This window comes from Lepidochelys kempii, chromosome 1 (assembly GCF_965140265.1).
Source record: "Lepidochelys kempii isolate rLepKem1 chromosome 1, rLepKem1.hap2, whole genome shotgun sequence".
NCBI lineage: Eukaryota > Metazoa > Chordata > Testudines > Cheloniidae > Lepidochelys > Lepidochelys kempii.
This window is the reverse complement of record NC_133256.1, coordinates 219,061,676-219,205,854: the sequence shown is the minus strand read 5'-3', so window position 1 is coordinate 219,205,854 and position 144,179 is coordinate 219,061,676. Positions and strand designations below refer to the sequence as shown.

The following is a 144,179-nucleotide window of genomic DNA, read 5'->3' as shown; positions in this document are numbered from 1 at the left end:
TTTGCTGCTCTTCTTTGCATTTCAGCTGCTTTCTCTGAGATCTGTCTGGTCTCAGATATTCCATTGTGATAATACCAAAGCCATCTAGTTAGGGGCTCTCCCCTCCCTGCTCCATATAAAACATCTGCCTTCCTCTGCATAAGTAGTTCCAGAATTGCACTGCGGTGTATTTTTACTGTAGTGTCCTACTGCAGACTCCCCTAACTGACTGCTTGCTCTCATCCCCAGCTGTTTTTAAGTGTTTCCGAACAAAATGAGGAACCTCTAATGTGTGTTCTCACCCCTAGCACTGATGGCACAAGGTGAGTTCTGATGCATGTAAAGCTTCTCTCTCTCTCTACGGTTCATGCCCCCCCTTACTGTGATATCTGAGTGCCTCACAATCTTTCATGTATTTATCCTCACAACTTTGCTGTCAGCATGTGATGGGATGACCACCCCCCAGAGGCCTGGAAGTAGAGTTGCCAACTTTCTAATAGCAGAAAACTAAATACCCTTGCCCTGCCCCCTGTCCCGAGGCCCCACCCCACCTCTTCCCTGAGGCCCTGTCCCTTGCTCTCCTCCAACCTCGCTCACTAGCTCATTTTTACTGGGCTGGGGCAGGGGTGTGGGCTCTGGAGTGCAGGAAGGGGCTCTGGGCTGGGGGGGTTCAGAGTGGGGGGGTGAGGGCTCTGGGGTGGGGCTGGGGATGAGGAGTTTGGGGTTCAGGAGAGGGAGAGGGTCAGGGCTCCAGCTGGGGATGCAGGCTGTGGGGTGGGGCGGGGAATGAGGGGTTTGGGGTGCTGAAGGTACTCTGGGCTGGAGCAGAGGGGTTGAGAGCATGGGAGGGGGCTCTGCGCCGGGGTGCAGGCTCAGGAGGGAGTCTGGGTGCGGGAGACTGAGAAACAGAGAAGTGAGACAGATCCAGCCTCCCCACATAACTGCTGTGACCAAATCATCATAATTCTGTTTGTCTTCCCCCTCCACAGCTGGAGATAAGGCCCTTTTTACTTTTGACCTGACTCCCCTGGCTCTATTGAAACTTGACCCTCTCTCCTTTTTGTCATCCTTCTCCTCTAGCTGTGGGGGCTCTGAAGTTTTACCATTGCCCTGCCGGAGGAAGATGCTTCAGCACCCAGACCTGCAGAAAAGACCTGGATTAATGTGTTACCGTGTTTTATCCTACCCTTGGTAAGCAGTGGGGGATCAAAGGAACAAGTTGGGTTCAAAGACATCCCTAAAGAGTATGGATTGCAACTACGGTGGTGTCAGTAGGGCCTAAGCTTCTTCCCCAACTCCACAACCACAGACTGGCAGGAGAGGGGACTTAACTCAATGAGTGCCCCCACCTTCTAACTGAAGGAAGAGGCATTTGATAGTGGCAAATAATGTCCAATATTGAAAAATGCAAAGCAATGCACATTGGAGGGGAACATTTGAATTGACTGTTGCAACTTACAGGGTTCTACATTGTATCAGCTCCAGAGAGGGACCAGGGCATGAGTATAGACAGCTCCTCGAAGACCTCTGCAGTAAAAAATAGCTAGCAGGATGTTTGCAGCTGTAAGGAATAAGCTGGAGAAAAATATCATAATGCCTTTATATAAACCAATGTGTGCAGTACTGGTCACGCCATCCCCCAAAAAGGGATATTGTAGAAATAGATGGGCAGGAAGGGGCATTAAGAGAAGGGGCAACAAATATGAGGAGGGGTCTAGAAAAAACTCTCATATGAAGAGAGACTGAAAAGATTGAGATTGTTACACCTTTGGAAGGAGACAAATAAGAGGGGGCATGGAAAAAGTCGATACCATAATGAATGCTCTAGAAAAGGTACAGTGAGAGCTTCTGTTCTCCCTGTCTCATCACACATGAGCAAGGGGACATTTGATGCAATTAACAGTTTGCATATTCAAAAACTGGTAAATGGAAGTACTTTTTCAAACAACATGTAATTACATTGTGGAACTCATTGCCACAACAAGTCATCCAGGCCAAGAACTAACAGCATTCAAAATGGGACTGAGCATGTATATGAATATCCAGAGTTTCATAATTAGTTATGCTAAATCTTTTGTGAAGTTAAATCAGTCTCTAACTACAAGAGATGAGGGTAAAGGCAATGCCAATGTAAAGGCAGATTATTCCCCATATGCATATTTCCAAGGTTACTTGCACCTTCCTCTGAATCCCCTCGTGCTGGCCGCTGTCAGAGAGAGGTTACTGGACTAGGTGGACCACAGGTCTGATCCAGTATGGCCATTCCAGTGACCCTGTCTGCAATGAGGACCACAGAAGGCAATGTGGTGTGCAGATGTGAAACAGAGAGAGAAAGCAAAAAAGGAAGAGGGGAGAAAAGGGGGAAGAAGTAGCAGGAGAATAAATGCAAGTCCAGAGAATGGGAAAGAACTGGGGGTCGGGGGGACAGAGAATTAGGGAAAAGGGAAGAGAAGCAGGGAAGAATGAAAAGGGAGCAGAGAATTGGGGTGCAGGGAGAATAGAGGAAGGAAACAAAGAAGGGGAAAAGTGGGATGGAGATGCTCCATTACATGTTCAAGTTTTCTTTCCCTTCCACGCTACTAAAACAATGACACCCATGCCCCACCACTTCCCAGCCCTTGCCTCTTTCTCTCCTGTTCTGCTGTACTGGGTGATAAACCAGGAGAGTCATCCCCAAGAAAATGGTAACCCTTTCCCATATATGCCCAGTCAGACAGCCCTCGAAGCTCTCCCTCCTAATCAGTTCTCTCCTCTCTCTCGCAGCTAAATACACCAAGTGATGCGCCTCTCAGTATGAGTGTGATGTCATGAGGGTCATGGGCGGATTAGTACTGAAGGCTGTTTGCTGTGGCACTAATCTATGCCACAGATAGACAGGAGCTCCTCCACACCACATGCAGGACTGGCAGGTTATCTCCCTTCACCTCGCACAGCGACTAGACCCCTCACTAAGGATACTTTACTGCTCTCTCTCTCTCTCTCTCTTTTTTTCCTCCTAGAATCAGAACACGACTTGGAAGCTGATGTTTCTAACATCTCTACTAGTAACTCCTTGGAGAGACCCACATGCCAGGATAGTGATGATCCAAAATATTAAAATGTAAAATCAGCTGAAATGGTTGTTTATAAGTAAGTGTTTATAAAACATAACAACTATTCAAGCTTACGTGATGCACAGAAAGGTGAGGGGCCGACAGGTATAGTGCAAGCTTCATTCAGTTACTCCTGACCTGCAGCATCCCTGTTATGTCAGTCCTGGATCCCAAAATGGTACTGCCAATGCACTTCAGTCATATAACACAGCAACCTCTGCCACTTAGTCCTGAGTGTTTTGCGCACACACCTCCATACAGAGTACTACTAATTCCTTTCAATCTTTCCCTGCAACCACCCTGCTATTCCAGTCCTAAGCTCCCCACCTAGCTTTGCCAATGCCCCTCAGTCCTGCCCTGCAGCCCCCCTGCTATTCCAGTCCTGGGGTCCCCACACAGCTCTACCAATGCATGTGAAAAGATTCCATGGAATCTAATGAGATAAAATTTCTGAATGGAGAAAACCACACATGATAGTCTGAATGAGTAAAAGTCTGAAGTGGTCTGAAACCAAACATATTAGTTTGGGTTATTATTGGTCTCCAGATTAAATGTATGATATTAAGGAAGAACAAAATTGCAAACAATTAAACAATTGTCTAATTAAACAATAATAATGGGTTATTTAAACTACCCACATATAAATGTCACGTCAGGGCATGACATAAAGATGCAATTTCTGCACATCATAAACTATTGCTTCTTGATTAGCTGTGACCCACAAGAAGAGAAGTTGTTGTTGCCTTAGTCCTAAATTACACCCAGGACTCAGTTCAAGTAGCATGAAGAATCTACTAAGCATGAAACATACCATTCCCATCACCCCACTCCCCACAGCATATGCTTCCCTCCCCCCACCAGAAGGGAAAAGGGTAGGAACTCCCTGAAAGACCCTGACCCAAGAAGTAACCACTCTAGGGGAAGCTGTGGCCACATGGTGAGCCATGAGCGGAGCAGGGAAGCTGACTGACACTGACCACATGACAAGCAGAGGAGCAGGCTGCTGCAGGGCTCAGAGATCTGCCTACAGAGCAGACTGTGACCAGGAAGCTGCTACAGCTGAATTCAGATCCATGCAGACCTTGTGGGAAGCAGCAGCCACCCTGCAGTCAGATGGCTGAGCAGAGAGAGAACTGTCAGAGACTGTGGCTAGCTCAGGCTCTTAAAGGGACAGAAGCCTGAAGAAGGCTATTGAACCAAAGCACCCTACACACTGGGAATGAATCTGATAAGTGGTTGGTGGGCCCGGACTGGTTGTTCGATCCATGAGAAGAGGCTTTCGGCCTTGCTAAGGACAATTATCTACAGCCAGAGATCATGGGGGGCATGTAGCCTAGCTGCCACCACTCTTGGAGCAGCTTGCTATCACAGCAGCTAGGGGCCCCCCAAATGCGATACACCAAGGACCAATTCTGACCAGGAAACCTGCAAGTTCCTACATCCTTCATGGAGGACTGGGCAGGAGAGGGCTCCGGAGGCACGAGGCCTGAGGAGCTCTCTCCCTCAATTGAGCTGCTCCCAGGGGCCAAGGTAAAACTGGTTCCTAGCTTGAAGTGTAACTGCTTATGCCACTCCCCTTTCCTGACAGTCTCAAAGTTATCCCTTCGCTGGAGCGAGCTGCCTGAGCATTTATTGAGACCCACCAGGGCTAGTGCCTCTATTGCCTAGCAGCTGAAGCACCTTCTTCCCTTTTCTCCAAGTCATGCTACACCGCGTACACTACTGAGCACTGTAATAGACTTGCTGTATGACAGTACTGAGCAGCTATGTTAAACTGGTGGTAACCCTGGGATACCATTACATTCCAGGTGGGAGGCGACACAGTTGTTAGATTTGGCTGGCCGAGCTAGGGTTGCTGGTGCCATAGGTACAAGATACCAGGGGGCTGCACGGTCGGTGGAAATCAACAAACAATTGACATGCCCCCGATACATGGGAGGGGAAATAGACAGGTCACCACTGGTAGAGAAATATGGCAGCTCATCTTCATGCCCAAAGTGTGTACTGGGATTGGCTAAGGCTGGGCCAGCCATTCTGAACTAGCTGCAAGAATAAATGGCTAGAATGAGGCCATCAAGATGGATTTTCTTGGCCTGCTGCTCAAAAGCAAAGCCTAGTAGGTGTTTGAAGAACTGACACATGATAGCCCAGGGGAGTATGCCTCTGTCAAGGATGCCATAGAACAGTCTGTGGACCAAACCACAGACTGTGTGGAACGAAGCAGCCTTCAACAACCAGAGACAAACAAAATGGAGAATCTTCCTGCAATTTGAGGTATGCCCTCTATGGGGTAGAAAGGGATTATTACAATTTTGTTGGTAATTTAGGACTAAGGCAACAGCAGCTTCTCCTCTTGTGGGTCACAGACCTAGCTAATCAAAACAAAATAGCTTATGATATGGAGAAATTCCTTTCTTTGTCTCCTGGTTTTCCAGAGAATCCAGTTTGAACCAGTACGTACAGCCTCTCCAGGAGGTGTTAGTGATCTAGAAGTGTTACAACCTGAGTGAATTTGCCTAGTCACCTCCCACTGTTCTTTGTTCCTGGAAGAGCTGTGATTACCCTTCCCCTGCAATTACATACACTCCTTGGTCCACAATGATACATACAATTAACATGGGTTAGATTTAATTTATTGAATTAAGATTTGTCCAGGATACTGCAGGAAATTGCTGTTATCTGTCACAATCATAGATTTCCTCCACAAGTTCATCAACAACCACCCATCCATCAAACTCTCTCTAGGACACTCGCACACAGCGTCAACTTCCTGGACACCACAGTCAGCTTCAACAAGGGAACCCTACAGATAACTACATACAGGAAACTCACAGATCTCCAGATTTACCTCCACAGATCTAGCAAGCAACCCACACACACCAAGAAATCTGTTCTCTCCAGCCAGGAACTCAGATCCCACAGAATATGTTCCAAGGAAACAGTTCAGCATGCACACCTTAACATACTTAAAACCACCTTCACCAAACAATGACACTACAGAGAAGTAGATCATCTTATGAAATGGGCCATCCAATACAGAAAAAAACACTGACTGCGCACCCCTCGTTGTCACGTATGACCCCACTCTGGCCCTTACAGGGTATCTATGACATTTCAGGATGCAGTCATAACCACTGTGGGGTTGTGTCACCCCTACTCTGCAACCAAGGATGCCTCAGAATGCTTTGCTGCTGTAGCTCCCAACCTGGACTCCTCACAAACAGCCAAACATCATGCAGGTCTCACTCTGAGAATCTGCCTAGGGCCACGGTTCTGGTTCAGCAACTGTGATCCAAGCAGCCTGTCAGCAAACTCCTGCTGTGGTTATTACTTGCAAGGTAACCTCAACACACTCCCAGTCCCAAATTTCCCCCTCCCCCCAAAAAGGTGTTCTGTACTGTCCAGCCCTCTCCTGGACAGTTTAGATGTTTTAGGTCCATTGTCCCTGTTTATTGTTCCCTTACAACAACTTGCCACCTTAAATGGAATTACCCACACAGTTCACAACACTGTGTTGATTGTGATTAAAGAACAAAAAGTGTAACTACAAAGAGATCAATTTTAAGTGAGTACAAGTAATGAGGTATTAAAGTCAGAAATGGTCACAAGAAAAATAAAGATAAAACACTTCCTGATACTAAAACTTTACAACCTAGGCATGATTCAAGGTAAAATTCTTATCACATGCTCCTAACAGCATTACAGATGAATCTTCCGGTCAGGATCCCACCCAAAGTCAAAGAGCTGGATTCTTTTGTCCTCTTGGGTTCCAGAGAAATGGATAGGGAGGGATAACTTGGGATGTTTTGCCCCTCACTTTTATAGTCCAGTCTCTCTTTGAAATGCATTTTCCTGAGAGTAACCCCCTAGGTAAAGTTCTTTCCAGTTGAGAGTAAGGAGACATGGAATCAGGTGGAGGGGAGGCTTTTTGCTGTTGTTTGCTAAGATGCAAATCTGTTTGTTCCTGCCCCCTTTCCTTGCCAAAGAATGGCCACTTCCCAGGTGATGGCCCATCACCTATGATGGCACCTGCCTGTGGCATAAACTTGACCTTTGTCTTTGAGAAACAGGTTTACTCACTTCCCAGACTTGTCTGGTAAACAGACTACAGTCATGATTTCACCTTATGTTCACAACTTCACATATAACATTGCTACATACATTTCACCATGATATTATTGACTGGTGAGTTATTAGTTTTCAAATGATACCTCACAAGTCATATTTTGTACAAAATATTATCCCAGTAGTGTTGTAAAGTGTGAATACAGGGGTGCGTTTGGTCACAGTATCAAACAATTACAACCCATATTTGATGGGCACCACATCCTGAAAGAAATCTTTTCTGAACCCCCTCTTCTGGTCTTCAAACACTCCCCCGCCCCCCTCACCAAACTTGCCAAGCTCATCATTTAAAACAAGCTCCCCACAGACCAGGAGACACCAGCTCCAAGCAGCACCAGACCCTGCCAGAATAGATACAAAACCTACAGACATATCTCCACTGCTAGGATGATGAACACCTCCCCCCCCCAACACACCTTTTAATATCCAGGGGACCTACATATGACTATCACAACATGTGGTGTACCTCATCAGTGCATCAAATGCCCCAACAACAGCTATAAGAGTTAACTAGATAATGACTACACTCTCAAATGAACTCACACAGAAAAATGATAAAGGCATAAAACCTGTCTTCCATCGGTGAACACTTCACAAAATGACCACTCCATATCTGACTACTCAGTCCTCATCCTCAAAGGAAACCTGCACTCCACCTTCCATAGACCAGCCTGGGAGTTTAAGTCAAGAACTCCACTACACACCAAATATCATGGACTCAACAGAAACATAGGTGTAACCCTTCTGCGAGGGGAAGCTGTTAGCAACAAGGGCTGGGTTCAATATCTAGGAGCCCCTCTTAACAACACAAACCAGAATGGGCTCGAACCCCCACCCAGTAATCTGGGAAAACTTAACACCACCCATGGGCACCTCTAAGAAGCAATACTTCCCCACTCAGAAGCACTGAGTCTGTGTATAACAAAAAATAACTTTTAATAAAAGAGAAAGGGAACCCAGAATTAGTTTGGGAAAACACCACAACCACATTCAAAAAACGTGCGATCAAAAGCCAGCCTGACCGCACAGTGCATTGGTCATTTTTCTTTTCCTCAGTTTCCCATTTTGCAGTGGGAAAGTCTGAGGAACAAGTGTCCCTTTAGCACATCTCTCCCCTCTCCCTCCGCCCACTCACAGTCTGTTGTCCTTGGTCAGCAAGGACCCAGAGTTCAGAGGTGTGTTCATGTGGGTTCACTTCCTACCCTGGGGGGGCAGGGAGACATCAAGCAATGCCTCAGGTGCTGCTGACTCCTCCACAACTGACTCACCGTTGCCACCGTTCACTCTGCCATTGTTGCCCACTGCAGCCATTGCTCACTTCGCCACCTGCTACCATTGGTCACTCTGGCACCTCTAGCCGCTGCTGCCACTGTTCAGTCTGCCCCCATTGTTCATTCTGGCATGGCTGCTTCTCTCCTGCCACCCTCTGAGAGGCCACATTCTGAGGTTCCACCACTTAACTCACCTATCAGTGATTTCAGTAGGTAGTGGGGAACCTCAATGCCAGCTGGGAGATCCCTTTCATTGAACACTGTCCCACAGCAGGTCTAAGGCCTGGTCTACACTGCAGCATTAGGTGGACGTAAAGCAGCTTATGTCAACCAAACTCTGTAAGCATCTGTACTACAAGGTTGCTCCTGCCAAAGTAAGTCGCCCACTACACCAACCTAATAACTACACCTCCAAGAGAGGTGTAGTGCTTTGGTCGATGTAGTTAGGTTGATGCAGTGTCCATATAGACACTGTGTTGCTTGCATTGCCTGTTGCTGCCTTTGACAGCCCAAACTGTCAGGCCCATCCTGGGCTCACCACCGGAGCCCTGCTACCCTGGGGCAGACTGCCCCCCACTACCGCACTTAAGTCAGTGCAAGCGCTCCTGATGACGACACACACCATTGGCAGAAGGAGGGTAGTGTGGACATGAACAACCACTTTAATTACTACAGTGGCTGTAGATCAACCTAAACTTAAGTCAACTTAATTTTGTAGTGTAGACATGCCTCAAGGCTCAACTGCTACATCTGAGAATCAGTGATTTCAGCTCTGGTGATCACTTACCAAAACAAAGACTCTCGACTGAGCCTACTCAGTTCTGCCTAAAATAGTGGAGAGGGGGAGGGTCAAATGTTGCCTAGGCCTCGAAGGCCAGGTCTGCTCTATAAACTTACTCAACATCACTGAGTGAAGCAGTTATACCAGCCTAACCCCCAATGTAGATGGCGCTACATCGATAGAAGGGCTTCTCCTATCAGTATAGCTACCATCTACCTCTCATGGAGATGGATTAACTATGCCAGCGGGAGAAGGCCTCCTGTCAGTGTAGTAGTGTCTTCACTGAAATGCTACACTGGGGCTGCTCCACCACTACAGCATTTTAAGTGTAGACCTGCCCTTAGGCAGAGCCCACACCAAATAGGAAGACCTATCTATCCCCCACACTCTTCTTTCACTGGGCTTTGGCATCCCTATGCCCTGGTTAAGGAGTTCAGTTCAACTGAGGGTGACCCCCTCAAATCAGGACAAGCTAAGCACAGTTCTGCTGCCCTTTACTCATAGGATAAGGATAACAACATTTCACTACCCATGCATTCAATTTGTAACCCAACACCAGCCAAAATTGATCACTTTGGCAATGCAGCACTGTTTCCTGAATACCTACGCAAGAGTAGGTGTTTATGTAAATATGGTCTGGTCCTGAAGTCCCCCCATCCCGCAACTCATTACGAGAGGTTATCATCATCACCATCATCATGTTCCTATTACGCCTCTGGCGTTTAGGGCAGTGACAAAGCTCCTCCACTCCTGTCTGTTTCTGGCAAGGTCAGGGGAGAGCTTATTCCGACCCGGCTTACATCCGTTTCTACGTCTCATTACAATAATCTGAAACCCACTAACTCTCCTTTGTCCTATGAGTGCGGAGGTGTTAATTGCCAATTTCATTCTGAATGGTTTCTTGCAATGTGTTAACTATTTATGTTCAACACTCTGTTCCACCTTGCATTGAGCGCTGACATTCTGATTACCTTTCCCAGACATGAAGAAGAGCTCTGTGCAGGTCAAAAACGTGTCTCTTTCACCAACAGAAGTTGGTCCAATAAAAGATATTAACTCACCCACCTTGTCTTTCACAATACTGTTTCCTAAATATATTGTGAGCCAAGCTTACTATCTCATAAGTACTTGAACTGCTTCTAATTGGGCAAAAGACTATAAGGCTGGCGGGTCCTGGCTGGTATATCATTGCTTACGGTGCTGAATAATAACCTGTTTAGGTTATTAGCCTAACTCACATCTATTTTTCAAAAACACAGTATATAAAAAATTGATATAGAAAGTTAAAGCAAGAGGAAGTTTAAAATGCAGCTTTTCTGATTTGGTATAGATGCTCAGAGGGGCAACAAACATGGTTTTATGGCTAACGATGGGTGATCTTTCTGACATTTGCTTGTCTTTGCAGTAACAGAAAGCAGAAGCCTGCTGGAATTCCTTTGGATAGCTTGAATATTTCATATAATTTAACAAATAGATATATGCATGTTAGGTACTTTTTGAGAAGCACCATATGTAGGTAAGTAATGATAAATATATCCTAAACTTCAGTAGAGGCACGGGCAAGTTTAATGACCCATTAATAAAATTTATCATCATTTTTGTGTTAATATTGACGTCTCTCCCTACACCTGGCCACCAGAACCTTTCCAGACTATGAAGACCAATTGCAGGATATTCTGGCTTCAGGGACATACAGCTGTGCTGTCACTCTGGGAGGTTAGGTAGGGGGTTGATGGAAATGGTAGATGCCTGCCTGGCAGGTTCATCATAGCAGCGACCAGAGCTCAGTTGCTGGAAATATTTGAAAAAACTAGGCTGGCAAACAATTTAAACAAATAATCACCATTAATTGCAGTTTCAATCGCACTGTTAAACAATAATAGAATGCCAACTGAAATGTGTTATGAATATTGTGGATGTTTTTCTACATTTTCAAATATATTGATTTCAATTACAACACAGAATACAAAGTGTACAGTGCTCACTTTATATTATTTTTATTACAAATATTTGCATTGTAAAAAAGATAAAAGAAATAATATTTTTCAGTTTACCTCATACAAGTACTGTAATGCAATCTCTTTATCGTGAAAGTGCAATTTACAAATGTAGATTATTTTTAATCTTTATTAAGAAAGTTGGAGGACAGATCCCATATGAAAAATATCATTCCTAAATATCTACTTAAAGAGATAGCAAAGTAATCAATATTAGAACATTCACAGTTGTTAAGGAAGATTCTGAGAAATGTTTACAAAATCCTATTACAAAAGTGTTCCATTTTTCAACCAACACTCATATTCCGTAGCACTAAATGGCATGTGAATATGGGTTGCAAAACTGTTCAATAAAGTAAATGACTGTTTAGAAATGCATGTATGTCTAAATCAGGATTGTTTATCAAAGTTTAGATGTATAAGATAAGTACTTACACAATCACTGAAATACAAACTTTATTGAAAACAGAACTTATATAAAAAGGTCCGTCACTAATATATAGTGGAGCATTCCAATAATGAATTTAGGATAGACATATTAGAAAGGCAGAGATATATTACAAAATGCTACATGTGTGTATCTATGGCCTGAATAACTGCCTGATCCTCCCATTTTGTGCTCATGGGCCAGGCCCCAAAGCCGTGCTCTGTCGAGTAGAGTTCACCAAATACACAGACTATACAGACGTGTCCATGGAATCCATCACCTGGTCCTCCATCATTCCAATTCCTGTAACAATCCTGCTGGGTCTAGTGGGCTGCTAAGGATGCGTCACTGAAGCATCTCCAATACGACGGGATCTGCTTTTCACAGTTAGTAAGGGACTGGAGCCCACTGTTCATGTGTGTCACCTCCATGCTGAAAGTGTTCAAAATGGCTCCACGGCACAAATGGGATTAAGGAAATTTGACCCCTTTTCCCACTACTCTCTTGGCCTCTGAGAAGTATCCCAATATCTACTATGAAAATTGCCTGGAATACAGCAAGCCTAGAAGCAGCGCAAGGAATCCTGGGAGATCTACCTAGACTGCACACGGCTGTGTGAACACATGGTTTGTAACGTGACAGGGGCTACACCGATGCGAGCACCACAGTGTGAACATACACAAATAGTGTATCTAAACAGGTATAGTTAGACTGATTTAAACTACAACTGTGCAACCTTTAAAAATGGACATGACACTCGTCCGTGATCTAAGGACTAAAAAAATAAAGTGTAGGTTTGAGCCATAAGCATATACCATAGATTTACTGTGGTGGGAAGCACCTCTTAGAGAATTTTCTTTTGTTTACTCCAGCCATCCAGGTTCCCTGAATATTTCCTCAGCTCTTTGGAAGATACACCGTATACTTTCCACCTTGTGTAAGAGCTGCCAGTTTCCGTAAAAGCCGAGTCCAAGCCAAAAGGAAGTGTTTCAACACAAGTTTACTCAAGGTTGCTACAGGCTGTTCTTTCCCCTGTGCAAAGAGATTGTAAAACAAAGTCAACAAATGTGGGAAATTCCAGGTCTACTGAGTGGGAACAAAGTGGATGGGGAAAGGCACGTGGGGAAGTATATAAACCAGCAGCACCACACAGCAGCAATGAAACAGATCTCCCTCACTTCAGCTGCAAACCAGGTATGTGAGATTTTTTTTCCTTCCTTGAACTAGCAGCATGAATAGAACATGAAATTGAGCATTAGACACAGTCAGATTCCAATTTCGTGTCATTTAATCTAATCTGTGTTTGTGACTCCAGCCTGTGTTCCCTGGTTTTACTGAAGTTTGAGTTTCCTCTAACTCTTCTCTAGAGCAAGAGTTCACAAGTATGTTATTTAGCATCCACAACATGCTTGGTGCTATACAGTGTATATTAGTAGATGAAGACTAATCCCAGGTTTTTTAAAAGGTATTTAAGCACCTAAATATGCAGATAGGCACCTAGTGAGATACCTGCTCTTTAGGCACCTAAATCCCCTTTAAGAAATCTGGTCCATAGTCCCTGTTCCAATGAGTTTTACAGACAAAACAGTTCAGTCTAACATTTTAGTTGTGTGTGGCCCCAAAGCTAAGCAACTAACTAAATGTGGCAGATTTTCAGAGATGTTGAGCCACTCCAACTAATGCTGAATTCAGTAAGTGCTCAGCCCACATGTATCAAAGTGCATTAATATGGACTTGGAGATCAAAATTTTGAAAACATGTTTTAAAATACAGGCCCTTATGCTCTGGTGAGGAAATGAAGATGCATTGTGAGAGCCATTCATTTTGTATGTAAATGTTTTAGCTGCTTTGGTGGATTTCCATTGAAAAACTGAGCGGGAGGAGTGAGTTTTTTGGAGGGATCTGAATGACAAGACAGTGATTTTCTAGTACTTCCAGGGGTAACACTGTCCAAATTCAGAACTCTTCCACCCTTCCCAGGCTCAGTCCTCCACAACCTCTTTGCCCCTTTCTAAGCTCTGCAAAGTTCTTCCTCACTTTATTCCAAACTGCTGCTTTCCAGAACTTTCTCCATAGAAACAAAGATCCTTTCAAGCCACTGACCCTCACTGCTTCTTCTCTGGAGTTTTTCTTCTCCCAGGCCTCTTTCAGAAGTCTCCTCTCCCCAGCTGCCCTCTCCCTTCAGGGTTAGTCCCAGGATACCAGATCGTTCCTATAGGCACTTCCATGGTTTCTTTCCCCCAGAAAGAAAACTCCCACCTACCTCTCTCCTGAGTCTCCTCTCCCTAGTGCCCTTCAGTCCTTTCTTTATAGGAATCACCCAGTTTGGTTCTACCCAGCAGGATCCACTCCAGAATTACCTGTCTCCCGGTTCTAGGTGGCACAATATGGGCTAGTCGGGCTCCTTAGCTCCCCTCAAGCCATCACTTGTAATGTGGAGTTTATAAACCCCATCACAGGACAGTTAAAAAGAGGCTGAATAACTGCAGGGGATATTTAGAGAATACCTGTGATTTTATTATGAGGGCCTGATCGTGCAAACCATTACTCAGCTCAGCATCCCTAACTGACAGAAGCAGTTCCACCAGTCTAGACCAGACCTTTAGAGGATTTTCAAAATGGAGCACTTCCTCTCGTGTGACTTTAGCATGTCCTGTGTCCAAATACAAGAGTGCTTCATCATTGGTAGATTGTGGAACGATTCACGCAATGTATCCTAGGGTCCCCCTAGGTTTAACAACCACCGAGACTGAATTGCATTTGCTCAATTGTGTTGTTCTGTGTAACAGCCCGAGGAAGACTAAACCAACAGTGCCCTGTGCACTGCAGGAATGGCATCTATTCAGGTACAGAAACGCCAATGCCCTGGGGACAAAGCCCTTATAACCGTTATTTCCTTAAAAGACAAGACAAATATGAACTAAAACATAGGATATTCAGCAGAACTTTCCCCCATCATGCCTCGTTATGTCCCTTTATGCACCCTACAAAGTTACCTCCATGGTGTTTACACCTTCAGTTGTGTAAAGATTGCTACCATGTTCCCCCCGCAGGCCCTTGTCATCACTAACCCCAGCTCTGTGTACTTAGCTCTTTTGAGCTTTCCTCCGTGGTCAGTCCCTCAGCCTCTGGTGGGTTTTGTGGCTCTTCTCTGAATTGCTGCTACTGACTCGGATAGCTTTCCGGGTCTGAGGTGAACACAGGGTTCCAGAGTGGCAGGCCAGAGCTGTCTAGTAAGGGAGTCCCACCTCCGTGCTCTGAGGCGTGCTGACTCTCCACATGCAGCCCACTAATGACACTGCCTTTTTTTTTTAAAGAAAATTGCTTGTTCTCATCCCCAGGTGTCTGTTTAAAGCCTTTCTACACAAAATGAGGAACCTGATTGTGTGTGCGCTCGCCCTAGCGCTGATGGCACAAGGTGGGTCCCCCGTTTGTAAAGCCTCTGTTGCTTCTCACCATCCTTCATGTTTTCCTAACTGACCCTTTTGTTCAATATGAAACCTTAGAAAGCAAAAGTTAGACAAAGGGGAGTTCTACACTTATGGCAGGGTGTACGGTACAGATGCTGCATGCCTAGCGAGTACAGCGATAAACAGCATAGCAGGCCGTGAGACACGGCCTATGTGAGTAGGATGTTCTACACACCTGAACCGTAGGGTGTATACACTGCACAACTCACTACCAGCCCAAGCCATGCCTCCCTCATCTACACGGATATTTTTAGATATTATTGTCCCACCGCCTCCTGGCGGTGGAGCTTTTCTATACTGCAGGGAAAGACTCTGCTAGTGGGAAAAGGCTCTTATGCGGGGGATGCAGTGGGGAAAGGCTCCAGCAGCAAGGAGGTGCCAGAGCCTTTCTCCACTGCCTCCCTCCTGCCAGAGCCTTTCCCTGCTGCCTGTAGCTATGCCTACCCCACATGCTACCGCAAGTACAGACAAGCATAGACAACGTCAGAGACTGATCCATCCTCCACATGCCTACCAAATCTACCATGTTTCCATAGCTAGATATCTATCTATGCTACTTATAACCACCCCAATACCATAGTATCTGATCACCTCACAATCCTTAATGATTTTACCTAAATAACACCCTTAGGAAACAGGGCAGTGCTATTATACCCATTGTACAGATAGGGAACTGAGCCACAGAGTCGCTAAGTGACTTGCCTAAGGTCATCACAGTCTGTGGCACACCAGGGAAATGAACCCACATCTCAAGTTCCAAGCTCGTCATACCCTACTTACTGGGCTAGCCTTCTGTTCAATCTACCCTGCCCCCACAAAGAAAAATTGGTGGGAAGGCCTTGCATTTCAATTCACTCCTGGAGGAAAGGTGGCACCTTGGCCGTTATCCTGTTGATCCTCTGTGTTTTGTCTCTTGTCTCCTTTAGCCGTTGTGTCTCTGGAGTGCTATCACTGCCCTAATGGAGGAAGATGCTTTACCACTCAGAAATGCAGGGATGACCAGGATCAATGTATTACCATGTTCTTCCCTTTCACTGGTAAGGAGGATAGAGGCAGGGGAACAGGCTAGGGTCACAGATACTTCAGACTAATGTGATACGGAGCTAAGTATATAGCAGCCACAGTGGGTTAGGCCTAAGTCTTTGACCAAGCTCCCCAGCCTGGGTGAGTGTCGGAGGGGCCTGAAGATAATTAACATTGAGCGTCCAGCCCAACCCTGCCCATTGTAACCAGAAGGAGAGCTGCTGGATAACTGCTATGGTACCACAAGAGGCAATGAGGTGTGAAGATGGGAAACAGAGACAAAGCAACAAGGGAAAAGGGAGGATAAACAGTGAGAAGTAGCAAGGAAATGGATAAGGCGGAAGGGAAGAAAAGAGGAGCAGAGGAAGGGGTGAGAAGAAAGAAGAAAGGTGGAGAAGCAGAACATGAAAAGGGAATAAGTGGTGGCCTCACCCAAGTATGCCTACTCACTAAATTCCTGGAGTTACTCCATCTCCCCCTCTCTCTCTCTTCCTGTCCTTCAGCTAAATACGCTAAGCGATGCTCCAGGACGTATGAATGTGAAGTCATGAAGGCAATGGGGGGGTCTGCAGTGAAGGCCATTTGCTGCGGCACTGACCGGTGCAACCGATAGACAGGAGCTCCTGCACTCTCAAGACCAACACCAGCAGGGTCTCCTCCTCCCTCTGCAGTATGACTGGAAATCCTCACTGAGGGTCCTTGCTGCCATCTCTCTCTCACACTCACACACACACACACACACACTCTTTATTCTTATTTTAGAGAAGAACACACATTTGCCATGGATGTTTTCAGCGGCTGTACTAGTGACTCCATGGACAGCACTAATAATAAAAGGATATTACAGCCCCAAATCAGCTGCAGTTGCTTTGGCTTTATGTCCATTTACTAACAAACATAACAATCTTTCCTGTTTAATTAGAGCACATAAAGATGAGGGCTGATAATGCAGGTAACAGACAGGTAGTGCAAGCTTTCCCCACACACAGCGCTGTCAATTCTGATCTGCAATACACCTGTCATTCCACTCCTGGATTCGCTTGTATTTCTGCCAGCTCATCTCAACCCTGCGCCGCAGCAACTCCTGCTACTCAGTCCTCAATCACTTGCATACACCCACCCGCTCACAGAGAACTGCTTATTTCCCTCAGTCCTGCCCTGCAGCCCCCTGCTATTCCAGTCCTAGGCTCCCCACACAGCTCTGACAATGCTCCTCAGTCCTTCCTTCCTGACCTCATGGGACCAGGAGCATGTGGATGAGACCAACCACGCAGATACCTGGGAAAGAATTCTCTGTAATAACTCAGAGCGGAGCCGTAACTAAGCATTTCAGCACCCGGGGCCATCAATCATATTTACGCCCCCTAGAGGTGATGTGTTGGAGGCACGTGCCCCTCCAGATTTCTGCCTCCCATTTAACACAGGTTTTCAAACTGTGAAGTGCGCATCCCTAGGGAGATGCACAGCACAGTTTGAAAACCATCGCCTCCTGCCAGGAGCCAGCAGATTAGAAGCTGGAGGGAGCTGTCTGGCCCGCTATGCTGTGGGAGCCAGTGCCCTGGCTGGCTGCTCAGCAGCCCTCCCTGCCCTGCTCCCTGAGCCAGCTGCCTCTGCACGGTCAGGCACTCCCCAGGCAGGATGGGCAGCACAGCTCCGAGCTGCACCCCTGACACAATCTGCCCCAAAACGATCCAAGCGCCAGCCAGCGAAACCCCCTGGAGCCAGACCCTGCCCAAGGAGTCTGGCTGCCATGAGATGCTCCTCAAGGTGCTCCCTGCATTATTCCTCCCCCTTGGGCACCTGCCTCTCAGCAGGGTGGTCACAACCCAGTCACTGCCTGGGGACCTGCCATTGCAGCTGGGTCACTCTGCCTGCACTCAGAGCAGAACCCCTTGCTCCCCTAGGCTGCCCTGCTCCAGCGCCATGGCTGCCAGGCTTGCGATCACACAGCCGGAGCTCAGCTACCAGGGCGGAGTGACTCCTGCCAGCTCCAGAAACCAAGGCTGTAAGAACAGAGCAACCCTAGGGTTACCATATTTCAAGTTCCCAAATAGAGGACACTACTAGGCAGAGGGGGTGAGAAATTGGAGGGGGCACTTAGGGGGTGCTGCCAGGGATGTCTGTGTACTGGGATGGATATTTGGGAGGTGCCTGGGGGGGGGGATACCTGTGGTAGGAGTATCCACTGGATGTGGGCTGCCACGGCTGGGAGAGGATGGGCCAGCTTAATGGGGGAGCTGAGCCCCAGCTGCTACTGCTGCCACTGGCATCATATGTTGATCAAGCCCACCCAGCCTCTGATCAGGTTTTCTGAATGGTCCTTACAGGATTTGTGGGGATATTTACATTTTGGCTGAATCCACAATGATCTGAGACCCCAGAGCACACAGGCCTTAGTTAACTTGAATGGTTTTTTTTAGTTAACTTGAGCTAAATTCCGAGTGAAGACTAGACAAGGCCATCTGTACTTTTCACGTAAGTTAGCATAATGCACGAAGAAACTAGAGCTGGACCAATTAGCCACATACTAGGATTCCAATGCCCCCAGAGCTTCAGCGGCCTGGTATCCCCTCCCATCCTCTCAGAATGAGTGCGATGTCATGAAGGTCATGGGCAGATCAGTACTGAAGGCTGTTTGCTGCAGTCTAATCTGTGCATGCAAGACTGGCAAGTTGAGGGCTCCTCCACATGCAAGACTGGCATGTTGTTATCTCCTTTCACATTGCACAGCAACTGGACCCTTCACGAAGGATACTTCACTGCTCTCTTTTTTTTTTTTTTTCCTCCTGGAATCCGAACAAACTTGGAAGCTGATATTTCCAACATCTCTACTAGTAACTCCCTGGAGAGACTCACATGCCAGGATAGCGATGATCAAAAATATTAAAATGTAAAATCAGCTGAAATGGTTGTTTATAAGTAAGTATTTATAAAATGTAACAACTGTTAAAGCTTAAGTGATGCACAGAAATGTGAAGGGCCGACAGGTATAGTGCAAGTGTAAGCGAGGGAATGGTCCCGCTATTGTGGGGAACTTTCCTAGCTTCTGCACTACCCCAGTGAGGTGGGCTAGTGAAAGGATCTGAGTCCTCGCTCCCACTTCCTTTATGCAGAGGTCTCCCTGCTCTTGAGGGTCTCCCCTTCCATTCTCCTGTCTGGCAGAGTCCTCGTAACCCCAACAAGGCTGGGCCCAGGATTCCTGGGGGGGCTTGACCCTCAACCCTGCTGCGGTCACCTAGGACAGGGGCTAGGGTGTCCCCACTCCGGGGTACTCTCTCTCTCTCTCTGCACTGGGCACTTCCCTGACCCACTGATCATTACATACAATTTAAAGCAAATATGTGTTATTTAATCAACAATTAATTAAAAAAAAATAAGAAAAAATGGGAAAGGTTAAAGGAAAACACATCACCCTGCTCTGCGGCAGGGAACATCACAAACAGTGTCTCTGGACGTCAGGGCACTTCACAGTCTGTTCCTTGTAGGTCCCAGGTCTCCTTCTCAGGCCCTGGATGTGCTGCGGGGACGCTGCAGGTTGGACACTTGCTCTGGTAGTAGCCACACACCTTCAGGCTTTGGGTGCTGGGACCCTTCTTCCCAGCATCATCCCCTTGTCGGGTTAAGATCACCCTCCCAGTCTGGCCTGCAAGGACCCTTGGCTGGGGGTGTCTTTCTGCACTGGGCCCTTTGCCCAGGGTCCCCCCTTGGCTGGCCCCAGTTGCTCACCACACATGGCTCTGTGGCTGCAGCTCTGCTCCCAGCACAGGATCTGCTCTCCCTGGGCTGCTTCTCTGACTCTGCTCCCAACTCTGACCTGCTTCCTGGGCTGCTTTTCTGGCCCCTCTGGCTCTGGCACAGCTCTGCTCCCTAGCTCAGCTTGGGCCTCTGCGTTCTTCTTAGCTCGACCCAACTCTATCTGACTCAGACAATTCCCGCTCACGCAGAGGAGGGGACCCCCCTGGCCTCCTGACTAGCCTGCCCGCCCTGTCATTCAGGCTGACCTGGAGTACTGCTTCTCCCCATTGCCCCTGTGGACTGTCAGTCTAAGGGTCCTGATTTCCCCATTGACCCTTCTCCTTTTAGTACTGGGAGCTAGCCAATCAAAACACCCCCACTGAATGTTAGCAAGGGGGCAACAGTCCCCTTACACAAGCCTCAATCAGTCAGACCTAACCTGCAGCACCTGGATGTGTCAGTCCTGGATCCCAACAAAGTCCTGCCAGCGCACTTCAGTCATATAACACAGCAATCCCTGCTACAGAGTCCTGAATTTCTTGCACCCCGCTCCCACATTAGCTTTAGAGTACTGCTAATTCTTTTCAATCTCTGCTTGAATCTATCCCTCTGCTATTCCAGGCCTGGGCTCCTGCACACAGCTCTGCTAATGCATGTGAAAAGATTCCATAGAATCTAATGAGATTAAATTTCTGAATGGAGAAAACCAACCACAATAGTCTGAATGAGTAAAAGTCTGAAGTGGTATCAAGGGTGTGCACAGGGGAGAGCAAGCAGGGACATGCCCTGCCCTCAATAATCGGCACGGGCACTGAACTCCTCCCGCCCCGAAGCTGATGGCTTGTCCAGGACCTGGCAGGAATAGCCATCACCGCAGGAGCCCAGGGGACTCCGGGGAGAGCTGACAGCTCCTCCACCCCCTGGGCCCCAGCAGGGGCACAGAATGAGCCCATCTAAAAACAGTCAACATTTTTATTCCTGTGCACACCCCCGAGTGGTCTGAATACAAATATACTAATTTGGAAAAAGAACAAGGAGGACTTGTGGCATCTTAGAGACTAACACATTTATTATTAACAGTTAATTATTTAATAAATGTGTTAGTCTCTAAGGTGCCACAAGTCCTCCTTGTTCTTTTTGCTGATACATAGCTACCACTCTGATACTAATTTGTGTTACTACTGGTCTCCAGATTAAATGTATGATATTAAGGAAGAACAGAATGGCAAATAAGTCTAATTAAACAAAAATGGGTTATTTAAACTACCCACATATAAATGGTTTCAGAGTAGCAGCCGTGTTAGTCTGTATTCGCAAAAAGAAAAGGAGGACTTGTGGCACCTTAGAGACTAACCAATTTATTTGAGCAGAAGCTTTCCTAGAATATCAGGGTTGGAAGGGACCTCAAGAGATCATCTAGTCCAACCCCCTGCTCAAAGCAGGACCAATCCCCCATTTTTGCCTCAGATCCCTAAGTGGCCCTCTCAAGGATTGAACTTACAACCCTGGGTTTAGCAGGTCAATGCTCAAACCACTGAGCTATCCCTCCCCCATACATCAGATGTATGTAGCTGTGCTCACAAAAGCGTATGCTCAAATAAATTTGTTAGTCTCTAAGGTGCCACAAGTCCTCCTTTTCTTTTTACAGTTATACCAGTCTAACCCGCAATGTAGATGGCACTATGTCAATAGGAGAGCTTCTCTGATCAACACAGCTACCCCCTCTCATGTGGCAGATTAAGTACACCGGCAAGAGAAGGTCTTCAGTCAGCATAGTAGTGTTTTCACTGAAACACTGCACTAGGGCAGCTGCAAATTTTTTTTATTTTTATTTTATTTTTTAAAGTGTAGCCCTGCTCATAAGGAAAACTTATCCCAAGTGGAAACATCCGTCCCCACCCTCTTTTCCCTTTCAATGGGCTTTGGCATCTCTACCCACTGCTTAGCGAGTGCAGTTCAAATGAGGGTGAGCCCCCCACCCCCCTCAATCAGAACAAGCTAAGCACAGTTCTGTTGCCCTTTACTCATACAATCAGGATAACATCATATCATTACCCCTGCATTCAAAGTGATTTGTTGTAACCCAACAACAGCCAAAACTGACCACTTTGGCAACGCAGTGCTGTTTCCTGAGTACCTAGGCAGAGTAGGTGTTTATGCAAATACCCTCTGGTCCTGCAGTCTTTCCCCCCCCCCGCCCCCCCAAGCTCATTACTAGATGTCAGGGGAGATCTCATTCAGACCCTGCTTTCATCAGTTTTACGACTCATTGCAATAATCTGTAACCCATTAAGTCTCCTTTGTCCTATGACTGCAGAGGTGTTAATTGGCCACTTCATTCTGAATGGTTTCTTAGAACATGTGTTAACTATGCTTAACACGCTGTTCCACCTTGTATTTAGCTGTGACACTGATTACTTTTCCCCAGACCTGAAGAAGAGCTCTGTGAAGCTCAAAAGCTTGTCTCGTTCACCAACAGAAGTTGGTCCAATAAAAGATATTACCTCATCTATCTTGTCTTTCACAATACTGTTTCCCACATATATTGGGAGTCCAGTTTACTATCTCAGATACTTAAACTGCTTCTAATCAGGCAAAAAACTTTAAGAGAAAGTGGGTCCTGTCTGGTATATCATTGTTTACTGTGCTCAATAATAAACTGTTTAGGTTATCAACCTAACACATCTATTTTTCAAAACACAGTATAAGAGAAATTGGCATAGAAAGTTATATTATTTTGATTACAAATATTTGCACTGTAAAAAAAGTATTTTTCTCATACAAGTACTGTAATATAATCTCTTTATCATGAAAGTGCAACTTACAAATGTAGAAATATTTTTACATAACTGCACTCAAAAAACAAAACAATCAAAAACTTTAGAGCCTACAAGGCCACCCAGTCCTACTTCTTGTTCAGCCAATCGCTAAGACAAACAAGTTTGTTTACATTTATAGGAGATCATAGAATATTAGATTTGGAAGAGACTTCAGGAAGTCATCTAGTCCAAGCCCTTTCTCAAAGCAGGACCAACCCCAACTAAATCATCCCAGCCATGGCTTTGTCAAACCGGGCCTTAAAAACCTTTACGGATAGCAATTCCACCACCTCCCTAGGTAACCCATTCCAGTGCCTCACCACCCTCCTAGTGAAATAGTTTTTCCTAATATCCAACCTAGACCTCCCCCACTGCAACTTGAGACCATTGCTCCCTGTTCTGTCATCTGCCACCACTGAGACCAGCGTAGCTCCATTCTCTTTGGAAACCCCCCTACTCTCAGGAAGTTGAAGGCTGCTATCAAATCTCCCCCCTCCACTCTTCTCTTCTGCAGACTAAATAACCCCAGTTCCCTCAGCCTCTCCTCATAAGTCATGTGCCCCAGCCCCGTAATTGTTTTTGTTGCCCTCCGCTGGACTCTCTTCAATTTGTCCATATCCCTTCTGCAGTGGGGCGCCCAAAACTGGACACAGTACTCCAGATGCGGCCTCACCATTGCCGAACAGAGGGGAATAATCACTTCCCTCGATCTGCTGGCAATGCTCCTACTAATGCAACCCAATATGCCATTAGCCTTCTTGGCAACCAGGGCACACTGCTGACTCATATCCAGCTTCTCATCCCTGTAATCCCCAGGTACTTTTCTGCAGAACTGCTGCTTAGCCAGTCGGTCCCCAGCCTGTAACAGTGCATGGGATTCTTCCATCCTAAGTGCAGGACTCTTCACTTGTCCTTGTTGAACCTCAGATTTCTTTTGGCCCAATCCTCCAATTTGTCTAGGTCAGTCTGGACCCTATCCCTATCCTCCAGCATATCTACCTCTCCCCCCAGTTTAGTGTCATCTGCAAACTTGCTGACGGTGTAATCCATCCTATCATCTAGATCATTAATGAAGATGTTGAACAAAACCGGCCCCAGGACTGACCCCTGGGGCACTCTGCTTGATACAGCTGCCAACTAGACATCAAGCCGTTGATCACTACCCATTGAGCTTGACGATCTAGCTAGCTTTCTATCCACCTTATAGTCCATTCATCCAATCCATACTTCTTTAACTTGCTGGCAAGAACACTGTGGGAGACCGTATCAAAAGCTTTGCTAAAGTCAAGGTATATCATGCCCACCACTTTCTCCATATCAACAGAGCCAGTTATCTCGTCGTAGAAGGCAATCAGGTTGGTCAGGCATGACTTGTCCTTGGTGAATCCATGTTGACTGTTCCTGATCATCTTCCTCTCCTCCGAGGGCCTCAAAATGGATTTCTTGAGGACCCGCTCCACGGTTTTTCTGTGGACAGAGGTGTGGCTGACCGGTCTGTAGTTTCCCGGATTCTCCTTCTTCCCTTTTTTTTTTAAAAGATGGGCACTATATTTGCCTTTTTCCAATTGTCCAGGACCTCCCCGGATTGCCACATGTTTTCAAAGATAACGGCCAATGGCTCTGCAATCACATCAGCCAACCCCCTTAGCACCCTCAGATGCATTAGATCTGGACGCATGGACTTGTGCATGTTCAGCTTTTCTAAATAGTCCTTAACCTGTTCTTTCACCACTGAGGGCTGATCACCTCCTCCCCATACTGTGTGCCCAGTGCAGCAGTCTGGGAGCTGACCTTGTCTGTGAAGACTGAGGCAAAAAAAGCATTGAGTACTTCAGCTTTTTCCACATCTGTCACTAGGTTTCCTCCCCCATTCAGTAAGGGTCCTGCACTTTCCCTGACCTTCTTCTTGTTGCTCACATACCTGTAGAAACCCTTCTTGTTACCCGTCCCATCCCTTGCTAACTGCAACTCCAATTGTGCTTTGGCCTTCCTGATTACACCCCTGCATGCCCTAGCAATATTTTTATACTCCTCCCTAGTCATCTGTCCAAATTTCCACTTCTTGTAAGCTTCCTTTTTGTGTTTTAGCTCACCAAAGATTTCTCTGCTAAGCCAAGCTGGTTGCCTGCCATATTTGCTATTCTTTCTGCACATTAGGATGGTTTGTTCCTGTGCCCTCAATAAGACTTCTTTAAAATACAGCCAGCTCTACTGCACTCCTTTCCCCCTCATATTAGCCTCCCAGTCTGCTTTCCTGAAGGCCAGGGTCCATATTCTGCTGCTCTCCTTTCTTCCTTTTGTCAGGATCCTGAACTCGACCATCTCATGGTCACTGCTGCCCAGGTTGCCACCCACTTCTACTTCCCCTATCAATTCTTCCCTGTTTGTAAGCAGCAGGTCAAGAGGAGCCCGGCCCCTCGTTGGTTCCTCCAGCACTTGCACCAGGAAGTTGTCCCCAAACACTCTCCAAAAACTTCCTGGATTGTCTGTGCACTGCTGTATTGCTCTCCCAGCAGATGTCAGGGTGATTGAAGTCCCCCATGAGAACCAGAGCCTGTGATCTGGAAACTTCTGTTAGTTGTCCGAAGAAAGCCTTGTCTACTTCATCCTCCTGGTCTGGTGGTCTATAGCAGACGCCCACCATGGCACCAACCTTCTTACTCTTGCCTCTAAACTTAACCCAAAGACTCTCAACAGGCTTTTCTCCAGTTTCCTACTGGAGCTCTGAGCAATCATACTGCTCTCTTACATACAGTGCAACTCCTCCACCTTCTCTCCCATACCTGTCCTTCCTGCACAGTTTATACCCATCCATTACAGTGCTCCAATCATGTGAGTTATTCCATCAAGTCCCTGTTATTCCAAATCACATCATAGTTCCTTGACTATGCCAGGATTTCCAATTCTTCCTGCTTGTTTTCCAGGCTTCTTGCATTCATGTAGAGGCACCTAAGATAACTAGCCAATTGCCCTATTTTCTCAGTATGAATCAGGAGGCCTCCCCTGTTGCACCCTCCCCTCCTTGTGTTTCCTCCCAGTATCCCACTTCTCTCAAGGCTTAGGTCTCCGTCCCCTGGCAAACCTAGTTTAAAGCCCTCCTCACTAGGTCAGCAAGCCTGCCTGCAAAGATGCTCTTCCCTCTCTTCGTTAGGTGGATCCCATCTCTTCCTAGCAATCTTTCTTCCTGGAACAACATCCCATGGGCGAAGAATCCAAAATTCTCTCTCCGACACTGCCTGAGCAAACACGCATTTACCCCCACAATATTTCCTATCTGGGCCTTTTCCTTCAACAGGGAGGATGGATGAGAACACGACTTGTGCCTCAAACTCCTTTATCCTTCTTCCCAGAGACACATAGTCTGCAGTGATTTACTCAAGGTCATCCTTGGCAGTATCATTGGTGCCTGCCAAGAATGACCTTGAGCAGATCACTACAGAAAATGCTGCCTGTTTTTTATTTACAATGTCACCTGAAAGTGAGAACAAGCGTTCACATGGCACTGTTGTAGCTTGAGTTGCAAAATATTTACTTGCCAGATAGACTAATCATTCATATCCCCCTGTGACGAAGCGGGACTGTTCTTAATGTTTCCTCTGAATATTGTGGGGGTGCCTCAGTTTCCCCTATGCAGTTCTTAAGTATCTAGGTGGTGGGATAAGGGTGTGTGATCATTGCAGAGCCCTAGAGGGCAGGTGTGTGCAGGGGTCTGGACACAGAGAATGGCCGACACCCTGTTTCCTGGCAACTGATGGCCTGGCCCTTCCCCCCTGCAAGGTGAGAGTGAAAGGGTTGGAGAACAAAGGAATCAGGTGCCCTCCCGGCCCGGGAAAGGGACAAAGCCCAGAGGAGGAGAGGCTGGAGGGAGGTTCAGTTTAGGGCTGGCTGGGGATGTGGTGTGAAGTGCAGATGTGGTTGTCTGGCTCTCTGCCTCCCAAAATGGACCCAGCTGAGGGGTCCTGTTCTCTGCACCTACAAGCTCTGTGTTAGACTATGTTCCTGTCATCTAATAAACCTCTCTTTTACTGGCTGGCTGAGAGTCACGTCTGACTGCGGAGTTGGGGTGCAGGACCCTCTAGCTTCCCCAGGACCTCGCCTGGGTGGACTGGCTGTGGGAAGCGCACGGAGGGGCAGAGAGGATGCTGAATGCTCCGAGGTCAGACCCAGGAAGGTGGAAGCTGTGTGTCCTGCAGACTGTCTGCTCACAGAGAGGAGACTTCCCCAGAGTCCTGCCTGGCTTCGCAGGGAGCAGTTCCAGAGCATCGCCCGGGGACTCTGTGACACCCCCTTCATGCTTTGACTTGTAGATTGGAAGATTGTATTTTTATTACAAATATTTGCTCTCTAAAAAAGAGAAACAAAGTGAGAACTGTACACTTTGTATTCTGCGTTGTAATTGAAATCAATATATTTGAACATGTAGAAAAACATCCAATATATTTATAATAAATTTCAATTGGTATTCTATAGTTGTTAAACAGTGCTATTAATCGCATTTTAAAAAAAAATCATTTGACAGCCCTAGTGTAAATCCTTCAGTGACATGCTGTACATTGCCCCTCTGTCACACAATTTAGCAGTGCTTGCAGACCTCCATCACAACACTCCACCTCTCCCAACACCAAGCTGGTTCCACACTGACCAGTAGCAGTCTAGGCTGGCAAGCTTCCAAATGGTGATTACTACATTGAGGGGGCCTCTCAACCTCCTGCTCTGGTATACGGTAGTGTTATGGTCAGCTCAGCAAAGTGCCCTTCAGCATCGTGAAGACTCTGCTTGTCATCTCAGGCCTGAATAACTGCCTGGTCCCACCATTTTGTGCTCATGGGCCAGGCCCCAAAGCCGTGCTCTGTCGAGTAGAGTTCACCAAATACACAGACTATACAAACGTGTCCACGGAATCCATCACCTGGTCCTCCATCATTCCAACTCTTGTAACAATCCTGCTGGGTCTAGTGGGCTGCTGAGGATGCGTCACTGAAACATCTCCAATACGACGGGATCTGCTTTTCACAGTTAGTAAGGGACTGGAGCCCACTGTTCATGTGTGTCACCTCCATGCTGAAAGTGTTCAAAATGGCAACAGTGATTAAGCAAATTTGACCCCACTTCCCACAACTCCCTTGGCCATCTGAGAAGTATCCCAGTATCTATTATTGAAATTGCCCGGAATGCAGCTAGCCTAGAAGCAGCGCAAGGAATCCTGGGAGATCTACCTAGACTGCACACTGCTGTGTGAACACATGGTTTGTAACGTGACAGGGGCTACACCGATGTGAGCACCACAGTGTGAACATACACAAAACAATGTATCTAAACAGGTATAGTTAGACTGATTTAAGATACAACTGTGCAACTTTTAAATATGGACATGATGCTCGTCCGTGATCTAAGGACTAAAAAAATAAAGTGTACGTTTGAGCCATAAGCATATACCATAGATTTACTGTGGTGGGAAGCACCTCTTAGAGAGATTTTTGTTTTGTTTTGTTTACTCCAGCCATCCCAGATTCTCTGAATATTTCCTCATCTCTTTGGAAGATACACTAGGTGCAAAATACACAGTGTAAGAGCTGCCACCACTTCTCCCAACTTTTCCCTAAAAGCCGAGTCCGAGCCAAAAGGAAGTGTTTCAACACAAGGTTACTCAGGGTTGCTGTGGGCTGTTCTTTCCTCTGTTTTTCCTGTGCAAAAAGATTGTAAAACAAAGTCAACAAATGCGAGAAATTCCAAGTCTACTGGGTGGGAGTGGAGTGGAAGTGAAAGGCATATGGGTAAGTATATAAACCAGCAGCTCTACACGGCAACTTTTAAACAGATTGCCCTGCGCTTCAGCTGTAAACCAGGTATGTGAGATCTTTTTTCCTTGCTTGATCTAGCAGCATAAATAGAATGTGAAATTAAGCATTAGATCAGGGGTTCTTGCAACAAATGTTTTGGTGGCCTCCGAGTGCGGCCACCAACTCTCACTTGTGACCACACTGACACTTTTTCCTAAAATACTTAATAATCTTTAGGAAAAAACAATTAAATATGCACAGATTCACATCCAAATCAGTGTAATGTATATTTGTAGGGTTTTTCAGCAGACTCAGTAACAAAAGAATGCTGCTTCCCCATCCCCACCCCAATCCAAGGCTCAATGGGTTCTGGGGCTTGCTGTGAATATCTGCATATTTGTTAATATCACAGCACACTTAATAGCTACCTGGGAGGCTATGAAAAGTGATACGTGATATTAACAAAGGTACAAGTATCACTTTCCACAGATAGCTAGTAAGGCTGCTGTGAAAAGTGATACTTGCGTATTTGTTAATATCACTTTTCTCAGCAACACCAGGCCCCATTAAGCGCTGGATGGGGGGTGGGGGGGTGCGAAGGGGAAGGCAGCAGGGGCCAGAGGTGATGGTGGGATGAATGCGAGGCTGCGGGGGCCTGGGGAAATGGAGGCAATGGATGCGAGGCAAGGAACACAGCAGGGTCCTGGAGGGTCGGGGGTGGGGGGTGAGGAGAATGGATACAGGGCTATGGGAGGCAGCGGAGGCCAGAGGCAATGGGGGTGGGTGATGAGCCCCACCGTTGCATGGCCAGAGCCAGGGCCTGGTGTTTGCTGCCATGTGGCCAGGGCCGGGGCTCAGTGCCTGCAGCCAGAACCTAGAGCTGTGGGTCAGTGCCCAGGGCTAGTCCCTGCTGCTGCATAGCCATAGCCTGGAGCTGGGTGCTGGAGCCCAGGAGTGTGTAGCTGGAGCCTGGAGCCAGCGCCCGCCACTGCATGGCCAGAATTGGGCCACAGGCCAACTGAAGCTCTGCGGCCGGAGCCGGGGGTCAGCACCTGCCGCCCTGTGACTGGAGCCAGGGGTTGGTGCCCAAAGCCCCATGCTTGAAGCCCGTTGCCATGTAGCTGGGGATCAGCGCCTCTGGCCAGCACCCGCCCCTGCATGGCCAGAGCTCAGGACTGGAGTGGAGTTGCCATGCAGCTGCAACCAGGGGCTGCAGGACCTCAGCTGAAGGCCAGGGCCGCGTGGCCAGGGCTGGTACCCACTGCCCTGTGGTCGGAGCCTGGGGCCACACAGCCAGGCTCCTGAAGTCCTGCTGCTGGAGCCTGCCACCCAACCCCCCTTCCCCCAATGTGGGTCAGCAACTCACCTAACTCCTGCAGGGTTGTCCCTGTCTCCAGAGGTGGTGCAGGGTGGCACATCCAGGAGCAACAAGGAGGGAAGGGAAGGAGCCTAGGCTTGGCCCCCCGTCTCCTATCACCGCCCAGGAGGCTGCATTTGAGAAACATTGCATTAGATTCAGTCAGATTCCACTTTCAGGACACTTATTTTAATCTAAACTGTGTTCCCTGGTTTTACTGAAGTTTGAGTTTCCTCTAACTTTTCTCTAGAGCACAAATTCACAAGTATGTTATTTAGCGCCCACAGCATGCTTGGTGCTGTACAGTGTATATTAGTAGATGAAGACGAATGACAAGTTTTTAAAAGGTATTTAAGCACCTAAATATGCGGATAGACACCTAGTGAGATACCTGTTCTTTAGGCACCTAAATCCCTTTAGGAAATCTGGTCCATAGTCCCTGTTCCAAGGAGTTTTACAGACAAAACAGTTCGGGATACATAGACTAACATTTTAAGTATATGGCCCCAAAGCTAAGCAACTAACTAAATGTGGCAGATTTTCAGAGATGTTGAGCCACTTCAACAAATCCTGAATTCAGTTAAGTGCTGTGCTCGCATGCTCAGCACCTCAGCCCACATTTATCAAAATGCATTATTATGGACTTGGAGACCTAAATTTAGATCTCTGTGTTTTAAAATATAGGCTCTTATGCAAAGGCTGAGGAAATGAAGATGCATTGTGAGAGCCATTCATATTGTATGTAATTGTTTTAGCTGCTTTGGTGGATTTCCATTGAAGGACTGAGTTGGAGGAGTGAGTTTTTCAGAGGGCTCTAAATGACAAGACAGTAATTTTCTAGTACTTGATAAGCAGGAGTATCAGAATCACCCTCATGGAACACCTCGCCATGGCAAGACCCAGCTTAGCTGCCCCTCTAGCTCACCCTCCTCCATTGGACTTGGGTGGCAGATCACAGTCACTCCTTTTAGCGTAACAGTGTCCAAATTCAAAACTCTTCCACCCTTCCCGGGCTCTGTCCTGCACAACCTCTTTGCCCCTTTCCCAGGCTCTGCCTTCCAGGACTTTCTCCACAGAGGCGCAGCTCATATCAAGCCACTGACCCTGACTGCTTCTTCTCTGGAATTTTTCTTCTCTCAAGCCTCTTTCAGAAGTCTCCTCCCCCCAGCTGCCCTTTCCCTTCAGGGATAGTCCCAGGATACCAGATCTTTTCTGTAGGCACTTCCATGGTTTCTTTCCCACAGAAAGAAAATTCCCACTACCTGTCTCCTGAGTCTCCTCTCCCTAGTGCCCTTCAGTCCTTTCTTTATAGGAATCACCCAGTTTGGTTCTACCCAGCAGGATCCACTCCAAAATTGTCCGTCTCCCCTCTAGGTGCCACAATATGGGCTAGTTCGGCTCCTCGGCTCCCGTCAAGCCATCACTTGTAATGTGGAGTTTATAAACCCCATCGCAGGACAGTTAAAAAGAGGCTGAATAACTGCAGGGGATGTTTAGAGAATACCTGTAATTTTATTATGAGGGCCTGATCATGCAAACCATTACTCAGCTCAGCATCCCTAACTGACAGAAGCAGTTCCACCAGTCTAGACCAGACCTTTAGAGGATTTTCAAAATGGAACACTTCCTCTCATGTGACTTTAGCATGTCCTGTGTCCAAATACAAGAGTGCTTCATCATTGGTAGATTGTGGAACAATTCACGCAATGTATCCTAGGGTCCCCCTAGGTTTAACAACCACCGAGACTGAATTGCATTTGCTCAATTGTGTTGTTCTGTGTAACAGCCCGAGGAAGACTAAACCAACAGTGCCCTGTGCACTGCAGGAATGGCATCTATTCAGGTACAGAAACGCCAATGCCCTGGGGACAAAGCCCTTATAACCGTTATTTCCTTAAAAGACAAGACAAATATGAACTAAAACATAGGATATTCAGCAGAACTTTCCCCCATCATGCCTCATTATGTCCCTTTATGCACCCTACAAAGTTACCTCCATGGTGTTTACACCTTCAGTTGTGTAAAGATTGCTACCATGTTCCCCCCGCAGGCCCTTGTCATCACTAACCCCAGCTCTGTGTACTTAGCTCTTTTGAGCTTTCCTCCGTGGTCAGTCCCTCAGCCTCTGGTGGGTTTTGTGGCTCTTCTCTGAATTGCTGCTACTGACTCGGATAGCTTTCCGGGTCTGAGGTGAACACAGGGTTCCAGAGTGGCAGGCCAGAGCTGTCTAGTAAGGGAGTCCCACCTCCGTGCTCTGAGGCGTGCTGACTCTCCACATGCAGCCCACTAATGACACTGCCTTTTTTTAAAAAAAATTTGCTGCCATGTCCTAAAGCCAACTCCCCAGACTGACTGCTCGCTCTCATCCTCCGGTGTCTGTTTAAAGCCTTTCTACACAAAATGAGGAACCTGACTGTGTGTGTGCGCGCTCGCCCTTATGCTGATGGCACAAGGTGAGTCCAGCCGGGAGGTGCTGGAGCCTCCCCCCACTGCTCCTCCCCTGCCACAGCCTTTCACTGCTCTGCGTAGCTATGAATACCCGACATGGAGGGACGGCACTAGTGCGGGGCTTTCTGTGGCTATAGCCACCCCAAAGTTTGCCTTAGTCCCCCGTAACCACCTTTCCCAGTTCAAAGGTCAACTAAGATGCAGAAGCAAGGGTGGCATGGTAAGGCATTGCCACCTTTACTTCTGTGCTGCTGGTGGCGGCAGCGCTGCCTTCAGAGCTGGGTGGCCGGAGAGCCGCCACAGCTCGCCAGGTGCCCAGCTCTGAAGACTGCTAAATAAATAAATAAATAAATAGTGTGCCCACATGATGTAAGGTGTAGGCCCCCCTATTTCTGTCTAGTCCATCTCAGCCCCCGGCCCCCACCTAGGAAGAGACCGGTGCCACCCCTGCCAACACGCTACCTCAAGTATAGAGAAGCGTAGACAAGGTCACAGACTGATCGACCCTCCTCCGGCCGCCAAGTCCGCATGGTTCCATAGCTAGATATCTATCTACGCTACTCCTAATCACCCCATTACCATCGTATCTGATCACGTCACAATCCTTAATATTTTTACCTTTACAACAGCCGTAGGAGGCAGGGAAGTGCTATTATCCCCATTGTGCAGATGGGGAACTGAGGCACACAGTCACTAAATGACTTGCCTGAAGTCACACAGGATGTCTGTGGCACACCAGGAAAATGAACTCATGTCTCAAGTTTGCACCCTACTTGGTGGACCACACTTCTGTTCCATCTACCCTGCCCCCACAGAGAAAAATTGGTGGGAAGGCCTTGCATTTCAATTCACTCTTGAGTGGAAGAAGGACCTTGGCCATTGTCCTGTTGACCCTCCTTGTTTTGTCTCTTGTCTCCTTCAGCTGCTGTGTCTCTGGAGTGTTATTACTGCCTTAATGGAGGAAACTGCTTCACCACTCAGAAATGCAGGGATGGCCAGGACCAATGTATTTTCCTAGGTAAGTTGGATAGAGTCAGGGGAAGAAGTCGGGGTCACAGACTGTGACGGGTTCCCTCCCCAGGGGGGCACGTGGAACTGAGGTACCACTGAGCCACCTGACCCAACAGCCTGGGCTCCCTCTCACACTGTACTGCTGTGTAGCAGATCAAGCACTCACCGCCACAGCACCGCTGGCTGGTCGCCCGGGAATTAGCTCTTTTCCGGTACTCGGAGCGCCTCCTGTTGGCCAGTGTCTCTCCTGCCCCAGGCCCTGTGTCCCTCCCAGACCCCAGTGCCCCTTTCCTTGGGGTTCTGCCCACAGCAGTACCCCCACACTCCGGGTCTCCCCTTCTAGGGGAACCCCCTCCCCCTATACCCACCTTGCCTCAGTGGCTACTGCCAGTCATCATCTAGCCCCCTTTCTCTGGGACAAACTGCAGTCTGTAATGGCCACTCATCACTGTTAAGGGGGTTGGACCAGCTGCCTCTGCCTATCCCTGGGCTGCACCTCTGCAGTCCCAGTACCTCCTTAAGCCCTTAACAAGGCCTCATCCTGGGGAGTTGCCAGGCGGGAGCTCCCCAGCTCCTCTTGCCCTTCCCTAGCACTGCTCTACCCTGTGCTTCCTGGAAGCTAGGTCCTTCCCACTCCAAGGCTGGAGTGAGACTGACCCAGCTCCTCCCCTAGCCCTTATATCAGGGCCAGCTGTGGCCACTTCCCCAATCAGCCTACCTTTTCCCCAGGAGTGGGGTAACTGCCCTGCTACATGCTGTGACAAGCTGCAAAGCCCTCCAGCCTGAACTTTCACTAGCATTCATACAAGTAGGGACTCACGCAGCTGTAGTTACACACAAACTCTCTAACCACCAGCTTGCCAGTCTGGGACCCCAGTTCAGTAGTGTCCTTCCCTGGTCAAATCTGACCAATATATGGGTTTCATACCCAGCCCACCTCTCCCTCAATGTGAAGAGAACAATCCACACTTGTAGTAACCAAGCAGTGATTTCCCCCAAGCACTCCAGTCAAAGCTTACTGGTTTAGATTAAAACAAAATCAAGTTTATTAACTACAAAAAATAGATTTAAGTGATCATAAGGGATAGCAAATAGATCAAAGCAGATTACCTAGCAAATAAACAAAAAACTAATCTTAATATACTAGATAGATGGGATATGAATTAGCAGATTCTCACCCTAAGAGATGATACAAACAGGCTGCAGATTCTTAAGGGGCAAGCTGCACTTGCTTTACAGCTTGGAATCCCCAGGGGGGGAGGGATAGCTCAGTGGTTTGAGCATTGGCCTGCTAAACCCAGGGTTGTGAGTTCAATCCTTGAGGGGGCCATTTAGGGATCTGGGGTAAAAATTGGGGATTGGTCCTGCTTTGAGCAGGAGGGGGTTGGACTAGATGATCTCCTGAGGTCCCTTCCAACCCTGATATTCTATGATTCTATGATAGGTGTTCTATACACAGGGTAGAAATCCCTTTAGCCTGGGTCCAGCACTTCCCCTAGTTCAGTCTTTGCTCCTCAGCTGTTTCTAGGAGTCTTCTTGTGTGGGGAGTGAGGAACCACAGATGATGTCATTACCTGCCTTACATAGGTTTTGCATATAGCGGGAACCCTTTGCTTCAAAGCTTGGTTCCCAGTCCGGTCTATGGAAAAATATTGACATTCCAAGATGGAGCCCAGCATCATGTGGACTGGTCACATGTCCTTGCAGAGTCATAGCAGCCATCACTTACAGACTGTTTGGACCTTCTCAGGAAGGCTCACCAGGTGGGAGATAAGCTTCTCCTAAGGCCTATTATTCTTTCTAATGGCTCATTGCCCGGACTAAGCCCTTCTCAACCACTCATCTAGACTGAAAGCATCTTCTCTAGTAGGGATTACCTATTTGAAATACAGATACATAGGCAATATTCATAACTTCAGATACAAAAATGATACATGCCTACAAATAGGATAATCATATTCAGCAAATAATCTTTTCAATGACATCTCACATGACCCATCTTGCATAAAATGCATCATAATTATGCTATGATCGTATCATAATATCACCGTGAAGAATATGGGGTGCAGTGTCACACAGATATCTCAGATTAGTATGATACTTAACTAAGTGCATATCAGGCACAGTGAGCAGAAGAAGCCTATCAGTCAGGCCTAAGTCTTTGTCCAAGCTCCCCAGCAATGGGTGAGTGTGGGAGGGGCCTGAAGAGAATTAACATTGAGTGTCCAGCCCAAACTTGCCCATTGTAACCAGAAGGAGAGCTGCTGGATAACTGCTATCGTACCACAAGAGGCAATGAGGTGTGAAGATGGGAAACAGAGATAAAGTGTGATAAATGAAGGCGGGGGAGGTAGCTCCCTTTAATGGACACCCAGCCAGCCAGTTAGTTATAAGTCCCTCTTGGTGGCTGTTCTCTACTTGCTTTACCTGTAAAGAGTTAACAAAGTCCCCCAGGTAAAGAAAAGGGAGTGGGCACCTGACCAAAAGAGCCAATGGGAAGGCTAGAACTTTTTAAAATGAAAAAAAAAAAAAAACTTCCCCTTCATATCTCTGTTGTTCTCCAGGAAAGAGGGGAACAGTGAGCAGTTAGGGTATGAGAAGCTTTAAGCCAGGTATGATCATAAATCATACCTAGAACTACTTATTTGAAACTCCCAAAGGTGTAAGTAGATCAGGAATGTTTAGAAAGATGCAATTAGGTTTATTTCGTTTTACTTCTTGGCTTGTGGACTCCTCTATGCTAACCCCAAATGCTTTTTGTTTTGCTTGTAATCTTTAAGATAAACCCTCAAGAAAACTATTCTGGGTGCTTAATTTTTGGAATTGCTCTTTTAAAATCTAGCAAAAGCTTAAGTTCCAGATGTATTTTCTTTCTTTTTTGTTTTTAATAAAATTTACCTTTTTTTAAGAACAGGATTGGATTTTTGGTGTCCTGAGAAGTTTGTGCATGTATTGTTTAATTAGCTGGTGGCAACAACTAATTTCCTTTGTTTTCTTTCTCATCTCTTCCCCGGGGTGTGGGGGTGAAAAGGCTTGAGGGTACCCCATAGGAAGGAATTCCCAAGTGCATCTTCCTGGGTTCCAAAAGGGATTTTGCATTTGGGTGGTGGCCATGTTTTCCAAGCCAAGGTCAGAGAAAAGCTGTAACCTTGGGAGTTTAATACAAGCCTGGAGTAGCCAGTATTAATTTTTTAAATCCTTGCGGTCCCCACCTTCTGCACTCAAAGAGCCAGAGCGGGGAATCAGGCTTGACATGGTGGCAGAGCAGGGGGATCATTTTGAACCAGAAGCACAGACCTCAAGATTTTAAAAGGACACATTTTTCCTTTTGGCTGCTTGAAAGCCAGGGAGGTTTTTTTTTTCTTGGCTGCCTGAGGGGGAACAGGCATGCAAATGGTTCAACCTGCAAGCCAGAGAGTCCAACAAGCAGTTTATTTTATTTTGTTTTTCTGTCTTCCTGGCAATGAAATAGCGAGGCTAGACTAGGGCAGCCCTGTGCATGAGGCTGAGGTCAGGCACTGAAACCTTAGAAAAAACAGTCTTCCCAAGGTGGCATGCCACAGAGAAGACAGACCCAAATCAAGCCCAGACATCCAGCTCCATGAGGGAAATGAAGGGAGGAGACGGGGGAATGGGGACTTCCCAGGAGGGAAGGGTCAGCCCTTCCCTGACTGAGATGCATGTGCCAAGATGGAGGGATTCCTTTAACCTAGACCGAGTTCTAACTGTGGAAGACAGGGATTTCTTCCTACAGATGATGCACTTGGAAGCGAAGGACAAAAGAGAGGCGAAGCGTTCAGAGGCAGAAATGCAGGTGAAACACTTGGAGGTGGAAGTGGAGGAGAGGAGAGAGGCAAAGCGATTGGAAACAAAGCGCTTGGAGTTAGAAGCGGAGACAGAGCTGAAGCACTTAGAGCTGGAAAGGGCTAAGCTGGATCCACCAGGTGACCCTAACAGTCCTTCTCCAGGCACCGCTCCCAATTCCAAGAAATTCCCCACATACAAAGTAGGCAATGATACAGAGGCCTTCTTAGAAAATTTTGAAATGGCCTGCCTTGGGTAAAACACCCCTACAGACCAGTATATGGTGGAGCTGAGGCCACAACTCAGTGTACCTTTAGCAGAGGTGGCAGCTGAAATGCCTAAAGAACACATGAACAAATTTGAACTTTTTAAACAAAAGGCCAGAATTAGAATAGGGCTAACACCCGAGCATGCCCATCAACAGTTCAAAGCCCTAAGGTGGAGACCAGACATGGCATTTTCCCAACACGCCTACCACATTGTAATAAATTGGGATGCCTGGATATCAGGAGCAAATGTTAAATCTCTGGAAGATCTGTCTCTCCTAATACAAATGGAACAATTCTTAGAGGGTGTTCCTGAGGAAATAAAAGGTACATCCTAGATGGGAAGCCCAAAACTGTAATCGAGGTGGAGGAGATCGGAACCAAATGGGTGGAGGTGGTGGAAAAGAAGAAAGCTAGTAGCAGTTGATGCGAATACAAGAAGAGGACACTCAAGATGACATCCCACCATCGGGGTCAGCCCAAAGCCCCACCTTGCAAGGAGGAGCCCTCCACACAGCCAAGGAGACCCCAGATGCCCTCTCATCCCACCACCCCACTCTCCAACCACCCACCTCGCCCCAGCCCACAGTCAGCTGGGAGATGCTTTAAATGTAATGACCTGGGGCATGTGAAGGCCAACTGCCCCAAGAGCACCAACTGACTGCAACTGATTACCCCAGAGTCCCACCAAGAGCCTTCAGGCCCAGATACCTCATAAATACCCCCAGAGCGAAGGGAAACTATGCATGTGGGCGCAAGGAAGGTTAGTGCATGGAAAGACACTGGAGCACAGGTGTCAGCTGTCCACCCATCCCTGGTGGACCCCAAATTCATTGACCAGAGGCCCAGGTGATGGTGCAACCCTTTAAGGCCAACCCTTGTAACTTGCCTACAGCCAAGTTGTCTGTCCAGTTCAAGGGCTGGTCAGGAATGTGGATTTTTGCAGTCTATGACGATTATCCCATTCCCATGCTGCTGGGAGAAGACTTAGCCAACCATGTGAGGCTAACAAAACAGGTAAGCATGGTCACCCACAGCCAAGCTAAACAGGTCTCCACACCTAACTCCATTCCTGAGCCTCCTACAGGGACCCAGTCAGATGTGGTGGCACCAGACCCCAGACCAGAGTCTATGGCAGCAGTTGTAGATCCAGTTCCTGGAACCTAGTCACAACCAGCCCAAGAATTGGAACTGGCAGAGCAGTCAGCACCAGAGCCCATACTTGCAACCCCATCAGAGTCTGGGGAGCCAGCACCAAAGGCTGCCACAGAGCTTGAACCTGCAGCAGCAGCTAAACCGGCACAAGAAACTCATCTGGAACCTGAAATACAACCCAGTGCACCAGCAGAGAGTGGTTCACAGTCAGCAGAGACATCTCCATCATCTGCATCACTTCCAGTGGGACCAAGCCCAAGTCCACAACCCAGCAAGGAACTAATGTCTCCAGCATCAAGGGATCAGTTCCAGGCAGACCAGGACCAAAGACCATTTGGGAAAGTCATTCCACTGGGAGGGGATGGGCAAGGACGTTTCTACCTATATACAGTCTTGTGAGGTGTGCCAGAAGGTGGGAATGCCCCAAGACCAGGTCAAGGCCCCTCTTCAGCCACTCCCCATAATTAAGGCTCCATTTCAGTGTGTAGCTGTGGATATTCTGGGTCCTTTCCTTAAGAAGACACCCAGACAAAAGCTGTACATATTGACTTTCATGGATTTTGCCACCTGATGGCCGGAAGCAGTAGCTCTAAGCAACACTAGGGCTAAAAGCGTGAGCCAGGCATTGGCAGACATTTTTGCCAGGGTAGGTTGGCCCTCCGACATCCTTATGGATTCGGGAACTAACTTCCTGGCAGGGATCCTGAAACGTCTTTGAGAAGTTCATGGGGTGAACCACTTGGTTGCCACCTCTTACACCATTAAATGAATGGCCTAGTGGAACAGTTAAATGGGACTTTGGGGACCATCATACATAAATTTGTGAATGAGCACCCCAATGATTGGGACCTAGTGTTGTAGCAGTTGCTGTTTGCCTACAGGGCTGTACCACATCCCAGTTTGGGATTTTCACCCTTTGAACTTGTTTATGGGTACATCTACAGTACGAAATTATTTCAAAATTATTCTACTCGAATTTTTGGAAGCTATTTTATACATTCGGTCTTCTGTGTCCTCACTAAAGTGCGTGAATTCGGCGGATTGCATCCACAGTACCAAGGCTAGCATCGAATGTCAGAGCGGTGCACTGTGAGAAGCTATCCCACAGTTCCCGCAGTCCCTGCTGCCCACTGGAATTCTGGGTTAAGCTCCCAGTGCATGATGGGGCAAAAACATTCTCGCAGGTGTTTCTGGGTGTGTGTCGTCAGAAAGCTATGGCAGACCATCGTTTCGTGCCTTTTTGGCGTGCAGACGCCATACTGCTTTCAGCAGATGGTGCACCGCTGCTCTCCTGCTACTATGAATCCACCTCTCCAGCTCATCTGTGCTCGGCCATCGTGAACCGAGCAGCACAGCTTCCACCGCCAATTCTGCTCTCCTGCTATTGCCACGCTTCTGAGCTTCTCCATGTTGTCTGTCCTGGCTCCCACCTCCGTGAAAGCTACAGAAGACAAACATTTTCAGCCATTGTTCGGCTACCGTGAACCAAACAGCATAGCTTCCACTGCCACTCTGCTCTCCTACGTTTCGCGCCCTTTTTCCAGGATTACTCGTACAGGCGCCGTAGCCATGGAGCCCGATCAGATCTCTGCTGCAGTTTTGACCATTGTAAATACCTCACGCATTATCCAGCAGTATGTGCAGTACCTGCAAAACTGGGCGAGGAAGCGACAAGAGCGCGATTACTATACTAATGAGGACATGGACACAGACAGCACGGCATGTGGTGAGTGGGAGATCATGGTGCTGTTGGCCATGGAACGCTGATTCTGGGCCCGGGAAACAAGCACAGACTGGTGGGATCGCATAGTGTTGCGGGTATGGGATGATACCCAGTGGCTGAGAAGCTATCGTATGCATAGGGCCATTTTCATGGAACTTTGTGACTTGCTGTCCGTGCCCTGAAGCGCAAAGACACCAAAATGAGAGCAGCCCTCACGGTTGAGAAGCGAGTGGCCATAGCCCTGTGGAAGCTTGCAATGCCCGACAGCTACCAGTCAATCTGGAATCATTTTGGAGTGGGGAAATCTACTGTAGGGGCTGCTGTGCTGCATGTAGCCAATGCAATCATTGACCAGCTGCTTTCAAGGGTAGTGACTTTGGGAACTATGCAGACCATTGTGGATGGCTTTAATGCGCTGGGGTTCCCGAACTGTGGTGGGGTGATAGATGGAATGCATATCCCTATCTTGGCCCTGGAACACCGGGGCAGCCAATACATAAACCGCAAGGAGTACTTTTCCATGTGCTGCAAGCACTGGTGGATCACAAGGGACGTTTCACCAACATCAGTATGGGATGGCCGGGAAAGGTGCATGACGCTCGCATCTTCAGGAACTCTGATCTGTTTGAACAACTGCAGGAAGGAACTTACTTCCCAGACCAGAAAATTACTGTTGGGGATGTTGAAATGCCTATAGTTATCCTTGGGGACCCAACCTACCCCTTAATGCCATGGCTCATGAAGCCTTACACAGGCACCCTGGACAGTAGTAAGGAGCAGTTCAACTATAAGCTGAGCAAGTGCAGAATGGTGGTAGAATGTGCATTTGGACGTTAGAAAGCGCGCTGGCGCAGTTTACTGACTCAGTTAGATCTCAGCACAACCAATATTCCAATTGTAATTGCTGCTTGTTGTGTGCTCCACAATATCTGTGAGAGTAAGGGGGATGTTTATGGTGGGGTGGGAGGTTGAGGCAACTCGCCTGGCGGCCAGTTTCACACAGCCAGACAACAGGGCGATTAGAAGAGCGCAGCAGGGCGCGCTGCACATCAAAGAAGCTTTGAAAGCCAGTTTCATGACTGGCCAGGGTACGGTGTGAGAGTTGTGTTTGTTTCTCTTAAGGTTACCCACCCCCTATATATATATATATATATATATATATATATATATGAAAGGAAATAAAGTCACAATTGTTTAAAAACTGTTCTTTATTATTTGTTGCAAAAAACATTGAGAGAAATCAGAAGCTAGACAGGGGAGGGGGTATTGGGTTGGGGGGGTGGAGGAGGAGGGAAGGACAAGTCCAGAAACCAAATCAAAATTTAGAATATGACAGCTTTCTGCTGCTTGTGCAATCATCTGGGGTTGACTGTGTGGATCCCCGTAGTGTCCCTCTCCCCGTGTTCTTGGACGTCTGGGTGAGGAGGCTATGGAACCTGGGGAGGAGGGAGGGTGGTTATTCAGGGGCTGCAGTGGCAGTCTGTGGTCTTGCTGACTTTCCCGCATTAGATCCACCATACAGCGGAGCATGTCAGTTTGCTCCCTCGTGAGCTTGACCATAGCATCCTGCCTACTCTCATCACGCACGTCCCTCCTCTCTTCGTAGTCATGTAATGCTTTACGCGACTCCGCAATTGTTTGCCTCCACGCATTCAACTGGGCCCTATCAGTGCAGGAGGACTGCATGAGCTCGGCAAACATGTCATCCCGAGTTCATTTTTTCCACCTTCTAATCTGAACCAGCCTCTGGGATGGAGTAGGTAGGCGCTGCATTGAAACGTTTTCACCGGCTGTAGGAGGAGAAAAAGGGAGGATAGTATTTTAAAAGATACATTTTAGAGAACAAAGGGGACACTTTTTCTCAGTGAAACAGGCAATTCATAATACACAGCACATGTTCTTTCTGTACAAGGTCTCATTTTGCCTATTATATTGAAGTGCCTGCCACTTTGGTGTGAGTAAGCCATCACATGCGTCCAGGCAACAGAATTCAGCTTGCAGGCAGCCTTCGGGCTCTCTGGGATGATCACTTCACACAACAACCTCCCCTACTCTCCCCCCGCCACACACCCACACCCACCATGGAGCTCCGATGAGGCTCTGAGCAGAGATGAGTCCTTTAAACTAAACGCGAACAGCCCAGCACAGCTGGGTTTCCCCCCCACTGCAGCTGGGTTTCCCCCCCACCGTGTGGCTCCGATCAAGCTCTCACTCACCAGAAGTGCCTTCTCCAGGGTCATGGTCCGGGAGCATGCTTTGGGAGTAGGGGAAGGCTATTGGTTCCAGCGTTAAGACTGCAGGACTGCGTGGTCTCTTGAGATGGTGGACGCTGCATGGTCATCTGTGACAGTGGACTCTGCATGGTTGCCTGTGATGGTGGACTGTGCTGATGGTCACCTGTGCTGATGGTGACCAAACAGGAAATTCAAAAGTTCCCGGGGCTTTTACTGCCCACCTGGCTAGTGCATCGGAGTTCAGTGTTGTCCAGAGCGGTCACAAGGGAGCATTCTGGGTTAGCTCCCAGAGGCCAATATCATCGAATTGTGTCCACAGTACCTGTAACTTGGAACTGCGATCTCGATTTTAGTGCTACTCCACTTGCCACGGTGGAGTACAGAAATTGGAGGAAAGAGCCCTTTAAATTGAAAAAACTGGTTTGGTCATGTGGATGGAACCAGTTTTATTTTGAGGTAACTCAGCTAATTCCGAAATAACTGTGTACTGTAGACCAGGTCTATGGCTATGAAGTTAAGGTGCCATTACAGCACGTGAAGCTGCAATGGGTGGGGGTTACATCTCCTCCAGGAACTAACATTTTGGACTTTGTAACCAACCTGCAAAACACCCTCAAAGACTCTCTAGCCCTTGCTCAAGAAAACCTAAAGGATGCTCAACAAGAGCAAAAGGCCTGGTATGATAAACATGCCAGAGAGCGTTCCTTCAGAGTAGGTGACCAAGTCATGGTCCTGAAAGTACTCCAGGCCAATAAACTGGAAATGTTGTAGGAGGGGCCATTTATGGTCCGAGAGCACCTGGGAGCTGTTAATTACCTCAAAGCATTCCCAGACCCTACCCTAAAACCTAAAGTATACCACTTTAATTCTCTAAAGCCCTTTTATTCCTGAGAAATCAAGGTTATCCAGTTTACAGCCCAGGAGATAGACGATGCTGAGTGGCCTGAAGGAGTCTACTATGAAGGAAAAAGCAATGGTAGCGTAGAGGAGGTGAGCCTTTCCATCACCCTTGGGCATAAGCAGCGACAGCAAATCCAAGAGCTGTACACCAGCTTCGCACCAATGTTTTCAGCCACCCCAGGATGGACAGAACAGGCATACCACTCCACAGGTGATGCTTGCCCAATTAAAGCCCAACCCTACTGAATGGCTCCACAAGCCCAAACCGCAGTAGAAAGGGAGATCAAGGACATGTTACAGATGGGTGTAATCTGCCCCTCAGAGTGCTTGGGCCTCTCCAGTGGTTCTGGTTCCCAAACCAGATGGGGAGATCCGCTTTTGTGTGGTCTACCATAAGCTAAATGCAGTAACTCACCCAGAAGACTATCCAATGCCATGCACAGAGGATCTATTGGAGAAACTGGGATGTGCCCAGTTCATCTCCACCTTAGACTTCACTAAGGCGTACTAGCAAGTGCTGCTAGATGACCCAGCCAAGGAAAGGTCAGCCTTCATCACCCATGTAGGGTTGTATGAATGTAATGTGCTCCCTTTCGGACTGCGAAATGCACCCGCCATCTTCCAGAGACTGGTAGATAACCTTCTGTCTGGATTTGGGGAATTTGCAGTCACCTACCTTGACAATGTGGCCATATTCTCAGATTTATGGACAGAACACCTGGAATACCTCCAAGCTGTCTTCCCGTGCATAGGGAGGCAGGATTAACCGTTAAGGCCCAAAAGTGTCAAATAGGCCGAAACAGGGTAACGTACCTTGGACACCAGGATCAAGATACATGCTATCCAAAATTGGCCTGTTCCTCAGTCAAAAAAGCAGGTCCAATCCTTCTTGGGCTTGGCCGGGTATTATCTACAATTTGTACCACACTGCAGCCAAATTGCCATCCCACTGACAGACCTACCCAAGGAAAAAACAGCCAAATGCAGTTCAGTGGACTGAGAAGTGTCAGAGAGCCTTTAACTAGCTTAAGATGGCCCTTACGTCTGACCCTGTACTGAGGGCCCTGGACTTCAACAAACCATTCGTCGTAATCACAGATGCGTCCGAACGTGGTGAAGGAGCAGTTTTAATGCAGGAAGGAAACAGATCAACAATTCCATCCTGTCGTGTTTCTCAGCAAAAAAACTTTCTGAGAGGGAAAGCCACTGGTCAGTCTCAGAAAAAGAATGTTATGCCCTTGTGTATACTCTGGAGAAGCTACGCCCATACATTTGGGGACGGAGTTTTCACCTGCAGACTGACCATGCTGCACTGAAGTGGCTTCACTCAGTCAAAGAAACTAACAAAAAATTTCTTCAGTGGAGTTTAGTTCTTCAAGGCTTTGATTTTGAAATACAACACATTTCAGGAGCCTCTAACAAAGTGGCTGATGCGCTCCTCTAGGAAGGCTTCCCAGAATCAGCCAGGTAAAAATGTCCCCGCATTCTAAGTCATTGTAGTCCTTGAAATGTAAAAAGTAGTGTTTAGTTCTTCATGTAATTATTAGTGAAATCAGAGGTGCATGTATCTTATTAACTCTGTTTCCTAAACCTCCAGGAAGAAATCCCAGCTGGTGTGGATCCGACCTGAACCAGGCTGGCCAGCACTGTCTGTGATTTGCGGGGAGGGTGGTAAATGAAGGCGGGGGAGGTAGCTCCCTTTTATGGACGCCCAGCCAGCCGATTAGTTATAAGTCCCTCTTGGTGGCTGTTCTCTACTTGCTTTACCTGTAAAGGGTTAACAAAGTCCCCCAGGTAAAGGAAAGGGAGTGGGCACCTGACCAAAAGAGCCAATGGGAAGGCTAAAACTTTTTAAAATGGGAAAAAATGTCCCCTTTTTGTCTATGTTGTTCTCTGGGAAAGAGGGGAACAGTGAACAGTTATGCTATAAGAAGCTTTAAGCCAGATATGATCATAAATCATCAGATCATACCTAGAACTACTTATTTGAAACTCCCAAATGTGTAAGTAGATTAGGAATGTTTAGAAATGTTTAGAAAGATGCGATTAGGTTTATTTCTGGGCTTGTGGACTCCTCTGTGCTAACACCAAATGCTTCAACACCAAAAAATCAATAAGATACATGCTACATGGATCAAGAACTGGCTGACAGTTCTCAAAAAGGGGGTGGTTTTAGGGCTGGTTCAACATTTTCATTGGTGATGCTAAAGTTTGCAGATGACAAAAATTGACACATTGGTAAATAATGTGAGGACAGGACAGTCATACAGAGCGATCTGGATTGCTTTGTAAACTGGGCCCATTCAAACAAAGTGCATTTTTTTTTGTAGCCAAATGCAAAGTTATCCATCTAGGACGAAAGAATGCAGGCCATACTTACAGATGGAGGATTCTGTCTTGGAAAGCAGTGTTTTTTAAAAGGACTTGGGGATTGTGATGGATAATCAACTGAACACGAGCTCCCAGTGTGATGCTGTGGGTAAAAGGACTCATGCAATCCTTAGATGTATAAACAGGGGAGTTGTGTGCAGGAATAATGAGGCGATTTTTACCTCTGTATTGAGCATTGGTGAGGCCAGTACTGGGCTATTACACCCAGTTCTGGTGTCAGCATTTTAAAAAGGATGCTGAAAAATTGAAGAGGGTGCAGAAAAGGACCACAGAAATTATTGTCAAAGTCTGGAGAAAATGTCTTACAGTGAAAGACTTAAAGAGCTCAATCTGTTTAATTTACCAAAAAGAAGATCAAGATGTGACTTGAATACTGTGTATAAGTACCTTCACAGAAGGAAAATACCAAGTACTAAAGTGCTCTCTAAACTACTAGAGAAAAGTAGAAGAACCAATGAAATCAGACCAATTCAAATTAGAAATAAGGCACAAAGTTTTAACAGTGAGGGTGATTGATTATTGAAACTAACTACTAAGGGAAGTAGGGGATGCTCCTTCTCTTCATGTGTTCAGATCCAGGCTACTTGCCTTTCTAGAAGATTGCTTTTGTCTGTGTAGTGGGAAATTCACACGTCTTTAACATTAGATTTTTAACTTTATTTTATTCAGTTCATTTTCTGAGTTCCTTTGAGTTCCATCAAGGTTTAATATTGAAGTCCTGTTTCAAATGAGTCCAAACACTCCTATTTCCTATACAAAAGTCTTTCAACCCTTAAACTAGCCTTTTTGCAATTTAAGTGATTTAGCGTTTGAACTTAAATAGTCATCAGATACAGTAGTGCATTTTCTTCTTAGCAATCCTTGGAGAGACTCATCTTCTCTTTCTGAGTTTGGCAAGAACTTCTTTAAGCACTGCTAGATTTTTACTTAATTCCCTAATTAATATCAATATTTTATTGATATTATTTTTGATCTATTTGATTTTTGATATTAATATCAATATTTTATTGATTTTTATATTTTTGATTTTTATTATTGATATTATTTCATATATTTGATTTTGATATTAATATCAATATTTTATTGATGTTTTTATTGTTCAAATGGCTTCTTATGTTGTAACTGGTCATAGAATCAAATGACCTTGCTGTAATTGTACATTAAGCATCTTACTATTCATATAAAAATGGCATCAGGAACCTATTACATGGATGCTTGCATTTAGATACAAAACATTTACAAATAAATATCGCATAGGAAGCTTTTGCCACTATAAGCAGTTGAGAGACAACAAAGGTTTTCACATTTAAGAGAAAACGTGAGTTAGAAGTAACCAATATCTCCTGTAAAATGTTTCCCACTTATAAATGAAGAATTTAGAGTGCGAAGTGAGCTGTAGCTCACTTTATGCTCAAATAAATTTGTTAGTCTCTAAGGTGCCACAAGTACTCCTTTTCTTTTTGCGAATACAGACTAACACGGCTGCTACTCTGAAACCTAAAAAAGATCAGTTTCAATAGGGCTGTATCTAAAATTCTTTGTGGATTTAAATGAGAGACTTTTTTTCTTGCAAAGAGATGGCATAAAGAGGCCCATTTTTAGCTCTCCTAACACACCCTAAAGATCACTCCTCTTTGGAATATCCCAAATAAAGAACAGCCTTAAATTAGTTTACAGTTTTTCTAAACTATAACTATCTTACAGAGTTTGTCCTCTTGAGATAAAGATCACACCTGTACCAGGATGGTGTCTTGTACAAGGAGGATGTACCCCAGGGATCTCAAACTCAAATCACTACGAGGGCCACATGAGTACTAGTACACTAGCCCAAGGGCCACATCACTGAAACCTTTTCATACAACGATATAAAAGTATGGTCAAAAATGAAAAAAATGAAGAGTAATATAGTATGCTATTAAAAGTCAATGTATTAACTTTTTTAAAACTGTAATGCGAAAAGTCAGTGCTAATTTTGACAGTCATTTCATTTTTGGCCACATAGCTGGCAGCGTTTTGCATCAACCAGAGCATCAATATTAGGTTTGATATCCTGAGATGAAACCAGTCTCAGCGTGGCTTGCAAATTGTACCACATTCCATACAAAAAACTACACTAGACCCTGGTTTACACTGGTGGAGAGGGGATCGATCTAAGTTACGCAACTTCAGCTACATGAATAATGGAGCTGACATCGACGTACTTAGATCGACTTACCGTGGTGTCTCCACTGCGGTGAGTCGACTGCTGCTATTCCCCCATCGACTCTGCCTGCTCCTCTCGTGATGCTGGAGTACAGGAATCGATGGGAGAGTGCTCGGGGATTGATTTATCACATCTAGACTAGACGCAATAAATCGATCCCCGCTGGATTGATTGCTGCCTGCCCATCCAGCAGGTAGTGAAGACATATCCCAAGAGAATGTTAAGACTGCACAGTGAAGCACACATGCCAAAATTAGGGTTGCACATACAACTTTTTCTCTGCCCCTTTGAGACTATGTGTTATCATGTAATCTTTTAATTACAGAGTCACATACTGTTTCTCATATAATATATACCTTTTTTCTACACCCTTAAATTGTACAGCATCTTACAGTGATTTGTCTATTGACTTTTATTGCGTTGTCACAGTAGCCCAATATATGCTTACTAGCAAAGGACTTGCCACTCAGGTTTATGGTAAGTATGAGTGAGGGTGGTGATGAATGTGTGCTGTGATGGGAAGCTGTGTTGATTTGTGCCTGGCTGTGTTGTGCTGGGAGATTTTGGTTGATTTGTGTTGGTGGCAAATAAGGGGTGTGTGCTGGGCTGAGGGGCTATCTGTATTTGGACTTGCTGTTTGTGTTGTTGTGTAGGTGATAGTGCTGATATGTGAGGTGGCAGCTAGATACAAGGGTGTGGCAGTCGGGCCAAGTAATCCACCTTCAAAATTGGTTGGTAACTGCAAAACCCCCACTCCACCCCTTCCATGAGGCCCCGCCTCTTTCCACCGCCTTCCCCATGAGGCCCATGCCCCTTCCCCGCCCTCATTCCAACCCCTTCCCCAAAGTCCCCACCTCAACTCTGCCCCTATTCCAACCCCTTTCCCAAATCCCCACCCTGGTCCCGCCTCTTCTCCGCCTCCTCCCTTGTGCACGCCATGTCCCTGCTCCTCCCCCATCCCTCCTGGAAAGTCCTAAGTGCTGCCAAACAGCTGTTTGGTGGTGGGATATACTAGGAGGTAGGTGGAGGAGCAGGGATGCAGCGCACTCGGGTGGAGGCAGAGGGTGGGGAGTCAGTGCCTATGGCAGGCCGCAGGAAAAAGCTCCATGGGCCATGTGTTTGAGACCCCTGATGTATCCTGGAATTCGATAAGGTGCTCTTATCAGTTGGTTTCCTTTTGATTGCATAGTTCCTAGATTTACAACCTACCATGTTTCATACATTTAAAACTTGCAGTTAAAGATTTCTATCAAATACTCGATACAAAGCATGAATCACAATAACTAACATTCATTTACATCTTTTAAAAGTAGTATAAAAGAAAATTAAAGCAAAACGGAAGTTGTAAAGCTACATTCCAGAGTCAGTGAACACACTTAGAGGTAATAAATATGGCTTTATGATTATTCTGACATATTTGGTGCACATCTCTGGTTGACACAAAGCAAAGGTTTCTTGAACATTTTGTTTAATTGAATAAGCGCCAAAGTCATAAGCTCGTGAACTATCACGTTGTTCAAGCATCATGTATATGAAAGTAACTGGTAAGTATCTGCTAAAAGGCAATCTAGTAGTAACCTAACATTCTTTTTGCATCAATACTGAGATGTATCCCCTGCACCATGGAAATGTATATTTGGTCACTGCTGCAGTATGGATGTGCTGAAATCTAATTTGTTGTACTGGGGCGATGGCATGGATGCAATTCACCACTGGAGCATCCCCTTGACCTAGGACATGACATTGCAAGGATTCCTCCACCCTCACACTCCCTTTTGTCTGCCATGCTTGGCTACCTTACTGTCCTTTTCTGCTCACTCCTAGAATGCTGACTCCAGGCTGCTCCCCTGGAGCCCCTCTCTCAGTCTACTTTTCACTCGCTGAAGTTCCCTGGCCTTTGCTACTACTCCCTGGCTCTGCAACTTGCTCTTTGCTCCTTCTAAATGAGCACTACCTCCCAGGGGTTTCTCCCTGCCTCCCCTCCCAGGAACTTCCCTGCTTCCTATTGCAGGGCCTCCTGTAGGAGCCTAACCTGTTTCCTTTGGTTCCTATCACAGCTTCCCCCTGACGTTGATTTCAAAAGGCTTTTTATTATGAGTTCCATGTGTCTGCCATGCTAACACCTGACCTCATTAGCCCTGTCCCCTCTGGCTGCAAGGCAGTTAATTATGGCACAGGTATAGCTGGGACCATTTCTCCTTAAAGGGGGCAGTCACCCTGTGACAGGTGAGATGAGTGTTGAAACATGGTGCTATACAAACATGATTCCAGGCATATAAGCAGATCCACAAGCTTTGTGTACCCTCGGAAAATTATCTGTTGCTGACAAGGGGATGCAACTGACCAGGGTAACTGTAGCCAATTCCAAACAGCATTCAGCAACTAGGGTTCAACCAGATTTTAAACATGGCTTCTGATATGCTGAATGCAACTTGTCTTTGGCTATGCTGGCAATTAAACCACATGCAGCATCAGTTTAGTTGTCCCCATGGCGAACAGCTGGTGTCAACAAGTAACTTTTCCTTACGTGAACAAGGTCTGGGCATCGGTCATAAATATAAAGGGAAGGATAACCACCTTTCTGTACACAGAACTATAAAATCCCTCCTGGCCAGAGGCAAAACACTTTCACCTGTAAAGGATTAAGAAGCTAAGATAACCTCGCCGGCACCTGACCAAAATGACCAATGAGGAGACAAGACACTTTCAAAGCTGGAGGGCGGAGGAGGGGAACAAAGGGTCTGGCTGTGTGTGTGATGCTTTTGCTAGGAACAGATCAGGAATGCTCTTCAGATCTCCTGTAAAAAGTTAGTAAGCAATCTAGCTAGAAATGCATTAGATTTTCTTTTGTTTAATGGCTGGTAAAATAGCTGTACTGAATGGAATGTATATTCCTGTTTTTGTGTCTTTTTGTAACTTAAGGTTTTGCCTAGAGGGATTCTCTATGTTTTGAATCTGATTACCCTGTAAGGTATTTACCATCCTGATTTTACAAAGGTGATTTTTTTACTTTTTCTTTAATTAAAATTCTTCTCTTAAGATCCTGATTGCTTTTTCATTGTCCTTAAGATCCAAGGGTTTGGGTCTGTGTTCACCTATGCAGATTGGTGAGGATTTTTATCAAGCCTTCCCCAGGAAAGGAAGTGTAGGACTTGGGGGGATGACATCTCCAAGCGGGCTCTTTCCCTATTCTTTGTTTAACGCGCTTGGTGGTGGCAGCATAGGGTTCAAGGATAAGGCAAAGTTTGTATCTTGAGGAAGTTTTTAACCTAAGCTGGTAAGATTAAGCTTAGGGGGTCTTTCATGCAGGTCCCCATATCTGTACCCTAGAGTTCAAAGTGGGGAAGGAACCTTGACATGGTGGCAGAGCGGTGTGATCATTTTGAGATCATTTTGAGATTTTTTTTTTCAGATCATTTTGAAGCAGAAGCACAGTAGGATTTTAAAAGGACTTTTTTTTTTCCTTTGGGTTGCTTGGAAGCAGGTTTTAGGCTGAAAGCAATTAGAGTTTTTCTGTCTCTGCCTGGGAGCCAGAGCAGCAGGCATAACAAAAGGAATCGTTCTTTTTGAGCTGGAGTTTTCTCTACCTAAAGGCAGGGTAGTTAACCTCCTGCAGAGAAATTCACAAGTTTTTTATAGACCCGAAGAGGTTTTGTTGTTGTTTTTTCTTTTTTTTAGCTCAGAGCAACTAGAGGGTTTTTCTGTCTTTTTGCCTGGAGACAAAGGATTTTTCTGTAGGCTGAGAATAGCTATCAGAGAACATAGGTATCACATTACAGCACAAAAATTTACAAGCCAGTTTTTTTGTTTTCTTTCTAACTCTCGGGTGTAAAGTTAGTTAAAAACAGAGAGGCTAAGATGACAGAACCCAAGGCAGCAAAAGCCAAAGAGGCTGCCCACCGGAGAGAACTGGAGGCAGAAAAACCCCAAGAGGCTGCCCTCAGGAGAGCTATGGAGGCAGAAAAAACCCAAGAGGCTGCCCAAAGGAGAGCTATGGAGGCAAGGGAAACAGAACTGGAGGAGAAGGAAAAAGAGAGGAAGCATGCTGAGGAGGAAAAGGAAAAAGAGAGGAAGCATGCACTGGAGATGGAGAAGGCAAAGGCTCAGCTGAATATACCAACAAACCCTAGCAATCGTTCTCCAGGTACCACTTCCCATCCCAGAAAGTCCCCCACCTACAAGGCAGGTGATGATACCGAGGCCTTCTTAGAAAACTTTGAAAGGGCTTGCCTTGGGTACAGGATCTCTACAGACCAATACATGGTAGAGCTGAGGCCGCAGCTCAGTGGACCCTTAGCCAAGGTGGTGGCTGAAATGCTGAAGGAACACATGAACAAGAATGAACTGTTTAAAACCAAGGTGAGAGTCAGAATGGAGCTAACACCCGAGCATTCCCGTCGGCGGTTCAGAGCCCTAAGTTGGAAACCAGACGTGTAATTTACCCGACATGCCTGCCACACTGTGAAACATTGGGATGCCTGGATATCAGGACCAAGTGTTAAATCTCTAGAAGATTTACCCTTCCTAATGCAAATGGAGCAGTTCTTAAAGGGTGTTCCTGAGGAAATAGAAAGATTCATCCTAAATGGGAAGCCCAAAACTGTAATCGAGGTCGGGGAGATTGGAGCCAAATGGATGGAGGTGGCAGAAAAGAAAAAAGCTGGTCACAATTGGAGCGGATACCAGAAGGGACAACCTCAGACCACACCCTACTACCGGGGGCAGCCCAGGGCCCCAGCTACACCCCAAGGAACACTCCAGACACATTATCGTCCCGCCATACCGTTCTCCAGCAACCCACCTCACCCCAGTGACCCGTCAGCCGGACGATGTTTTAAATGTAACAAACCAGGGCATGTAAAGGTCAACTGCCCCAAGAACCCCAACAGATTACAGTTCATTGCACCGGAATCACACCAGAGGTCCGCAGGCCCAGATAACTCCCAGATACTCTCAGAGCAGAGGGAAACTGTGAGTGTGGGCGGGAAGAAGGTCACCGTGTGGAGGGACACTGGAGCACAAATGTCGGCTATCCATGCTTCCTTAGTGGACCCCAATTTAATCAACCCAAAGATCCAAGTGACGATTCAACCCTTCAAGTCCAACTCTTTCAATTTGCCTACAGCCAAGTTGTTGGTCCAGTACAAGGGCTGGTCAGGAACGTGGACTTTTGCAGTCTATGATGATTATCCCATCCCCATGCTGTTGGGGGAAGACTTGGCCAATCATGTGAAGCTAGCCAAGAGGGTGGGAATGGTCACCTGCAGCCAGGCTAAGCAAGCTGTCACAACTAGCTCTATTCCGGAAACTTCTACCAGGAACCGGTCAGAGGTGATGGAACCGGACCCCATTCCAATGTCAGCTACAGCAGTAGTGGATCCAGTCCCAGAGACCCAGACAGAGCCAGTCCCAGAACCGGAACCGGCGGAACAACCAGCACCAGAACCAGTGCCCACACTGAATCCAGTGCTTGCAACCCCAACACCAGAGGGCTCCACCAAACCTGCACCAGCAGCAGCAGATAACCCTACACAAGAGGCTCAGCTGGAGCCTGAACCCCAACACAGTGCACCAGCAGAGAGCGGTTCACAGTCAACTGAAACAGCCCCATCACCTGCATTGCTTCCAGAGGGACCAAGCCTAGGTCTGCAATCCAATGAGGAACTGATGTCTCCAGCCTCAAGAGAACAGTTCCAGACTGAACAGGAAGCAGATGAAAGCCTCCAAAGAGCTTGGACGGCAGTACGGAGCAACCCATCACCTCTCAGCTCTTCTAGTCGATCCAGGTTTGTTGTAGAAATAGGACTTTTATACAAGGAAACTCTTTCTGGTGGACACCAGGAAGACTGGCATCCTCAGAGACAGTTGGTAGTTCCAACTAAGTACCGGGTCAAGCTCTTGAGCTTAGCCCATGATCATTCTAGTGGCCACGCTGGGGTGAGCAGGGCCAAAGACCATTTGGGGAGGTCATTCCACTGGGAGGGAATGGGCAAGGACGTTTCTACCTATGCCCGGTCTTGTGAGGTATGCCAAAGAGTGGGAAAACCCAAGACCAGGTCAAAGCCCCTCTCCAGCCACTCCCCATCATTGAGGTTCCATTTCAGCGAGTAGCTGTGGATATTCTGGGTCCTTTTCTGAAAAAGACACCCATGACTTTCATGGATTTTGCCACCCAATGGCCAGAAGCAGTAGCTCTAAGCAACACCAGGGCTAAAAGTGTGTGCCAGGCACTAATAGACATTTTTGCCAGGGTAGGTTGGCCCTCCGACATCCTTATGGATTCAGGAACTAAGTTCCTGGCAGGGACCCTGAAAGGTCTTTGGGAAGCTTATGGGGTGAATCACTGACTTGCCACCCCTTACCATCATCAAACAAATGGCCTGGTGGAGAAGTTTAATGGAACTTTGGGGGCCATGATTTGTAAATTCGTAAATGAGCACGCCAATGATTGGGACCTAGTGTTGCAGCAGTTGCTTTTTGCTTACAGAGCTGTACCCCATCCCAGTTTAGGGTTTTCACCATTTGAACTTGTATATGGCCGTGAGGTTAATGGGCCATTACTGTTGGTGAAGCAGCAATGGGAGGGGTTTACAACTTCTCCAGGAACTAACATTCTGGACTTTGTAACCAACCTACAAAACACCCTCCAAACCTCTTTAGCCCTTGCTAAAGAAAACCTACAGGGTGCTCAAAAAGAGCAAAAAGCCTGGTACAATAAACATGCCAGAGAGCTTTCCTTCAAAGTAGGGGACCAGGTCATGTTCTTAAAGGCGCTCCAGGCCCATAAAATGGAAGCGTCATGGGAAGGGCCATTCATGGTCCAAGAGCGCCTGGGAGCTGTTAATTATCTCATAGCATTCCCCACCTCCAACCAAAAGACTAATTAATTCTCTAAAGTCCTTTATTCCAGAGAATTAAAGGTTTGTCAGTTTACAGCCCAGGGAGGAGATGACGCTGAGTGGCCTGAAGGTGTCTACTACAAAGGGAAAAGTGATGGTGGCGTGGAAGAGGTGAACCTCTCCATGACGCTTGGGGATATGCAGAGACAGCAGATCAAGGAGCTGTGCACTAGCTATGCGCCGACGTTCTCAGCCACCCCAGGATTGAGTGAATGGGCATACCACTCCATTGACAAAGGTAATGCTCACCCAATTAAAGCCCAACCTCCTCAAGCTAAAACTGCTATAGAATGGGAGATCCAGGATATGCTACAGATGGGGGTAATCCGCCCCTCTGGCAGTGCATGGGCATCTCCAGTGGTTCTAGTTCCCAAACCAGATGGAGAGATACGTTTTTGCGTGGATTACCGTAAGCTAAATGCTGTAACTCACCCAGACAACTATCCAATGCCACGCACAGATGAACTATTGGAGAAACTGGGATGGGCCCAGTTCATCTCTACCTTGGACTTAACCAAGGGATACTGGCAGGTACCGCTAGATGAATCCGCCAAGGAAAGGTCAGGCTTCACCACACATGTCAGGCTGAATGAATTTAATGTACTCCCTTTGGGGATGCGGAATGCACCCGCCACCTTCCAAAGACTTGTAGATAGTCTCCTAGCAAGGTTAGGAGAATGTGCAGTCACCTACCTTTACGATGTGGCCATATTTTCTGATCCATGGGCAGAACACCTGAAACATCTACAAAAAGTCTTCAAGCGCATAAGGGAGGCAGGACTAACTGTTAAGGATAAGAAGTGTCAAATACGCCTAAAGTGACTTACCTTGGACACCAGGTGGGTCAAGGAACTATCAACCCCCTACAGGCCAAAGTGGATGCTATCCAAAAGTGGCCTGTCCCAAAGTCAGAGAAACAGGTCCAATCCCTCTTAGGCTTGGCTGGTTATTACAGGTGATTTTTTCCGCACTACAGCTGAATTGCTGCCCCACTGACAGACCTAACCAAAAAGAAACAGCCAAATGCCGTTCAGTGGACTGAAGAGTGTCAGAAGGCCTTTAACCAGCTTAAAGCGACACTCATGTCTGACCCTGTGCTAAGGGCCCCAGACTTTGACAAACCATTCCTAGTAACCACAGATGCATCCGAGCATGGTGTGGGAGCAGTTTTAATGCAGGAAGGACCGAATCAAGAATTCCATCCTGTCGTGTTTCTCAGCAAGAAGCTGTCTGAGAGGGAAAGCCACTGGTCAATCAGTGAAAAAGAATGTTACGCCATTGTCTATGCTCTAGAAAAGCTTCGTCCATACGTTTGGGGACGGCGTTTCCACCTGCAAACCGACCATGCTGCACTACAGTGGCTTCATACCGCCACGGGAAATAACAAAAAACTTATTTGGTGGAGTTTAGCTCTCCAAGATTTTGATTTGGACATACAACACACCTCAGGAGCTTCTAACAAAGTGGCTGATGCACTCTCCCGTGAACGTTTCCCCGAATCAACTGGTTAAAATCGTCCTTGAGATGTGGAAAATATTGTTAGTCTTTATACACTTGGTAGTATATTTAGAGGTGCATGTGTCTTATTAACTCTGTTTTCTCCTAGAGCTTCAGGAATAAATCACAGCCAGTGTTTCACCCTATCTGTGATTTGGGGGGCATGTCATCAATATAAAGGGAAGGGTAACCACCTTTCTGTATACAGAACTATAAAATCCCTCCTGGCCAGAGGCAAAACACTTTCACCTGTAAAGGGTTAAGAAGCTAAGATAACCTTGCTGGCACCTGACCAAAATGACCAATGAGGAGACAAGATACTTTCAAAGCTGGAGGGCGGGGGGGGGGAACAAAGGGTCTGGTTGTGTGTGTGATGCTTTTCCTGGGAACAGATCAGGAATGCTCTTCATAACTCCTGTAAAAAGTTAGTAAGCAATCTAGCTAGAAATGCGTTAGATTTTCTTTTGTTTAATGGCTGGTAAAATAGCTGTGCTGAATGGAATGTATATTCCTGTTTTTGTGTCTTTTTGTAACTTACGGTTTTGCCTAGAGGGATTCTCTATGTTTTGAATCTGATTACCCTGTAAGGTATTTACCATCCTGATTTTACAGAGGTGATTCTTTTACTTTTTCTTTAATTAAAATTCTTCTTTTAAGAACCTGATTGCTTTTTCATTGTTCTTAAGATCCAAGGGTTTGGGTCTGTGTTCACCTATGCAGATTGGTGAGGATTTTTATCAAGCCTTTCCCAGGGAAGGGGGTGTAGGGCTTGGGGGGATATTTTGGGGGGAAGATGTCTCCAAGTGGGCTCTTTCCCTGTTCTTTGTTTAATACGCTTTGTGGTGGCAGCATAGGGTTCAAGGAGAAGGCAAAGTTTGTACCTTGAGGAATTTTTAACCTAAGCTGGTAAGAATAAGCTTGGGGGTCTTGCATGCAGGTCCCCACATCTGTACCTAGAGTTCAGAGTAGGGAAGGAACCTTGACAGTATCTGTCTACAGTCCTGGAACCATGTTTTTTTAGTACAGACAAGGTTTCAGGTTCAGAGAAGAGTTGCTTTGCTGAACCTGTGAAGTACTAGTCTGATTGGCCATTCACATGTCTGCCACCATCAGTGATCTGTTCCATGATTTTGTTTCCAGGGCAAGGATCTAATCGTTCCATTGTGCAACTATCATTTCATACCTTTATCATTTAAATAAACTAACACCACCAGCAAAGGATGCTAAGGAGGCAAATGCAGTACAAACTCAAACTTGGCATAAACTAGAGTGCCTGGCATTAAATGAAGATATTATTATAATAGTCATTAGGCACCATAGAAATTTGGTGGAATGAGGATAATCTATGGAATGTGGCAATACCAGGCTACAAAAATATAGGAATGACAGATTAGGTCATGCTGGTGAGGGAGTAGCACTGTATGTGAAAGACAGCACAGAGTCAAATAAAGTAAAAATCTTAAGTGACTCAGATTGTACCAGAGAATCTCTACTGATAGAATCTTCATGCTTGAACAATAAGAGTATAGCATTAGGCATATACTACTGACCACCTCACCAGGATGGTGACAGTGACTGTGAAATGCTCAGGGAAATTAGAGAGGTTATAAAAGCAGAAAACACAATAATAATGGGGGAATTCAACTATCCTCATATTGACAGAGTACATGTCACCTCAGGACGGGATGCAGAGATAAAATTTCTAGACACATTAAATGACTGCTTCTTAGAGCAGCTCATCCTGGAACCCCCAAGGAGAAAGGCAATTCTTGATTTAGTCCTAAGTGGAGCACAGAATCTGGTCCAAGAGGTGAATATAGCTGAACCACTTGGTAATAGCGACCATAATGTAATTACATTTAACCAACAGGGGGGAAAGGAGGAAAGCCAAAGAAACTCACCACATTTAACTTCCATTGAAATTTAATTTTTACAGGTGTTCACAGTGACAAACATTTGCACGGGGCAAACAAATACAGAAAATAAGAGTGATTATTACAGGAGTAATTACAGCTGATCCTATCAAATAACAAATTGAAAGCAGAAAATGAAGCAGTGTTGAGCTGTCCATCTGACTCTCACCAACAAGTACAATTTGCCTGAAATCAACCCTGTGTATCAGGGGTGAGGGAACATGGAATCAATTTATTTAAACAAACACATTTACTCATCACCATAACCAAAGAGAGAGGCAGGCAGCATGTAACGAACAAACCACTATTAAACTGTCCTTTACTGGAAATGCTTACTCTGTATTCCTGAAAAATGTACTGATGGGACAGTGTAGTGTTCAGCTTGTAAAACTGAAGATAAAATGGGTATGAAGACCATGTAGGAAAATGCTGCTCCAAGAAATGCTTGCAAAACACCTACAATCTGGAGCAATCCATTGCTCAATTCCAAAAGCTAACAACATTTTCTGCTTCCGTTCTCAGAAGTATTTTTATGAGCCCCAAGGATAAGTCTTTTCTGACAGGGATGGTTTGGCAGTATCCACAGAACGGGGGTAACTCATTTGGAGACAAGGAAATCACCCCAGACTTCACTTCAATTTGGCAGCAGGCTTTTGACAAGAAGCTCCCAGAAGCCACCAAGTCACTGGTCCATTGCATCACTGGCTAACAGATTGGATGAGTGGATATTAGCAGTGGTGAGCTGGAGCCGGTTCCCACCGGTTCGCAAGAACTGGTTGTTAAATTTAGAATCCCTTTTAGAACCGGTTGAAAGTGGCACCTTAGGCGCTGACTCCATGGGTGCTCCAGCCGTGGAGCACCCAAGGGGAAAATTTGGTGGGAGCAGAGCACCCACCGGCAGCTCCTCACCCCACCCCCAGCCCCAGGTCACCTCCGCTCCACCTCCTCCCTGGAACGCGCCGCCCCGCTCTGCTTCTCTGCCCCCCCCAGGCTTCCCGCGAATCAGCTGTTCATGCAGGAAGCCGGGGTGGGCAGAGAAGCAGGTCGCGGCTTCCTGCTTAGACCCAGGTAGGCAGAGCAGAGGTGAGCTGGGGCGGGGGAGGCGCGAGGAGCGCTTCCCGCGCCTCAGCAGGTAACCCAGGGAGGGGGGCGCAGGGGAACGGCTCCCCGTCCCAGCTCACCTTCACCACCCTCAGCCTGAGTGTGAAGCCGCCCAGGCTTCCCGCCGAACAGCTGATTCGCAGGAAGCCGGGGGGTGGGGCGCGGCGCGGAGAAGCAGAGCAGGGCAGTGCGTTCAGGGGCGGAGGCGGAGCGGAGGTCAGCTGGGGCCGGGGGCGGGGTGGGAAGCTGACGGTAGGTGCTCTGCACCCACCAAATTTTCCCCGTGGGTGCTCCAGCCCCGGAGCACCCACAGAGTCGGCACCTAAGGTGCCACATTTGATGTAATTAGTGGGGGGGAGCGGCTGCTCCCCCTGCTCCCCCCCAGCTATGCTCCCCCGCCCCTAGGAGCCAGAGGGACCTGCCGGATGCTTCCTGGGAGCTGCCCCAGATAAGCACCTCCGGGACTCCCCACCTTACCCCCCGACAGGTCCCTCTGGCTCTTAGGGGTGGAGTGGGCACCCACTACGGTGGCCCACGAGACCCTCCTGCCCAGTTCTGTGGGCAGTCAGGGGACAGGGGAGGGGGATGGATGGGGCAGGGGTCCTGGGGGGGGGGCATCAAGGAACGCGGGGGGGTTGGATGGGGCAGGGGTCCCGGGGGGTGGGGGTGGGCAACAACCCTCTCGTGGGGTAAGGAGGGAACCCGTTGTTAAGATTTTGGCAGCTCATCACTGGATATTAGTGTATAAAGGTCAAGCTGAAATCAGGGTAATTTCCCATCCACTGAAGGGCCCCTGAATATAAAAGGCAGGGTACAGATATCATGTATAGGTCTCAACCCAGATCTTCAAAAATAAGAGGCCAGTGCAAGTAGTTTATTGGTTTCAATGGGAGCTCAACATTTTTGAAAATCAGGCCACTTATTTAGAAGGCTCACATTGTAAAAAAACAAACAAAAAACCTTGGTTCTGATTTTGAGAGGTACTGAACACCCGGCTTTCCAACTGAAATTAATGGGAGCTGTAGGTCCTGGTCACCTCTGAATAATACATTCTTTATAACAGGGGTTCTCAAACTTTTGTACTGGTGACCCCTTTCATATAGCAAGCCTCTGAGTGTGACCCCCTCTTATAAATTAAAAACACTTTTTTATATATTTAACATTATAAATGTTGGTTGCAAAGCGGGGTTTGGGGTGGAGGCTGAGAGATCGCAACCCCCGCCCCATATAATAACCTTGTGACGCCCAGTTTGAGAACCCCTGCTTCATAACATCTCTGTTTGTATTTCCTTAGTTTCCCCTCTACCACAGAATCTTCAAACTCCTGCCCGAGTGGTCTACACAAGATGAATTTTCTCTCATCCAGTCTTCAGTTCCAGTTTGTCCTCACTGACTGCCAACTTAAATACACACAACGATAACTAACTACCTATGGTACATATGTCTGTCACCCTCCTGTTTATGTGCCCATATCCTCCCATAATTCAGAGCATACATTCCTCCATACTAATTATGTGCTCCCCAAAATGTTACAGAGTCTACCTGAGGTAATCTCCATCATGTAATGTCCTAGCAACATAGAAGTCTTGCTCTTCTTTGGAAACCTCTGAAGAAAATGTTTTCCTGGTGATCCCAATTTCCCCACTTCCTAGAGTAAATGCCAAGTCATCTGTTGGTTGGGATAAATAAGCTATCTCAGAGCACTTCTCTTACCCCAATCCTTAACTGTGTGTTGAACATTCCATTTTTGTCCACTGCAGTTCTGCATTACAAGTCTGTCAGGCGACGACGGATTGTCCTTTACAATTTCGAGGCATCTCCTAGTTTTCTTGTTCATCACGGATGATCCCTGCAAAACGAAAGAAGCATGAGACAAGCTGCAGTCTGCATTTCAGAACTGAGTGCCAAGGCAGTAAACAATTCTCTTGATTTCTGTAATATATCAGGTCAGTGAAAGTGTTCTCCGCACACAGACAGAATACATTTTTGTCACTGCATCTAGCTTGACTGTGGTCATAAGTAGGAAAGAAAGTTTCTTGGTTTGACTGAGTGAACCAAACTGTGCAGCTTCAGGTGGAAAGTTATTATTCTAGAGTGAAGTTAGCATCAGGCTGCCAGTTAGCAATAAATTAGTAATAGAAAAAAATACTTTGGTCTCATTTCACTTGTTGGAATAGTGTGCAGGTGCTGGGTGAGGTCCGTGGCCTGTGCTATACAGGAAGTCAGATTAGATGATCTAGGTGCCCTTCTGGGTCTTAAAATCTATGGCTCTATAGGTCAGCAAAGAAGAGGACAAACCAGTGAGACACAGCAGAATGATAAAGTTATTCAAGTATTCAAAGCCTGGACAATATTTACAGATGTGATCCCTATAAATTAATCAGAGATACAAAAACAAGTCTTTTCTGGTAAACAGAAGAGTCTTCATGTGTACTGACAAAGAAAGATCAGAGGAAAATTACAGGGAAATCTATAAAGCCTATTCAAATACAGTTACCTTCTTTAGAGTTCAAATAAATCACTGGATAGGTCTTTAGGCTGGCACTAATGCACATGTTGCACAAGGAGAACCCCAACATCAAAGGGAACTCACTCAAGGCAGCTGGTTTTTCACAAGTCAATACTAGAATGTGAAATGTTTTCTGTAGGGTGGAGTAATTTAAAGAGGTGAAATCATAGTGATATCAATATGCTCCCAAAGCTTTACACTTTAATATAGTTTACCTTTTAAATAGGGTTGGTCCACCCAGCTTCAATGGGCCCTGCTACAAAACTCAGTTTTTTGTGTGTCACAGCATAGCCTTGTATATGACTTATATGAATTATAGGTTTGCTTTTAAGATGCATTGGCAACCTTTCAAAGGTATCCATTCCCTACTTTAAATTGTCTCCAGCCACGTGTCACAAGCCAGATTAAGGACAAAAGAAATCTGTCAGAAACCCACCCTTCATGCCAGATCAGTAATATTGCTGAGGTGGGTGATCTACAATGTTTCAAAACATTTTTCCCCGCGGGGCAGGCTAACTGGCGGCGGGGATGGCGGGGGGAAGAAAGAGGATTGCAATTAGGGGATACTTGGTTGAGAACTCTGGGGAGCAGAGCCAGGCTGGCCTGAGTTCTGCCTGGTCTCAATTCTCTCTGCCAAGAACTTGTCAAACTCTTCACCATGCTCTTCTCTCTCTCCCTGCCTACATTTTTATACCACCCCATCACAGTAGTATCTGAGTATCTTAGACCAGATCCCCAAAAAGCAGAGGGAGGCCCTGTGCCCAGAACTTGAGTCGGTCTATCTAATGATTTGAGGCCAGCTATCACTGCGGTGTTTAAGTACCGCACAAAATTAAGGAACTCAAATCCCAAATCCAAAGATATTTTTCTGGGGCAGAGGAGTATGACTTTGCTGGGTCGGGCTGTTTTGCCTTTGTAAAAATTGTCTGTCCTGGGTGAAGGCTTTATCAGATCACTTTGTACTGAACAGATGTCAGCCCACTCTGATCTCTTCTGACAAGTAGTAGCCACGCTCCTGCGGCTGAGAATGGCCTGATCCCAGCGAGTGATGGTCAGAATCCGGGTCCGTCCTGCTGTGTTGTTGCTAAGGAGGCTGGGTGTCTTGTTGGGAGAGCAGAGGATAAAACAGAGTTTAAGGTATCCAGGTCCTGATCCATTAGGTGTGAAGCACCTGCTGTTCCCAGTGACATCAGCTTGGCTCCTTGAATTGCATGTGCAAATCCTACAGCTGGGACTTCCCCATATAAAAATTTGTCCTCTTGTGTGTAAAGCATTTTAGGCTCCTTCAGGATGAAAGATGCCATTGAAATGTAGGGACATAGAAATTCACCTACCTGCTTAAAATCCCAATGCATGTTCAGTCCCTTTTTCACAGCCTCATTACATTGCTCTATAAATGGCAGGTCCCCTGTGCCAGGGTCAGTTAGGCACCGATCTACTGTATTCTGTCGAGACCGTAGGCCTCCTATATACATTTCTCCAGTGCTGAGATAAAACAAGTGCTGAAAGGGAACGTTACATTGGAGTAGGTGAGCTAAGACATTGACGAAATCCCAAAGGAGGATACCAGACATTTGTGAAACTGACTAACATTGGATACATAGGGCCAAATTCACTGATATCACTGAAGTTAAACTAGGATGAATTTGACCCACTAGAGCAGGGGTCACCAACCTGTGGCTCCAGAGCCACATGTGGCTCTTCAGAAGTTAATATGCGGCTCCTTGTACAGGCACCGACTCCAGGGATGGAGATACAGGTGCCAACTTTCCAATGGGCCAGGGGGTTCTCACTGCTCAACCCCTGGCTCTGCCACAGGCCCTGCCCCCACTCCCCCGTTTCCTGCCCCCACCCCATAGCCTGCCATGCCCTCGCTCCTCCCCCTCCCTCCCAGAGTCTCCTGCACACCAGGAAACAGCAGATCAGGAGGTGCAGGGAGGAAGGCTGCCGGTGGATGAGAGGCCCTGGGAGTAGGGAAGCCGATAGGGGGCTGCTGATGTATTACTGTGGCTCTTTGGCAATGTATATTGGTAAATTCTGGCTCCTTCTCAGGCTCAGGTTGGCCACCCCTGCACTAGATCTATGACATCACTCTTGTTCTCCTCTGTTCATAGAAAACAGGTAGATTATTACAGTGGAACTATAAACACTAGTGTCCTTCCTAGTGACAGAACAAGAAGTGAAGAGTGAGAGTTCCGTCTGCATCCCATTCAGACCTTCGCCTCTCTGGTGGAACCACCACTGGCAAGAACAATGATTGTCAATATGTGTATGGGAAGGGGAGATGGTAAGTGAGGTCACCTCCCCATAAAGATGGAACTGACTTAATGTACTTAGACCATGATGGAATCTGCCCTGGACTGCAATGAGCAGGAGGTCGGACTAGATGATCATGATGGTCCCTTCTGACCTTAAAGTCTATGAGACTACAGCCATTCATTTTTGATTTGGGATTTTACTTCATAGAATCATAGAATATCTGGGTTGGAAGGGACCCCAGGAGGTCATCTAGTCCAACCCCTGCTCAAAGCAGGACCAATCTCCAATTTTTGTCCCAGATCCCTAAATGGCCCCCTCAAGGATTGAACTCACAACCCCGGGTTTAGCAGGCCAATGCAACTTACAAAATAAAATGTAGTCTTCCCTGCATGACAGCACATGAAGAACAATTTTCAGGAGTCTATTTCAATGTCTAGCTAAGAATCCAAAGCAAAGGCTAACAAAAGATTTCTGGTTGCAGTTAAATAGCTTGTTTTTAATACCTGTGGTGAGTAAGCATGACAGCCATACATTATTGGAGTGTTTCCAGGGACAGGGCCTTGATCTATGCAGATGTTCTCATTCAGAGTGTTTTTCATCTACAGAGATAAAACAGGCATATTAATGCATGGAATAACGACCACATCTTCCTGTTCCCACCACTGTTTTTGTAAGCTCTGCTGAGAGCTATGCTGGTTTGCAGTTTTGCTTCAGAGCTCTGAAGTAACGGGAGAACATAGGATGGATTTAGAAGAAGAAACTGTAAAACAGCTTTTCAGAGTTGACTTAATCCCAGAAAACATGAGAAGCAAATCTAAAGGCTTTTCTAGTGTCTATACATCAGAGAAACAATGGCGCTTGGTCTACACTACAAAGTTTTGCTCGCCTAGCTATACGAGCGAAAAAATCAGATCCACTGGCCAATGTAGCTATGCCAGCAAAAACCCCCGTGTAGACGGAACTATACTGACCAAAGAGTGCTTCGCTTAGCTAATGTCATAGAGGGAGGTGTTTGTTGGGATATGTAAGGGTCCTTATCTGGTAGCTGACATGATTCATCCATCTCTGGGGGTCAGCATGAGGGTCAGCACTGGTGGGCTCATGTCTCTCAGGTAAAGCGTTATAATGCCTTAACCAAATGCCAAAAGGAATGAAGTGATTCTGTTTTTCAGGACTATGGCCATTCCTGTGCATCAGGTTTGATCGGCCTCGTTATCCAGCCCCTGATCCGGTGGATATTGGAATGCAACAGGAATCAAAGTATTACACCCCGGAGCATCCAGCAAATTCTGAAAAGCAATAGGAACCAAAGTACTACTACAAGTCTGACAGTGGCCCTAGTATCAAAGGTGAACAATTCCTTGGTGGCAGGGAGGAACTTGTGGTTCAGAAAGGTGTTCATATTGTGGTACTGCATATCACCTGGGGTTCATTCCCTATCCTCACCACTGTGGGTACAAAGAGGTGGGAATAGGGTGCATTGCCTTACCCAAAGCACCCGAAGTGGTCAGTAAACCTACATCTTCCATGCTATCACACACCATGGCCCATGGGGCACCCAAGGATACCCCATGTCAATCCACTCTCCCCTCCCTTTCCCCTAATGCACCATCTGCTGACCCTGACACCCTCAGTGCGTGGTGCCAAGCATACTTGCAAAATGGATGCAGCCTAACCAATTGTTTTTTCCAGTGGTTTAATAATGGCTTCTTACAAGCACCCGAATATACCCACAATAATTCAGCAAAGTGGACGTTTAAGGTGGGAGGAATGGGTGGTCCCTTAGGTCCCTTTGTACAAACCACTCAGGCGATTGTTTATGCAGGGTCTGTGCCTTTCCCCTCTCGTTAACCTTGCGGAGAAATGATTCGGCTCTCTGGGGAACGTGGACATGGGATGAAAATCTCACCCCTCTCTGGATTCCCCTAAATTCTTTAGGCATGGCACCCCCTTTCTATTGGACATGTCGTGCTGCCCCCTTTTGGACCAAGGGAAAATGCACTTTAATTGAACCTTTTCCCCCTCCCTACTCCTCCACCTCCCTCCAAATTGTCTGTAACACACCTATCCCCATGGTGGTCTACCCCCATCCAAAGACCTGTGGCTCTTAACGCATCAGATTTACAAATATCTATTACTCCATTCCCCACTGACTGGTACCTCAGTAATGCATTTACTAACTGTTCTCGGTTTACCAAAGTAGGTGAAAGAATGCTGCTATGGGCAATTACAAACTCAGTAGAAAAGAACATCGTGAGCTCTTACAAACTACCTATGGGAAGGCTGGAACTCGCTGCAGGAAGCTGACTCAGCAGCTTGAATTCAATGCCTGAAACATGCTGTGGGGTCACTGGACAGGGTGGATTATTGCAGGGGTCTGCACTTAGCTCAGCTGACTGACTGTTGGGAAATGTCATTCAAACTCTCAAAAATATTTCAGAATCCCTTATGAGTGAACTGGTAAACAGTGTGAAAACTATTTTGTGGGGAGAAGCATGTGGCCAGGTTCAACAAACCCTCACCAATCATCTTGTAAATCTCTTGCAAGATGCCCGCCGGGCTTCATGGCCATCTGGGTTGGAGGGAACCAATGCAGCAAATCAATTAAAGGTGTATTGACCCTTTAGAGCCACCTGGCAGACAGCCTTGGGGGACTGTACACTGGGTCAGTGTACCCTTACTGTCAGGGGAGTGGCTGGAGGAAAATAGACCTCGCCCACCCTTTTACAGCTAGGGTTTGGGGCTGGATGCAAATGGAAATGGTCCCAAGAACCCATATGGCAGGTGCTAATGGAAAATAATGACACACAGTTTCTAATGGGGTCCGAGGTGTACTATCCACGCATAGGCTTAGTGCAGGTGGGACAGGGAAATACATGGGAAGGATGGCCACAGAAACCACCCCCCTTACAGTGTATAGAACCCATGCCCACTCAGCTTTGGGTGGAAAAGGGAAATAAAATTTGCTAGGAGGGATCAGCCATGCTTAATGGCCAGGTTCTGGAGGGTGGAAGGAGTGTGGAGAGGGTGGTATTTGGACCAGGAAACTTTTCCTTGCAGCTGGGAAATTACACTTATCAGATTCATATACCAGCCGTGCGACAGCTTAATGTAACCAGACGCCCAAAGATACCCACTAATTGGACTATGGTGGTACCAGAACCCACCTGGATGAACTGGGACTATTTAATGCAGGTGTATGGGCAACTCCGGGTCGAGCAACATTGAACGCGGGTCTTAGAAGCCCAGGCCCTTCGAGGAATGAATGCCTTCCAACTGGCTACTGAACTGCCTGCCTGATTGTACGTGAATTTGTGGCTGCAATTATTGTAAAGAAATGTATTTTCAAAGTAAAAGTGATTTGTAGAATACAAATGCTGTAAACAGTAATCGGGGACGGGGATAATTATATTCAGTATAGAGTTATTACTATTCATTGTATGGGCGTTCATACTACTCAAGATGTGGGGGCGTTGTAGTAAATGTAGGAATTTACATACTAACTTAGATAAAAAGAGTGTGTTGTAATTTTTCCAGTGCTTACTCGACAATTGGGTCAAGGGGAACAAGTATCGCAATAAAGAAGCCCATACTCAACCTGCTCATTTCTTCTCTAACAGTGTTTTACGTACACTGGCAGAAGAACTCATTCAATTAACTTATGGGGCATCTCCATTAGGGGTTCTGGCAAAGGCTCTACAGTGTAGACAACTCCTCAGAGAACCCTGCTATAACACAATTGTTCGCTGACACAGTATAATCATAGAGCAGTCCCATATAAACCACATCACTATATGCATCACCAATAGAAAAGGCTGATTTTTTTCCATTGAAACTTTTTGTAAATGTCTTTTTGATGAAAAAAAAATAATTTGATTGAATTTTTAAAAACAATTGTGTTCAGTTTCATTGTGCACAAAACAAAGATTTGCATGCATTTAAGTTTGCCCTTGGCAAAACCTGCACATTTGAGTTTGGATATGGCACAGTCTGCGTATGCCCAGTTCAGCCAGAGGAGGTCTGGAAATGTGGTCCATTGTTTTTAAATTGACGATTGTTTCTTTCGCAGTCTGTATATTTTACTCTTCTGTAGCTATAGTTTTCCCCTCTATCATGACGTTTATGATTATTGTTCCAGTCCAAATTAAAACAGCAACTTAACAACTCTGAAATGAGTGACTAGAAGATACTGTCCTCCCTTGATTTATAGCTGTACAGCAAGCAATGATTACTTTGTTGAACTTTTAATTTCTGTGATGCGTCTGCATAATATTCTACTGAACCTTGCAGACAATTATAGGGAGAGATTTCATCCATTGTTGTTCCCTGCTCTATGAGCATTCTTATGTGGCACAAAAATGTGTCCTTCTAAATATTTTCCTACGCTATGTAATGCGTATGCTTGTAGACATGCAATGGGCACAGTTTAGATATGCAATAGATACAGAAAGTTTTACAGAAAGACGACACTCATTTTAAATGTCTCTAAAACCTCTAGTAAAACATACCTGAATATGACCAATTTACAAGAGCAACCCGGGCTAGACTGATCAGGAACACAGAAGAAATTGCCTTCAACAACCTTCATAATACTGCAGATATCTAACTGTTGCATCTATTCAGTAGACATGCACAGTACTTACTGTTCCGTAGCCAACAATGGTGGTCAAAGGTATTAAATTAGGATAAACATTCTTTATGTACCAGTCAAAGCTTTTACAGTTCAGTTTCTTTCTTAGCTCCTTTCTGGAAGAAACATCTCCATAGTCTATTCCAGGATTCTAAAAAAAACCCCCAAAAAAACAAAAAAACACATTTTTTCAGACAATTTTAAAAGTGACCTGCAAGAGGGAGGGGGGAAGAGAGGAGGGAAAATGGACTTGTGCCCCCACCCCCTTTTTGTTGCTTCTTCATAATATATAAAGAATATCTAAAATCTGCTTTTAAAAAATCCCTGATGACTTTCACATTAGAAATTCAGATTGTGTTTTGCCTGGAAGGCTCTATGGATGATTGAAGAATGAGTATGTCTATTGTTATACCAATAAAATAAAAACCAGCAGGATCTTATTAAAGGGGAAAAAGGCAAAATGTCACATTTATTGTGAATACAGAAAGAATCATAGTAAGCAGTTAGTTATAGCTATAATATTCCATTCAATTTCATATTTATTCACATATTCATTCATACACACACACACAGGTTCTGAAAGCTTGTTATCATAGTTACCAGCCTTAGAGTTGCTCATGCCAAGCCACTGGCCAGGTGGCCTGGACATGAGGAGGGAGCAGGGCCTTGTCAGATGCACATCTGATGCTCCTGGAAGTTGGTTTGCAGAATTAGACCCCAAAGTTCTCACTTTCTAGAGTCCATTTTTATAGGAATTTCTTCCTATGTCAGTCTGTGGGAATTGCTTCATCATGCTGTTGCTGAATCAATCAGCAGATGGCACATTCCTGACGGCTCCGTGCTGCCAGATGTTATCTTGTTCTTTGGTTCTCCCATTCCTGAGGCTGTTGGGTGGATTCCAGTTTGCCCTCCAGGGGTCCTCTGGTTATTTCCACTTGACGCCTTCTTCAGCCAACGGACACTGGATTCTTAGGCTGGCACCTCCCTGATCATTCAGTTGTTATCCACACCAAGCATCCATCCACACACATCCTCTATCTCTATTTTAATCACAATTGATAACAAAGCAAGATGAATACAACAAAAGGGCGGGGAGTCTCTGGGTGCTGTTTCTGTTGTTACAGAGTATTGCTTTGAGTCTCTCTCTGTGTGAGTAGTTGTTGTTACAAAGAATTGCTTTGAGAACAGACTCTGTCTTAGAATGTACTAACACAATTAGCAGCTTGCAAGTTTCACACATAGAGGGAGAGAAACAGCATCAAAAACCAAGAGACCTCTTAATTAGTAATACCCTGGAATTTAAACTATGAGGAATCAAACTCATTTGTGATTTTAATACAGAACTTCTTTAATATGATCCAACACTATGAAATCACAGATACAATGGATGTAAAAACTAATTAATTGAGAGAATAAGTGTTTTTTTTTATTCAAGCTATTTTGTTTTCATTAACATCTAGTTAACTATGCCACTGGCAAAAAAAAAAAAAAAAATCTCCTTTTCTTAAAGACTCAAAACACTATTCCAGGTAAGGGTAACACACCTTTGATCTATAAATTCTTCCATTAAAAAATGAGTTGACATTCCTGATGTCTTTAAATGGGAGGAAATAAAAATTAAAAACAGTATGCAGAGTTTCTTACATCAAGAAATAAAGGAAATAAGGTCACAAAACCTCCCACCACCACCACCTTTGCCAGGTCACATTTAAAGGAAAATGGCAGTGTACAAAAATGTGATCTGTTACTAGTTATGAAGAACAGTAAATCACTACGTATTTTACACGTGTGAAATAGAACCAAAAATATCTCGAAGTATAAAGAGGAAGCTGCCATTTTGCCACGCTGGTGAGGTGTGCTTTATCGATCTCTATGAGATTTACAAATCTAGCCAAACTTGAAGAATGTAAGCACTGCACTGGGATTTACTATAATAACGATGTATAAGAAATGCCAGTTTGCATTATATATAGTATTAATTGACATAACTTATAATGATATGTAGAGAGACTGTAGTTGAAGGCATGAGCACAACAATGGAGGAAAGTTAAGGTTGAGCTTTCAACCATCTCTCTGAATTTCCTTAATTCTGAGTACTTGATTTCCCAACACAAATGTTTCTCAGCCTGCAGAGCATGCTGTAAGGCCCTCTCTTTCTTTATCCCTTGCCTGTGAGAAAATCAGAGTCAGATAGTGGGGATGTGGGACTCTACAGCATTTTGGGCATGGATGTCAATTAGTGTAGGGTGTTGCTGGGTCATTTGATGAAAAGTAACTGACTTGCCTATTATATGTTAGTGCATTTTTAAAAGATATTAAAGGATGCCCAGTTCATTTGCTCTATTATCATAACTTGCAAAAATCCAAACAACATACTTTTTGTTTTAAAAAAGTTAGAAATTATTACATTGTTTGGGGCAGAAACCATCTTTTTGTTCTATGTACAGCGCCTAGCACAATGGGGTCCTGGTCCATGACTCCTGCACTTACGCACTATAATAATAATATTAAAGGTTTTAAAGGGACAAACCTCACAAACACCTCTGTTTGCTACGTCTGGCCTCATTATGATTTCTTGGCCTGCTTAGACCACTATTAGTCATTTGCTCCCATACGAATTACCATCTCAGTTTAAAGAAACCAATTCTAAACAACCAAACAAGCATATCCACCTCAACAGGAAGATTCCATGCGAAATAAACCATGTATTTATAGTCGTCCATCCACACTTCGGCCACTCTCAGGGCATTGCGTCTCACAGCAATGCTCAAGTCCAGCAAGTAGGGTTTGTGCGCTCTTTCCAGGTGAGCAACTCTTGAACAGGGCAAGACTTCTATCTGGCCACCACACTGCCAAACCTGTATGGATGAAGCAGGAGTTTCAATGAATGTGCATTTGGACTCGGCTCTTTTCACCAGTCGTTAACATGATTTTGTTCTACACAAGTGACTAAAAATTGCACCTCAGATCTGCTCACTGTCAGCATTCAGAGTAATTTCTCCTGACTTTAACGATTAAGGGAAGTTTTCTGTTCTTTTCTTTTAGGCCCTGCAGAGCCAACACAGGTACAGGAGAGTGAGGTGGAGCCGATTTAATCTTTTGCATCATTATTAATTTCCAGTTACAGGACCTAGCAGTTACTCCCGTGTAAATCCTCTGCAGGAGGTTATACAGGTGTCACAAAGAGCACAACTGGCCCTTCAGAATCTTAATTATGAGTGAGGGTGCAGGAGAAGGGTGCTTATCCCAAGCTGTTTACAGGGCTGGCACCTAGAAACCCCACTCCCCCACCTCATCAATCTGCTTACAAACTGAGAGCATTTGATACAAGAAATCATTGAGGGACAATGCAAAAGGAGCCCTACAATGCTATTTTTGAAGTCACTTTTCTGTGCAGAAATGTATTTAATGGGCCTGATTCTCCATTCCCCTGCATTTTGTGCAGTCAGATATACCAGCACAGAGAAGAGGTATAATGGTACCATTCTGATATGGTGATGCTTTACCCCCACCTTGCATGGTGTAAATGAATATACATGTATCAGGGCAATGAAGAATGAGGCCTCCCTGTATTTTAATGTATTAAAAGTGGAAAGGAGTTCATCCCCTGTCAATCCCACCTTTTCCCTAGGTGGATCCTGAGTACTCTGAATCTACCATATTTATTCCTCCCACACTTCACACCTGAGTCCTTGAGATGCTGTCACTACCCTTCTAGCCACAGAAAACTACCTGGGATTCTCCTCACAGGATGTCAGTTATGTCACTTTAGTCACTGCAGTAGTTGCTGTTGAATAAGACAAAATACATTCTGCCTATAAATTAGATACTAAATGGCCCCTATTGCTGTAGTAACAGTGGGCACCTCACAATCTCTAATGTATATATTCTCACCAGACCCACCGACAGCAATTCCGGGCCCCAGGACAGAACAGTCAATGCCCCCCCCCTCCCCGCACACACAAGCCCGCGCCGGTGCCGACATGATCCACATGACATTTGGGCGATGCTGCGCCTGCATTGGCTGGTGCCCAGCGAGCTGCCAGCTGCACTGCTGGGCGTGCTCTTCCGGCATGGCCAGGGCTTCCACATGCCTGCCCGGTAGGGCTGCCAACTGTCTAATTGCACAAAGCCAAAGACCCTTGCCCTGCTCCCCGCCCCACCTCTTCCCAGAGACCATGCCCCTGTCCTGCTCCCTGCTCACTCCATTCCCCCTCCCTCTGGTGCTCACTCTCCCCCACCCTCACTCACTTTCACCAGGCTGGAGCAGGGGGTTGGGGTGCAGGAGGGGGTATGGGGTGCAGGCTCTGGGAGGGAGTTTGGGTGTGTGGTGCAGGCTCTAGGCTGGGGGTTGCGGTGCGGGAGGGGTGAGAGGTGCAGGCTGGGGCAGGAGGTTGGGGTGCAGGAGTGGGTCAGGGGGTCGGCGCTTACCTCGGGCAGCTCCCAAGAGCGACCAGCACACCCCTCTGGCAGTGGCTCCTAGGCAGGGGGCTCAGGGGGTCTCTGCATGCCACTGCCTGCAGTCACCGCCCCCGTAGCTCCCATTGACCGCAGTTCTCAGCCAATGGGAGCTGCGGAGTCGGTGCTCGGGGCAGGGACAGCACGCAAAGACCCCCTCCCCAAGGACTGCAAAGATGTTCCAGCCGCTTCCGGGAGCAGCATGGAATGAGTGCAGGCAGGAAGCCTGCCTTAGCCTCATTGCACGGCTGTCGGCAGTGGCAGCTGGGGTCTCCCAGGCCCTTTTCAATCGCCCGGGCACCTGGGCAATTGCCACCTTTGCCGCCCCCGTCAGTGGGCCTGATCCTCACAAAACCTCTGAAAGGCAGGGAATTGCTGGTATCCCTATTTTACAGATGGGGAACTGAGGCAAAGAGAGGCTAAGGGACTTTCCCAAGGTCACACAGGAAGTCTGTGACACAGCAGGGAATTAACCTGAGGTCTCCCAAATCCCAGGCTAGCAAACTAATGACTGGACCATCCTTCTTCTAGTGTAATCACTATATGCAACATGTTCCCACTGCTGCTGCTAAACCTTAATTAGCCATCAACAAATGGTTTACAAATCCGTTACCACTATTTATCTGAGAAGAGGGGACATGGAATATGAGGAAAGGGACAGTTTACTTTGGAGGCTGGCAGCTTGAAAGGAAATAAATGTGTCTGAAATTCTATTACTGGAAAACCTACATGCTGCAGCAAGTAGTGCTGGTGATTTAAGACTCAACGGCCTTCCCTTTAAATCCATACTGAGACAACATGGCTGTGGCAAGGAGTCAAGGAGCATTGTGCAGCTGTAAGTGCTGAATTTTAAATGAAAGGTAAAACCAAGAGCCTGACCTCTGTGTTTTCAAAGATCCCCCTGGCACTTTGGGCTGAGGTGGTAGCCCTGGGCTCCTGGCTCAGTTCCTATCTGAGTAATTACCTTCTGCCTTTCTAAATCCCCCACAGCAGCGTCAAGTTTATATGGGATTCAAGCTGCTGGCTCATGCTCAGAAACCGGGTCCAGAGCAGGGTCATTTCCTCCTTTGGTTTCATCTCATGTACTACATGATGTTACCTGAGGAGAGGCTTCTGAGGTTTACTGATGAACATGTGGGGAGGGTCCCTTCTGGGATGTTTCTTTCCTAACACCTCGGCCCCTTCTTACAGCACTTCCTATGTTGAATCAGGCTGGTGACTTGCTGGGTTAACAGATAATGCTCTTGAGGAGTACACGGCAAGATCTTCTACCCCATAGTGTCACTCTCCAATTGGGTAATATTTCACATGAAATGGATTTACCTCCTGCCTCTAGCTTAGAAACTCATGAAGTTTACACTTGTTATCTTAGCTTGCATATTTACATATATTATCAATGGACATAAAACTATACAATCTTAGCAATGTTCTTTATGACTTACTGTGGCAGTGAAGATACCAGGCTGAGTACACTTTGTGCGAAATTCTTCCCTTCCTGGTTTTCTATCTTACCATCTTTCTTTCTTTACATTTACCTGTCATGATTAATTTTTTCTAGTGATCCCCCTGATGTACACAGTCCTCTCCTTCAAACTCCTTCCCACACTTAGCCAGCACCTGTCATCCACATTTCTTTCTGAACGTGTATTTGCTGTCTCCTCTATCACGGAATTAAAACCTAAAATAATATTTTCCAGCCTGGCCACTAAGGCCACATTTGATGAATCAGGAAACCTGTGTAACAATGCATAAACCAGTGCAAACTCAAACCTTGCCTGTGGATTCTGAATATAGGAAAGGTGGACTTGTTTGAGCATCCATCACAGTAACTTTGTGCAGAGAGCTGTACATACCACACTCAGCAGTTCTATATTTGTTCACTGTGCCAGATTTGTAAGAGAACTTAGTTCCTTTTTTAGGCATCAAAATAAGTTCATATTGCATGTTTTCAAAGAGCTCATGGCTTGTCTTCATGGTGAGTTACAGTATGATAAACCAGGGTGTGAATTTACTGTGCACCAGCTTGCCATGCCGCAACGCCCCATGTGGACACTACCATTGTGCAATGAAAGTCCCGGAGTGCAGCTTGACTACTTGAAAGCATAATATGCCAAGCTGCACTCCGGGAGTTCCGCCATGCTGTAGCAGTGTCCACGTGGGACGGGACACCACACCAAGTTACTGCACTGTAGATTCACACTCTGCCTTGTTACACAGTAACTCGCCATGTAGACAAGGCCTCAGCATGTCAGGTGCTGAACTCTTTAGAATGTCCGGCCATAAGTGTCACAATGACAGCTGTAGTAGGAAGAGAGCCTGAGAAATAAGCCCCTGTATCAGAGGCCTGGTATGAGGCAGGACCTGCTCACAGAATCTGGCAAGAACAGAGGTGATATTTCAGAAATACACATTCCTAAGAAGTGCTAGGCACAGAGTGCTCACGCAAACACATCCTGATATCAAGGATGGTACAAAAACATTCCCCAAGGATAACAGAAACACACTGACCCCTCTCAAAAGATAAGGTCAGGATGACAGTACATAATAGAGATGTTTTGATCAAATCAACGTGTGCAAGGTGATGGGTGATAACTAGCTAGTAACTATGTCAGAGAGGCAATACGTAACTTGTTTGTATCTGGGTATAACGAGGTATCTCAGAGGGAGTATCTTTGTACAGCCACGGGGGGAATGGGAAGTCCCACCATTGACTGAGCTGTGCCCATTGTCATGGGTATACATGTCTTAGTATCCTCATAGAGTCTGCCAGGTACTATTACCGTGCTTTGTCAACAATAAATCTGGCCTGGTACCTTCATATCTTAACAGATCTTGTGGTCATTGGGCAGTGCACTCAAAGTTTGCTGTGCCAGCTGTCTGCGCAGAGCTGGGGCAACACACAGGAAAAAAACACACACACAGCCAAACATCTAACCACAATAGCTGCTAGGTGCTCAGTACTTTTGAAAATCTGCCCATTTCATTTTGGTACTGAAATGGGAGCTGAGCTCTTTTGAAAAACTTAGCCCAATTATCTGTGTTGAGCACTTCAAAATCTGACCCTGAGTTCTTTTGAAAATCAGATTCCCACACTTACGTTATTTATTTTATAAGAGAAGCAGAATTAAACTTACCCGCAGGCCAAGTTCCACATTTTCCCCTCCATATATATGCATTCCGCCATCCAGTACCCCAATCTCACCCAGAAACACTCTATGTGCAGCAAGTATCCCCATAATAGAAGGGCTCCTGGGAAAGAGAATAGATACAGTTGGAGAGAAGAAATAACTATGAAATAAGCAGGAAGAGGAATAAACAAACATTTGAAAATTAATTATGCTCTTTTGAATTTCCTGTTCAGTGGGAGACTGAGTATTGGGCTCGTTGGGATTCTTATTTTGTTTGTGCTAGTTTGGGGGTCCCTAATAAATTGCTCTTTAGCTAGATTTGGTTTCTTCCCATTTCATTTCTACCATGACTCTTTATTTGGGTGTAAGCTTTCGTGGGTTAGAACCCACTTCATCAGATGCATGGACTGAAAATACAGGAGCAGGTATAAATACATGAAAGGATGGGGGTTGCTTTACGAAGTGCAAGGTCAGTCTAACAAGATAAATCAATTAACAGCAGGATACCAAGGGAGGAAAAATAACTTTTGAAGTGGTAAGATAGTGGCCCATTACAGACAGTTGACAAGAAGATGTGAGTAACAGTAGGGAGAAATTAGTATTGAGGAAATTAAGTTTAGGTTTTGTAATGACCCAACCACTCCCAGTCTCTATTCAGGCCTAATCTGATGGTATCCAGTTTGCAAATTAATTCCAGTTCTGCACCGTCACATTGGAGTCTGTTTTTGAAGTTTTTTTGTTGAAGAATTGCCACTTTTAGGTATGTTATTGAGTGACCAGAGAGACTGAAGTGTTCTCCAACTGGTTTTTGAATGTTATGATTCCTGATGTCAGATTTGTGTCTATTTATTCTTTTGCGTAGAGACTGTCCGATTTGGCCAATGTACATAGCAGAGGGGCATTGCTGGCACATGATGGCATATATCACATTGGTAGATGTGCAGGTGAACAAGCCCTTGATGGTGTGGCTGATGTGATTAGGTCCTATGATGGTGTCCCTTGAATAGATATGTGGACAGAGTTAGCACCAGAGGTTGTAGCAGGGTTTGGTTCCTGGGTTGTTGTTTTTGTTGTGTGGTGTGTAGTTGCTGGTGAGTATTTGCTTCAGGCTGGGGGGCTGTCTGTAAGCCAGGACTGGCCTGTCTCCCAAGGTCTGTGAGAGTGAGGAACCGTCCTTCAGGATAGGTTGTAGACCCTTGATGATATGCTGGAGAGGTTTTAGTTGGGGGCTGTAGGTGACGGCTAGTGGTGTTCTGTTACTTTCTTTGTTGGGCCTCTCTTGTAGTAGGGACTGCTCAGTACCCTTCTGGCTCTCTCAATCTGTTTCTTCACACCACCAGGTGAGTATTGCAGTTTTAAGAATGCTTGATAGAGATTCTTTAGGTGTTTGTCTCTGTCTGAGGGATCGGAGCAAATGCGGTTGTATCTTAGAGCTTGGCTGTAGACAATGGATCGTGTGATGTGGTCTGGATGAAAGCTGGAGGCATGTAGGTAAGTAGAGCGGTCAATAGGTTTCCGGTATAGGGTGGTGTTTATGTGACCATCGCTTATTAGCGCTGTAGTGTCTAGGAAGCGGACCTCTTGTGTTGACTGGTCCAGGCTGAGGTTGATGGTAGGGTGGAAATCATTGAAATCTTGGTGGAATTCCTCAAGAGCCTCCTTCCCATGGGTCCAGATGATGAAGATGTCATCAATGTAGCGCAAGCAGAGTAGTGGTGTTAGGGGACAAGAGCTAAGGAAGCTAAGTCAGCCATAAAAATGTTGTCATACTGAGGGACCATGCGTGTATCCATAGCAGTCCAGCTGACATAATGTACATAATGACTTTCATCTCCAAAATGCACTACTTTAAAAGAGAATGTTCACACCACCACATGTGAGGTAGGTAGGGTGACCAGGTGTCTGGTTTTCGACCAGAACACCCAGTCGCAACAGGACCCTTGCGGCTCCAGTCAGCACTGCCAAGCAGGCCATTAAAAGTCTGGTTGGTGGTGCTGAGGGGCTAAGGCAGGCTAGTCCTTACCTGTCCTGGCACCGTGCTGCACCCCAGAAGTGGCCAGCAGGTTTGACTTCTAGGCAGGGGGGCCACGGGACTCTGCATGCTGCCCCCGCCCTGAGCTCTGCACTCCCATTGGCTGGGAACCGCGACCAGTGGGAGCTGTTGCAGGCAGTGCCTGCGGGCGAGAGCAGCACGCCGAGCCTTCTGCCCTTCCCCACCCCCCACCTAGAAGCCAGACCTGCTGGCCACTTCTGGGGTGCAGTGCAGTGCCAAGACAGGTAGGGAGCCTGCCTTAGACCTGCAGCACCACTGACTGGGAGCTGCCTGAAGTAAGCCCACGCCCCAACCTCCGCCCCAGCCCAGAGCCCCCTCCTGCACCCCAAACCCCTCATCCCCGGCTCCACCCCAGAACCCACACCCCCAGCTGGAGCCCGCACCCCCTCCTGGAACCCAACTCCCCGCCCCAGCCCAGAGATCCCTCCCACACCCTGAACCCCTCATTTCTGGCCCCACCCCAGAGCCCACACCCCCAGTTAGAGGCCTCACCTGCTCCCGCACCCCAACCCCCGTCCCAGCTCAGTGAAGGTGGGAGAGAGGAGCCACTGAGGGATGGGAAATGTAGTGAATGGGAGCGGCATAAGGGGGCAGGGCTTCAGGGAAGGGGCGGGGCTAGGGTGTTCAGTTTAGTGCACTTAGAAAGTTGGCAACCCTAGAGGTAGGTGTGAAGGACTTGGAAGATGCCTGTCATAGCTCATGAATATTCTATTTCTTTGTTATTATATGGTTTGCTACATGGTTATAAGGGGCTAGATCTCAGGAAAGGAAGGAAAGGCCCAGATAAATGTTCTTCAGCAAACATCAAGAGCTATTAACTGTGATGTTATCTCAGAGCAACCCAGTAAGATATATAAACTGTTTTGAGAGAGACACAGGGACTGTGGAGAAGCAGACTGAACCCCAGACCCAGAAGTGGGGGTATTCGGGTAAGCTAAGCCTATCTAAGTTGTAGGTAGGACAGTTATGCATGTACACTGTTGTGTCAAAACCCTTTTCTTGTTATGCTGTGTTACTGCTGTTACAATGAAACAATTTTTTGTTTCGAAAAGGTTGTTTCACATCACTCTAGTCATATACTGGCCACAGCTTCCCAAGGGAAGAATTGCAAGGCTTGAAGCCAATCGGGCCTGCTGAGGAGTCAGTTGGTCTTCAGAGGCCTGTAATCTGGTACTCCTGTCAGAGTGGGAAAAATGTGAGATTCCACCACAAGGAGGTAAAGAAAAGGCACAGGGCCTGTCACTTGGAGAGGTTGCACTCAGGCAGACATAGGGTATGTCTACACTGCAATTAAAAACCCATGGCTGATCCCATGGGGCTTGGGCTAAGGGGCTGTTTAACTGTGGTGTAGATGTTCAGGCTTGGGCCGGACCATGGGCTCTAGGACCGGGTGAGATGGGAGGGAACTAGAGCTTAGGCTGCAGCCGAAGCTGTAATGTCTACATGAAAACTAAGCAGTCCCTTAGCCCAAGACCCATGATCACAAATCAGCTGGAATGGGCCAGTCATGGGTGTCTGTCTGCAGTGCAGACATACCCCTAGAGAGGAGCCAAAGGTACAGCTAACTCTCAACTGTGACAGTAGGTAAGTATTATTATTCATTTATAGATGGGGAAATTTGGACAGACAGATTAAATGATTTGCCCAAGATTGCAGAGGGAGAAATGTTTAGGACCAGACTTAGAATGCAGGAGAGCCTGGATCCCAGCCTTTTACACAGACCACATGGGACAACATGAGATCTCTAATGTTACTACACCACTTTCAGATCAGTGACAGTTTCAACTCACCTGCATTTTGCAGATATCTTACCCACCCACGTGAGAAAACCCTATCCTTGTTAGTTTTAAAGGTAAGTCTAAAAACATCTCAGATGTCTGGGGTCTTTGTTCCTTCAAGAATACTATTCAGACTTACCGGACTGGAGCCGTTTCATCTTTGAGCTCATACCATTCTCTTGGTAATGGTTCATAGAGACACCATAGTGCCCAGTCAAATCCATCTGCAGCCACAGCATATTCAAGAAGTTCAAAGTCATCAAAGCGAACATTGTCAAATACTGGAGATATTATAACAGTGCGATCTTCTTTGATTCGAGACAGAATAGGTTCAGCCCTAAGATAATGAACAATTACGTTATTTTCACCTTGCAGCAAGTATGGACCTGATGAACCCTGGCTCCTGTCTCAGCTCTACCAAGCAATGACAGGTTGTGATGGATGGCCAGAAAGGGTTAAACATCCTGCAAATTAAACAACCCTTAAAAACATGTGGGGAGATAATGTTTGTGTTTTTGTGTATTTACATATGTATGAGTAGGATCAACAATGTAATCAACAGTCCCTGTCTATGTTGTATTCTGTTAGTTCAGAAGATCAAAAGAACATCCTGACATTTAAATGAATTGTAAACATGGGATATCCCTGTATTCATCTCTCTTTGAAATATACTGTGAATGGTGGAGGAACAAGTAAATTGCCTCATGTTTAATTCATATAGCTAAGTACTGGTGAGGGATCTCCTTCAAAGTCATCCTAATTATTTTTTGTTTCCAGAGGAACTCCAACTTGTCAAAAAAGGACCTGAAATTATATAAAAGACCCTTGGGTCCTGATCCTGTTCCTCTCAGATCTGCTTATGGCTTCATACAGGGGAAACTTAGGCCATAAGGACTGAGATCCCAGTTCTAACTGGATCGCTCTGAAATATAAACATTGGACTATAACCTATGCACTATTTCTGAAAGAACTCTTTGCAACTACAAAGCTCACCATCTCTACTATGAATCTGAATCTTAAGAACTGAACTCATGTCTGTATGTATATTGATCTTTTAACCATACTCTCTCTCTCTCTTTTGTTTTGTAATACATTTTAGTTTAGTTAATAAGAATTGGCTGTATGCATGTATTTGGGGAAAACCTAAAACATTCATTAACCTGGAAGGCAATGTGTCCGATCCTTTGGGATTGGTAGAACCTTTTCTTTTATATGATGAAATAATATTTTCAGAAATCTTCATCATATTTGACGTGGGTACGTGGATGGAGGCCTGAGGCTGGATCACTTTAAGGACACTGTGTTGTTTGAACTTCTGAGTAACCAGTAAGGTATAAAAGAAACTGTTTTATGCTGGCTTGGTATTGGCTAAGTATTGGAATGTCCACCAGCTTTCAGGGGATTGTCTGTCCCATTCTTTGCAGTTCACCCTAATTGAGTGACCACAGAAGGCCCCCACTGGGACCCCAGTCACACAGGTTTTATGTACTACTAATCCATCTTTCTCTCTAGTAGCCTTACACTTTCTCCCAGGCCATCCCAGCAGTTCATGCACCATAACCATTGCTAATTTCTCTAGCCATAATCACCTCTCTGTTACCTTGCCTGTCTGTTATACCACTATGTTGCCTCTCACCATAGATTTATATTTTAAACTGTTGGGGGCAGGGGTCTTCTTTTCATTGTGTATGCACAGCACCTATCATGATGGGGCGCTGACCCCTGACTGGGGCCTCTAGGTGCTATTGCAATAAAAACAACAACAACAAATTGGAGGAGTCCCTTGTTGTGCTATCTGTGACGAATAAGGCCACCATAGCATGAGATAGGGTGAGATTAGAGATGCAACACAGTCTCAGAGATTAAATGCTGTCCACTAGGGAAATGAAACAATGTGGGGAGTGGTCAAGCACTGAACCCAACCAACCAGGGTAGACGTATGTTAGAGAGATATGGTACAGAAAGGGAGGGTAAATACACTGATCTAAACTATATTATAAGTACCTGTTAACAGGGACCTTGTCTCGGTTCTCTTTGTAATGAGCTATGCACATCTATAACTCTATATGCAATCATTAATTGGTAATAATAATTAACCATGCTAAATAGACCACAAGTACACATTAGTTTGGTTTAACTCCTATTTAACAGTTGATGGATGCTATTGCTCTTTACAAATACCTAGAAAGGAATAGATCAGGACTTTGGTATTGAAAGAAAACAATCTGCATAAGTTCTGATTGAGTGTCCTTTTGTATGTGTATAAACAAGGGAGACAATCTCCTGCTCACAAATACAGATACAAAGAAGCTGGGCGCTGCTTGCCTGAACTTCTCTAAATAGCCTATTCAGTTATTTGACTGCTTCCCTAATTTGAATGTGCCAGTTCTTTTCCAAACCAGTGCATCCCTTTGCCAATCAAAAGTAAACATCCAGCTGGTGGCCTCTACTTGCCATACACAATCAGGGCTGACCTTCGGGGTGGGTGACGTGGGTGACTGCCCAGGGCACCGTGGGCGCCATGGCCCAACTTGGTGGAGGGGTGAGCCGGTCAAACTGGCTCCCAGCTAGGGAAGGAGCTGAAGTTGCAGGGGGTTCACCCAAGGCACCATTTTCCCTAAGGCCAGCCCTGTACACAATGGCACTTTTTGGTAAGGCAGAAGCAAAGCCATGCACCTGAGCTCCACAGTTAGACTCCTCCCTCCCAGAAAACAATTCCCTCATGATCTTACCATCCAACATTTACTTCAATATGGGCATCCAAGATTGCAACAACATCAGCAGTAGATGCTTCCCAGCCAGAAATCCGAGCTTGTGTTAGGCCTTCTCTCTTCTGATGCCTCACAATTTTTAGCAATCCAGGATGCTTTGCATTGTAATTTTTTATCTGTTCATCCAAATTTCCTTTTAGAGCCTCTAAAAATAGTATGGCACATTTTAGGGTGGGTTTTTTTTTTCCAATTAATGGAAATTGTTGAAATTGGAAAACAGAAAAGACTAATTAGATGACACCTTTTCCAGCTTCTCCCAGCCCCGACATCACTATAAATTTCTTCCTTCAAAAATAATGGCTAGAATTATTTGGTTACTCAGAAGAACTCCTCAGGAAGTAAACCTTGACCTAGGGTAACAGCTCATCCAGGACTTAATAGACCTGATTTTTAAACCCAGCTTCTATTTTGGAGACCACAATTTTGAGCCCAAACTTAATTGCACCCACTATAATTATGGGCACATATACCAGACATTACACCTCTAAATACCTGATTGTTCCCGAAGAGCAGGCAATTAGATGTCTAACTGCTAGCATTTGTGTCTACAGTTAACTGCACCTGCAAAAGAATATACCAACATGAAAATGCTAAACACGAGTCTATGTAATATGAGTAGGGATGTGCTCTCCTGGGACATGGGGCCACCATTTCCTTCTCCAAAGGCAGAAATAAGAAGGATCTACCTAGAAAATTATAGAAATTCAAAACGGAAAAGATCCATGGATGAACCAGTCCATCTCCTTGTGGACCAGTGCAGGATTGTTCCCTACAGTAGATTTCCTAATGCTTTGTCCAGTCAAATTTTAAGAGCAATGAGGCTTCCATTACTTCTCCAGGAAGCCTATTCCTCAGCCTAAAATATCACCATTAGGAAGTTTATCCAGATAATCAGCTAAAATGTTCACTTTGCTGCTTTCATCTCATAGCTATATCCCAGTACACCATGTGGTATTGGGAACTGTACCGTTAAGTGGCTTAGCTTCAAAGACAGGCAGCTTGCAGGGAGCAGGGTGCCGCAGAACCCATGTTCTGTTATGCAGAGGCATTTGGGAACTGTGTCACTGAATACAGAGGATCTCTTTCAAGCACTTTGGGTTCAGAGCAATTCAAGCACTTTGGGTTCAGAGCAATCACATGGCACCAGGAGTAAACAGAAATTAAAGAAAGAAATTAAAGAAATCTGCGTGGAAGACTGGAGCAGTTAAAAGCTCCACCAGAGCTAAAACTCTCCGGGAACACGGAAGTCAATCAGAAGAGAATTAAGAAGCACTTCACTGTGCAGCTGTAAGCAATGAAGTCCTGAGAAAAGGACAATAGAATGTAGCCTTATTTCTGACAATAGCAGGTTGTGATGTACTTGATGCATTCAATGGCGTTCAGTTCAGGCAGAGAGGACCAGCTATGAAGGTGCAGTACAGAAATTTGAGGAGCTCTGCACTCCATGTAAAAATGAGACCTAGGGGAGAGATGTTTTTAACCTGAGGGTACAAAAAGAAAGTAAAACTATAAAGAGCTTGCAACTGAACTAAAGCTGAAAAGACATTCTTGCAATTTTGGAGGCAGAAGGTCCCACCTAAGCTTCTAACAAAGGACCTGATTGCGGTTGACATCTGGAACAAAAAACTCAGAGAGACATTACTGGGAAACCCAGAATTAATCCTTGACTAAGCAACTGGAAATTTGCAAGCAACGGAAGTCATCCAGTCCAGAATGAGAGTGGACAGGGCTCTGCCACTGTGGACATGATAGAGAGAATCCAAAATACCACAGTCTGCGGTCACTCCCTAGGAGAAGGGACGTATGTTTGGAGCTATAGAGTCAAGTAACCTATAGCTCAGGGGTTGGCAACCTTTCAGAAGTGTTGTGCCAAGTCTTCATTTATTCACTCTAATTTAAGGGTTCGCGTGCCAGTAATACGTTTTAACGTTTTTAGAAGGTCTCTTTCTATAAGTCTATAATACACAACTAAACGATTGTTGTATGTAAAGTAAATAAGGTTTTTAAAATGTTTAAGAAGCTTCATTTAAAATTAAATTAAAATGCAGAGCCCCCCGGACCGGTGGCCAGGACCCGGGCAGTGTGAGTGCCACTGAAAATCAGCTCGCATGCCGCCTTTGGCACGCGTACCATAGGTTGCCTACCCCTGCTATAGCTACTCCCTGGAAGGTGGGGCTGGCAAACCCAGGGAAAGAGGAAAAGCCAGAAAGTAAGGAAAGGCTCAGGGAACAGGAAGTAATGTCCAGGACAGAACAGTCCTTGGGTGCTGGAGGGTCCCTGGTGCCGGAACCTGGAGCAGAGGGCAGGCCCAGGTTCCCCTACCAGCCACTGGGGAAGTGGCATAGACCAGGCAGTGGAAAGCAGACTGCCTGGGACAGTTCACTCTGGAAGAGTTTGATACCCTGGAAGGGGAAGACACATGTGACTTGAATGGAGGGCTAAGCCACGAACACCAAGCATCTTGCCTCTCTGAGAGCAAGGAAGAGAAGGCAGGGTGCGTGGCAAGAAGCAGAAAGGAGGTGTCGGACCTGGAATCAGCTAATCCCCAGAGTGGCCAGGAGGAGGCACCACCTTTGGTGAGTGGACCCCGTGACACACACAAAAAGACACTTGAGGCAGAAAGGCACATAGCTCTCAAAGTCAGAGTCCAGCAAAAACAGTACATGGTTACGGTGACAACCAGCACAAGCCAAAACAATGCCCAGCATATGAGAAAAGATGAAAGAACTGCAATTGAGCACATCATTTTGCAAGAGTTTGCAAATGCCAGCAGATGGTGCATAGCGTGGACAAGGAGACATTGACAGCACCACGAGCTCAGTTAAAAGAACAGGAGGACTTGTGGCATCTTAGAGACTAACCAATTTATTTGAGCATGAGCTTTCGTGAGCTGCAGCTCACTCATGCTCAAATAAATTGGTTAGTCTCTAAGGTGCCACAAGTCCTCCTGTTCTTTTTGCGAATACAGACTAACACGGCTGTTACTCTGAAACTAGCTCAGTTGAATTCTTCCTAGGAGTAATGGACAACATTGCAGCACAAGGTTCTTGGCCTGCCACCCTGAAAGAAAATGGGACACTTATTAATTTTAAGTTGTATACTTTTGCACAAGCCATGTTGCCAGAAAGTGTTACTAGCACACACAAAAAAAGTCACAGGTAGTGAAAGATAAGCAAGTAAAACACAGCTGTTCGCAGTGTTGTAGCCGTGTCCAATCCAAGACAGGAGAGAGAAGGTAGGTAAGGTAATATCTTTTATTGGCCCTTCTCCTGTATGTGGAAGGGAAAAACTTTTGAGCTTGTAACACACAGGGTTTGCAATGGTGAGCTGATCCTCGCTTATAGAATATACAAACTTGACGTATGGGTAAATAAACTGGAAGAGATACAGCATGCAATATTACCAGGGGAAAAAAGAACCTGTTATTGGGTAAAAACACGTCAAACCCTTGGTCCTATCAAGAGGAGAGACTGGCGAGACAAGGGACCAAAACAATTAAGGCAGAGTTTGAGAGTTCCTTCTAGAGGATAGGAAAGCTCTCAGCAGAGTACAGAATAGAACTGAAAGAGCCTAACCCATGCCACAATTCACACCCCTAGGAAACTTCTCATTACCCAAGAGGCAGAGGCTAAAAAAGGAGCTGGATAGGCTCATTGCTCTGGGGATCATAGAGCAAGTAGGGGCCACTGGCATGGGTACATTTGTTGGTAGTGGTAGAGAAAAAGATGAAACCCTTCGCTTATGTACAGACCCAAAATCATTTTAAAATATATGTGAAAAGGGAACATTTTCCACTACCTACAAAGTGAGACATTTTTGGAGAGATGCCTGTTGCCAAATATTCTTCTATGCCTGACATGTCAGCAGAATTCTGTCAGGTTCCCTTAGAAAAACAGAGCACATGACTGTGCAGTCAACACTCGCTTTGGCAGACACTATATCTGTAGAATGCTATTTGGTTTGTGTTTGATACCTAGAAAATACAACTTTTTGATGGTCTAGAGGGTACTAACGTTTGCATACATGACATTTTGATCTGGGGGGGAAGTTGGGGCAAGATCCATTAAGAGATTTAAACATCTAACTTGTCACTTTAGGTGTCTAAATTCAAACTTTAGATCTTCCAAAACCCTGCTCAGATGTCACCTAAGCCTATTGCCTCCTAAATTCCCTAGGCACCTAAGTTTCTGCAAGTGAAATCCCCTAGATGTCTACATTTCTGACAACGGACACTTGCAAAGCCACCCAAGTCCTGATGCCACTTAGCTGCTCAGCACCTAAACTCCAGTGGGATCCTCAGAATGGGCATTCCTACATCTATCTTGCCTGCAAAGCCCAATCCAACAGGAGTTCTCAGAAGTTACCTTCTGCACAAAACTGAGAAGGATGTCCCCTTATATCCTATATACTAATGGTTAGAGCACTCATTGGACTTAATTCAGGTCTCCCACCTCCCAGGACAGTGCCCTAATGACTGGGCTATAGGGTATTCTGGGGTAGATCTGTCTCAGTCTCACCTGTTGAAGGTGTGTATAACATACTTAAATATTAATTGGGCCAGGAAGAGAGTAACAATGACTCTATACCCTAGTGGCTAGGTCACCCACCTGTGAGACCCAGGTTCCAATGACTAAGTATTTCATACAATAGAAACAGCTTCAACAGGACTGACTGAGAGAGAGCTACCTCAGACAACAGACAAGGAAGGGATACAATGATTCCTTGGAACAGCAAACAACACAGGGAAATTTGTCCTTAATGTATCTGATCAAGCCAGCAAACTGAGAACACTGTTGTGCACAGATGTCCAGTGGACACGGGATGCAAATATTAATAAAGAGTTTGAGAAACTGAAGGCATTAATTAAAGAGGCCCCAATCCTGAGGTAACAGAACACTAAGCACAAAACTAAGTTGTCCACAGACACCTCCAAGGAGAGTAAGAGTGCAGTCCTCCTACAGCAGTATGGTCAAAATTGGAGAGCAGTGGCTTATGTGTCATGAGCCCTTACAAAAACTGAGAATCAGTTACACCCAATAGAGAAAGAGGCTTTGACCTTCATTCATGAGTGTGAAACGTTCCATGTCTTTATTTATGGGACACAGGTGTTAGCTGAAACTGACCATATACCCCTTATTGCCATTACCAAAAGGGGTCTGGCAAACAACTCCCTGAGAATACAGAGATTGCTTTTTTCAGTTACAAATGTCTGATTTGTAAATTCAGTACAAAACTGGGAGCGATTTGGTCTCTGCAGACACACACTCTAGAGCATTTGACAAAAAAATGCAGTGGAGCAAGTCCAGAACTAGATATTGTATAGGTCAATCTGTTTGGGAAAAAAACAACCCTGTCCAATCTCACATGAAATGTGGATTGTGATTGCCAGAACTACTGCTCGGGATGAGACCCTACAGAAAATAATTAAGGTTATTGGAACAGAGCGGCTGGGACAGCATGTTCCCAGCCCCTTTCACTGATTCAGGGGAAGTTTTCAGTCCTAGATGGGATTACTAAACTGTTACAGAAAAATAAGTTTAAAAGGCTACATGATGGTCTTTTAATGATTGAAAAAAGCTAAGAGAAGGGTGAGAGACAATTTATTACTGGCCTCAAGTGAAGAGCAATATTGAGGAATCTGTCAAGGCCTGTTGCATATGCCAAAAATACAGGCCATGTCAAGTAAAAGAGCCATAAAACTAGTCCCCTGGAGCACAGTAGGCATAGATTTGTTTATGTTGACGGGAAAAAACTATGTACTTGTCCTAGATTGTTTCTCTCACTTCTCAGAGATAGCCTTACTGGAAGATACTACAGCTGAACAGGTGATTGTCAAATCTATTTTTGCTAGACTATATCTATATCTAGTATAGTAATGCCTGACAGTGGGCTGCAGTTCAATGAGCATGAGTTTAAGTAATTTCCAGTGCAGTTTGGGTTTAGACATGTAACGACAATCCAGTGGGTTGGTGGAAAATGATATTAAAATCATAAAACAGCTACCAAAAAAGGATGCAGAGTCAGACTCAGTACTTTGCACTGTTAAAACATGGTTTGTCACCTGCAAGGGGCACCCAAAAGCAAATGAAGATGTCTCTGCCTTAACTGTGTCACTTACCATTTGAGCTGTAATCATCTACCAGGACAATTTCTTTCAGCAAATGAGAAGGAGTTCGGTTAATTATACTGGTAATTGCACGCAAGATGATCGACATTGCCTCATTCATAAATATGAGAACGACACTAAGTGTCGGGAGGTCGTGGGAATATTTTTTCTCTTTACAGCTGTAAGAGAGTGAGAAGAATATTAGCAGGATTCCTGAAAAGACCCAGTAGAGAAGCAGCCATCTTCATCTTCAGGGTTATACACAACTAGCACAAAGCGGGAAATAATTTGTTCTGAACACTGCCTACCCATGAAAAAGAGCCTTTAAGGCCTGATTCTGTGTAAAGGGGCTTTCACATAACTGAGAACCAGGCCCCAGTCTTTGCAAAGATCTTGCCCCTCCACAGAAAGGCAAGTATTCTTTGACAGAGGAAAACGTGAGTGTTTAAACACAGCCACGTGAATTTCAGTGAAATCTAAAGGGCTGATCTTCCCTCTGTTGGAGTAGATTCAGAGTAATTCCATTTTATTTAAACACAGCCACATGAATTTCAGTGAAATCTAAAGGGCTGATCTTCCCTCTGTTGGAGTAGATTCAGAGTAATTCCATTTTATTTAAACACAGCCACGTGAATTTCAGTGAAATCTAAAGGGCTGATCTTCCCTCTGTTGGAGTAGATTCAGAGTAATTCCATTTTACTTTAATTCTACATTTCTTCTTAAGTGATTGCACAAATCCCTCTTAAGTATGCATGTGCCGGGTGGACTTGAGTGACAAGTTGGGATGGAGCATGGGCCCTGTACTTCCTCATGCCTCCAAAAAAGGATATAAAGGGCGGAGTCACCTTGATCCTCCCACATTGCCTTCTCACCACTATTTTCAGCTTTAAGGTTTCCTGAATATTAATTTTAGCATGGAAGTTTATGTAGCTCCATCACCTCTTCTTATTTGTCTCCTTTCCACCAACAATTGTCTAAGGCAAAACATTTTCAAAGCTGGGTCCCTACAATTAGGCACCTGCATCCATATTTAACCACTTAGGTAAAAGAGGTCTGATTTAATCAGAAGGTGCCAAGCCAGCAGGGCCTGCGGGTGCTCAGCCCTGATGAAATCAGGCCACTCACTGCCTACCTATGCACTTAGGCGGCCAAGATTGAAAATGTTAGCCTTAGGCTGGGGTTTTCAAAGGAGCCCACAGAAATCAGGCACATAAATCCCATTGACATTCTCTGGGATTTGGGCACCTAACTCCCATAGACATCTTTGAAAATCCCAGCCCTAGTTTTTCCTCTCTGTATATGGAAACTTGCAAATGCAGGATACCTCTTTAGGCCTTTGGCCATTTTTGTTGCCTTTTTCTGGTGCTTTCTGTGTTTGTTGCATTTTTTTAACCTTGATACAGTATTCAAAGTGAGGACTGACCCATGGTTTATATAATGGCATGAAAATACGTAACTCATTATTCCCTGGGCCCTTCTTAGAAAGCTGGTGGCTTATACATTTTCTCGGTTGTTGCTGCACATTAAAAGGTCTATGCTGCATGCTTCTTTCGGCAGCATGTAGTGTACATATGTATAGAGCTCCCCTAGCACAGGGATAAATAGCAGCCTAGCTGGTGAGGCAGGGCTTACGCGAGTAGAGTAGACACACACCTGAAGGGTGTGGGTATGTACCCCAGTACATCTCCTAGCATGGCTCTCCTCGCCGAAGCAGTGCCTCCCCATCTACACTGCTATTAGTAGCAGTGCCGTGTCCTGCTGCCTTCCCACTGCTGGACCCCTTCCCCTCTGCAGTGAAAGACTCCAGCAGCAGGGACAGGCTTTGGCTGGGCGGGGGTGGGGGGGCAGTGAGGAAAGGCTCTGGCAGTTCCCTGCTGCTGGAGCCCTTCCTCCCACAGCGAAAGACTCTGGGGAGGCAGCAGTTAAGGGCAGTGGGGAAGATTCTCTGCAGTGGGGAAGGGCTCCAGCAGCAGGGAGCTACGGGAGCCTTTCCCCACTGCTGCAGTGATTCCCAGGGAACACTGTGGCAACGGAGAGGCAGTGGGAAAAGGTCCCACCACCTTCTGCCTGCCAGAGCCTTTCCCCACCTCATGGAAAGATTACAGCAGCAGGGAAAGGCTCCGGCAGGCTCCGTCTTTCCCCGCTGCCTCCCCTGCCTTTCACTGAGACATGTAGCGATGCACCGTAGCCTGGACACGGCCTGCTTTTCACTGCAGTGTGTAGCTTAGAGTTGCCAGGTGTCCAGTTTTCTACTGGAATGCCCAGTCGAAAAGGGCTGGCAGCTCCCGTCAGCACTGCTGACCGGGCTGTTAAAAGTCTGGTTGGTGGGACTGGCAGGCTCGCTACTCGGCTTCGTGCAGCTTCCTGGAAGCAGTGACGTGTCCCTCAGCTTCTAGGCAGAGGGACGGCCGAGAGGGTTCTGCATGCCACCCCGACCCTGAGCACCAGCTCCGTGGCTCCCATTGGCCTGGAATGAGCCAATGGGAGCTGCAGGGGTGACACCTGCAGGAGGAGGCAGTGAGTGCACAGATCCACCTGGCCGCACCTCCACCTACGATCTGGAGGGACATGTCGCCACTTCCGGGGAGCCCCCTGAGGTAAGAGCCACCCAGAGCCCATAGCCCACACCCTCCCCTGTGCCCCAACCCCCTGTCCCAGGCCTGAGCTCCCTTCTGCACCCTAAACTCCTCATCCCTGGTCCCACTCCAGAACCTGCATCCCCAGCCGGAGCCCTCACCCCCTCTGATACTCCAGACCCCTGCCCCAGGTGGGAGCCCCATCCTGCACCCAAACTCCCTCCCGGAGCCTGCAACCTGCACCCACTCCCACACCCCAACCCCATGTCCCAGCCAAGATCCCCCTCCTTCACCCCAAACCCCTCATCCCCCCTCTAGAGTCCACACCCCCAGCTGGAGCCTGCAACTCCTCCTGCATCCCAACCCCATGCCCCAGCCCTGAGCTGCCTCCCGCACCAAAACTCCCTGGTGGAGCCCACACGCCACATGCCCTCTGCACCCCAACTCACTGCTTCAGACCAGAGCCCCCTCCCACACTCTGAACCCCTTGGCTGCACCCCCCCAGCCTGAAACCTCCTCCTGCACCCCAAACCCCTCATCCCCAGCCCTAACTCAACCCTCTGAACCCCAACCCTCTGCCCCAGCCTGGAGCCCCCTCCCACACCCTGAACCCCTCATTTCTGGCCCCACCCTGGAGCCCACATCCCCACCTGGAGCCCTCACCCCCTCTCACACACCAAGCCCCTGCCCCAGCCTGGTGAAAATGAGTGAGTGAGGGTGGAGGAGAGCCAGCGATAGAGGTGTGGGGTCTCGGGGAAGGGGTGGGGCAAGGTGTTCGGTTTCGTGCAACTAGAAAGTTGCCAGTCCTAGTGTAGTTGCACATAACCTACATGCCGCCACCGCAGTGTGTAGTACATACATAGCTTAAGATGTGCCCAGTGACACCTAGATCTTTTGCCTAATAAGTTATAACCAGAGGCGCTGTAGTCTGTTGTGTCTAGATTTGAGCATCTTTGAGGATGTTATAACCTCTTTCAGCACCTACTGATATGGAGGAAGATTTTCAAAGGCCCCAGGGGGGAGTCATGCAACTGACTCATATTTGTGTCTAGGAAAACCTCCCCTTTATACTTTATGTAATTTCATCATGTTCATTACATTTCTTAGTTCTGCCTCCAAGTTATATACCTAGGTAATTCTTGAAGTCTAGTACCCTTGTCGCATCTTAAATTATCCTGCATCTACTATATATGGCCCATAGTCTGTTCTCAGATATGCCAGTGTAAATTCAGATTAACTCTACTGGGCTCAAAATAGTTACTCCAGATTTGCACTGGTGTAACAAACAAGAATCTGGCCCTATCCATTTATACCATGCTCCTCCAGGACTGGGATTTCCACTGTAAGTGTTAGGCGTACATACTGTGACTTTAAGAGCAGAGCACATGTCAGAGAGAAGGGGATTGGGCTAGGAAGACCCGTTGGAAGCAGTCCAGAGTCAGCTTCACTAGATACACAACTAGGAGCACACTGCTCTCCTTTGGTTTCTGTAACCCTGTTTTTGTTCTACTAAAGCCTTACTTCTAAGAGACCAGACAGTGCCTCCTTCTTTTAAATCCACCAGACAACACAGTAAGTTTATTTGTAAGCAAACTTGGCAACTGACAATCTTCTTCCTCATAAAACAGAGCATTATCTGATTCCTCTATATCCTTGAAACTGGCGCCATGTAAGATGCTCACCTACAGTACAACAGAACGCCTTGTTCCTTATAGTGTTTACACATTCTTTGTTCCATTACTTTTGTACCCACTACTGCAGCCTCAATCTACTTCTCAGGATACAAATCTTTCCCAGGTGGCCAAAGCGGTGAAGTAATAAATTTATAATGAATGAGAAGGGTTGGGCGGGTAGCTGGAGGATTTCCTAACCAGATAAGAATGAATTTATCATTTTTCCTCAAGTCCACATGACCAGTTTTCAGAGAGATTAATGGTTTTGTTTCTTTTTGCTGCTATTCAGTATTGTTTTAGCCCATTATTGAGGTAGGAACTGGGTGTCAACATTTTCATTCAGCTCTGAATCTGAACTCCCCCGAAGTTCAAGTAAGTTGTTTCTGAGCCATCTTTAAAACAGCCCTTTTGCAGCTCCAGGGACCTCTGGGGATCAAATCAGAGGAGAGTCAGAAGTGCTCAGACATTACGGTGAGGGGATACCTCCACAGATGGATAGATCTTATTCTGATCCCATTTACACTTGTGTAAATCAGGAGTAATGCTGCTGAAGTCAATAAACTTACACTTAGAGCTGATCAAAAAATGGGAACTTTTCCATGAAACATTTCGCAAATAATCTGTCCCTGGTTTTCATTTAAAAAAAATATATCAACATTTGTTGACCATCTTTAGTTACAGTTGTAGAAGAGTGATATTTATGACTGGAACATCAAGTCTATGAGCTTGAACAGTGCACTAGGGAAAGGGAGAAAGCACTTAAGAGGCTTGTAGCATACTGCCAGTGATAATATAAGCCCTGGGTAACTGTTTTTTAGCCAGGACTTTTGTCCTGGCTCCTAACATGTATTGCCACATGATCAGTCTCTCCGTCTTCATAAATCTCAGCTCCCAGCTCACCCTGCCATTTATCATAACGCTTCCATCGGATACTGGGCTTACTGTCCCCTACCATTAATAATACCTAGGTAGTTACATTGACCTTTCTATCCAAGCACATTATAAAGATATGTATGTATCAATATCCCCTCCCCCCTTTTTTTTTAACAGATGGAAAAAGTGAAGAACAGAATGGCTGAGTGACTTGCATAATGTCCCACAGTGAATCACTGGCATGGAATTCACATCTCCTAACAGCCCCACAGTGCCCTCTGCTTTTGACGACATGGTCTAATGTGTATAAACACAATACAGCTTCCTTGTCCTTTCTAGCTTGCGTCTCCCTTGGCAGGCCCTGTGCATAGGGGACAATTTCACTCTTGGAGCTCAAGTGGAGCTTAAACACAGCAGAGAGTAGAAGGCCTTTTGAATGTTGCTTTTAGTTTTCTCCTGTGCTAGCATGTATCATTAACAAGAATCTATTTTATTTAAAACTTCCCTATTATATCTTTTGCATACGTCTCCTATAAGCTTTCACCTCCTGACTTGCATTGTGTGTGCGCGAAGAATTACCCACTGCTCTTTGTAAAATGCAGGAGGAAGTGAATGGAAAAAAACCAACACATCAGGCTAAATGCAGCACAAATCCAGATCTGCTCATGGATCCCTTATAACCTTCCATTCCAAATCAGCTTGGGGCCTTGGATAGCACCTCTTTACATTCATACATCTGCCTAGGAACATATACAGGGTTCATACTGCACCTGGGATATCTGGTATCTGGAATAGGCCGATCCAGGGGCAGACGGTCACTGAGATAAACATTATACCCATATTTAGTGAATAGATCCTGGGCTGTGGTTTGTTGCTCTTCTGTTAAATCTGCACCCCAGCGCTTGAACAGCCTTGAATCTGGAAACAGCTTTCGGTGCACAACCTTCTTTTCCTTTTTCATCTTGTCTTCCTCCTTTGCTTTCTCAGCCTGGTGCATTTCACCCTTTGACTCCTCTGGCAGCTTTATGTCATCTTCTTTTTGTTTCATTCTTTCATTATGAGAGAGCTTTTTCATGGAATTTGCTGCTTAAAAATAAGGTGTGTTTAGGGTCTAATGACAAGAGAGAATAATGTGTAATAAAGATAATGGGCCAGATTCTCCTCACACTAGTTTAAATCAGGAATAAATCAATGCAGTTACAATTACCATGAAACTGCCATGAGACGAGAATCAGTTTCTAGCTTCTTTATAAAAACGAATCTGTAAAGGCAGGATTCCAAGAGTTAGTCCTAACAATGTCAATATTATTGGTCACGTTCTGCTTTCAGTTTCCCTGGTGTAAATAAAGAGAAACTCCACTGAAATCAATGGAGACATGCAGAAAGAAAATCAGTGTACAAGTGATATTAGAAACAGGACTCAAGATGTTCAGTAGAGTTTGTTCTGATACACTGAAGTAACTAAAATCAACATCTGGCCTTATCTGAACCACGTTGCTTGTGCAATATGGGCTATGAGAGTAGTTCTAAGCATAAAGCACAAACGACCTCTCCACCCTATCCCCATTACATGGCTGCTTAATATCTCCCTTGCCTAGATAAATTTCTGGGGGAACTGGCAAATTAGGCTGAATCAAAAAGGCAGGCGATTCACAGGAACTGTCTATAGGTATATATCTCAGGTATTTATATTTATTTTTGGACTTCGCTAAACAAGAGTGCCATCAGTGTGTGCAGGGTTGTTGTTACATATTAACTTTTTAATATTAACATTTTAACTTTATTTCTCCTGATTTTTATTTTATTTAATTGTAAATTCCTGTATTTCAAAAGGAAAATGTCCCTTAAAGACTTGTATGCCACATAGCCCTTGAAAGAGATATTTTGCCTTTTGATTTAGAATAACAAAAGCAGTGTCTTTTTCAAATACTGAACCAAAGACACCTGTTACTTTTCATAGCTATTAATAGCAATTGGCAGAGAAATGCAAGGCAGTAGGTGCCCAGGTGAATTGGAGTCATATTCTGTCATTAAGGGTGGTGTGATCACTGGGCTGGGGTACTTATTACTAGAGCTGGAGAAGTGAACCCACATATTCTGAGCAACTTCTGGGGCTTCCTAAGAGACATTTGAAAGGGCTTCTTTCATCTCTGGCTGATCACTGTGCTGTATATCCCTGCTCTATATCCCCTTTCCCTGGTACTCACAAGCCTATCTAACAGCAGAGTAAGTCTAGACCGGGGTTCTCAAAACAAATTTTTTGATGGCCTCAGAGTACGGCTACTAACTCTGGCTAGTAGCCGCTCTGACAATTTTTCCTAAAATACGTAATTAACTTTAGGGAAAAACAGATAAATATTGTCCAAATCATTGTAATTTATTTATGTAGCAGGAAGTTGTCAAGTTTCCTTCCCCACTCTGAACTCTAGGGTACAGATGTGGGGACCTGCATGAAAGACCCCCCTAAGCTTATTCTTACCAGTTTAGGTTAAAAACTTCCTCAAGGTACAAACTTTGCCTTGTCCTTGAACCCTATGCTGCCATCACCAAGCGTGTTAAACAAAGAGCAGGGAAAGAGCCCACTTGGGGACATCTTTCCCCCAAAATATCCCCCCAAGGCCTACACCCCCTTTCCTGGGGAAGGCTTGATAAAAATCCTCACCAATTTCCATATGTGAACACAGACCCAAACCGTTGGATCTTAAGAACAATGAAAAAGCAATCAGGTTCTTAAAAGAATTTTAATTAAAGAAAAAGAAAAAGAATCACCTCTGTAAAATCAGGATGGTAAATACCTTACAGGGTAATCAGATTCAAAACACAGAGAATCCCTCTAGGCAAAACCTGAAGTTACAAAAAGACACAAAAACAGGAATATACATTCCATTCAGCACAACCTATTTTACCAGCCATTTAACAAAAGGAAATCTAACGCATTTCTAGCTAGATTACTTACTAACTTAACAGAAGTTCTGAGGAGTTATGAAGAGCATTCCTGATCTGTTCCAAGCAAAAGCATCCCACAGACAGCCAGACCCTTTGTTCCCCGCCGCTCCAGCTTTGAAAGTATCTTGTCTCCTCATTGGTCATTTTGGTCAGGTGCCAGCAAGGTTATCTTAGCTTCTTAACCCTTTACAGGTGAAAGGATTTTGCCTCTGGCCAGGAGGGATTTTATAGTTCTGTATACAGAAAGGTGGTTACCCTTCCCTTTATATTTGATGAAAGAAGTAGAGCTCCCCATTCTGCACACATGGATTCCCCATTCCATACACATTCCGTACACATGGATTTTGCTCCTATTCTTGTGTTCAGAGCATGTCACAGAATGAGAGTGCCTCACCCTGCTGGGGAGCTACCAAGCCCTGCAACAGCCCAGAGCCATCAAGCTGTTGTAAAGGGTGAGTGTGGCCTCAGGTGGAGGAAACACCAACCCATCTCTCTGTCCCTGCAGCCCCTGAACCTTGGGTGAAACCCACCCTGGAGAAGGTGGGTTGGGAACTCACTGGCTGCCTGCAGAGTCCCAGATTCTCCATGCCATTGCCGGGCAGGAGTGGGGGAGCTGCCCAGGGGAACACCCCGGTGACCAAAACGCCACAGCCACTAACAAGAGTCACCTCCGGCACTGCACACACTGGCCCCAAGTGACTGCAGAGGCACTGCCCAGACCCACCGAGGAGGCTGCGCGTTCCACAGGACACCAATCCCTGCTGGCCGCATTTGAGAAACGCTGCCCGAGATAACACGTTGATTCTAAAACCATGGCAGCTGGCAGTGCCTTGGCTGCACTATCCCTCCCACCATTGCTACCAGTCTGGTGGAACAGAAAAGTCCTAGCGATGATGGGGGAAAATATCCTAATGACAGCACGGCCTGAAGGCCTGATACTGCAGCACTTATTCGGGTGATTTCAGTGAGACAACTCGCTTGAGTAAGGCTGCAGAACTATACCCATTTGTCACCAGGACAGGTTTCTCCCCAGCTCCAAAGCCTGTGCTGACACACCCAATCTTTCACTAGGAGGTTTATTTCCTTAACGGAGGTTAGCAAACAAACAGTCTTTGCTCATTTCTTAGCCTCTAGCTTCAGTTCCAGGGGTCTCTTGCATTCCTGCTCCTTGGCAGCTTCCCAGTTTCAGTCAGCTCTGCTCCCTTCTTGGAGCAACACAACCCCAGGGCTGCTTCCCTTAGCCCCGGCCCCTTGCAGGGAGCCACCACAAAAGCTAGCTCCACTCCAGAGTGGATTTCTTTCCCCAGGGCACAGCCTGTCTTTGTCCCTCTCCCAACAGCTCTTTATAGCAGCCAGCCCTCTTTAATTGGCTGGATTGGATTCACCTGCTCTGGTTCAGGAGCGCTGGGTTTAGTCTATCGACAGGGACCAACTACCCTGTGACATACCCGCACCCCCAGTTTTCCAGGAATAAAAAAATGCATACATTTTCCTTCTTGTGAGGTGGCCTCCTGGGGGCCGAAATGTTGGGAAAGAACAGTGTTTTTGCACTGAGAGGGGGAAGAGTAGCCCCGGCCCAGGGCCACTCTTCCCCCTCTCAGTGCAAAAACACTGTTCTGCCCCAACATTCTGCAGCATCATTCATTTTACAACATTTCAGGCCCTGAAAGTTTTTCTTACTCCAACCCAAACATTCCCCTCAGTGGTTTAACATAATACCAACATTTCAACTATCGCTTCCCACAAGTCCCATCGAGTCACGGAGTGTTCTCTGAGCCCTAGAGGTCCTGTCCCCAGGCACAGACTCTCAGTGCCAGTCACCCTGAATATTATGCAGTGGGGCCAGGGTCATATAACCAGGCTCACTGGGCGCGGTTCCTACATAGTCTTATCTCCATCGCCTGGACTTTGGAGTCCCTGCGTGACTCAGCTTTACCGTCTCTGCATGCAGAGTCTGTACTTCAGTCTCAAGTTCGTGAACCATGAGGAGTAAATGTTTCCTGTTCTCCTCAATCACCTGGAGATCTGTAGCTAGTTTTTCTTTCTTGAACTTGAGGTTCCATAATTTGCTGTCCACTGACTCCAGTTGTTCTATAAACTGACCAGGCCTTTGCAGGGGAGCTATAAAACAGATCTGTGCTATCTCTTTCCCTGCACTGGAGCCCTGTTTCTCCCCCTGACTCCCTATTTAGGACTCTACTTGTTGGAATAGTCCTGTCTGAATCCCCACGCTGGCTTGTTTTACAGGTAGTTCAGCCTGGATCCCCATGGTATCCTGTTGAATCTGGGATTTTGTTTGAGTTCCCACAGTATCCTGTGGGATTTGAGATTTCATTTGGGCCTCCCCAGTGTCCCACCAAGCCAGAGACCATGTTTGAGTCTCTACAGCAGCCTGCTGAGCCTGGGACTTGATCCGGGTCTCTCAAGTACCCTGCCGAGTGTTCCTCATCTGGGCCTGGGTCAGTTCCTCCTACAGAACCAAGCATTGCTGCTTCTCCTTCTTAACCTCCACCTGAACCCGGGCCAGCACTTGTTCTAACCTTGCCAGTTGGCTGATGATTTTCCCCAATGAGGTGCTTACATTGTCCAACTCTTGTTGGTACTTTCTAAGCTGATGCCTCAGTCATTAGGGAAGGTTGTGACCTCCCCCTTGGTCTCCCTTTGCCATCTTTGCTCCAGTCTCTAGCCCTCTTATTTCTTTTCCTAGTCATAGAATCATAGAATCATAGAATATCAGGGTTGGAAGGGACCTCAGGAGGTCATCTAGTCCAACCCCCTGCTCAAAAGCAGGACCAATCCCCAATTAAATCATCCCAGCCAGGGCTTTGTCAAGCCTGACCTTAAAAACTTCTAAGAAAGGAGATTCTACCAACTCCCTAGGCAATGCATTCCAGTGTTTCACCACCCTCCTAGTGAAAAAGTTTTTCCTAATATCCAACCTAAATCTCCCCCACTGCAACTTGAGACCATTACTCCTTGTCCTGTCCTCTTCTACCACTGAGAATAGTCTAGAACCATCCTCTCTGGAACCACCTCTCAGGTAGTTGAAAGCAGCTATCAAATCCCCCCTCATTCTTCTCTTCTGTAGACTAAACAATCCCAGTTCCCTCAGCCTCTCCTCATAAGTCATGTGTTCCAGACCCCTAATCATTTTTGTTGCCCTTCACTGGACTCTTTCCAATTTATCCACATCCTTCTTGTAGTGTGGGGTCCAAAACTGGACACAGTACTCTAGATGAGGCCTCACCAATGTCGAATAGAGGGGGACGATCACGTCCCTCGATCTGCTCGCTATGCCCCTACTTATACATCCCAAAATGCCATTGGCCTTCTTGGCAACAAGGGCACACTGCTGACTCATATCCAGCTTCTCGTCCACTGTCACCCCTAGGTCCTTTTCCGCAGAGCTGCTGCCTAGCCATTCAGTCCCTAGTCTGTAGCTGTGCATTGGGTTCTTCCGTCCTAAGTGCAGGACCCTGCACTTATCCTTATTGAACCTCATCAGACTTCTTTTGGCCCAATCCTCCAATTTGTCTAGGTCCCTCTGTATCCTATCCCTACCCTCCAGCGTATCTACCACTCCTCCCAGTTTAGTATCATCCGCAAATTTGCTGAGAGTGCAATCCACACCATCCTCCAGATCATTTATGATCCCCATCAAAACCGGCCCCAGGACCAACCCCTTGGGCACTCCACTTGACACCGGCTGCCAACTAGACATGGAGCCATTGATCACTACCCGTTGAGCCCGACAATCTAGCCAATTTTCTACCCACCTTATAGTGCATTCATCCAGCCCGTACTTCTTTAACTAGTCGATCATGAACCCTTCCAGTCCTGGGCTCTTGTTCTAGCCCCTGTTGTACGAGAGCTGAGAAATCTGCCAGGTCTCACCACAGAACTGTGGACCAAGGCAGACCCTTGACCACCACAGCGTGCAGTCAAGCTCTTCGATCCTGAACCTCCAGCTCAATGGGATAGATGTGGGATAGATGCAGGTCTTACCATGAGTATAAGAGATGTGTACTTGTCAAGGCTAATTACCCTCACCTAATCTTCCTGAACCAGCATGCACCCACAATCTGAGTCAACAAGTCCCTCAACTACTGTTCCCCCACCCTAACTTCTACTACCTGCAGAGGGGCTCCTGTGGGCTCCTAAATGAGTAAGCCATGTCCAACCCTAAGAGAGTTTTGGAGTGGTCTCCCACTGCATGGTCCCACTCTACTAACATTTTACTATGCCCGGACTGGTCACACCTGAAGCAAACCATAGGGCCCCTCTGGTTCCCTCTCACCAGTATTTGCAATAAACAGTGGGGCTACCTGGGTACCTTGTAGGTCCTGCATGTCCCTTAGTTTTGGTCACTCAAGGTCTTTCCTCCTTGTGAGCTTCCCTGGGCCATCCCCTAGTGAATTCACCTCAGTTTATCATAGTGCCCTGGCCACTTGTCTCCTTTCTCCTCAAAGAAGACTTCACCTCATTCCACCGCTTCCCCCACTAAGGCCAGTTCTGTGCTCCCCTGGGTAGAACTTTCAGGAATTGCTCCAACATGACTTTCTCCACTGAACTGGTCTCAGGAGAGAGCCACTATGTTGCAAGGTCCCATAGTTTCTGGGCCACTACTACCATCGGGCCCCTTGTGGGAACAGTTCTACCCACAACCTGTGTGTATATGCCTCAGGACTCAGCCCTAATCAATCCAGGATGGCAGCCTGCACCACTGGATAGGAGTTCACCATCTCATCTCTTACTACCAGGTAAGCTGCCTGCTCCTCACCCACTAGGAAGGTGCTATGTGGCCACCCCTGTCAACACCTCCCAGTCTGCCACCTTTGCCACCCACTCAAATGTTCAGAGGAAGACCTCAGCATCATTTTCCAGTCCAAGATTCTCCAGGCCTGGGACCAACGAGCCCCTAGTCCCAACACCAGCTGTGTTACCAGGTGTGGCTCAGCCTAACCTTTTCTGTATTCACTCCTGTTCTTTGTAGTTAACTTCTTGTCACCTCTGTTGTGCAGCAAATGGCCTCCTGCTGTTTCTGTTGGTTTTCCATCAATTGTATCAGCAGGGCCTTGGTCTGCTGTTTCTGTCCTGCCACTATCAGGCAGATTACCACCTCCATCTTTCCCTTTATTCCAGGGCTGACTGCCAGCCCCACTTCTAGTACTGTGTGTCACTAGGCTAGGCATCTACCCAGCGCTGAAGCACGTGCTGCCATGTCCAGTCTTTTGCAAGGAGGTTTATTTTCTTAGCGGAGGTTAGCAAACAAACAGAAAACCAGTCTTAGCTCATTCCTTAGCTTCTGGCTTCAGGGCCAACCCCTCTGGAGGGTCTCTGGCACTGCTGCTCCTAGCAGTTTCCCAGTTTCAGTGGGGTCTGCTCCCTTCTTGGAGCAACAGCCCCAGAGCTGCTTCCCTGAGTCTATGGACCCTTTATCCAGGGACCCACCACAGGAGCTAGCTCCATCCGGTGTGCCTTTCCCTCCCCAGGGCACAATCTGTCTCTGCCCATCTCTCTCTTTAATTGGCTGGATTGGACTCAGCAGCTCTGGTCCAAGGGAGCTAGACTTATTCTATCCATAGGGGCCAGCTACCCTGAGACACCATTCCAAACAAAATCCCACTCAGAATGAATTCCTGACACAGGGATTTCCTACATCTTCAGTCATAAAGCCCTGATCTTGTCTTACATAAATATCCCATCCCATTCAAGATATGTCTGTCCTGCAGCAAGGAGGTGTAATTCCCAGCTAAGGCAAACATACTCATGCTAAAACAGATTGAGCACTAAAAATAGGTGTAGCGACCTGAGCAGCGGGAGGTTAGCCGCCCAAGTACGTGCCTAGGGTTTCAGATGGGATCATACCCAGGGTGACTAGACCCTCCTGCAGCTCTACTGCTTTGTTTAGCATGCTAGGTCAATCGGAGCTAGTGCAGGTATGTCTACCTGAGCTGGAAATTACACCTCCAGCTCTCGTGTAGATAGACCCTTAGAAGTTTCTTGCCTCATTCTGTATTCTGAAGGTTGAACAACCTTCCCCTTCAGCTCTCAGTGCTGCTTTTGAACACAGGTCAATCAGCAGCTGTCACCAATCTCAGCAACCCCCTTTCCCAATAGCAATTCTGCCAGTGCCTTCTAGCTCAGGGAATGAGAAGAACAAAAACATGGCATGGTCATGGCTTCCCGTGTTCAAATCCTTTGCTTCCCAGGACAGCAGAGGCCAGGTGAAATGAGCAAGGGGATTCCCAAGGCCTCTCTTCCCTTCAAAACAGATACATTTCTCACAATAGATTTCTTAGAGCAACAACAAAATCTAAAACATTCTTTTCCCTTGTGATTAATCGGCTGGTGTGATCAGCTCTGCCAAGTGTTTCACATTTGATCTTAATCTCTTCCAGCTAACGCTGCAAATCTTGCTGTTTCCAACATCTAATAGCTATGGGCCCCTAAACGATTAAGACTTGTCTAACTCCATGAGAGTTTAGGGTGATACCAGCCTAGAAAGCAAAGCAGGTAAGGGCAAGTGGCATTTCCTTGTAGATACGACAGAGAAATCCTCAAATATTTTCTAAATCAGAATATTGCAGAGAAAATGTGTTCAGACAAATCCCAAGCAACACACACAAACATAAATTACTTCTAAAATGCTATAAAAGTACCCACAGGGCAAAAGAATTGAGAGACCTAATTCTAGTGAAGTTAGAGGTTCTAAATATGCTGCTGAATAGCAATGTGTTTTACTTACAGATGTTGTGAATATACATCTCCAAGTGCTCCAGCCGCTCAATTACTGCATTTTCATGGCTGAAAGATGGGGGGTGAACCTCTAAATATCCGTGGCTTTCCTTTTTCAGTTCTTGTATTACATTCTTCACATAAAACACAAGGAAGATATTTGCAGTGGATACAAGAAACAGCATGGTTGGAAACAGACCTGGTAACCTTCTCCATGACACCATTTTCTCTCTCTCTAAATATATATCTGTCCTGGTAGTGATTCTTATTCAGTTGCAGATCCGTGCAAGTTGTTGCGGCCCCAAATTAGTTCCAAATAGACCTCTTTGGAGCAGACATCAAGACTGCTCAGATGGAGCGATCTCTTTGAACTTGAATGTGTAACAGAGCAGACAGCAATTTACAGTACCTGGAAGGGATGGGCTTTTTCAGCCTTTTATTACACTTCGTGCAATACAGGTGTCACGGTTCCTCCCCCACTCTGAACTCTAGGGTACAGATGTGGGGACCTGCATGAAAAACCTCCTAAGCTTATCTTTACCAGCTTAGGTCAAAACTTCCCCAAGGTACAAAATATTACCCCCGTTATCCTTGGACTGGCCGCTACCACCACCAAACTAATACTGGTTACTGGGGAAGAGCTGTTTGGACGCGTCCTTCCCCCCCAAAATACTTCCCAAAACCTTGCACCCCACTTCCTGGACAAGGTTTGGTAAAAAGCCTCACCAATTTGCTTAGGTGACTACAGATCCAGACCCTTGGATCTTAAGAACACTGAACAATCCTCCCAACACTTGCACCCCCCTTTTCCTGGGAAATGTTGGATAAAAAGCCTCACCAATTTGCATAGGTGACCACAGACCCAAACCCTTGGATCTGAGAACAATGAAAAAGCATTCAGTGTTTTACAAGAAGACTTTTAATAAAAAATAGAAGTAAATAGAAATAAAGAAATCCCCCCTGTAAAATCAGGATGGTAGATATCTTACAGGGTAATTAGATTCAAAACATAGAGAACCCCTCTAGGCAAAACCTTAAGTTACAAAAAAGATACACAGACAGAAATAGTTATTCTATTCAGCACAATTCTTTTCTCAGCCATTTAAAGAAATCATAATCTAACACATACCTAGCTAGATTACTTACTAAAAGTTCTAAGACTCCATTCCTGTACAGACAGACACAGACCCTTTGTTTCTCTCCCTCCTCCCAGCTTTTGAAAGTATCTTGTCTCCTCATTGGTCATTTTGGTCAGGTGCCAGCGAGGTTACCTTTAGCTTCTTAACCCTTTACAGGTGAGAGGAGCTTTCCCCTGGCCAGGAGGGATTTCAAAGGGGTTTACCCTTCCCTTTATATTTATGACAACAGGTTACCCTTTAATAGGAAGGTACGCAGCTGTTACAGACTTGCCTAGTGAGTTAAAGGATTTTATTGTTCTCATGCGGCCAATGTTACCGGCGGTCTAATATTGCTGGATGACTGTCAGAAAAAACACACACACAATAAGACTGCAAGTGATTCCTTTGCCACTGATCAGGATCATCTGATGAGATTTTTATATGTCTGCAAATGAAACAGAACAAGTGAAGACAGTATCCTGTAGAGTTAGATCATTGTGTATCCCCTGAAGATGGATGGCTCCAAAGAACTGCAGAAGAGAAAATAGCTTAAGGAACTAGAGAGTTTAACAAAAGGGAGTGCATGTCTCAAGATAATCAGGGATGGGGCTGTGCCGGCGAGTTTGTCCTGGTTCACTCCAGTCTCTGTACAGTGGGATATCCCCAGACATTGTAGGTAGCTGCATTTGGAGCCGCTTACATTCAGCCAAGAGTTGTGGGTCATTTCCTCCCTGACTGGAGAACTGGCTAGGATTATAGCGCTGTCCTTGATTTCTATTTGAGAGAGAGGTTCATAATGTAATGGTCTTATTAGACCTGAGGCTGAAACTGGTAGCTTGGGTAGCTGCCAAATGAAGAGATTTTTTTTCCATTTGTACTCAGAAAGGGAAATTTAACTAGAGCTAGGAGATAAACTGTTTCCCCATCCTGAGAACATTTCAAAGATTCACTAGAATTAGGTCTCTCAATTCTTCTGGAGAAGCCTGCTTGAATCACAGCCCAACCCCAAGAAGGAGGGCTGTCAGGCCCCAGAACAGGGGGACCAAGTGTGAGAATCCAAGGACCGGGGGGAAGGGTGGGGCTCCAGGGAGTGGGGCAAGAACTTGGATACTGGTGGGCTGAGGAAGCCTGCTTGACTTACAGCACAGCCCTATGGTGTGGGGCTGTGGAATCCCCTAACCAAGAGGAAGGATTTGGAAGTGTGCAGCCAGAAAAAGCTGACCTGTGGAGAAGACTCTCTAGAGAAGTCAGGTACACCAGTGGTACTGGCAGAACTGCCTGGCTGAAAGGGAACTGGCAACCTGAAGTTTTGGAACATGGATGAATTGGAAGCTGCCTGATGCCTGGGTAAATCTCCTCACTCCTGCCAAGACTCCCTCAACCTTTCTACCCATCCTGCACCCTTTTTCTTACACACACACAAATACATACTCCCCACTAGAGACACCTGCACTTAGGGTTGCCAACAGTCCCGTATCACAAGGGATGTCCCTTATTTAAATAGAAAATTGCCTGTCACATACTAAATCAGTATGGGATGCCTTTTATCCCGTATTTCAGCATACTAAAAAATTATCATTATCCAAAGCCAGATTTATTATTATACCTTACTGTCACTGTGCATAAATGCCCAGTCCCCCTTTGGGGTGGATCGTGGATGTCCTGGCACTGCGGTTGCAGTCTACCAGACTGTCCTTGGATTCAAGATAGCGAGGCTCAAAGTCCAGAGTCAATATGGCTGCCCTTGGGTTCAGAGCTGTGAATCCTACTGGCCAGAGTCCGGGGCCGCCACCCAAGGTGGGAGAGTGGTTGTTATGGCTAGGGTAGGGGGACCCGGGCTCCACTGGGTCCCAGTCTATGGCCCTGGCAGTGATGAGTGTGTCCGCTACTCAGTCAGCAGGGATCCTACTGCAACACACTGACTTTGCTCCAGTGGTGTGACAACTCACTCCCCCTCCCTGGACCACTTCCTACCCTGTCTCTGGCAGCCATGGTCCATATGTTGATAGGGTCTCCTGGCTCCTTGCACAGCTATCTCCCTGGGACTCAGACTCCAGCCAGTTGGCTATAGGCAACAGGTCTCCGGTCTGGTTCTCGGGATCTCCAGCTCCCGCAGTCAGGGGCTGTAGCGTCTCCTGGGCTGGAGCTCCACCAGGAGCCCTTCCTCCGCAGCAGTCTGCCTAGACTGAGCTAGTCTGCTCCCTTTTATACTGGATCAGCCGTTGGAGTATGCCCAGTACAGTGTGGGGTTAACCCTTGCTTGGGGGTTAACCATAGTGTGGGGTTAACCCTTGCTTGTTTAGTGAGGGGTATGCACGCCCTGTCACACAAAGTTCCAAAGTTTGTAAAATTACACAATGTAGTAATGCAGAATGGGTTCCATGATTTACTGAATCAATGTACCTATAGCACAGAGGTTCCCAAACTATAGGGTGTGGTGCAATAAGGTTATCGGAGGGCACGAAGACCTGATGGGGCACATTGAAAGGCTGGAGTTAGGAGGGGGCTCTGTCCAGCAGGAGGAGTGGACAGGGCTCTGTGCAGATGATCTCGGCTGCTAGGACCAGGCTTCTTGACCACCTTGCTCTCCCCTTTCCCCCTTCCCCCCCCACTGCTGCAGCTGCAGCAGCCACAAACCAGCAGTTATGCTCCTCTGCTGGGGACATTGGCAGATACTCTGCAAGTGGGGAGGCTACACCCTGGGAGTACTGATCCCCCTGCCAGACAAAGCCCTTTCCTGACCCCGGCCCTTCAGCGCCGCTCTTGGACACAAAGCCCCATCCTCTTACCCTGCCAGACAGAGCCTGCACAGGGAAAGCAGACGGGGCTGCTCTCAAAGGCTGGAGTCAGCATGGGGGTCTGTCCAACTGGGGGCCTATACTGAAGGGTTCATCTTCCCCCTCCCCTCCCAACCCTCACCCTTCGGTGCTGCCCTGTTCACTTCTGGAGCTGGGTCTTGGCATCCGAGACTTCCTGACTGCTGCAGGGAGCAGAAGGTTTCCTCAACTGCCACATGGTTAGTATTCCCCACTCTCTGGTACTGACACCCTACCTCTGGCCCCCATGGATACAGAATACTCCTCCCCTGAAGGGGTGCTAAGAAAACAGTCCCATATTTTTTAAATGCAATGTTGGCAACCCTACTGAACTCCATCCAGAACCACTCCCCTCATGTCCTCTAACCCTCCCACCCAGACTCCCCCAGCCAAACTCCCTTTTTACTAATTTGCCTGAGGCAGACCTCAACTGACCAGGCCATTTTTAATCATCCTGCACATCCTTCATCATGAGGAACAAGCTCCCCACAACCAGGAAACACCAATTTAAAGAAGCACCAGACTCTGCCAGAGCAACAGATGCAAAACCTGCAAACACATCTCCACTGCTAGGATGATCGACACCCAGAGACCCTTGGGGTACAACCTGGAACTGTGAGACCGCTGTGCCCCATTAACTTTCCAGTCTGGGCTGTCTCTCACAATGCATTGCCAGTGACAAGCAGCAAACCCATCCAGGAGCTGTTATCACTCAGCTGCCAACTGCAGAGGCACATCCAGCTAAATTGCATGAATACTCTCCAAACCATTCATGAACTACACACAGGAAAACACCAGCAAATCTCCCAACCCCCCCCCCCCCCCCCCAAGCCTTGCACCCTGGCAATATACTGTCTTGCACTGCTCAACATCGTCTCTTGAACAGTGCAAGCTCATTAATTAGGTCACCACTTTGTCAAAGGAAAGTGGACATGCACCAGCCTTTGTAACCTGAGAAGATTTCCTAAGCATTTTAGACAAACTCACTGGTAAGGATAAAACATTTAAATAAGTTTGTTAACTACAGAAAGATAGATTTTTAACTGGTAGGTATAAAGGTCAGAGATAGTTATTAAAGAAAATAAAGAATAAGCATGCAGTCTAAATCCTAAACTTTATTAGACAAAGCAGTATTTGGATCAAGCAGTTTTTCTCACCCCACTGGATGTTGCAGGTAGGTTACAGTCCTTAATACACAGGCTTTCCTTTTCAGACTGGGACTAGTCTCCTCTGTTCAAGTCTTTTTCTTCCCAGAGTTCTTGTTGCCTTCAGCATAGGTGGGTGAGGAGAAAGGTCATCAGATGATGCCACTGTCCCGTATTTTATACCTTCAGTCCATTTGCCTGGAAAATACTAGCCCAGACAAGTCGTGGTGGGCCTTGCTGAGTCACAGAATCGAGCAATGCCCATTGTGTGATACTTGTGCCGCTCTCTTACAGAATTGTAAATCCTTGTTTACAAATCCCTTGCTGATTAATGGTCATTTAATGCCCGCCTGGGTGTGGATCACCTCCTTTTTTGTTACTGGAGAACTAGCAGTGGGCAACTCATAAGCTCACAATATATTTCAATAACAACCACCTAGCAGAATCTCATAACATCATACACACTAACAATATGCATATTTTGACAGAACAATGGGTTTCAGCAGATCATGCCCTTTCATATGATATCTTACATGGGATGCTTTGTATGAAAGAAGAATATTGGAGTTACAGGGTGCTACTTTAGAGTACAGTGTGTCACCCCTCCCCTCTTAGTTTATTGCAAAAGGTTTAGTCACTGACTAACTCGAAGGCAATGTGTGTTAGGGTCCTTTTGAGTTTTAACAACATAATTCCAAGTGGCACCTTAGAGATTAACCAATTTATTTGAGCATGAGCTTTCGTGAGCTACAGCTCACTTCATCGGATGCATACTGTGGAAACTGCAGAAGACATTATATACACAGAGACAATGAAACAATACCTCCTCCCACCCCACTCTCCTGCTGGTAATAGCCCATCCAAAGTGACCACTCTCCTCACAATGTGTATGAAAATCAAGGTGGGCCATTTCCAGCAAAAATACAGGTTCTCACCCCCCCCACCCCCACCCCCTTTTTTTTTTTTTTTTCCAAAAAATCTCACACACAAAAACTCACTCTCCTGCTGGTAATAGCTCATCCAAAGCAACCACTCTCCCTACAATGTGCATGATAATCAAGGTGGGCCATTTCCAGCACAAATCCAGGTTTTCTCACCCCTCCCCCCACCCCACTCCAAAAACCACACACAAACTCACTCTCCTGCTGGTAATAGCTTATCCAAAGTGACCACTCTCCTCACAATGTGTATGAAAATCAAGGTGGGCCATTTCCAGCACAAATACAGGTTTTCTCACGCCCCCCACCGCCACCCCCCCCCCTTTTTTTTTTTTTTTTTCAAAAAAACACACACACAAAAACTCACTCTCCTGCTGGTAATAGCTCATCCAAAGCAACCACTCTCCCTACAACGTGCATGATAATCAAGGTGGGCCATTTCCAGCACAAATCCAGGTTTTCTCACCCCCCCCCACACACAAACTCACTCTCCTGCTGGCAATAGCTCATCCAAACTGACCACTCTCCTTACAATGTGCATGATAATCAAGGTGGGCCATTTCCAGCATAAATCCAAGTTTAACCAGAACGTCGGGGGGAAGGGGGGGTAGAAAAAAACAAGGGGAAATAGGTTACCTTGCATAATGACTTAGCCACTCCCAGTCTCTATTTAAGCCTAAATTAATAGTATCCAATTTGCAAATGAATTCCAATTCAGCAGTTTCTCGCTGGAGTCTGGATTTGAAGTTTTTTTGTTGTAAGATAGCGACCTTCATGTCTGTGATTGCGTGACCAGAGAGACTGAAGTGTTCTCCGACTGGTTTATGAATGTTATAATGCTTGACATCTGATTTGTGTCCATTTATTCTTTTACGTAGAGATTGTCCAGTTTGACCAATGTACATGGCAGAGGGGCATTGCTGGCACCTGATGGCATATATCACATTGGTCGATGTGCAGGTGAATGAGCCTCTGATAGTGTGGCTGATGTTATTAGGCCCTTTGATGGTGTCCCCTGAATAGATATGTGGGCACAGTTGGCAACGGGCTTTGTTGCAAGGATAGGTTCCTGGGTTAGTGGTTCTATTGTGTGGTATGTGGTTGTTGGTGAGTATTTGCTTCAGGTTGGGGGGCTGTCTGTAGGCAAGGACTGGCCTGTCTCCGACGTCTCCGACTCAAGGAATATTTCCAAAATACCTCTGAACAACATACTAATCCACAGAGGCCTCCCTACCAACATTACAAAAAGAAGGATTCTAGGTGGACTCCTCCTGAAGGTCGAAACAGCAGACTGGACTTCTACACAGACTGCTTCCGCCGACGTGCACGGGCTGAAATTGTGGAAAAGCAGCATCACTTGCCCCATAACCTCAGCCGTGCGGAACACAATGCCATCCACAGCCTCAGAAACAACTCTGACATCATAATCAAAAAGGCTGACAAAGGAGGTGCTGTTGTCATCATGAATAGGTCGGAATATGAACAAAAGGTTGCTCGGCAGCTCTCCAGCACCACTTTCTACAAGCCATTACCCTATGATCCCACTGAGAGTTACCAAAAGCAACTACAGCATTTGCTCAAGAAACTTCCTGAAAAAGCACAAGACCAAATCCGCACAGACACACCCCTGGAACCCCGACCTGGGATATTCTATCTACTACCCAAGATCCATAAACCTGGAAATCCTGGGTGCCCCATCATCTCAGGCATTGGCACCCTGACAGCAGGATTGTCTGGCTATGTAGATTCCCTCCTCGGGCCCTACGCTACCAGCACTCCCAGCTACCTTCGAGACACCACTGACTTCCTGAGGAAACTACAATCCATCGGTGATCTTCCTGATAACACCATCCTGGCCACTATGGATGTAGAAGCCCTCTACACCAACATTCCACACAAAGATGGACTACAAGCCGTCAAGAACACTATCCCCGATAATGGCACGGCTAACCTGGTGGCTGAACTTTGTGACTTTGTCCTTACCCATAACTATTTTACATTTGGGGACAATGTATACCTTCAGATCAGCGGCACTGCTATGGGTACCCGCATGGCCCCACAGTATGCCAACATTTTTATGGCTGACTTAGAACAACGCTTCCTCAGCTCTCGTCCCCTAACGCCCCTACTCTACTTGCGCTATATTGATGACATCCTCATCATCTGGACCCATGGAAAAGAAGCCCTTGAGGAATTCCACCATGATTTCAACAATTTCCATCCCACCATCAACCTCAGCCTGGTCCAGTCCACACAAGAGATCCACTTCCTGGACACTACAGTGCTAATAAACAATGGTCACATAAACACCACCCTATACCGGAAACCTACTGACCGCTATTCCTACCTACATGCCTCCAGCTTTCACCCTGACCACACCACACGATCCATCGTCTACAGCCAAGCTCTGCGATACAACCGCATTTGCTCCAACCCCTCAGACAGAGACAAACACCTACAAGATCTCCATCAAGCATTCTTACAACTACAATACCCACCTGCGGAAGTGAAAAAACAGATTGATAGAGCCAGAAGAGTTCCCAGAAGTCACCTACTACAGGACAGGCCTAACAAAGAAAATAACAGAACGCCACTAGCCGTCACCTTCAGCCCCCAACTAAAACCCCTGCAACGCATTATTAAGGATCTACAACCTATCCTGAAGGATGACCCAACACTCTCACAAATCTTGGGAGACAGGCCAGTCCTTGCCTATAGACAGCCCCCCAACCTGAAGCAAATACTCACCAACAACCACATACCACACAACAGAACCACTAACCCAGGAACCTATCCTTGCAACAAAGCCCATTGCCAACTGTGTCCACATATCTATTCAGGAGACACCATCACAGGGCCTAATAACATCAGCCATACTATCAGAGGCTTGTTCACCTGCACATCCACCAATGTGATATATGCCATCATGTGCCAGCAATGCCCCTCTGCCATGTACATTGGTCAAACTGGACAGTCTCTACGTAAAAGAATAAATGGACACAAATCAGATGTCAAGAATTATAACATTCATAAACCAGTCAGAGAACACTTCAATCTCTCTGGTCACGCGATTACAGACATGAAAGTTGCAATATTACAACAGAAAAACTTCAAATCCAGACTCCAGCGAGAGATTGCTGAACTGGAATTCATTTGCAAATTGGATACAATTATCTTAGGCTTGAATAGAGACTGGGAGTGGCTAAGTCATTATGCAAGGTAACCTATTTCCCCTTGTTTTTCCCTAACCCCCCCCCCCCCCCCCAGACGTTCTTGTTAAACCCTGGATTTGTGCTGGAAATTGCCCACCTTGATTATCATACACATTGTAAGGAGAGTGGTCACTTTAGATAAGCTATTACCAGCAGTAGAGTGGGGTGGGGGGAGGTATTTTTTCATGCTTTGTGTGTATAAAAAGATCTTCTACACTTTCCACAGTATGCATCCAATGAAGTGAGCGGTAGCTCACGAAAGCTTATGCTCAAATAAATTGGTTAGTCATATTAAAAAATCTTGCTAAGTAGTATTAAGGTATGTGAATGAAACTGAGTTGTCCCGCTGATGTCAATGATGCTATTCAAGACAGACAGGCAAGCAGGATTTGGCTCACATTTCGTTTGATTTGCAGATCTAAGAACTCTTCAAAGTGGTCCCCAGCTGACTCAATTCTTAAAAACAAACAAACAAAAAAACCACACTTTTGGCCAAATTCTCCAATTCTAGAATGACTTAAGAACATACCACCCCACAACTCCAGCTGGGCTCTACTTTCCTGTCTAACTCCTCCTTTCTCTTGCACTCATTTTAACCCCATGTTTGCCTGCTCCCTTTCTGCTGCCCTTCCACAGCATTTGAACAGAAATGCCATCCAAGAAATCCATCGCCTGTGCTGCAAAGTTGGCCAGAGGCTGACACCAGCTTTCTGGTAAAGCTGTAGTGTGAGGTCAGTAAGATCCATAATTTGGAACAATGTCTCCCCAATGATCTTTTTATGTTTAGTGGACAGGAAAGAAATGCAGAGGCAGAGAAGTCAGTCCGATGTGCTACCAATCACTTTGGGTTTGCAGACTGAACTCCTTAATGATAAAAGTTCTTGGTTCCAAACGCTATTTGCTTTCACCTTCAGAACTGTGTGCATTAACAGGGAGTAATCCTACCTGGTACTTTTTAAAATGCAGTATTGTCCTCATGTCACTGCAGCTCTGTACTAGAGGAGAGAGAGCAAGATCACCCTGCGAATAAATTCATAGAGCAGCCCAGTTTAATGCCCTGCTAAGAATCAAGGGATATCCCACCAGAAACACATCCCAGTACATGGGCTAGTATAGCACCACTGTGGATGCAGCCAAATGCAGGGATGCCTTTTGTCCAGTTTTATACCATACAGTCCTCCTTTTGGCTGGCTTGTCCCCCCTCCAGTAGTGGGACAAAAGCTGATGTGTTTTTGTCCAGTACTGGACAGGGGACACCATTTTGAACAGCACACCACTCCACCTCTGCTGTTGTCATCTTCACGCACATTGCGTGCAAGGTCAGGCTGGCAGAGCAGCGCACTCTTGAAAATTGTGTCACCCATACAGCATGACTTCGCAGGCGCCATATAAATGAGGTCACCCCAGCAGGGGCATCGCAGCACAGAGGCATCCCCCCCTGTGTCGGGTGACCAGATGTCCCAATTTTATAGGGACCGTCCTGATATTTGGGGCTTTGTCTTATATAGGCACTTATTACCCCGCACCTCCCGACCTGATTTTTCACACTTGCTATCTGGTCATCCTACCCCTGTGGCATGACCTCACACACAGCATGTACAGGGGCACGCTGATGGCGGGGCGGGGGACGTACAGGCAGAGGCAGGGCCATGCAGGCAGGGGTGGACTCGCGCCTTTTCTGGAAGTGTCGGAATCTCTGGTATTCCAGGAATGTGTGAGTGGCCACCCTAGCCACAAGAGTGTGACGGGGTAATGTTTTGCAGTGGCTACTTTCTGCCCATGGTAAGCTAGCCCAGGCTAACTCTGTAGTGAAGAGACACCCTCTGATTTACACCACTTGTTGTCTCCCAGCTGCTATTTACCCTTCTGGATGAGGCAGAGGTTGGAGGGTATACAATTAGAAAAAGCAAAAGAGTAAATAGAGCCTGTGTCAACTTCCCTATTTGTTCTGTTATTGGACTATAGACCAGCCAACACTGTTTCAGCAACAGATAGCTCCTGGGGGCTATCAAACCAAATTATCAAATTATGCCAGGCTTTATAAAACAGAAAAAATCTGCTAGGCAAGATGACACTATTCTGCAATAGGTGCAGTACTGGGACTGTAAACAGACGGATTATTTTTCAGTCATAGGTGTCACAAGACTTAGCACTTCTATGCAACTTCTGCTCTTCCACTGAAACATTTTATTGCCACCCACAATTTATTTAGCCTGCTACGTCGTCACAGCTTCAAAACAATATAAACATATTAAAGGCCACATTGTTCAGCATTTGATTACAGGGGACTGAAAAAATGATGAAGGTGGATTCTTGGAGTGTCTGCTTGATTATCCCCTCTGGGGCCAGTGTTTGATCCCGCACCTGTAGTGAGATGGTTTGTGGTTAAGGGCTGGGACTCAGTAAATCTGGGTTCAGTGGTCTGCTCTGCCACAGACTTCCTGTTTGATCTTGGGCATGTCACTTAGCCTCTCTGTGCCACTGCGCCCCATCTGTAAAATGAGAGTAATAACTTTCCCTTTCTCCCACCATTTGTCTGTTTTTATATTGATTTTAAGTTCATTGGGGCAATATGTTTGTACAGTGCCTAGCACCATGGGACCTCAATCTTGGTTAGAATCATAAACTTTAAGGTCAGGAGGGATCATTATGATCGTCTAGTCTGACCTCCTGCACGACGCGGGCCATGGAATCTCACACACCAACTCCTGTAACAAACCCCTAACTTATGTCTGAGCTACTGAAGTCCTCAAATCATGGTTTAAAGACTTCAAGGTACAGAGAATCCTCCAGCAAGTGACCCATGCCCCACGCTGCAGAGGAAGGCAAAAAGACCCCAGGGCCTCTGCCAATCTGCTCTGGGAGGAAATTCCTTCCTGACCCCAAATATGGCAATCAGCTAAACCCTGAGCATGTGGGCAAGACTCACCAGCCAGACACGCAGGAAAGAATTCTCTGTAGTAACTCAGATCCCACCCCATCTAACATCACATCACAGGCCATTGGGCATATCTACCGCTAGTAGTCAAAGATCAATTAATTGCCAAAATTAGGCTATCCCATCATGTCATCTCTTCCATAAACTTATCAAGCTTTGTCTTGAAGCTAGATATGTCTTTTGCCCCCCCTGCTTCCCTTGGAAGGCTGTTCCAGAACTTCACTCCTCTGATGGTTAGAAAACTTCATCTAATTTCAAGTCTAAACTTCCTGATGGCCAGTTTATATCCATTTGTTCTTGTGTCCACATTGGTACTGATCTTAAATAATTCTTCTCCCTCCATGGTATTTATCCCTCTGATATATTTATAGATAGCAATCATATCTCCTCTCAGCCTTCTTTTAGTTAGGCTAAACAAGACAAGCTCCTTGAGTCTCCTTTCATAAGACAGGTTTTCCATTCCTTGGATCATCCTAGTAGCCCTTCTCTGTACCTGTTCCAGTTTGAATTCATCCGTCTTAAACATGGGAGACCAGAATTGCACACAGTATTCCAGATGAGGTCTCACCAGTGCCTTGTATAACGGTACTAACACCTCCTTCTCTCTACTTGTAATACCTCGCCTGATGCATCCCAAGACCGCATTAGCTTTTTTCACGGCTATATCACATTGGCAGCTCATAGTCATCCTATGATCAACCAATACTCCGAGGTCCTTCTCCTCCTCTGTTATTTCCAAGTAATGCGTCCCCAATTTATAACAGAAATTCTTGTTATTAATCCCTAAATGCATGACCTTGCACTTCTCACTATTAAATTTCATCCTATTACTATTACTCCAGTTTACAAGGTCATCCAGATCTTTCTGTATGATATCCCGGTCCTTCTCTGTATTGGCAATACCTCCCAGCTTTGTATCATCCGCTAACTTTATTAGCACACTCCCACTTTGTGCGCCAAGGTCAGTAATAAAAAGATTAAATAAGATTGGTCCCCAAACCGATCCCTGAGGAACTCCACTAGTAACCTCCTTCCAGCCTGACAGTTCACCTTTCAGTGTGACCCGCTGTAGTCTCCCCTTTAACCAATTCCTTATCCACCTTTCAGTTTTCATATTGATCCCCATCTTTTCCAATTTAGCTAATAATTCTCCATGTGGAACCGTATCAAATGCCTTACTGAAATTGAGATCAATTACATCCACTGCATTCCCTTTGTCTAAAAAATCTGTTACCTTCTCAAAGAAGGAGATCAGATTGGTTTGACATGATCTACCTTTTGTAAAGTCATGTTGTATTTTTTCCCAATTACCATTGACCTCAATGTCCTTAACTACTTTCTCCTTCAAAATTTTTTCTAAGACCTTGCATACTATAGATGTCAAACTAACAAACCTGTAGATTGCTTTTTTTACCTTTCTTAAAAATAGGAACTATGTTAGCAATTCTCCAGTCACACAACCCCTCAGTTTACAGATTGATTAAAAATTCTTGCTAACGGGCTTGCAATTTCATGTGCCAATTCCTTTAATATTCTTGGATGAAGATTATCTGGCCCCCCAATTTGTCCCATTAAGCTGTTTGAGTTTGGCTTCTACCTCGGATGTGGTAAAATCTACCTCCATATCCTCATTCCCATTTGTCATCCTATCATTATCCCTATGCTCCTCATTAGCCTAGTTAAAGACTGAGGCAAAGTATTTGTTTAGATATTGGACCTTGCCTAGATTATCCTTAACCTCCCCTCCAACCTCAGTGTTAAGCGGTCCCCCTTCTTCTTTCTTTGTTTTCTTCTTATTTATATGGCTATAGAACCGTTTACTATTGCTTTTAATTCCCTTTGCAAGGTCCAACTCTACATGGCTTTTGGCCTCTCTCACTTTATCCCTACATGTTCTGACCTCAGTAAGGTAGCTTTCCTTGCTAATCCCTCCCATCTTCCACTCCTTGTAGGCTTTCTGCTTTTTCTTAGGTTTCAGAGTAGCAGCCGTGTTAGTCTGTATTCGCAAAAAGAAAAGGAGTACTTGTGGCACCTTAGAGACTAACAAATTTATTTGAGCATAACCTTTCATGAGCTATCAGCCGATGAAGCTGTAGCTCACGAAAGCTTATGCTTAAATAAATTTGTTAGTCTCTAAGGTGCCACAAGTCCTTCTTTTCTTTTTGCTTTTTCTTAATCACCTCTCTGAGATGCTTGCTCATCCAGCTTGGTCTACAACTCCTGCCTATGAATTTTTTCCCCTTTCTTTGGATGCAGGCTTCTGATAGTTTCTGCAACTTTGACTTGAAGTAATTCCAGGCCTCCTCCGCCTTTAGATCCACAAGTTTTTCAGTTCAATCCACTTCCCTAACTAATTTCCTTAATTTTTTAAAGTCAGCCTTTTTGAAATCAAAACCCCTAGTCACAGATCTATTTTTGTTTATCCTTCCATTTAGTTTGAACTGAATTAGCTCATGATCACTCGAACCAAGGTTGTCCCCTACAATCATTTCTTCTATGAGGTCCTCACTGCTCAACAAAAAATCTAAAATCTCTCTGGTCGGTTCAGCAACTACTTGATGAAGTAACCCATCAGCTATCGCATCCAGGAAAATCTGAGCCCTATTATTATTACTAGCACTTGTCCTCCAGTCTATATCTGGGAAGTTAAAGTCTCCCATGACACACAGTTTCCATTAGTATTTACTTTATAAAAAACATTAAAAAGGGCTCTATCCATATCCAAATTGGATCCCGGCGGTCTATAGCACACCCCAAGCACGATCCCAGGGCAGACTCTAGTAGTTTTCTTCCCCAGTGTGATTTTTGCCCAGACAGACTCTGTCTTATCCATTCCATCACTTCTTATTTCTTTACAATCTACCTCATCATTGATATACAATGCTCCTCCACCACCTTTGCCTTTATTTCTGTCTTTCCTAAACAGCACATACCCTTCAATACCCATACTCCAGTCATGACGACTATTCCACCATGTTTCTGTTATCCCCATAATATCTGGTTTCACTTCCTGCACCAGTAGCTCTCGTTCCTCCATTTTGTTACCTAGGCTCCTCGCATTGGTGTCCAAACATCTTCATTTTTGCTGTTTGGCCTCACTCACATTCTGTGCCCTATTAGGCACAGACATTCTACAGCCAGTATCACCTATTAGATTGGTATGCACACTGCCCTTCTGCTTTATATCCATTCTCCTACCCACGGCTGTATCCTTTCTTACTTCGTTTTCTTCCATCTCAAAGAGAATAACTGGCATGGAGATTACCTGAACATCTTCCAACCATCTCCACCGAATTCCTAGTTTAAAGCTCTCTTGATCAGTTCTGCCATCCTCCATCCTAGAAGTCTATTTCCCTCCTTACTCAGGTGAAGTTGGGGGAGCTAAGCACTACTGGCAAACAAACAATAAATAATTAAAGAAACTAGCTGTCTAAAATGGATCCCCCTCCCCTCCCAGAAATGGCTCTAGCACCCAGTAAATCTTCTGAGATCTGTGGCTCTTGGAGGCTGAACTCCATTCTAGATTTGGTGGAGGTGAGGCGGGGTGGGGGAAGAAGGGACTGGAAAGGATCATACTGGAGCAGCAGTGTCACAGAAGTAATGATTATCCTTCCTGACATCATATTCCCAAATCCCTCGGGGTGGAGTTCGCATTGCAGGCATGGTGGAGTCTGGCACAGATTAATGCTTATGTGGCCAACATTCAAAACACACTGGGAATGCCCACAAAGCAGAATGTAGACAATGCCATGCCATCTCAGGGAGGTAGAGATGGATGAGTAAAACAGAGAGGTGAAATGACTTGCTTGGGTCACATGGTGAGTCGGGGGCAGAGTTCTTAGCTTGCAAACCCATTCCCAGGACAGAATTCAACACTGTCCCCCCTCTTGGATAGATCCTTCTTCTTGGATCTGATCTACTCCCCAAAACAGTCCTTCCTGACACCTAGCTAGCACATACCTCTAATATTAGGGTGCCGACAGTCACCAAAGTACTCAGGTCCAGGTCCAGGTCCACAAAAGAACTTAGGTGCTCACCTCCCAGTTCAGGCACCTAAATCCAAAATTTAGGCACCATGGAGATCCTCAAAACCCCTGCTCAGCGCAAGCCTAACCTTGTGTAGGTGCCTAAACTTCCCATAGGCACCTACATTTTTGCTGTTAAAAAACCCCAGTTGGCCAAACTTCCACCTCTGGGCATTAGCACCGCTGCCTCGGGTGGGTGGCCAGACGCTTACCCCACACCTATGCCCCAGTTCAATACGCAACCCAAGTGAAGCTAGGCGCACCCCCACCTATCTCACCGTTCGAGCTCAGTGTGGTAGGTGTGCTCTGAGAACGCCCAACTCTGCACAGTAGGTCTGGGATGAGGACAACAAGGCAGGCTCCCTTACAGCGTCTAGCCCAGGGGTCAGGGAACTCACGTGGGAGGGGGCGCCCCAAGGGGCAGCGACGTTAAAGCACTGCAGTGAGCCAGAGAGCATGCGAGAATGACTCTACGCGGAGCCACCTGAAAGGTAGGGTGTGACTCGGGCAAGGGCGCCCTTTAGGGAGGGCAGGGGGGGCCGCCGCCCCTCCGTCGCAGCTGGGAGCAATGCTGCTTGCTCCTCTGCCTCCTCCCCTCACCAGCCAGGAGCAACATCGCTCGCTCGTCTCCCTCCTCCCCTTCCTGGGCGGCCTATTTTTGCTCAGGAATACAGAGGTGTATCCGGCAGAGCCAGCAGCAGGGCGGGCAGCTTCTGAAGCACTTTTTTTCAAGTTAATTCCTGAAACAAACACTCTCGGGCAGTGGGGTGGGTGGGGAGGAAGCTCTTTGTGCTTAGGTCGCAAGACGCTTGCTGCAGATTTCATCATGATCTGCCATTCATCTTCACATGTGGACATGTTACAAAGGCAGGAGCAAGCCCCTTGTGACACCAGTAGACACGGGGCTGCTCAGGCAGGGGAGGAGGCTGGTGCCCCAGGCAAATTCAGGGGATAATTAGCCCCACAGCCAACCCAGCTTTGGAAGTTTCAGGCTGCAAGAGCAGTGCTGAAGAATGACTACTGGGGATCTTTCCCTGCTGTCAAGAAACAAACATGTGCTGTCACACCACAAATATTGTTTATATTACACTTAAAACTTTCCCCTTTTTTCCCCCCAACTTTCTAAATTTGCAGTGAATGGCAGTACCCCAGTGTGGCCATTTATTCTGCCATTTATTCTCACTTGTCTGTGGGAGTCTTTCCTTTGCCAACAACGGGCTTTGGGTCAGGTCCATCGGCTGTGACACAGAAACACAGATTCCTCTGTGAACGCCTGGATTTTACCAAATCTCCCCATAGTGAGGTTGCACTTTTCTAGGACCTTTTTCTCAAATGCCTTTTGAGGAGCGACTGCCCCTCAACTACTACCCTTAAGCCACCATTTTTAACTTTCTGCTGTATTTCCTCTCTTCTAGCTGGTAAATATTCTTATCTCCTGTGGTACTTACTGTTTAATATTTCTGAGGGTGACAGAGTCTCTCAAACTTCTGTACCATCAGTGAATTTCATAGAGGTGATGTTTACTCTCTCAAATCCTTACAGCAACACACTAGAAACCTCCTTCCAACTTAATCCTTTCTATTTATCATAACTGATTTGTATAAACCCTTCAGTGAACATAAACCCAAGCCAATCTGAACAATTTGTAAGATTTGGCTGCCAAAATTTGTTATAGATCTATGCAGCTAACATCCATCATTTAATGATACTCTAAATAGTGATTCTTTTTGAAAGTATAGACTGTAGTATTAATAAAAAAATTGTTTAAATAAATAGATTGGGCTAGTTTTTAAGTGACTATGTAGTATTGATGCAGTAGAAAATAGCCCCTGGAATCATGGTTAAAGTCGCCATCCCCTATCAAAATCTGAAATCGCACCCCTTCTGGGATGCTTTGAGCAGCCCTCACTGAAAATGCCAAAATCAGCGCAGGCTGCAAAAATGGGAGCAGGTTCTCCCCTAAACTGGTGGCTAACATGTAAGTTAAACTCACCAACCATGCACCTGATCCCTGACACTGGTTATCAAGAAGCTGAAAAAAGAAATCACACTGCCCCCTTTATTGCATTCCAATGCTTTGAATCCCACTCAGCAAATAGGTCCGGTACAGTGAGAAGTTATTTAAAAAGTCTGCTCACTATACAAAATGTTCTTCTGACCCCAAAGGGCCAGCCATATTGCCAGATCAGAATTAGTTTGGATCTTACCCAAAATACTATGCTGCCAGCCAATCCTTTAGTGTCTAAAACTAAAGGTTTATTATAAGGAAAAAAGAAAGAACAAGGAGAAGTTGTTAAATGATAAAGCACTCAGATACGTACAGAGACTTCAAAGTCCATATATCAGGCTCTTAGCAGTACTGGTGAGTTTGCTTGCTTGAAAGTCCCTCTGGAAAACATCCACAGCTTGGATGGGTCATTCAGTCCTTTGTTCAGAGCTTCAGTTTGTAGAGAAGTTGCTCCAGAGGTAAGAAGACGAAACTGAAGACAAAATGGAGAAGATGCAGCTTCCTTTCTATATCCTTTGCCATATGGCCTGTACTTCCTTTGTCTCAAACACAAGCTTCACAGCACATGGTATGGAAAAGCCTTAAGCTATGTCTACACTGGCAGAATCTTTTTGCCGAGAGTTTGGTTGATGATCAAAAAGCATTTAAAGAAAATCGTCATTGTGTGCTCACATTATCTTCCATTGGTGGCATAACGCATTCACACTTGGGGCAGTTGCATCAACAGTGAGAGCAATGCACTGTGGATAGCTATCCCACAGTGCAGCTCTCCCCCTTCTGCCATTAGGTCTTGTGGGAAGGCGGAGGGGATTGCAGCACATCAGGGGTCTGGGCTCAACGCCCCGTGATGCATTGTTTTCCGTCCCAGCATTCCATGTGCTTCCGTCTTCAGTTTGCGGCATTTTTCAACGTCCCTTATTTTCTGCTCACCCCACCACATCTATCTGCAGGATTGGATGCCATGCTAATCTCCACTGTTCTACTCGCTGTCACTTGCACACTGCAAATGGCAGCGAAATTATTCTTGAAGTTATGAAGGCAATGGCAGTCATATTTGCCTGATGTGGTGTCCGACATGGACAGCAGCAACATTAGATTGCTTTTGGCATTCACGGAACAGCTGAACACAGAGGAATGTAGCTTTTGGGCTCGGAAAACTAGCACGGAGTGGTGGGATCACATCGCTCTGCAGCGCTGGGATGACGAGCAGTGGTTGCAGAACCTTCGGATGCTGAAAGCCACCTTCCTGGAACTGTGTGCAGTGCTCGCCCCAGCCCTGCAGTGCAAGGACACCAAAATAAGAGCTGCCCTCTCGGTGGAGAAGCATGTGGTGATTGCGGTGTGGAAGCTGGCGACTCCAGACTGCTACTGACCAGTTGTGAATCAGTTCCAGAGTGGGAAAGTTGATCACTGGGGCTACGTTAATGCAAATGTGAAGGGCCATTAATTGTGTCCTATTGTAAAAGACAGTGAGTCTTGGCAACATGAGTGAAATTGTGGATGGCTTTGCAGAAATGGGTTTCCCTAACTGCGGAGGAGCGATAGATGGAACGCATATTCTAATTCTGGCACCAGACCACCTTGCGATGGAGTACATCAATCAGAAGGGATACTTCTCCATGATGTTGCAGGCACTTGTGGATCACCGCGGACGTTTCGCTGACATCAACGCGCGGTGGTCCGGAAAAGTGAATCACATACGTATCTTTAGGAACACTGTCCTGTACAGAAAGCTACAAGCAGGGACTTTATTTCCAGACCACAGACTGTAGGGGATGTCAAAATGCCCGTGGCGATCCCAGGAGACCCAGCATACCCCTTAATGCCATGGCTCATGAAGCCGTACATAGGAAACCTAGATAGCAGTAAGGAGCAGGTCAACAATAGGCTGAGTAGGTGCAGGATGACCGTGGAATGTGCATTTGGCAGATTAAAGGCGAGCTGGTGATGCCTTTATGACAGGTTAGACCTTAATGATGAAAATATTCCCATGGTCATAGCCGCGTGTTGCCCGCTGCATAATATTTGTGGTGGGTAGGGTGACAGGTTTGCTCAGGGGTGGACTGCCAAGGCAGAATGCCTGGCTGCTGATTTTGAGCAGCTAGATACCAGGGCTATTAGAAGGGTGCAACGTAGGGCAATAAGAATCAGGGAGGCGTTGAGGCAACACTTAGAAGATGAAAACCAGTAACGTTTGTTGCTATGCTTGGGACTGGAATGGTTAATGAATTTCGGTAGGCTAGGAAGCAGTTGTGATTGTTCAGGCCTAGGATTCAATGTAAGTAACTGATAAAACTGCCTGTTGATTTGCAAGTGTCACCTGCTACCATAGTTTGCATGAAAACAAATAAAAAACGCTTACCATTGAAACAACTTTGCTTTTATTGCCAATAAAAACCACAACACCCACACACAGAGTCTCTCTCTCTCAGGGGGAGAGGAGGCAACAGGGGAGGGCTGACTTTCAGAGCTGAGTGGAAGTCCAGCTTTCATTTGAAAAGGTGTCTGCAGAGGTGGAGCATAAGGGAAAGTGCCCAGACATTGGAAAGGAACGTGAGGGTGGAGTTTGGGGAGAGTATGGGAAAGAGTTCTGAATGTGCTGAAGGGAAGGACGGGCACACATCTCCTCCGTCTGGAGTGTAAGGAGGGACTGCAGCATGTAGGTTTGCTGCTCCAAAACTTTTATCAGGCTCTCTGTGGTGTCACTAGTATACACCTCATTTTCTTTTCTTTTCTGCTTGTCGCTTTCCCTCCACTGCTTGCATTCCATCTTTTCTGCGTCTGAGTGCTGCAGCCCCTTCCAGAACGTTTCTTCCTTGATCCGTCTTGGGCACTTTCTTATCTGGTGCAGACGCTCTGCTGCTCTGTGTGTGTGTGTGTGTGAGCTTTCAAGGACATATTTACAGAAGCACAAGTAACAAACAGAAGCACTATTAACTACACGCAAAGCATTGAAACACTACATGAAAATACACCGCTGGTGACATATGTATCACTTTCTCGGTGACCCGAGGCAAACACCCCAAGCATGGTGAGTGCACTCAGGGGAGAGACATTGTTCGTTGCAGAAAAGCAATGTGAAAGGGTTGTGGGGCACTTATGAGGGGGCAACACACTAAACTTTCCCACTGTTTTCCACAGGTGGAGGTCATTATGGATGATATCTCACTCCTGAGGGTAAGCAAGGAAGCCAAGGGTGCATCTACTACACACTTGTGGCTTCCGCCCCAGTCCCTATGCTACTCGCCTGTGTGCCGCTTTGGTCCCTGCACAAGTGATTGCAGAGTGTGGCGGGAAAGTGTCCCTCAATGAGAGAAGGAACAAAGCAGCTCTGCCAAGGAACCTTCGGCAGACGATTGCCGAGTACCTCCAGGAAAGTTTCCTAGAGATCTCTCTGGAAGATTCCCATGAGATCTCAGAGTGCATCAACACCCTATTCTGCCATATTGACTGGACGCAGCACTAGACGACCCCGGCACAGGCTCCACATCTTCTTCTGCCTTCACCTCTTCATCGATGACTTCCTCCCCAGGTTAGGTCCACTTTCCACTGGCTCCAGACCCACCGAAGTATCCACGGTGGTCTTGGCAGTGGAGGTGGGGTCGCCACCTAGGATAGTGTCCAACTCCTTCTAAAAATGGCAGGTCTGGGGCGCAGCACCGGAGCAACAGTTTGCCTCCCTCCGCCTTCTGGTACATGTGCCTCTTCTCCTTCAGCTCTGCACTGCAGTGTATCCTGATCATAGCCCTTTTTGTGCAAGCTGCATGCAATCTGGCCATAGATATTGAAATTCCTATGACTGGAGTGCAGCTGGGACTGGACAGCCTCCTCTCCCCAAATACTGATCAGATCCAGTAACGCCACAGCACTCCAAGTGGGAGAGCATTTGCTGCATGGGGCCGCCATGATCACCTGGGAAGACACAATGTGAGCTCTCCATGCCGAGCAAACAGGAAGGGGAATTTCAAAATTCCCAAATTCCCAGGGCTTTGAAGGGGGAGGGGCAGAAGGTTGTTTACCTAGCAGCAGGGTAGTGGAGTTGAAACTGCTGACCAGAGTGGTCAGGATGGGCATTGTGATACACCTTCTAGAGGCCAATTACAGCAATAAGATCAAACACAGTGTGTACACTGACACTTTGGCAATAAAACTTTTGCAAAAAAGCCTTATGACTCTCGTGAAAGTGGTTTTATTACATTACTGAAACTGAGGAGTTTCATTGCCAAAAGTGCCTTTGCAGTGTGAACACCTCTGTTGTTTTGTCACCAAAAGCTGCCTGTAGGGTTCTGTCCATAGGCATGCCCCTACATGTCTTGCTGACTCATAAGGTGTAGCCCCTGTCTTCTCGCAATGGGTTCATTGTACAGCTGATGTCCCTTGGACGAGCCATCAAGCGGACTTAGTGCTGATGCCAATCCATATGGGGGTGTCACCCAGAAACACAGCATAAGTTTTGAAATACAGATATACCTTACATATCTATAACTCACAAAAGGCGATACAAACATATAAACAAGTTTCAGAGTAACAGCCGTATTAGTCTGTATTCGCAAAAAGAAAAGGAGTACTTGTGGCACCTTAGAGATTAACCAATTTATTTGAGCATGAGCTTTCGTGAGCTACAGCTGACTTCATCGGATGCAAGCTCACGAAAGCTCATGCTCAAATAAACTGGTTAGTCTCTAAGGTGCCACAAGTACTCCTTTTCTTTTTGCAAACATATAAACAAGATTATCATACTTGGCAAATCATAACATTTTCACTGACACCTTACACGGCATATCTGGCATGATTCTTTGCAATTTTATAATATTGGTAATAATAATATAAAGTGTCTCCCAATTCCATACAGCATCTCATGCGAAACCCCTGTTCAAACCCCTTCTCATCAGGAAAAGGGGGGGAATTGAACTGTGGTCTTCTATATCCCAGCTGAGTGCCCTAATGACTGGGCTAAAGGTTATAAGGGAGGTCACCTCCTCCCACCCCCAGCCATTGTGTGTGGCATGAGGTGTGCACTGGTACTTTTCTTGCATGAAACAGGTTGGTTGCCTGACTCCAGGAGGGGGTTCCCAGCTGTGGATCCCAAGCAGACATAGGCTAACTCCCTGAAAAGGGAAGGGCTTCGGATGCACCCCTCTCTTTGGTGTCTGTGATTGGCTAGCTTATGCAGCTCCCCACCTAGATGCTCCTTTTTGTGGATCCCATTATTAGGCACTTATCTCTCCCCATGCATTGTATCGGGAGTCTTGGTGCCTAGCCCAGCGTTTATGGATTCCATTGGGTGGCTAGGCACCTAACAGCTAGGCACGGCCATTCTGATCATTGCACCACCTAAGTCCAGACCTCAGTTCCTTTTTTGTACTGGAGAAAGGCGAGGCATCCTTTGATGTCCTCCGCCCCTGGCTGTTTCTTTGCCTGCATGAGGAAGGACACTCTCCGCTTTTTCTTAGCCTGTCAAATATAATTACATTACATGTTATTTATGGTCAATAGATGGAATAAATCCAAATCAATGTTTGATGTGCTAGAGCTGCAACCTATCATGCCAAGCCCATTTCCAGATTTAAGTACAAGATTAGAAAGCAAGCCCAAGCTGATTCTTTCCCCATATCTACTGCAAACTACATTCATAGTCATGAATTAGTCACTTAATCTCCACACACCTCTGCTTCTTCAACTACAAAATAGTGACACCACCAGCTCTGTGACACAGGCTACATTCCTGAATGCTTTCACAGCACTTTGAAATTCTTGGGTGGGGGGCACAGCAGTTGCTCCCTACCCTGACTACGCTCTCATATTCCCCGATTGTGGAAGAGGAAGAAGAAAGGAAAATAGAGCAGGAAGGCTCAGGAGGTGATCAGACACAGGAAGAGTTGACCTGGACTGTGGGTTCCACCAGAGGGGAAGGTCTCTGGGCCTTTCCCCGACCCACATGGTGGATCAGCAGAAACTGCAGGGATTGTTTTCCTTCCTTTTCCCCATGCTGGCCAGTGATGCAGTTATCTGCGTAAAACAGCAGATTTGAGCCACAAAGGTGGCCAAACTGAGGGCTGCCGTGAATCTCTGAGGAGAGCAAATCTGCCAATAAGTGCAGGACCCACCAAGGTAGAGGAGGAACTTTGTCACACAGCTTAGGTTAAAAGCTTCCCCAAGGCACAAATCCTTTCCCTGTCCTTGGACGGTATTGCTGTCACCACCAACTGATTTAGACAAACATTCAGGAAAAGGAGCATTTGTAGTCCCTATTTCCCCAAAATATCCCCCCAAGCCCCTTCACCCCATTTCCTGGGGAGGCTTAAGAATAATATACCAAACAATTGCCTTTAATATAAGTACAGACCATAGATTCATAGATACTAAGGTCAGAAGGGACCATTATGATCATCTGGTCTGACCTCCTGCACTATGCAGGCCACAGAATCTCACCCACCCAGACCAGACCTTTTAGGACACTAAAATCAATCAGACTTTTAAAAGAAGAACTTTATTATAAAGAAAAAAGTAAAAGAAGCACCTCTGTAAAATCAGGATGGAAGGTAACTTTACAGGGTGATAAAAAGATTTAAAACACAGAGGACCCCCCTCTGGACTTAGCTTCACAGTTCTAAAAACAAGAATAAACTACCTCTTAGCACAGGGAAAAGTCACAAGCTAAAACAAAAGATAATCTAATGCATTTCTTTGCCATTACTTACAATTTTTGTAATCTTAGATGCTCATTTCAGGTATGTTTTTAGGAGATGTTTTTCCAGCCTGGTCTCTCTCTCTGTACAGAGAGGGAACAAAACAAACAGAGCACAACAAACCCTCTCCCCTAGATTTGAAAGTATCTTCTTTCCTCATTGGCACTTTTGGTCAGGTGCCAACTAAGTTATTTGAGCTTCTTACCCCTTACAGGTAAAGATTCAGTACAGCTACCCAGGAGGGATTTTATGCTACCCTTAGCTGTATGTTTATGACACGCCCCCCAAATCACAGACGGTGCTGGACAGCCTGTTCCACACTGGCTGTGATTTTTTCCTGGAGCTCTAGGAGAAAACAGAACTAATAAGACACATGCACCTCTAGATATACTACTGATTATATAAAAACTAACAATATTTCCCACATTTTAAGGATGATTTTAACCAGTTGATTCTGGGAAACTTTCATGGGAGAGTGCATCAGCCACTTTGTTAGAAGCTCCCGAAATGTGTTGTATTTCAAAATCAAAATCTTGGAGAGCTAAACCCCACTGAAGAAGTTTTTTGTTATTTTCTTTCACGGTATGAAGCCACTTCAGTGCAGCATGGTTGGTCTGCAGCTGGAAATGTCATCCCCAAACGTATGGGCATAGCTTTTCCAGAGCGTACACAATGGTGTAACATTCCTTTTCAGTGATTGACCAGTGGCTTTCCCTCTCAGACAGCTTCTTGCTGAGAAACACGACAGGATGGAATTCTTGATCCAGTCCTTCCTGCATTAAGACTGCTCCCACACCACACTCAGATGCATCTGTGGTTACTAGGAAAGGTTTGTCAAAGTCTGGGGCCCTTAGCACAGGGTCAGACATGAGTGTTGCTTTAAGCTGGATAAAGGCCTTCTGATACTCTTCAGTCTACTGAATTGCATTTGGCTGTTTCTTTTTGGTCAGGTCTGTCAGTGGGGCAGCAATTTGGCTGTAGTGCGGTACAAACTGCCTGTACTATCCGGCCAAGCCTAAGAAGGATTGGACCTGTTTCTTTGATTTTGGGACAGGCCACTTTTAGATAGCATTCACTTTGGCCTGTAGGGGGTTGATAGTTCCTTGACCCACCTGGTGTCCAAGGTACATCACTCTGTTTAGGCCTATTTGACACTTTTTAGCCTTAACAGTTAGTCCTGCCTCCCTTATGCGCTCAAAGACTTTTCGTAGATGCTCCAGGTGTTCTGCCCATGAATCAGAAAATATGGCCACATTGTCAAGATAGGCAACTGCAGATTCTCCCAAACCTGCTAGGAGACTATCTACAAGTTTCTGGAAGGTGGCGGGTGTATTTTGCAGCCCGAAAGGGAGCACATTACATTCATACAGCCCCTTATGGGTGGTGAAGGCTGACCTTTCCTTGGCAGATTCATCTAGCGGTACTTGCCAGTACCCCTTGGTTAAGTCTAAGGTAGAGATGAACTGTTCACATCCCAGTTTCTCCAATAGCTCATCTGTGCGTGGCATTGGATAGTTTTCTGGGCGAGTTACAGCATTTAGCTTACAATAGTCCACACAGAAGCGTATTTCCCCATCTGGTTTGGGAACTAGAACCACTGGAGATGCCCATGCACTTTCAAAGGGGTGGATTACATCCATCTGTAGCATGTTCTGGATCTCCTGTTCTATAGCAGTTTTGGCTTGAGGAGCCACCCGGTAAGATTGGGCTCTAATTGGGTAAGCATTACTTGTGTCAATGGAGTGGTATGCCTGTTCGGTCCATCGTGGGGTGGCTGAGAACATTGGCGCGAAGCTAGTGCACAACTCCTTGATCTGCAGTCACTGCATACGTCTGAGGGTCATGGAGAGGTTCACCTCTTCCACGCCATCAGCACTTTTTCCTTCATAGTAGACACCTTTAGGCCACTCAGCATCGTCTCCTCCCTGGGCTGCAAATTGAAGAACTTTTAACTCTCTGGAATAGAAGGGTTTTAGAGATTTAACATGGTACACGTCAGGCTTTAGGTTTGAGGCTGGGCACACTATAAGATAGTTAACAGCTCCCATGCACTCCTGGATTGTAAATGGCCCTTCCCATGATGCTTCCATCTTATAGGCCTGGAGCACCTTCAAGACCATGACCTGGTCCCCTACTTTGAAGGAATGCTCTCTGGCATGTTTATCAAACCAGGCCTTTTGCTCTTCCTGAGCATCTTTTAGGTTTTCTCTAGCAAGGGCTAAAGAGTCTCGGAGGGTGTTTTGTAGGTTGTTTACAAAGTCCAGAATGTTAGTTCCTGGAGAAGGCATATACCCCTCCCATTACTGCTTCACCAACTGTAATGGCCCCTTAACCTTGCAGCCATACACATTTTTCAAATGGTGAAAAGCCCAAACTGTGATGTGGTACAGCCCCGTAGGCAAAGAGCAACTGCTGCAACACTAGGTCCCAATCGTTGGAGTGCTCATTTACGAATTTACATATCATGGCCCCCAAAGTTCCATTAAACTTCTCCACCAGGCCATTTGTTTGATGATGGTAAGGGGTGGCAACTAAGTAGTTCATCCCATGAGTTTCCCAAAGATGTTTCAGGGTCCCTGCCAGGAACTTAGTTCCTGAATCCATAAGGATGTCGGAGGGCCAACCTACCCTGGCAAAAATGTCTGTTAATGCCTCGCACACCCTTTTAGTCCTGGTGTTGCTTAGAGCTACTGCTTCTGGCCGTTGGGTGGCAAAATCCATGAAAGTCAGCATGTACTGCTTTCCTCAGGGTGTCTTTTTTGGAAAAGGACCCAGAATATCCACAGCTACTCGCTGAAATATAACCTCAATGATGGGGAGTGGCTGGAGAGGGGCTTTGACCTGTTCTTGGGATTTTCCCACTCTTTGGCACACCTCACAAGACCAGAAATAAGTAGAAACGTCCTTGCCCATTCCCTCCCAGTGGAACGACTTTCCCAAATGGTTTTTGGTCCTGTTCACCCCAGCATGGCCACTAGGATGATTGTGGGTTAAGCTTAAGAGCTTTACCCGGGACTTAGTTGGAACTACCAACTGTCTCTGAGGATGCCAGTCCTCCTGGGTGCCCACCAGAAAGAGTTTCCTTGTATAAAAGTCCTCTTTCTACAACAAGCCGGGATCGATTAGAAGAGCTGAGAGTGGTCTCTCCAGCCCACTGTCCAAGCTCTCTGGAGGCTTTCATCTGCTTCCTGCTCTGCCTGGAACTGTTCTCTTGATGCTGGAGACATCAGTTCTTTACTGGATTGTGGACCTGGGCTTGGTCCCTCTGGAAGCGATGCAGGTGATGGGGCTGTTTCTGTTGCCTGTGAACCGCTCTTCGCGGTTGCACTATGGGGTATTTCAGGCTCTAGCTGAGCCTCTTGCACAGGTTTATCTGCTGCTGCCAGGGCAGGCTCGGTGGCGCCCTCTGGTGTCGGGGTCGCAAGCACTGGATCCAGTGCTGGCAATGGGTCTGGTGCTGGTTGCTCCACCAGTTCTGGTTCTGGGAAATCTGTCAGCTATCACATCCAGGACAGTCTGAGCCCTACTATTCTTAGTAGCACTCGTCCTCCAATCTACATCTGGGATATTAAAATCTCCCATAATCACACAATTCCCAGTAGTATTTATCTCATTAAAAACAATAAAAAAGGTCTCTATCCATATCAGGTCCTGGGGGCCTGTAGTATACTCAAGCACTATCCCAGGGGAGCATCTGGTAGCTTTCTTCCCCAAAGTGATTTTGATCCAAACAGACTCTGTCTGATCTGTTCCATCACTTCTAATTTCTTTACAGTCTACCTCAGCCATGTCTACACTTACCAGGGATCAATGCTGCTGCACTAGGCTCGCTACATTGACCGCAGAGTGCTCTCCAATCAACTCTGGTACTCCACCTGACTGAGAGGAGTAAGGTAAGTCAACGGGAAAGTGTCTCTTGTCAATGCACTGCATTGACGACACCGCAGTAAGTTGATCTAATTACGTCAACTCCAGCTACGTTATTCACGTAGCTGGGGTTGTGTAACTTAGGTCGACTTACCCCGATCTTGTAGATAAAGCCCTCATCATTAATATACAATGCTACTCCATCCACCACCTTTACCTTTATTTCTGTCTTACCTGAACAGCACATACTCTTCAATACCTGTAACTCCAGTCATGACTACTATTCCACCATGTTTCTGTTATCCCTATAATATCTGGTTTCACTTCCTGCACCAGTCGTCCTAGTTCCTCCATTCGGTTGCCCAGGATCCTTCCGCTGGTGTACAACCAGCTTAGTTTCTTCTGTTTGGCTTCACACAGATTCCTCACCTGATTAGATACAGTCATTCTATTGCCAGTATCACCTACCTGACTGTTCATTCTCCTACCCACTGCTCTATCCTTTCTCCATTGCTGTAATCTTCTCTTTCTTGATTTTCCTCCCAGTCAATATTAAGAGAGATGACAGCTGGGAGCTGGAAACCTTTAAGTGAGTGTCCTTGGTGGACCACGGAGGGGGAATAGTTTCTGGGCAACAGCACCAAACTTTTCTCTTTGAGCTGTCAAGGAAATTAAATGGAAGTAAATGGATAAGCAAGTGCTGGATCCCAGAACAGGGACTACTGGACCTAGGAGGTTTCTCCCATCTCTAACATCTGCATTTCCATGAGCTTCAACAAAACCGCCATACCTCACTGAAGCTGGAGAACAGGAACCCAAACAGCCTATATATGTGCATCATCACTACACAAGTGAGTTACAAAGTGACCGGAGAGGGCCCAAACATAAGCCTAACTGACTGGAAACTCAAATTGCTGGTAGAAGAGGCTCTGATTTAAACATATACCCCAATAGTATTTTTAAAAATTACTTCCTCTCACCTCCAAGTCGTTTGAGTATCAAGAAAACCAGATGGCTTAGATTCTAGATTTCTTCAACTCAGTGAACTACAAGACATAAGACCCAAAACAAAACCCCACTGACAGATTTACCCCACGTCCCAGCCAATTTGGGGGCTCCCACAGCACACCAGAACTTGGGTAGAAGTGGCAGAGCCCCACTAGCTCCAGAACTGTGGCCCCATCCCCTGCTCCCTGGCCAGGCTGGAAGCCAGAGCAGGGCTGTAATAAGAGCCTCCCAGGGAGCCTGGGCCTCTGTAGGGAGCCCTGGTCCTTCCACCTGCCCTGGGAGGGGACCAGGTTGCCAGAAAGCAGCCCTCAGCCTGGGACCCAGAGGCAGGGGCTCCAGTCCGGCCTCCTGCCCCTTCCCCAGGGCCTGCAGACACGCTCTGTGGGGAGAGGAGACCCTGCCCCGGCCGGGAGATGGAAGAGCCCTAGGAAGGTCACAGGCAGTGAGAAGCTGGGCAGGGAGAGCTCCTCCGGTGCAGCTCCCGCTGCTACTGGCCCTGTCTTAGCAGCAGACCTGCTGCCCCCTGCTGGGTCCCTCCTGCTCCTAGTGACAGGCTACCCCCGCTGCCACCTGGGCTTTGTGCTTGAGGCAACCACATGCGGTACCACTCCTCCTGTCGCCTCTGACCCAAGGCTTGCAGTTTGGGGGGCAACACCCTCTTACCCCTCCAAACTATTCCCAAGCCGCTGCTACTTTGCACCTGCCCAAGGATACTACATCCAGGTTAAAAAGTAGGGGGCCATGGACCCCCTGGAACTCTGGTTCTGGCACTTCTGGGCCCCCAGAGTGTGCGGGGCCCAAATGTTCTGTGTGTCCAGGGCCCAATAAATCTTAACCTGTCTCTACAAAAACCCCTGTAGAAACATTGATCAATATTGATTGAATATTTTTTCTTAATTCCCAAAGATTCCAAATCAGAAGTGTGAATAGTCTTTCTGGTTATGATTTACATGTCAAATCTTAGGAGTTAAACCTAAACTTTTTTTCCTTTTGTGATGCATAAAGAGAGTCTGAAAATTAATTTAGAATTTAAAAACAAACAATTATTATTATAACAACACATTAGAAACTCAGATCCTATATTTTAAAGCAAAGAGGAAGAATGACAACTCTGGCAATTATTGCATGGCAAATCTAACATAAGAACGGCCATACTGGGTCAGACCAATGGTCCATCTAGCCCAGTATCCTGTCTTCCAACAGTGGCCAATGCCAGGTGCCCCCAGAGGGAATGAACAGGACAGTAATCATCAATCTTCTTTACTTAGTAAAATGGTGAAATAATCAGTTCTAATTTAATATCTTCATGAATAGTTTTGAAGGGTAAATAAAGAGCATGTTAATGAAATAAACAGATGATACTATCATGGAAGTGTTGGGAAAACTAGTGGGTCTGAAAATGAAGAGGGATTTAGAAAAATTGGAAACATGGACAGAGAGCAACAAAATTAGATCATCCAGGAAAAATGCAAACTAACAAGGCTGTAGTAAATTAATGGGAGAAGCCTAAAAGTCAGTATATCCTGGGGTGATAATGATCAAATTAGATACAATATGGTAAGGAGGGGGTGGGTGGGGAGGCAGTGTGATTCAGGATTTAAAGTACAGTGGCATCCCATCACAGGCCAGGGACATCATAATTCCTGGCCGGTGAGACCATGTCTGGAATATTGTGCTCAGTCTGGACACCACAGTTACAAAAATGTAGACACACAAGGTGGGTGAGGTATTATCTTTTAGTGGATCAACTTTTGTTGGTGAAAGGTAGACAATTGGGAGGGAGTTCAGAGAAGGTCATGGGGCAGAAGGTATTGATTTATGGAGACAGAGAAATGTGGATAGCTGTCTAAATGATTATGTGGCACGATAGCCATCTGCAAACATTTGAAGGGTGTCTGCAGCAAGGGGAGAAACTGATACTTCAAATGGCACAATGGGCATCTATAACTAGAACTGCTTAGAAAAGAAAATTTAGGCTAAATACTGGGGGAGAATGGGTATGTTAATTCCTGACATTAAAGTTTTTAGGACTGATGCTGAGGGCTGCACAGCACCTTGCACTTCCACTGAAGACACTCAGGATGAAACAACAGATCAGTCTGAATCGGGCAGAGCAGAGGCTTAAACCTCAGTCTCCCACATCCCCGACCAGCTCCCACATCACCAGGCTATAGAGTGCAGTAAAGTCTGTCTCTCAAAACCTTTCCACACAATGTTTCAGCTTTGACAAAACAGCATATTGCCATGAAATATAATTTCACCAAAGAGGTTCCAACCAACTTTTCCATCATGGAACAAGAAGCCGGTTTGGAGCCTTTGATTTTAAGGTCATGGGGACAGAGATTGTGTTTTCATCTGTAAAAAGCATTGTGAGAGGCAACGAATAATAAAGCAGACATGAGAAAATAAGGTGAAATGTAAATACACACTGAGCATAAAATACAAATAGGGCCAGTACGAAACTTGCTGCATGAGAAAAGTATTGAGGGCCACAAATTTGACTGTGAGATGGTTCCTTGTAGGTCACCAACTCCTTTTGTTGCACTAAAAGGACACAAGCAACATAAAAATAAAGAGCCTCTCTGCCTCACCATGGGTTTAAGAAAGGTTCTTTGAAGAGAAATTTAATATTCAAATCCCTCCTATAGGCCAGCAGAACTATGGGACACAAGTGAGTTGCAACAGAAGTTTCAATGTATATGGAAAATGTAGAGATGAATTTGCAATAACTATCACAGACTGAATATAAATTAAAAATCCTACTAAGGTTCTGGTGATCTAGAGAGTCACACACCTTGTTGCTTTTATAGGCCAGCTGTACACCCAGCCAGGCCCCTTTACTTCTTTCCCATGCTGGTCAGAAACCTACTGATTATGATGAAAATCAGAAAGCAGGGAAAGCCTAATTTCCACTAAAATAAGGCTATTCCAGTTTTCTGACTTTCATCAAAAATCAATATGAGACTACTCATTGATGCCGAGAACATTCTCTTAAAATTTTGGAATTGAGTGGTAGTACATTACTGACAGTCAGAGAAATACAGCATAAAAATAAATAGCCTTTCCTCCTATCCATAGCTTTAAGGAAAGGGGCTTTGAAGAATATTTAATACTTAAATATTTAATATTATTCCAACCCCTGCTATCATCTCACAGGATATGGGAAAAAAGTGCATTGCAACAGAAGTTTCAATGTGTATGGAAAATGCAGATGTGAATTTGTAACAGCTATCAGTAAATGAAGAGCAATCAAAAATCCTACCAAGAGTTGAGCGTAGGGCTTCGATTCATTCAGCCTCACAAGTGTAAAAATAAAGGATGGACTCTTGGAAGGATTGAGAGATCTAGTGCTTTTAGTTTTAAAAACAGGCTTCATGCAGAATTTAGTCCACATGAAGGGGGCACATGGCTCATCTACTCAGGCAAGAAGAGATGGTTTTGAGGCTTAAATACAAGATTAGAAGGCAGGAGACGATGGTTCTAGTCCCAGCTCTAACACAAAATTCCTTTGTAGTCATGAATGAGTAATTTAACCATTGATAACTACTCTTTTAAGTACAGTCTTTCAACCAGTTGTGCACCCACCTTATAGTAATTTCATCTAGACTGTATTTCCATAGTTAGTTTATGAGAATGTCATGTGGGACTGTCAAAAGCCTTACTAAAAACAAGACATATCAAGCCTTCTTTCCCCCTGACCCCCATCCACAAGGTCAGTAACCTTGTCAAAGAAGGAAATTAGGTTAGTTTTGCATGATTTATTTTTGACAAATCCATGGTGGCCATTCTTGATAACCCTAGGTGCTTACAATTAAATGATCTAAGTGATTGTTAAATAATTTGTTCCAGTATCTTTCCAGGTACTGAAGTCAGGCTGACAGTCTATAATTCCCCAGGTCCTCTATGTTTGTACTTCTCCAGTTGTCTGGGATCTCACCCATCCTCCATAAATTCTCAAAGATAGTTGCTCACAGTTCCGAGATTGTTTCTGCTAATCCCTTAAGTAGCCAAGGATGAATTTCATTAGGCTCGGCTAACTTGAATACATCTAATTTATCTAAGTATTCTTTAACCTCTTCTCTCCCTGTTTTGGCTTTCATTTCTTCCCTCTTGTTAATAGTGCATTGAATATCTGGTCACCATTAACCTTTTCAGTGAAGACTGAAGCAAAATAGGCAAACTCCTCAGCCTTTTTGATGTCATGAGTTATTAGCTCTCCTTCCTCATTAAGTAGAAGACCTACAGTTTCCTTCATCTTTCCTTCTCCTCATGTATTAAAAGGCAATGAGAAGTGGTCTTTAATGTCCCCTACTTGGTGTTTCTGATTTTGTCCCTACATACTTGTGCTATTCTTTCGTATTCCATCTCAGCAATTTGTCCCTGTTTCCAATTTTTGTAGGATTCCTTTTTGGTTTTCAGGGCATTGATGAGCTTCTGATGGAGCCATATTGGCTTCTGTCATGGAGTGTGGGGGAGTCCAGGCCCTGCACCCCTCTTCCTGGGGTTCACTGAGACTCTCAGCCAGCCAGTAAAACAGAAGGTTTATTGGACAACAGGAACACAGTCCAAAACAGAGCTTGTGGGTACACCAGGACCCCTCGGTCAAGTCCTTCTGGGGGAGCAGGGAGCTTAGACTCCAGCCCTGGGGTTCCCTGTGTTCCTCTACCCAGCACCAAACTGAAACTAAATCCCCCCCAGCAGGTTCCCTTCTCCAGCCTCTGTTCACGTTCCTGGGCAGAGGTGTTACCTCCCCCTCCTGGCTCAGGTTACAGGCTCTCAGGTCTCCCATCCCCAGGGCACATTCCCAGGTCAACACTCCCCCCTCCCTGCTGCATCACATCATCACAGCTTCTTACTATTCTTCTTAACTTTTCTTCACACAGGGATAGTTGAGAAACTGCCAGCTCTCCTACACCCCTTTATCTCTTAGATTTTCTTCCCATGGTACCTTTCCTACCAGTTCTCCAAGTTTGTTAAAATCTGCCTTTTTGAAATCCATTGCCCTTGTTCTGTTGCTTTCACTCCTTCCTTTCCTTGGAATGATTAAATCTATCATTTCATGACAGGTTTCAGAGTAACAGCCGTGTTAGTCTGTATTCGCAAAAAGAAAAGGAGTACTTGTGGCACCTTAGAGACTAACCAATTTATTTGAGCATAAGCTTTCGTGAGCTACAGCTCACTTCATCGGATGCATAGTGTGGAAAGTGTAGAAGATCTTATTATATACACACAAAGCATGAAAAAATACCTCCTCCCACCCCACTCTCCTGCTAGTAATAGCTTATCTAAAGTGATCACTCTCCTTACAATGTGTATGATAATAAAGTTGGGCCATTTCCAGCACAAATCCAGGTTTTCTCAGACACCCCCCCCCCCCCCCCACACACACACACACAAACTCACTCTCCTGCTGGTAATAGCTTATCTAAAGTGACACTCTCCTTACAATGTGTATGATAATCAAGGTGGGCCATTTCCAGCACAAATCCAGGGTTTAACAAGAACGTGGGGGGGGAGGGTAAGAAAAAACAAGGGGAAATAGGCTACTTTGCATAATGACTAAGCCACTCCCAGTCTCTATTCAAGCCTAAGTTAATTATATCCAATTTGCAAATGAATTCCAATTCAGCAGTTTCTCCATCATCTCTGACTGGGTCCTGATAGAAGTTTCCGGAACAGAGCTAGGCCTCACGGCTTGTTTAGCCTGGCTACGGGTGACCATTCCCACCCCCTTGGCCCGCTTCACATGATTGGCCAAGTCTTCCCCCAACAGCATGGGGATAGGATAATCATCATAGACTGCAAAAGTCCACGTTCCTGACCAGCCCTGGTACTGGACGGGCAACTTGGCTGTAGGCAAATTGAAAGAGTTGGACTTAAAGGGTTGAATCGTCACTTGGATCTCTGGGTTGATTAAATTGGGGTCCACTAAGGAAGCATGGATAGCTGGTACTTGTGCTCCGGTGACCCTCCACGCGGTGACCTTCTTCCCGCCCACACTCACAGTTTCCCTCTGCTCCAAGGGTATCTGAGAGGTAACTGGGCCTGCGGACCTCTGGTGTGATTCCGGTGCAATGAACTGTAATCTGTTGGGGTTCTTGGGGCAGCTGGCCTTTACATGCCCCAGCTCGTTACATTTAAAACATCGTCCAACTGACGGGTCACTGGGGCGAGGAGGGTTGCTGGAGAACAGGGTGGTGGGACAATAAGGGGTCTGGATGGTTCTTTGGGAGGTAGGTGGAGCTTTGGGCGGCCCCCGGTAATAGGGTGTGGTCTGGGGTTGTCCCTTCTGGTCTCCGCTCCAACTGCGACCAGTTTTCTTTTTCTCGGCCACCTCCACCCATCTGGCTCCAATCTCTCCTGCCTCGATTACAGTTTTGGGCTTCCCATCTTGGATGCATCTTTCTATTTCCTCAGGAACACCCTCTAAGAATTGTTCCATTTGCATTAGGAAGGGCAAATTTACTGGAGATTCAACACTTGCTCTTGATATCCAGGCATCCCAATGTTTCACAATGTGGTAGGCATGTCGGGTAAATGACACGTCTGGTTTCCACCTTAGGGCTCTGAACCTCCAATGAGACTGCTCGGGTGTTACCCCATTCTGACTCTCGCCTTGGATTTAAACAGTTCATACTTGTTCATGTGTTCTTTAGGCATTTCAGCTGCCACCTCAGCTAAGGGTCCATTGAGCTGCGGCCTCAGCTCTACCATGTATTGGTCAGTAGAGATGTTGTACCCAAGGCAGGCCCTTTCGAAGTTTTCTAGGAAGGCCTCAGTATCATCGCCTGCCTTGTAGGTGGGGAACTTTCTGGGATGGGGAGTGGTACCTGGAGAAGGATTGCTAGGGTTTGTTGGTATATTCTGCTGAGCCTTTACCTTCTCCATCTCCAGTGCATGCTTCCTCTCTTTTTCCCTCTCCTCCTCCACATGCTTCCTCTCTTCTTCCTTCTTCAGCCGCATGAGTTCTATCTGTCTTTCATGTTCCCTTTGTTTTTCCTTAGCCTGAAATCTGGCTAATTCCAGCTTTTGTCGAGCCATGGATTTTGTCATCCTAACGCCTCTGTTTTTTAACTAACTTTACACCCGAGGTTTAGAAATAAACAAACAAAACTTGGCTGTAAAATTTTGCTGTGCTGGAATAGAATACCTATTCTCTGATAGCGATTGTCAGCCTACAGAAAAAGACAATTCCCTTGTCTCTGCTCTGGCCCCAAATCAAAGCAAAAAACCTCCAACTACTTGGAAACCTGCTTACCAGCAGCCCAAAGGAAAAAAAACAATTCCTTTTCAAACTTGTGCTCCTTGTAAAAAAAAATCAAAATCCTAAAAAAAAAAAAAAAAAGGCCCTGCCACTTTTGTCTCCAGGCAAATGGGTAGAACACCCCCCCTATTTACTTTTAGGGGGAAAAAAACCCTTCTGGTTTGGAAGACTGTGAATTTCCCTGCAGGAGTAAAGTACCCTGCCTCCAGGCAAAGAAAACCTGCAATTCACAAAGATAATCCCCTTTTGTCTCTCCTCTGGCTCCAAAGCAGAGAAAAAACAAGCTGCTTTCAGTTTCAGCTGCTTTCTGGACCTCTTTTCCAGCAGCCCCAAAGGAAAAAAAAAATTCCTTTTTAAAATCTGTATTTCTAGTTCAAAAAATCTCAAATTGATCTCAAAATGATTTCAGGTTAATCCCACCACTCTCTTCTACACTTTCCACAGTATGCATCCGATGAAGTGAGCTGTAGCTCACGAAAGCTTATGCTCAAATAAATTGGTTAGTCTCTAAGGTGCCACAAGTACTTCTTATCATTTCATGATCACTTTTACCCAGACTGCCTTCTACCTTCTGATTCTCAACCAATTCCTCCCAGTTAGTCAGAGTCAAGTCTAAAATGGCTGTCTCTCTAGTTACTTCCTCCATCTTCTGAAACAAAAAGTTGCCCCAATACATTCCAAGAACTTATTGGAAATTTTGTGTTTTGCTGTACTACTTTTCCAACAAATGTCTGGGTTGTTAAACCCCCCCATCATTACCAGGTCTTGTGTTCTGGATATTTCATAGTTTGGGTCCATCCCTTATATACAGGCATCTCCAGAGGTGTTCCATAGGATTTACATATGGGGACCTCAACAGGCATACAATGTCCCTTTAAAATAATTTGCAAAGCCCCTAAACACACACTTCTCCCCACCTATTTATTACACTAGCAACTAGCTATGTCAGCATTAGAAGACAACGGCTGCCAGAATCTCCAGTGTAAGCCAAAATCTGCAATAATGCCCTTCTAATTTACGTTTTGCATGAGTAACACCATTAGTATGTGAGCACACACTCAGAAAATACCTGTGGGAAAAATACCATATTGCCCTGATCCATACACATGCAACCCCCATCCAGATCAGTGACTGTGCTGCTGGTGCCTGAAGGCAGTACAGGACACGGAGAAGTTTAACATGCCTTCCAAATATCACTGTCCCCCTGCTGAATGGTATTATTCAGGTGTGTGTGTGGTGATTGCCCGGTGGTAAAGTTTTCTCTTTCTTTTTAATCCTCTCAACCTCAGCAGCACTGTAACCTCAAGAAGCATGTGTTCCCCCATTGTTCCTAGACCCCACATAGCTGAGTCTGTTCCCACTTCCAGCCCGGTGATTGAGCTGGAAGAGTACTTTGATGAACTCTAGCTGACTGCAGGCAGAGCGCAGAGATCATGGATGGCAAAAATCAGTGGGCAAAGCATGCAGAGGGGAGGGGATCACTGTCAGAGGGTTTAGATGAGCCCAGCTTTTCAAAAAGGCCATCAGTCTCTGCTCTAGTAGTGCCCTCCTGTGGTCAGTGTGGCAAACAACCCTTGTGTTTTATGTGAAACCTTAGTTTCACCATTAAATTGCTTTGAGCAATTTCCTGTAAAGAGGAAACAGGATTGGCTACATTTTCAAGTGCACTTGAAGAGCCTTCTGCAGCAAAGTGTATAGCTTTGCTGTACAAATTCATTGTGGGCTGAGAGTTAGTATCCAAGGTCTTCACTATTGGAGTAATACTTTTTCCAATACAAAATCATGAAAAGTCAATTGTGTGTTTTCTAATAACAATTAAATGAAATATGACAAATAGAGAAACCAGGTCCTTTCTTCTTCCCCGTTCCTGACTTTGTAAGCATCAAGATGTCTCCACCACTCCAAGCCCTCCTGAATTTAAACCCCGAGTGTAGGAAATTTTTACATAAGCCAACACCACTCTCCTGACCAAAAACAATACTCTTCTCAAGTGACAAAGAGAAACAAAACCAGAATCAGCACCACACACTCCAAATTCTGTGCTACCAGACATTTTACCAAACAGCACCTCTGTTGGAATAATTTCAAACATTATTAATAATTAATATGGGAACCCACAAAATATTTATTTAACTATAAATTTCTTTATTAAATCCAACGGCCAAATGGTATGTATACAATTGCACTAAACATGCCTAGAAAGCCTAAATGATAAACAATTTACTATATCCAAGCAGTATCAAAACATTTATAAAAGCATTTAATCAAGATACTTTTACAAACAGGCTAAACCAAAGGGTGCTTATTGACAGTGGTGAGCTGGAGCTGGTTCACACCGGTTCGCTAGAACAGGTTGTTAAATTTAGAAGCCCTTTTAGAACCGGTTGTTCCGCGAGGGACAACCGGTTCTAAAAGGGCTTCTAAATTTAACCAGCCAAAAGTGGCTCCTTAGGCACCAACTCCATGGGTGCTCCAGCCCTGGAGCACCCAAGGGGAAAATTTGGTGGGTGCAGAGCACCCACCGGCAGCTCCCCACCCCACCCCCAGCCCCAGGTCACCTCCGCTCCACCTCCGCCTCCTCCCCTGAACGCGCCACCCTGCTCTGCTTCTCCGCCCCCCCAGGCTTCCTGCGAATCAGCTTTTTGCGCAGGAAGCCAGAGCAGGCAGAGAAGCAGGCCGCGGCTTCCTGCTCAGGCCCAGGGAGGCGGAGATGAGCTGGGGTGGGCTGCCCGTGCAGCAGCAGGTAACGGGGGGGGGGGGACGCGCAGGGCAACCGCTCCTTGCCCCAGCTCACCTCCACCACCCTTGGCCTGAGTGGGAAGCCGCGGCCTGCTTCTCAGCCCTCCCCAGCTTCCCTCCGAACAGCTGATTTGCGGGAAGCCGGCGGGGGTGGGGGGGTGCAGAGAAGCAGAGCGGGGCGGTGCATTCAGGGGAGGAGGCGGAGCAGAGGTGAGCTGGGGCCGGGGGCGGGGTGGGGAGCTGACGGCTCTGCACCCACCAAATTTTCCCCGTGGGTTGCTCCAGCCCCGGATCACCCAGGGAGTCAGTGCCTAAGGCTCCACTTTTGATGTGATCAGTGGGGGGAGCAGCTGCTCCCCCTACTCCCCACCTAGCTACGCTCCCCCACCCCTAGGAGCCAGAGGGACCTGCCGGATGCTTCCTGGGAGCCGCCCCAGGTAAGCACAGCCGGGACTCCCCACCTTGCCCCCTGGCAGGTGCCTCTGGCTCTTAGGGGTGGGGTAGGCACCCACT

General features: G+C 46.1%; 2 protein-coding genes and 1 long non-coding RNA gene across 3 annotated transcripts in view; 2 read left to right on the top strand and 1 right to left on the bottom strand.

Moving 5' to 3' along the window:
- Nucleotides 1-1,161, top strand: part of LOC140905983 (uncharacterized) — a 4,132-nt gene extending 2,971 nt beyond the window's left edge. Inside the window, exons 2-3 of the long non-coding RNA XR_012157016.1 lie at nt 229-302; nt 1,060-1,161. This is a non-coding gene — a long non-coding RNA (uncharacterized lncRNA). The remainder of the gene's footprint in view (nt 1-228; nt 303-1,059) is intronic.
- An 11,617-nt stretch (nt 1,162-12,778) lies between these two features.
- LOC140905972 (CD59A glycoprotein-like) lies at nt 12,779-17,126 on the top strand. Its single transcript, XM_073329469.1, has 4 exons — nt 12,779-12,866; nt 15,014-15,090; nt 16,069-16,179; nt 16,669-17,126. The coding sequence occupies exons 2-4, from the start codon at nt 15,042-15,044 to the stop codon at nt 16,776-16,778; spliced, it is 270 nt and encodes an 89-aa protein (XP_073185570.1). The 5' UTR covers nt 12,779-12,866; nt 15,014-15,041; the 3' UTR covers nt 16,779-17,126.
- Nucleotides 17,127-59,872: 42,746 nt separating this feature from the next.
- On the bottom strand, nt 59,873-95,371 carry GALNT8 (polypeptide N-acetylgalactosaminyltransferase 8). Its single transcript, XM_073329461.1, has 10 exons — nt 94,986-95,371; nt 89,106-89,272; nt 82,949-83,132; nt 80,356-80,553; nt 76,392-76,506; nt 71,472-71,657; nt 68,813-68,950; nt 64,673-64,768; nt 63,245-63,412; nt 59,873-61,250 (listed from the first exon to the last, which is right to left on the bottom strand). The coding sequence occupies exons 1-10, from the start codon at nt 95,288-95,290 to the stop codon at nt 61,092-61,094; spliced, it is 1,716 nt and encodes a 571-aa protein (XP_073185562.1). The 5' UTR covers nt 95,291-95,371; the 3' UTR covers nt 59,873-61,091.
- Between the last annotated feature and the right edge of the window lie 48,808 nt (nt 95,372-144,179).

Coding starts and splice junctions, on each gene's coding strand:
- GALNT8 (XM_073329461.1), bottom strand. CDS start 95,290: ATGAAAAAGCTCTCTCATAATGAAAGAATGAAACAAAAAGAAGATGAC. Junction 83,133..89,105: donor AGATGATTACAGCTCAAATG/GTAAGTGACACA, acceptor TACTATTTTTAG/AGGCTCTAAAAGGAAATTTG. Junction 61,251..63,244: donor TGCATTGGGATTTTAAGCAG/GTAGGTGAATTT, acceptor TTCGTTTTGCAG/GGATCATCCGTGATGAACAA.
- LOC140905972 (XM_073329469.1), top strand. CDS start 15,042: ATGAGGAACCTGATTGTGTGTGCGCTCGCCCTAGCGCTGATGGCACAA. Junction 15,091..16,068: donor CCTAGCGCTGATGGCACAAG/GTGGGTCCCCCG, acceptor TGTCTCCTTTAG/CCGTTGTGTCTCTGGAGTGC. Junction 16,180..16,668: donor CATGTTCTTCCCTTTCACTG/GTAAGGAGGATA, acceptor CCTGTCCTTCAG/CTAAATACGCTAAGCGATGC.